At 33.4% G+C, this 144,179-nt stretch overlaps 1 protein-coding gene, 1 long non-coding RNA gene, 1 other non-coding gene and 4 pseudogenes across 6 annotated transcripts; 5 read left to right on the plus strand and 2 right to left on the minus strand.

The window, feature by feature from the left end:
* Positions 1-3,414: 3,414 nt before the first annotated feature.
* Positions 3,415-5,583, minus strand: LOC148240149 (uncharacterized). Of its 2 annotated transcripts, XR_015816269.1 has the most exons (3): positions 4,949-5,583; positions 4,606-4,704; positions 3,415-3,639 (listed from the first exon to the last, which is right to left on the minus strand). It is a non-coding gene; the product is annotated as an uncharacterized LOC148240149 (long non-coding RNA). The 2 variants fall into 2 exon arrangements; XR_015816268.1 differs by lacking the exon at positions 4,949-5,583 and having other exon boundaries at positions 4,606-4,942.
* Positions 5,584-7,090: 1,507 nt separating this feature from the next.
* On the minus strand, positions 7,091-12,522 carry LOC148240150 (uncharacterized). Of its 2 annotated transcripts, XM_088211819.1 has the most exons (5): positions 12,245-12,522; positions 11,964-12,034; positions 11,621-11,719; positions 9,053-10,654; positions 7,091-8,618 (listed from the first exon to the last, which is right to left on the minus strand). In XM_088211819.1, exons 4-5 carry the CDS (start codon positions 10,299-10,301, stop codon positions 7,579-7,581), a joined length of 2,289 nt encoding a protein of 762 aa, XP_088067945.1. In that variant the 5' UTR covers positions 10,302-10,654; positions 11,621-11,719; positions 11,964-12,034; positions 12,245-12,522; the 3' UTR covers positions 7,091-7,578. The 2 variants fall into 2 exon arrangements, with proteins under 2 accessions (XP_088067945.1, XP_088067946.1); XM_088211820.1 differs by lacking the exons at positions 11,964-12,034; positions 12,245-12,522 and having other exon boundaries at positions 11,621-11,947.
* Positions 12,523-40,479: 27,957 nt separating this feature from the next.
* On the plus strand, positions 40,480-100,481 carry LOC110809688 (alkaline/neutral invertase E, chloroplastic-like; annotated as a pseudogene). Its single transcript, XR_015816600.1, has 7 exons — positions 40,480-40,596; positions 42,886-43,024; positions 43,155-43,346; positions 44,151-44,409; positions 88,770-89,004; positions 89,091-89,139; positions 100,173-100,481. The product of XR_015816600.1 is annotated as an alkaline/neutral invertase E, chloroplastic-like (transcript).
* Positions 51,731-51,837, plus strand: LOC148240151 (small nucleolar RNA R71). The gene has a single exon (XR_015816633.1). It is a non-coding gene; the product is annotated as a small nucleolar RNA R71 (small nucleolar RNA).
* LOC110810523 (serine/threonine-protein kinase D6PK pseudogene) lies at positions 94,338-95,942 on the plus strand (annotated as a pseudogene).
* Positions 100,482-126,033: 25,552 nt separating the features above from the next.
* Positions 126,034-131,767, plus strand: LOC148240152 (serine/threonine-protein kinase D6PK pseudogene; annotated as a pseudogene).
* A 4,991-nt stretch (positions 131,768-136,758) lies between these two features.
* LOC148240153 (neutral/alkaline invertase 3, chloroplastic-like) lies at positions 136,759-138,491 on the plus strand (annotated as a pseudogene).
* The last annotated feature ends 5,688 nt before the right edge of the window (positions 138,492-144,179 follow it).

Consider the following 144,179-nt stretch of genomic DNA (forward strand, 5'->3'; position numbering starts at 1 on the left):
CTGTTTGATGCAAATTTTATACCACTGTGATCACCGTTCTTTTCTCTACAGGTTGATCGGAGCCAAACATCAAAACGTGACTCACGCCGGAGGAGCCGCTGCACCCGAGAGCACCGCCGCCGGTAAGTTTTAGTTTTTTGTGATTTTTTGGCCCACCGAGGGCCCTAGGGTTGTTTTATCGCAGGGACCGATGCAAGCGTGGCCGAATACATGTTTTGAATACGTTTTGGTTATCGTGTAAGGGATGTTAATCGAAAATTTTATTACACTTCCGCATTTGACATTTTTAATACATATATTTCATTCAAATTTCTGGAGCCGTTACAGTACTAGAAAGAAATACGACTAATTTTGTATGTCAATTGAATAACAAGGTAGAACTTAACTTGAATGAATTATTTAATCTAATACAAATGAATAATAAATTCATGTACATTTACTATTTAAAATAGAGTATTTGACGATTGATAAGGAGAATTGATGTTTTAATAAATAATGAGAAGTGATTGATGGCGACTGCAATAAAATGCAACTAATACAAAGATAGAAGCTTTGATGTCTTATAATAGAGGAGATAAAATTTTCTTTAGGTTTGAGTACATAAAGATGAACAAATTTATTTCCAGCTTCTTATATATTTCTTTTTACTGATATAAAAGTTAAATAATTTTCTTTTCAAAGTAAGGAAATGGATAGGTTGTGCATGAAATGGACAAGTTGCTTCTTTTATTTGTTGTATATTTAGTTAGCGACATTTTGACTTTTAGTAACAACGTCTATCAGCTGCTAAATTTGTGTCATTTATTGTCTAATTTTTAGTTGGATTTAAAAGTAACTTTCATTCTATATTTTTTTTCTCTTCTTCTTAATTGGATGTAAATGTGTAATCAGATAGTATATAACATAGCCAAATATGTAGTAAGGACTTCTGAAAGATATGTAATTTGTTCATGACTTTTTAGCTTTTGGTTCACTTGCTTAAGCAAAATGGTTTTTATCCAATATTTTTTTAAAAAGGAAAAAGTAAATATTGTATTAGATCTTATTGTACTAACTTACATTGTTTGCTAACTTATGCAGTACTAGAAAGAAATACGACTAAATTTGTAGTTCAGTCAAATAATAAAATATGATTTAACTTAAATAAATAATTTAATCTCATATAAATGAGTGAATCAAATAACGTAAATTTACTATTTAAAATAAAATATTTAATGACTGATAAGGAAAACTAATAATTTAATGAATAAGGAGGGTGATGGGTGATGACTGCAATAAGATGTAATTAACAGAGGAAGAGAAGTTTTGGTGTCTTGCAACAGAGGAGATTGAATTTTCTTTAAATTTTAGAACATAAAGATAAACTATTTTATTTTCAGTTTCTTTTGTACTTCTTTTTGTCAATATAAAAGTTTAATTTTTTTTTTTCAAATAAAGAAATGGACAGGTTATGCATGAAATGGATAAGTGGCTTGCTTTATTTGTTGCAAATTTATGTTGCAGCATTTTAACTTTTTATGACAATATAAATTCACTAGTAAAATTTTATTGTCTATTGTCTAATTATTAGCAGCAATTAACTGTTCTCAAAGGTGCCAATATAATGCCTTTTATTAGTTGAAGTAATTTATTTTGAGAAAAACCATCTTTGTTGTTTATACAATATTAAAATGAATTAAATTAAACTCTTGTTTTTTAAAAAAATAATAATTTTCTCAAATAATTTTTCTCATAAAACTGTTGGCAAGATTAATAAAAACTCCATTAATTATTGAACCAAATCACATATCTAATATTTATTTAAGGCATTATATTCATTAATAATATCTCATTTTATATAATTTATCTTTCCAAAGTCGTAATTAATTTCCTCAACCCATATTCTAGATCTCAAGCCCATCATAATCATTGTTGTTTTTTGAATAGTTACTATTCACTGCCTGAAATGTCATTGACCCTGCTTGTTGGGCTGTAAACTAGGAGCCATATCATATTTCATTCAAATTTACTTTATTTACTTATAGGCCAGAACCCCAATGAAACAACCCATTTGTTAGTTTCTCAATATTACTAATTCTTTCCTATCTTTGTTTGTTTTGAATTAATGTAACCCCTCAAACTAAATTTTATCCTTCTGTCTTAACCCATTCCTAAAGGCTGGGCTCACTTAAATTTTAATTACTCTTATCCCCTTCCTATAGGCTAGGCCCACAAGATTTAATTTCCTTTTTGTTTTTTTGCTTAGTTTCTTCAGGTTTGGCCCAATTCATCACTGGAATTCCTTTATTCTTCCTACAAGCTCAACCCATTCGAGTTGGGCTTTCCTTTCCCTCTTTATTTATTTATTTCTTTATTTTTCCTTTCATTAGATTCAATCCACTAAAATTTTAGACCCCTCACCAAGCCCACTTTACTTATGGACTTTATGCATCAGAGAAGGTGGATAAAACTTCTTAAGGACTATGATTGTGACATCTTGCACCATCCGAGTAAGGGCAACGTGGTAGTCGATGCACTCAGCAGAAAAAGTGCAGGTATCTTAGTCCATTTGATAGTTTCATAATGCAGGCAAATTGGGGCCACACAACAGGTTCCACTTCAGGACTTGAAGAGAGTCACATATTTGGGTCATCTGACCGTCCAGCTTGAGTTAATCAAGAGAATAAGGGAAACTCAGTCAGCTGATCCCACCCTAGTAGCCCTCAAGAACGATGCAGAACAGGGAGTTAGCTCAGAATTCCAAGTTTTCGCTGATGGGTTACTCCGATTCCAGGACAGGGTGTGTGTTCCAGGTGACAATAAGTTAAAGAGAGACATCATGACAGAGGCCCATAGCTCAAAGTTTGCGATGTATCCTGGAAGCACTAAAATGTACCAAAGCATGCGACCCCGGTTTTGGTGGAATGGGATGAAAAGAGACATAGCTGACTTTGTGTCTAAATACTTGGTATGTCAACAAGTCAAGGAAGAGCATCAGCGCCCAGGCGGGTTACTTTAGCCTTTACCGATCCTAGAGTGGAAGTTGGAACATATCACCATGGACTTTGTGACAGGGTTACCTAAGACACGCTCAGGACATGATGCCATCTGGGTAGTTGTTGACCGGCTTATCAAGTCTTCCCACTTCTTAACCATCAGGATGACCGATCCCTTGGACAAATTGGTAAGAATGTATATCCAAAAAATAGTCAGATTGCATGGAGTCCCAGTGACAGTGGTGTCCGACAAGGACCCCAGGTTCACTTCTCAGTTTTGGAGTAGCTTTCAGCAAGTCATGGGAACGAAGCTGTCCCTCAGTACTGCCTTCCACCCTCAGGTTGATGGACAGTAAGAAAGAACAATCCGTACACTTGAGGATATGCTCCGAGCTAGTGTTCTTGACTCTGGGGGCCATTGGGACTGTAACAGCCCCGGTAATTCAACATGGAAATTATATTATAAATATTAAATGCGGAAGCGATATCAAAATTTCGGTTAACATCCCTTACACAGAAACCCAAAAACGTACTTAAAATATAAAAGATTAAACTAACTAAGAGAGAAACTCGAAAATAAAACTATGAGTGTGACTACAGAGTCTCTAGACATCCCCTTCGTCGTCCTCCTGCGGAACGGGCTCGGGAACCATGTCTTCCTGATCTGAAATGGTTAAATAAGGAGTGAGCTACACTAGCCCAGTAAAAACATCACGATATCTCACCGTCACGGAGGTAAAGGTGGGTAGAAAAACACAAAAGACCAATGGAGCATGATTTGCAACAAATCCTTTTATTTATGATAAAACCTTTACCATCCACTTACCTCGGTGGAATTCATGAAACAATATAAGAAAACAATAACATTATCACAATCATGGAATAATATAAGCTGTAAAACATAGCACTTATCACGCCTTTTGTAATTCAATCATTATACAACATATCCTTTTCTCATTTACCAGCCTACTAGTATCCATGGGGGTCCCTAGGGGTCCCGCTACCCGTTAACCTTTAACATTCATAATCAGTTTCCAGGGCCGTCCCCATACCCCGTCCGGTATGGGCGCCAAAACCATAAACCTCAATACCCCGTCCGGTATGAGGGTGAAACGGGCCGTCCCCATACCCCGTCCGGTATGGGCGCCAAAACCATAAGATCTCCATACCCCGTCCGGCATGTGAGACCACAATCCCGGTAGGGTTCCCTACGGACCTGGTCCGTCCACCATCTCCCAGGATATCTAGTCAGGCTGACTCCATCATACAATTATCAGTCTACACAATGTTTCATTTTCCTTTTCCTCAATAAGCATCATCAATTCACATTTAAACAAGCAAATCGTAATTCATGCCGAACAGACAACATACAGTATCAGTTCTTCAGTCATTCAACCCATAATTAATAAAACAGTAATATATGCACTCGAAACTATAAAATGAACACATCAAACCCCATAATGCATTTAAAGCTGTAAAACAGGCCAAATAACAGTAAATCATCAATCACACTAGACTCGGGCTCCATTAGCAACCTTAAGCAATTTTACACATTCGTTAATTCAAGAAATACCGTTTTATCATTTTGAACTTTAATACCGTGATAGGAAATAGGGTGAGGGGTCTTTACTCGTTTTCGGGGTCCGAACACGGCTTTACAGTGCGCTTGCAGGCTATCCCTAATTTTCCCCTGAATTTTCCTCGGGGAACTGAAACGCACTACTGGTACCTGCACGTGTTCCAAAAAAAATCCCAAATTAGGCCCAGGGCCCCTTTCGGCCCAAATCGCAACTCCGGCACGGCGGCTCCGCCGTGCTCCGGCGACGGCGCCGCCGCTGGCGGCGGCGAGTCGCCTCAGGTTGGCTGTTTTCAGCCGTTTTCGGCCGAATTTGGCCACACTCGCATCGGTCCCTGTGAGAAAACAACCCTAGGGCCCTCGGGGGGCCAAAAAATCACAGAAAAATGGAGCTTACCGGCGGCGGCGCTCTCGGGTGCGGCGGCTCTCCGGTGAGGTTCGTGTTTTAGTGATTCGACTCCGGTCAACCTGTAGAGAAAAGAATGGTGATCACGGTGATATAAAAATTGCATCAAACGGAGGCCGGGAAGGGCCTCGTCGGAGGCAAAAACCGAGAGGGGGCGCGGCGGCGCCGCTGGTCTTCGGCCGCGTATTCTGGCCGTTTGGCCGGGATTTTGGCTTCGATTTGGCCATAGGAGGAATCAGCGTGGAAAAACGAGTCGGGGGTATGAAATTTACCTCGATCTGCGGTCAAAAATTTTCCCAGTGCGGCGGCGGGTGGCGGCGGTCGGCCTCTGGTTCGTCTTCTCCGGCGAGCGGCAGGTGGCTAGGGTTTGTGGTCTGGTGTGGGGGTTCTATTTATAACCCCTTGCCCTTTGATCTCAGCCGTCCATTTTGTTTTAATCTGGGCCGTCCGTTTTTGATTAAATCTGGGCCGTCCGTGCGATTGTATCTGGGCCGTCCGATCGCGCGATTGATCTGGGCCGTCCGATCGCGCCCACGCTGATCGCCAACGTGGCCCGTTCAGGAGCGACGTGGTCTTGCCACGTGGCAGGCCCCGGTTGGCCGGGACTGCTGACCGGGCTTGCTGACGTGGCTGTCGACGTGGCTTTTTTTTTTTTTTTTTTTTTTCCCCTTGGTCCGAGCGCTACAACTCTCCCCCCCCATAAAGAAATTTGGTCCCCAAATTTGCCTCATTACTCTTGATCAAACATATGGGGATATTGGGCCCTAAATTCTGATTCCAGTTCCCAAGTCGCCTCCCTGGGCGTGTGGTTCTGCCACATGACTTTCACAAATGATATATCCCGGTTGCGGAGTATTCTACTTTCTCGGTCCGTGATACTGACCGGTACTTCTTCATAAGACAAGTCCTCTCGGAGTGGAAGCGGTTCGTGAGCGAAGACATGAGAAGGGTCCGAATTGTACTTACGTAGCATAGATACATGAAACACATTATGAACCCGGGAGAGCTCAGGAGGCAGTGCAAGTCTGTAGGCAGTGGTACCAATATTGTCTAAGATTTCAAAGGGTCCAATATATCTGGGGTTTAATTTTCCCCTCCTGCCGAACCTGCTAATTCCCTTGAAGGGGGTGACTTTAAGGAACACCCGGTCGCCTTTCTCAAAGGCCAGGTCCCTTCTCCGGGTATCGGCATAACTCTTCTGCCTACTCTGAGCTGTCTGGATGTTCTTCTTGATCTTAACTATCTTGGACGTGGTTTCTTCTACCAAATCCGGGCCAAACAATCTTCTATCGCCCACTTCCTCCCAACAGATCGGCGACCTGCACGGACGCCCGTATAGCGCCTCGTATGGGGCCATGCCGATGCTTGCTTGGTAGCTGTTGTTGTAAGCAAACTCTATCAGGGGTAGGTGGTCGTCCCAATGGCCCCCGGAGTCAAGGACACAGGCTCAGAGCATATCCTCCAGCGTACGAATTGTCCTCTCTGATTGTCCATCGGTTTGGGGGTGGAAGGCAGTACTAAGAGACAGCTTTGTTCCCATAGCTTGCTGGAAACTATTCCAAAACCGAGAAGTGAATCTGGGATCCCTGTCGAATACCACTGTTACTGGAACTCCATGTAGTCTGACTACCTCCCGGATGTACATCCTTGCCAACTTGTCCAAGGGATCAGTCATTTTGATGGCCAGGAAGTGGGAAGACTTAGTGAGTCGGTCAACAATTACCCATATAGCATCATGTCCCGATCGTGCCTTGGGTAGTCCCGATACGAAGTCCATGGTGATATGTTCCCACTTCCACTCCGGAATCGGTAAAGGCTGAAGTAACCCGCCCGAGCGTTGATGTTCTGCTTTGACCTGCTGACATACCAAACATTTAGATACAAAGTCGGCTATATCTCTCTTCATCCCATTCCACCAGAACCGAGGTCGCATAGTTTGGTATATTTTCGTACTTCCTGGATGCATGGCGAACCTTGAACTATGGGATTCTGTCATGATGTCTCTTCTTAACTCACTGTCGTCTGGGACACACACTCTATCCCTGAAACGAATCAATCCGTCGGCAGAGATCTGAAATTCTGAGTTCACTCCCTGTTTTGCATCCTTCTTGTGGGTTACTAGGGCGGGGTCGATTGACTGGGCTCCCTTTATTCTTTGGATTAACTCGGGTTGGACTGCTAGATGGCTCAAACATGTGGCCCTCTTCAGATCTCGCAGTCGAACCTGCTGCGTGGCCCCAATGGACCTGCATTCTGAAACCATCAGATGGGCCAGGGTGCCTGCACTTTTCCTGCTGAGGGCATCGGCTACTACGTTGCCCTTACCTGGATGGTATAAGATGTCACAATCATAGTCCTTGAGGAGTTCCATCCACCTTCTCTGACGCATGTTGAGATCCTTCTGAGTGAAGATGTGCTTCAAACTCTTATGATCGGTGTAGATCTGAAAGGTCTCTCCATACAAATAATGGCGCCAGATTTTCAGGGCGTGTATGATTGCGGCAAGCTCCAAGTCATGGGTAGGATAGTTCTTCTCATGATTCTTTAGCTGTCTAGACCCATATGCTATAACCTTTCCATGCTGCATCAGGACACAACCCAGACCCAAATAGGAGGCATCGCTATAAACTGTATACCCTCATGATCCACTCGGTAGAGCCAGCACGGGTGCAGTAGTCAGTCGCTTCTTCAATTCTGAAAAAACTCCTCTCGCAGTTCTCATTCCATTCAAACCTTGCATTCTTCTTTGTGAGTCGGGTTAGAGGAGCTGCTAGACTAGAGAACCCTTCAACAAATCGGCGGTAATAACCTGCCATCCCTAGGAAACTGCGAATTTCCTTAACTGTTGTCAGCCTTTCCCAACCAAGTACCGCTTCAACCTTTTCGGGGTTCACCGATACCCCTTCCTTCGATATAACATGTCCTAGGAAGGCGGTTTGCTCGAGCCAAAATCCACACTTGCTCAACTTTGCATACAACTTCTTTTCCCTAAGTACCTGTAGGACTTGGGCAAGATGACGAGCATGTTCTTCTCTACTTTTTGAGTAGACTAAGATATCATCGATGAACACGATGACAAATTGATCCAAGAACTCTCTGAAGATTCTGTTCATTAGATCCATAAAGATGGCCGGGGCGTTGGCTAGCCCAAACGGCATAACCAGGAACTCGTAGTGTCCGTACCTGGTTTGGAATGCCGTCTTGGGGATATCCTCCGCTCTTACCTTTACCTGATGGTAACCTGATCGTAGATCTATTTTAGAAAAGATCTGTGCACCCTGCAACTGATCGAAAAGGTCATCAATCCGAGGAAGAGGATATTTGTTCTTGATTGTTACCTTGTTTATCCTTCTGTAATCAATGCACAGTCTCAACGTTCCATCTCCCTTCCTTGCAAAAGTAACCCCGGCACCCCATGGGGAAACACTGTGCCTAATGAAGCCACTGTCTTGTAGCTCAGTGATCTGTTTCCTTAGTTCTTCCATCTCGATGCGACTCATTCGGTAAGGAGCTACTGAGATGGGCTGGGTACCTGGCTGTAAGTCTATGGTGAACTCGACCTCCCTGTCCCTTGGTAGACCGGGCAGTTCATCCGGAAATACGTCTGGAAAGTCTCGGACTACTGGAATCTCTTGGATACAAACTTCTTTCTTGGGTTTACCTAGTTAGAGAAAATACAAGATTAAGGCACTGGAAATCAAGAAAAACTTGCCATTCGGGAAATCAGTACTGGATAATTTTATTAACTTGTAAAAGGCTCCTCGTTGGGAGGATTAAATACAATCTTTTTATTAAAGCAGTCTATGGTGGCGTGATACGCCGCTAGCCAATCCATTCCTAGGATTACATCAAAATCCCCTGTGTCTAACCCTATAAGGTCTACCCTCAATTTCCTATTTGCTATCTCCACGGCACATGCCCTGTAGACAACCTCTCCTAGCAATGTCTCCCCCCCAGCGGTAGATACAAGCAATAATGAATCAAGTCTATCAGGTGATACACAAATTTTGGAAGAAAGAACATGTGAAATAAAAGAATGTGATGCACCAGTATCAAACAAAATATGAGCAATGTGGCCAGAGATAGTATACATACCATGTACCACGTCCGGGTCTGCGTCGGCATCCTTCTGGGTAAGATTGTAAACTCTGCCCTGGATTGGAGGCCTCCCTTGATTCTGGTTTCTAGGGCACTCCCTCGCATAGTGCTGGGCACTGCCGCATATGCGACAGGTGTTGTTGAGGCGGTAAAAGGGTCGGTCCCCATGATCCCTGCCGCAGTATTGGCAGATCTTCCCACGTGCTGCCCCCGTAGCCTGAGGAGGGGCCTGGACGGCAGGTCTGGGCCTCTTACTGGGTTGGACAGGCATGATAGGTGCTGGCCTGCGGAGCGGGGCTGAGAGTCGGGAACTTCTCGCTAGCTGAGGGCGGGTGTCAAAGCTCCTTTCTTTGATCTGCGCCTTCGCCAAGACTGCCGAATACGTCTCGAGCTCCATCACGAGTAAGTGCTGTCTGATCTCCGGGCGGAGACCCCACTGGAATTTCCTGGCCTTTCGGCCCTCATCCCTCAATGTCTCCGGGGCATGTCGGCCCAGCTCCAGGAACTTACGGGCATAGTCCGACACTGTCATATTTCCCTGGACCAATTGAGCAAACTCCATTTCCTTTAGATGTTGGATGTGTTTAGGGAGATACTCTGTATGGAAGGCCGCCAGGAATTGCTCCCAAGTAACTGGTGTAGGCAGGGTGGCCCGCTTGAGCTCCCACCAGCGTACTGCTTCCCCTACCAGCATGTAGGAGGTGATGGCAGCCCTCTGCTCAGGAACTACTCCCAAGGTCTCGAAGGCTCTCTCAGTCTCTGCCAGCCAATATTGGGCCTCTTCAAAAGAGGATCCCCCTGCAAAAGTAGAGGGGTTCAGTCTTCTGTACCTCTCTATGAAGCCGGGATCGATCAGGGAAGGAGCGGGGTCCCGAGGTAGAGGGACTGGGACCGGCTGAGGGTGAACTGGGGGACCCTGTGGTGGAATCTGCTGATGTGGTGGGGGTACTGGAAAGTGCTGTGGCGGTGCCTGCTGGTACTGTGGCTGTGGTACCGGGTCGTACCGCGGCTGTGGTGCCGGTTGGTAATGTGGAGGAACAGGCTCCTGCCGGGGTTGTATGGGATTAGCCTGCTGTAGTGGGGGCTCAACCTGCGCTAGCGGAGGAGGTCCGGGTAACTCCCTTCTCTCCTCTTGCCTTCGCTGGGCAGCTACGAGAGCCTCCACCATCTCATACAGTCTGTCAAGATCCTCCCGAAGCGAATTATCCTGAGCCGCTCGGTTTAGTGGGGGCCTTCCTCTCCTCATTCCCGTGTACCTGTTTTCGCAAGGAATGATTGAGTAACGATATATCGGTGAGTATTTATCTAAGGCACTATTGTGTAAGGGATGGGTCCGAGGAAATGCGGCTCTGATACCAACTGTAACAGCCCCGGTAATTCAACATGGAAATTATATTATAAATATTAAATGCGGAAGCGAGATCAAAATTTCGGTTAACATCCCTTACACAGAAACCCAAAAACGTACTTAAAATATAAAAGATTAAACTAACTAAGAGAGAAACTCGAAAATAAAACTATGAGTGTGACTACAGAGTCTCTAGACATCCCCTTCGTCGTCCTCCTGCGGAACGGGCTCGGGAACCATGTCTTCCTGATCTGAAATGGTTAAATAAGGAGTGAGCTACACTAGCCCAGTAAAAACATCACGATATCTCACCGTCACGGAGGTAAAGGTGGGTAGAAAAACACAAAAGACCAATGGAGCATGATTTGCAACAAATCCTTTTATTTATGATAAAACCTTTACCATCCACTTACCTCGGTGGAATTCATGAAACAATATAAGAAAACAATAACATTATCACAATCATGGAATAATATAAGCTGTAAAACATAGCACTTATCACGCCTTTTGTAATTCAATCATTATACAACATATCCTTTTCTCATTTACCAGCCTACTAGTATCCATGGGGGTCCCTAGGGGTCCCGCTACCCGTTAACCTTTAACATTCATAATCAGTTTCCAGGGCCGTCCCCATACCCCGTCCGGTATGGGCGCCAAAACCATAAACCTCAATACCCCGTCCGGTATGAGGGTGAAACGGGCCGTCCCCATACCCCGTCCGGTATGGGCGCCAAAACCATAAGATCTCCATACCCCGTCCGGCATGTGAGACCACAATCCCGGTAGGGTTCCCTACGGACCCGGTCCGTCCACCATCTCCCAGGATATCTAGTCAGGCTGACTCCATCATACAATTATCAGTCTACACAATGTTTCATTTTCCTTTTCCTCAATAAGCATCATCAATTCACATTTAAACAAGCAAATCGTAATTCATGCCGAACAGACAACATACAGTATCAGTTCTTCAGTCATTCAACCCATAATTAATAAAACAGTAATATATGCACTCGAAACTATAAAATGAACACATCAAACCCCATAATGCATTTAAAGCTGTAAAACAGGCCAAATAACAGTAAATCATCAATCACACTAGACTCGGGCTCCATTAGCAACCTTAAGCAATTTTACACATTCGTTAATTCAAGAAATACCGTTTTATCATTTTGAACTTTAATACCGTGATAGGAAATAGGGTGAGGGGTCTTTACTCGTTTTCGGGGTCCGAACACGGCTTTACAGTGCGCTTGCAGGCTATCCCTAATTTTCCCCTGAATTTTCCTCGGGGAACTGAAACGCACTACTGGTACCTGCACGTGTTCCAAAAAAAATCCCAAATTAGGCCCAGGGCCCCTTTCGGCCCAAATCGCAACTCCGGCACGGCGGCTCCGCCGTGCTTCGGCGACGAGGCCGCCACTGGCGGCGGCGAGTCGCCTCGGGTTGGCTGTTTTCAGCCGTTTTCGGCCGAATTCGGCCACACTCGCATCGGTCCCTGTGAGAAAACAACCCTAGGGCCATCTGGGGGCCAAAAAATCACAAAAAAACGGAGCTTACCGGCGGCGGCGCTCTCGGGTGCGGCGGCTCTCCGGTGAGGTTCGTGTTTTGGTGATTCGGCTCTGGTCAACCTGTAGAGAAAAGAATGGTGATCACGGTGATATAAAAATTGCATCAAACGGAGGCCGGGAAGGGCCTCGTCGGAGGCAAAAACCGAGAGGGGGCGCGGCGGCGCCGCTGGTCTTCGGCCGCGTATTCCGGCCGTTTGGCCGAGATTTTGGCTTCGATTTGGCCATAGGAGGAATCAGCGTGGAAAAACGAGTCGGGGGTATGAAATTTACCTCGATCGGCGGTCGGAAATTTCCCCGGTGCGGCGGCGGGTGGCGGCGGTAGGCCTCTGGTTCGTCTTCTCCGGCGAGCGGCAGGCGGCTAGGGTTTGTGGTCTGGTGTGGGGGTTCTATTTATAACCCCTTGCCCTTTGATCTCAGCCGTCCATTTTGTTTTAATCTGGGCCGTCCGTTTTTGATTAAATCTGGGCCGTCCGTGCGATTGTATCTGGGCCGTCCGATCGCGCGATTGATCTGGGCCGTCCGATCGCGCCCACTCGGATCGCCAACGTGGCCCGTTCAGGAGCGACATGGTCTTGCCACGTGGCAGGCCCCGGTTGGCCGGGACTGCTGACCGGGCCTGCTGACGTGGCTGCCGATGTGGCTTTTTTTTTTTTTTTTTTTTTTTCCCCCTCGGTCCGGGCGCTACAGGGACGACCATCTACCCTTGATAGAGTTCGCCTACAACAATAGCTAGCAAGCGAGTATTGGCATGGCTTCGTATGAGGCGTTATATAGGTGCCTTTGCAGGTTGCCGATTTATTGGAAAGAAGTGGGCGATAGAAAATTATTCGGTCGGGAGCTGGTAGAGGAGACTACATCCAAAATAGTTAAGATCAGGAAAAACATTCAGACGACTTAGAGTAGGCAGAAGAGTTATGCGGACACCCAGAGGAGAGATTTAGCGTTTGAGAAAGGTGATTGGGTGTTCCTTAAGGTCACTACTTTCAAGGGAATTAGTAGGTTTGGCAGGAGGGAGAAACTGAACCCCCCGATTTATTGGACAATTTGAAGTCTTAGACAGGATTGGTACCGCCGCCTACAACTAGCACTGCCTCCAGAACTTTCCAAGGTTCACAATGTGTTTTATATGTCCATGCTATGCAAGTATAACCCGGACCCCTCTCATGTCTTGGCCCACGAACCTCTCCCACTCCAAGAGGACTTATCCTACGAGGAAGTACCAGTCGACATTACGGATCGAAAGAGTAGATTACTCTGCAATCGGAAAATATTCTTTGTAAAGGTCGTATGGCAGAACCACACACTAAGGGAGGCTACATGGGAGCTAGAATCAGACTTTAGAGCCCAGTACCCCCAGTTGTTTGATCGAGAGTAAGAGGCAAATTTGAGAGACTAAATTTCTTTTTAAGCGGAGGAGAGTTATAACACCCAATTTTTTTTTAATTATTTTTATGTTATTTTATTATTTCTATATAAATATAAATATGTGTTAATTAAATTTAATTGAATTTAATTTATTTTAATTTGATTAAATGAAAATAATAGTAATAATAATAATAAAAAGGGTAAAAAAGTAATTAAGGATTTAATTGAAAATAATTTTGGGAAAAAGGGGTGAAAATTTAGGTTCTGGGGGTATTTTTAAAAGAAATATCAGAAAACAGGGGTCAAAACGCAAATTAGAAAAGTTATACCACGTCAGCTGTCCGGTCTGCAGCCCTGACCAACCAGGACGCGCCAGGTGGCAGAGACGCTGACGCGGGAGGCCACGCGGGAGGGAGCCAAGTGGGCGATCCGCGTGCACACGATCGAACAGCTGAGATTTGTTCCCACGCAGACGGACGGCCCAGATCAAAAATGCGCACGGACGACCCAAATTGCATCGCGCACGGATGGCCAAGATTGCATTGCACACGAACGGCCCAGATTGAATCGCGCACGGACGGCCCAGATTGAATCGCGATGAACGGTCCAGATTCACTCCCTATTTAATTGCAATCGGATGGTCCAGATTAAATGCGATGGATAGCCCAGATCAAAAGCATATGGGTATAAATAAACCAATCCGCACCCAAACCGTAACCCTAGTCGCCAGAGCCCCTCATCGGAGAAGACAGCTCAGCCGTCGGGGAGCCAACCGCCGCCACCCGCCGTCGCACCGGAGCAATTTCTGGCTGCCAAACGAGGTAAAAATTCTACCCTTTACTTATAATTTGATTCCAAACCCACCCATGGCCAAATCAGAGTGAAAGAACTGGCCAATTGGCCGAAAAATGCCGCTGAAGCTCCACGGCGTGGCTGCGGGGTGTTTCAATTTTTGCCTCTGATGAGGCCCTTCCCAATTCCCGTTAGATGTGATTTTTCTACCGTTGTGATCACCGTTTCCTCTTCTACAGGTTGACCAGAGCAAAACACCCAACCGCAACGTGAGCCGGAGGAGTCGCCGCACAGGAGAGCCCCATCGCCGGAGAGTTTTGATTTTCTACTTTTTTTTACCCACCGAGGGCCCTAAGTGTGTTTTCTCACAAGAATCGATGCAAGTCTTGCTGAATTTGTCCAAAAACGGTCAAAAACAGCCAACCCGAGGCGGATTTCTGACACAAGCAATGGTGCCGTCGCCCGAGCACGGCGGAGCGGCCGTGCCAGAATTTTGAAATTGGCCGAGTAGGTCCTGGATCTGATTTTTGGGTTTTTTAGGACATGTGTAGGTACCGTAAGCACGTTTCAATTCCCGAGGAAAAATTCAAGGAACTCAGGGACTGTACGTAGGCGCAGTAACAATCTAGTTTTCGGCGTTGAATCAAGTAAGGACCCCTCACCCTATTTCCTATCATGGAATTGAAGTTTGAATAAATGATAATACTATTTTTTGTGCAAATTAATACATATGCATAATTAATTAAGGTTGCTTATGGAGCCCGGATCAGACATTATTCTCTGTCGATTCCTGTTTGATTTATTTTACAGTTTAAATGCATTATGGTATCTGGTCTATTTATTCTATGGTTTTAAATGCATGTATTACTGTCTTACTTGACCACTATGTGATTTTAGAATTTACAATATGATTGTATTATTGGGTGCATGTTTATTGTTTATGTGATTATGTTCAACTTGGTAACGGAGACTACGGGAAAACAGATAAGGTGACAGCCTCATTAGATATCCAGGGAGATGGTTGACCAATCAGGTTCATAGGAAACCCTACCGTGAACGTTGTCTCATACCGGAACGGGTATGGAGACTTGGTAATTTGGCGCTCATATCGGACGGGGTGTGGGGACGACCCGCTTCACCCTCATACCAGATGGGGTATGGAGATGGCCCTGAAATTAAGATTGTTAAGGAGAATGGTTCACGTGTAGTTGGGACACCACTATGGATCCCCAAGGATATTAGTAGGCTGCTAAAAATGAGAAACGGTGATAATCAGTTATTGTTAATGAATACGGATTTATGATATGTTTTATGTTACTGATTATGCATGAAATTGTGATCTGTATGATGTTATTATCTTTATAGGTTGTTTTCATAGGTTCTCCAAGGGTAAGAAAAAGGGTAAATGGTTTTATTTTAAATAAATGTATTGGTTTAAAATTTGTGCTCCATTGGTTGTTTTTGGTTTTCTATCAACCTTTGCTTCTGTGATAGTGATATAGTGTGATGTCCTTACTGGGCTAGTGTAGCTCATTCCTTATTTAACCATTTTAGATAAGGAGGACCTGGTTCCCAAGTCCGATCCACAAGAAGACTGCGAGTAGATGCTAGATGCTTTATAGTTTCCTTTATTTTTCTCATTTCTCGTATTTCTTTTGGAGAACTTATTCTATGATGTTGTTTAGTACTTTTAAGTTATTGTGTAAGGGATGTTAACCTTAATTTTTTATTTCTCTTCCGCACTCAGATTATTATTACATGTATTTCCTTTTGAATTTCTAGGGCCGTTACACATGAGTTCCTCTATTTGTCACATATTACCTAGCAACATTTCAACTTTTGTGACAGTCTGAATCAACCACTAAAATTATATCGTCTATTGTCTAATTTCTACCTGTAATAGGACCCTTATTAAAGGTACCATATATAAATTTTATACTTGACGAATATTTTTCTAAAGTTTGGATTGTTATTTGAGGATGTTTAAGCTTCCATTTCGTATTTTGTTTCTTTTCTTCTTAGTTAGATATAAAAGTTTAGTAGAATAGTACATAACTTACCTAGAAATGTAGTAAGGACTATTGAAAGATATATATTTATTCATAAGCCTAAGTTTTTTGTTGACTTGCTTAAGCAAAATGGTTTTTATTGTTTATGGATGAAGACATTTTCTTTAAAAAAAAGTAAATGTTATAATGTTGTTATTGTATTGACTTACATTGTATAAACTTATACCATACTAGAAAGAAATACGACTAATTTTATAGGTCAATAAAATGACAAAATAGAACTTATCTTGAATGAATTATTTAATCTCATACAAATGAATGAATCAAATGACGTACATTTATTGTTTAAAATATAGTGTTTTGACAATTGATCAAGAGAACTGATGCTTTAATAAATAATGAGAGGTGATTGATGGCGATTACAATGAGATGCAACTATTACAAAGATAGAAGTTTTGATGTCTTACAATAGAAGAGATCAAATTTTCTTTAGGTTTGAGTACATAAACATGAACTATTTTATTTCTAGCTTCTTATGTATTTACTTTATCGATATAAAAGTTAAATAATTTTTTTCAAAGAAATGGATAGATTGTGCATGAAATGGACAAGTGGCTTCCTTTATTTGGTGTATATTTATTTACTTAACGACATTTTGACTTTTAGTGACAACCTCTATCACCTGCTAAAATTGTGTCATTTATTGTCTAATTTTTAGTTGGATTTAAAAGTAACTTTTCATTCCACATTTTGTTTCTCTTCTTCTTAATTGGATGTAAAGTGTAATTAGATAATATGTAACAAAGCTAGAGATGTAGTAAAGAATTTTGAAAGATATATAGTTGTTCATGAGTCTCAATTTTTTGTTTACTTGCTTAAGCAGAATGGTTTTATCCATGATTTTTTTTTAAAAAGGAAAAAGTAAATCATGTATTGGATGTTAGTGTATTAATTTACATTGTTTACTGGCTTATACAGTATTAGGAAGAAATATGGCTAAATTTGTAGTTCAGTCAAATAATAAGGTATGATTTAACTCGAATAAATAATTTAATCTATAGAAATGAGTGAATTAAGTAACGTAAATTTACTGTTTAAAATACAGCATTTAATGACTAATAAGAAAAATTGATACTTCAATAAATAATGAGAGGTGATGGGTGATGACTGGAATGAGATGCAACTAATAGAGAGAGAGAGAGAGAGAGACGTTTTAGTATCTTGCAACAGAGGAGATTGAATTTTCTTTAGGTTTTAGAACATAAAGATAAACTATTTTATTTATGGTTTCTTTTGTACTTCTTTTTGTCAATATAAAAGTTAAGTAATTTTTTTTCAAATAAAGAAATGGACAGGTTGTGCATGAAATGGATACATGGCTTCCTCTAAATTTGCGGCATTTGAACTTTTAGTGAAAATGTAAATTTATTGGTAAAATTTTATCATCTATTGTCTAATTTTTAACAGCAATTAACCATTCTCAAAGGTGCCAATATAATGTCTTTATCAGCTGAAGTAATTTATTTGGAGAAAAACCATCTTTGTCATTTATACAATATTATAAATGGATTAAATTAAACTCTTGTTTTATTAAAAGAAAATATTTTTTCTCATAAAACGGTTGGCAAAATTAATCTAAACTCGGAACACAAAACACAAAAAGATACAAGTTCATTAACGCATAGAATATTGATAACCTAAATATTAATCACTAGAAATGACTGAGATTATTAGCAATTTGTTATAAATACTAAACTCATTATAACTCTCAGCCACTTCGGTGAGCATTGTAGATTTGAAAAAAAAAATAGTCTCCTTTCTCTCGGTAAAACCATTTTCTCTTCTCTAATTGTTTCAAATAGGATGGATCGAAGCACGCAGCTCCTCGAAATGATCCCCTCGATGGAACAAGAGGTTTAGTGCTTAACATCTTATCTATTTTTTTTCTTATTTATTTACTGATCATGTATATATATCGATATTATTGATTGATTTGCATTCAATTTTTTTTAAAGGTACGATAGATAGCTTTTTTGGAATAGCATATGAAATGAAAGGAGTATTTTGTAACACCCAAAATAATTTTTTCTATTTTATTTTTTTTGATGTAATTTAATTAAATTAATTTTTGTGAATATAAAAATATTAATAATGATAAAATTGGGTAAAAATATTATTTGGATTTAATTGAAATTGATTTTGGAAAAAAGGGGTCAAAATTTGGATTCTAGGGGTATTTTTGAAAAGAAATTCGGAAACTGGGGGTCAAAACGCAATTTAAAAAAATTGTGCCCCGTCAGTGCCACGTCAGTAGCCACGTCAGCGGCCCAGTCAGCAGCCCTGGCCAACCAAGACTTGCCGCGTGGCAAGGCCACGCCGACCCAGGAACGGGCCACGTGGGCGATCCGCGTGCGCGCGATCGGACGGCCCAGATGCGTCCCCGCGCGCACGGATGACCCAAATCAAGCGTGCGCACGGACGGCCCAGATGCACGCGCACGGACGGCCCAGATTCAATCAAGTACGGACGGTCCAGATTTAATCGTGATGGATGGTCCAGATTTAATCCAAATTAAATCGCGATCGAACGGCCCAGATTAAATCAAGATGGACGGCTGTGATTAAAAGGCAAAGGGTATAAATAAACCCCCCACACCTGACCACAAAAACCCTAGCCGCCAGCCCTCGCCGGAGAAGACGAACCAGACGTTGGAGGAGCTGGCCGCCGCCACCCGCCGCCGCACCGGGGAGTTTTCCAACCGTCAATCGAGGTAAATTTCATATCCCTGGCTCGTTTTTCAATGCTGAGTTCCCCTGTGGCCAAATCGGAGCCAAACTCCCAGCCAAACAGCCGAAAAACACGACTAAAACCCAGCGGCGCCGCCACGCCCCTCCTCGGTTTTTGCCTCCGATGAGGCCCTTCCCGGCCTCCGTTTAATACAATTTTTATATCACCGTGATCACTATTCTTTTCTCTACAGGTTGATCGGAGCCAAATCACCAAAACACGAACCACGCCGGAGAGCCGCCGCACCCGAGAGCACGCTGCCGGTAAGCTTCAATTTTTCGTAATTTTTTGGCCCCCCGAGGGCCCTAGGGTTGTTTTATCACAGGGACCGATGTAAGTGTGGCCGAATTCGGCCGAAAATGGCCAACCCGAGGCGAATCTCAACGTGCCTATTATGTTTTTAGGCGAAAAAAATAGTTCATGATTATTAGGTTCCCTTAGTTGAGGGAACTATAGTAAATCAAAATCTCGACCTAATTTTTAATTTTTTGATTTGAAACTTAAATTTATTTTGCAGAGATAGTTACAAACTAAAGGGTTTTGTTTCAAAAAATTATAAACTTTGTTACTGTTGGTTGAGATGAATCATTGATATTTAATAGTTTCATGTAAAAGTATCTTGGTGATAAAAGATAAAAGAATTTACCTTAGACATTTACTTTCTATATAAATAGGACTTGAAGTTTGAGGATACATTATAAGGATTAAGGTGTGCACTAGGTCAATCGGATAAGGTGAGTATAGAAAAGAGCTTTTTGACATGTTAATTGCTTGATACAATTAGCTTAGCTATAGATCATAGATTTTATTAATTTACACAACTAGAAAAGTAAAAGTTAGAAATCTTTCAAGAAAATTTTAGGAAAAGTGAAATTGAAAAAAAAAAAGAGATAAAAGGGAGAGCAATAGAGAAATGTAGCAATAAGATACTATTTATAAGGTAAACATAGGATGATCTAAGTTAAAAAGAGAAAATAGCCACTAACATCCATTAACATGGGAACATGCATTTCATGCACCAAAAATGCCCCCATTAAAGTTTGTTACTATTGTTCATTTATCACAATTAAGCACACAGTACAATGAAGTTTTTAAGAATTTTCATAAATTATCATAAATATGGTGGTTTAATAGTTAAGATTCTTAAGTTTTAAGAATTTTCATAAATTATCATAAATATGATGGTTTAATAGTTAAGATTCTTACATTTTTCTTGAAGACAACAAGTTTGAATCTTATTAAAATGTAAAATATATCACTTTTGAGATGTAATTATATGGATTAATGATGATTTGTTTATAATATTTGATTCAATAGAATCAAAATATTTAACTTATGACTGTGTTGACAGAGATATAGTAATCAAATTGAATTTTGTCCTAAAGAGTCATGATATATCCAAACGAAAATAATATTCTGTAACGACTAGATTCTTTTAATTAGAACAATTATAATAAGCGAAAAATTCTGAATTAGCATTTTTCTTAAATTATTTATTAACATAAATATTAAAGAAGAAGAAATAGACTTGGATTTTATACTAAAATATTTATTATTAATTATTTCAATAGTAATCGTTCATGAATGATAAATCTTTTTTCACATAAGAACTCTTAACAAAAGAGGAAAGAGGAAAGGATTAATTTTCTTTTTAAATTCTATTTTGATTCTTGGTAGCTAACTCATCATTATATTAATAAGTAATATTATTCATTATTTTCTTATAGTAATTATTTTTCAATTATAAATTAAAACCAAACAAAATATTATAATTTTCATTTCCTTTATTTTTTAACTTTTAGTTATCAGAACCGAAAAACATATTTTTTTTCTCATTTATATATATTTAGATATTCTCATGTATAATATGGCAATCATCATCATCATATCCACTTCCTATTATAAATTTCATTGAAAACTTTATAGTGATTTACCATTGCATCAAGTTACAATAGCTCTTTAAATTTATAAAATGCACAAACAAACACACACACACACACACACACACACACACACATATCTGTGTGTTTGTGTGTCTATTTCTCAAAAAGATCTGATGATAAGAAAACTTAAATAACTGTAGTTACTTTTATTAGGCATGTATCAATTATCAAATCAAAACAAAATGTAAGTAAATTTGTATTTCATTCAATTACAAGATGAAACAAATTAAAAAATTATAAAAAATGATAGAAGCTAAAATTTTTTATTTTAATTTTACATAAAATTAATTTTCATTTATTAAAAATTATTTTAACATTTTACAATATAATTAAATATAATTTACCAACTTTTTAATATTTTATAGATAAATCATTTGTACTTTTACCATTATCTATAAAAGTTGTATTTATAGTTCGGACTATAAACTATACATTTTATATATTATTATTGATAAGTTGTGTTATTATTAGTGGATAAGTAATATATAATTAATAAAATATTCAAATTTATATTTTTTAATAAAAATTTGAAGAATCTCCCTTCTTTCCTACTTCAGTTGAGATACTTGTCAGGATATTCGCCCATGATTCCATCAATTTTTCCCCCTGTTCATCTTGTAATCATTTACTCGTCGGAACTGGATTCTGTCAGGGATTTGCGCAGAGGGACTAATCCCATTCCTACTACAGCGGCACCGCACTGGAATAGATGTGGAGTTTGCAAAAAAATTCTAAATGCCCCAACTAACCGCACAGGAAGTAGAATAAAGGCAGGCATTCATACTTGAAGATTGCAAATGCGGATTCTCCATTTCTCAGGTTGAGCCTCTTTCTTATGAATAGAGGCTTTCAGACATCAATTGCCACCTGAACCCACAGACAACCCCCCATCTCAGCCATAGAAGATGAACTTGTGTCATAGTCGACAAAGCCCCCCAATAGGTTCCCAAACTGCCTAGCCATTATTTTTTATACACAACCCAACGGGAGTGAGTGAATCTATACCTAGAAGAGGCTTGTGTCAATGGCTACTTTCATTGGATGTTTTCCCTCCCTAAGGTGGTGCACAACCAACAAGTGGTTGTTAAAAGTCCATGGCCCTCTGTTGAGCACTCTTTGGAAATCCAATTCGCAGAAAAACCTGTACAAGTAATGGCCAGATCTGAGATCAACAATATTTACCCCCCTTTCAATCTCCTCAGGTCTGCTAGTGTATTCATCATTGATTTAAACTTCACAACCGCTTCCATCAAGAATCTTCCCACCAAATAGAGGTCATACGACTCTTGCTATTCAGGGACAAGTTCAGTTAAGTCCGAGCCCCCATCCTCCTCCTCTACGATCGACAATGACGCTACGCTATCCACAGTATCCATGGATCACCCCTTACGTGCCAGTCGACTAACTATTGAGAGAAAAAATAATAACTTGTCTATGGTGTAAAAAGGTCTCACTACTGGAAACAATACCTCTTGTAACAAAAAAAAGCAAATGGAGAAGAGGGTCATCCAACATTGACTTGGTACTAGACCAAGTCAATTCTTATTTATATTCTATTTACATTTGTAAGTTTCAAAACCTAACCCTCTCAGTAAATAAGGGAGGTAATTAATTCTACTTTGTGGAATGAAGGAATCATCAGGGTATATTCATTTTTTTGTTGTAACAGTTGTTTGAATAGCCATATGTACTCATCAACTGTTTATTTCAAGCAAGGGAAAAATTACCTTTATTGTTCATTTTAAATGGTAATGGACATTTGGTATTCAGTTTTTGATTTTTTGGAGCTTGCAACCTTTGTAGCAAAAGAGTGGTTATATAGAATAATTCTGCACATGGTGTAATAGGGGCTTGTTCCAGCAACTATGCTGGAAGTGAAATTATAAAACTAAATAAATTTGGGAAACAATAGTGGAAGTTTAAAAATAAAGCTAGTATTAAGTACTTGACAAGCTTTATTTAAATTGATATCATATCTTCGTGTTTCTCAAGTGAGTTTCTGGCATGTGTAATAAGTATATGATTCTAGTCTGGTCGATTCAAAAAATGTTCAACTATTAGAATTATTACTCAATGTATTTTTTTGTTGCTTCCGAATGGTGTAATTCCACAAAATGATGGAGATTGTATAGTTTATAGCATATATTTTTTGGAGATAGTTCATAGCTTACATGTCTGACACAATAGAGTTTTGGTTTGTGCCTTAAGTATGTTTCTAACATGGTGGTGGAAATAACATATTATGATCTGACTCACTAGCCTACATGAATCGGCTATTATTTAAATTTATAAGTTGGTAACTAATATATCTTATTTATTTACCTTCTTTTCTATGGCATCCCCAATTAATCCTTATTTTTTATTTCTTATAGGCACTATTTTATTTTGCCTTACTCTGTGCCCATAAAATGCTTACTCCAAAATGGATCAGTGAATCTTATCTGGGCATTGAATAATCGCCTACTTGCTCTTTTATTCCACATCAGGGAGTATTATTGGATTGATTTGTGAAAACTGAATGAGATTTATCGTTACAAGATTGAGGAGTACTCATATGATGCAGTTAATAAGTTCAAAATTTACCCAGATCAAATTTCTCCGTGGTTGGTAGAATAAATGCCTAATAAAGGAAGTTATCTAATTGGAAACTTACAGGCAGCATATATGGATTTCCAATTTTTTTTTCTAGGAAACATGTGGTCTGTTGTAGTAGTTTGGCAACAACTAATCAGTCACATGCCATACTAGATCTTATTGAAGTGAAATGGGTAGATTTGGTAGCAGACATGCCATTCATGATATGTAATCCCACTTTTGAAGGTCAGGAGTGGCAAATAATCACTGGTAGTGATCCTAAGAACACATAAGATATTTGCTCTCATATTATTTATTTATGATCTATCTCTTCATTATCTTCAGTATTTCTCACTACATTTCTTTCTGATGCAGGCCTTGGTCTTACCACAATGGTTGTTTTTGGCCGACTCTGCTATGGCAGGTTAGTTTGTTATGCTCAAATATTCTCTCTGTTGCTAATGTTTTATTCATTGCTCCAAAAAACCCTTTGTAGAAGTTATATTTAGGTATACGTTTCCTGAGTTGTCATGCTTGAATCCAATAGGATATGGTACCTCGTTGATGTTTTATAAAATAAAGCAATAATGAAGGAATGTTGACAGTGCGGCTTAATATTTTAAAAATGGACTTTCTGTAGCTTATTGTGGCAACCATAAAGATGAAAATACCAGAAATCACTACAAGAGCTATTGAAGTTGCTTAAAGACGCATATCAAGAGACCAGTGGCTTGAATACTATGACTAAAAAGAGGAAGGTTCATCAGGAATTAAGCACGGTTATTCCAGACATGGTCAATTGCTGGATACCTTATGGCTAAGCTTATACTTGCAGACCCAACTGTAGCCAAAATTCTGATAACTGAAGAGGATTCTGAGCTTATCAATGCCTTCTCTTGCATGATAAGTGCTAACTCTAAGAGAAAGTGTGGTCAGAAGAACTCCCAAAAGACTTACATAATATAAGATTCTGAAGCTGCTTTTATATAAGGATAAGTAACTTCAATTTATGGCTCAACTTACTTATCTGAACAACTTAAATGTATAATGGTGATGATAACAATGGTTTATTTTTAATTTTATTTTGGGGTTAAAGCTTTTGAGCAGTGATTCGAGTATCATAGGATCTTAATGTAAAGATGATTTGTTGATTTACGATTAGTATTAGCTTGAAACATCTTCCTAGATTGGAGATTAAACAAATTATTTCCTTTTTATAGACTTTATATGTAACACCCCACAAACCTTTGCGTTTAATTTGTAATTAGAAAATCCCTATTTATTCAAGCCCTAAGGTGACTTGAACTCTTTTAATTATTACATAATTTTTATATTGCATTTCATAAATTTAATTCACATTTTTAATTTTATTATGAAATTTTGATTTTTATTATTTTTGTCAATATTATTTTATTCTATTTTAAAAATAAATTTTCAGGAGAAAAGACAGAAAAAGGGGTAAAATCCCATGGGAATATACCTACGGGAAAAGACCAACGCGGGCATTGCACGTCTCGTGCGCATGCATGCGTGTGGCCAACACCGGAGGTGCACAATGTGTGCACATCCCATCACCGCAGGGCACGAGGTCAGTTTGCGCGCGCAGACAGGCACGACAAAATGTGCCCTATGCACACGCCGTCCACGCTGTACGCCCTGCACACAGTAGGATAAGCCAACGCACCTGCAGGCTAGGCATGCAACGCGCAGCCAACTGGGGAGGAACACTATTGCCACGGGCAGTGTGCTGCCACCACCTTGGGTGTCAAGCACTGCCTCGGCTCGCACACGCCACTAGTTGGGTGGTATGCCATTGTTGTCTTAAGAGTGTGCCACCGTCAGTTGGGAGGCTTTCTTCATTTTTGCACCACAGTCGAGTTATGTCACATCACTTCTTTCCCATTTAACTTTCCCTTTCCTCACTAGATTTCGTCATTTGTTTCAAATTTAATGGTCCCCATTTTCTATAAATAGGGACCCCTCTCTTCAATTTTCTTATCACTTCCATTTCATTCTTCCATTCTCCAAGAGCTTAGGAGTGATTTATGTTTTTTTCCTCCCTCATCTGGTCTAGAAAGACGTGAGAGGACGCTCCCTGTGGATGATGGTGTACCCTCTGACGAGAGTGGTGCTGTGAATTATCTAGTAGGGGTCACATTTGGTTAAATACTATCGTGGTTATAAGCTATCTAATAAAACTACTATGGTTGGCACGGTCGTTGTCATAGATCATGTCATGGTTTGGCAAGCCGAAAATGTGTTATTGGCAAATTACTGTTATATATCTTATCTGATCATTCCACATGAGCAGTCAAAAATTCGTATTTGCCCTCAGTAGATGGAAGTTGGAATGACTTCCCAAAGCATGACATAAAAATCTAAGTATATCATGATTTATTTAATTTTCTCTATTATGAACATGATTGATTTGATTGTTATGACTATGATATGATAGATTTGATGTTTTTTTAATAAATAAATTATTTCCATAAATAAGAAAGGACCCTGATGTGACCCTGATGGTAAGTATTGATGACATAATTATTCACTTTTAAAATCTTATGATGTTATTTAAATATTATTTTCCTTACTGAGTGTATGGAACTCATCCCTTTTCATGCTCCCCCCTAAGACGAGGAAGATAGTGAGGAACAGATCGCTGACCTACCCTTTGAAGTCTACTAGGATTTCGTGGATCCACAAACCTTGAGGGCATGACTTGTCCCAAAATTTTCTAATGAGTCCATTCACATAGTAAAAGAAGTGGCCCTTTTTGTATTTTGATATTTTGTATTTTGTTACAACTTCTGGCCTTAGTTATATATGTATAATTGGAACTCATATATTTTGGTAAGGAATTTATAATAATTTGCTCCGCTACATACAATTATCTATCATGCACTTGTAACCTGTTTCTGCATTTGGCACCCTTATAACTTAATTAGCACTTGAGATGTCACATTATATCATATACATAGTACTATAGGAGTGAAAGGCATTCTTTTGAAGAGTTCACTGTAAATCGAGAATATTCTTACATTATTTTAACTTTATTATTCGATTATGACATTTTATGTATCTTGCATATAATTTTTGAGTGGTTATGGTATTTTTCTGTCTCGTAAATGGTCACCATGCTATCTAAATTAATGTTTGACAATAGAACTTTTTTAATATATTCCCTCGGTTGATTTCAGATTAGTCGAAAAAATTCAACTAGTATGTAAAATATTACTTGAGAGAGTGATTAGAGAGTGATGATAAGATATTTCTTGCAAACTAATATTTGTATTCATTGCATATTTTTGCATTACTACAGACTTGTAAGTTTTTAGTTCTGAGCATCAGCTCATAAAGGAAACTAAACATATAGAATTCAACAACTTCTACTTCATCTAGTTCTAGCATTAGCCACAGTCCTTCTCTCAAACTGTACCATAAAAAAATCAAAAACAAAAAAATAAATATATTTCTAGCGACAATAGAAATTAACCTCATATATATGTATATATTTTCAATTTATAAATGAATAAATTACATAGAAATTTTTTGGTTGTAGGTCAAATTATACTACTCATTGAGAAACTATATTGTAAAAATAGATATAGTATAGTATAGTAGTAGAAGTTAAAATATTTGTATAGGTATCTAATTGTTCCATTTGCTTTAATTTCTAAAAAGCTTCATCATTTTCTTAAGAAATTTAATTGCTACATTTCTCCCATATTTTATAATTTAACAATATATCACAATTTTAATATTTAACATCTCTCATTTATGTTTTTTGAGAATTGAAATCTAATTGATCTTCCTATATATGAAGGATTACGAAATAAAATTTTATTCAATGAATTTAAGCTAAAAATATAGGTGGTTCAAAAATAAAATTAATGAATATATACCTCATTCAACATGTAAAGGATTACTAGTAATTACACAAAAAGTAAAAATTGAATCAAATGAACAAGATAGATTTAATACCGCTTAATGTAAGTACAGATATATACTTTTGGACATATTTAATTTACAATATAATTTTATGTTTTTCTGTTATTTAAGGTAAAGAGGTAATTTCATAGAAAGTCAAATATGTGCTTTGTGTTATTTAGCGGTTTGAAACTTAAGAATCGTTGGAAGAATATGATTCCTTATAACAAATCTACTTTATAATTACTACCTAATTGTGCGTTATGCATTAGGAAAAAAAAAGAACTTAACTTTATAATACTACCAATCTAACTCTTGTTTTCCTATCTCATATCCTTATGTTTTTCCTCTTTCTCACAATTATTTTCTGACTCTTCTTATATTTCTAAATCACCTAAAATTGATCACATCGTAAAACAATAATAAATGTGAGGATAAGATTATGAAGCAATTATATTGTGGTGAAGAAATTAATAGAGTTAAACAATATAAGATTAGACTTAAACAATATCTAAATTAAGAAAATTGAATGCTTGTTAGAAGTCAAAGTCTAGAGATTTAATTTCTTCATTAGTCATTAAAATTTAAAATTTTGATTACTACTTCAATAATTAAAGAGATAAAAATCTTCTTTCCAAAAAGTAAATATATAAATATATTTAAGAAGATGTTATTAGTTTCTACCATAATTATTAAAAGTAAAAATATTAATTATGCCTCAATTATCAAAAAATATTTTGTAATATCTATTTAATTTAGGGATTTCGTTGCCATCCTCAACAGTTCTGGAGGTTCCTCCTTAATTTTAAAAGAGGACGTTGGGCTACAGGGGAAGAGAAGAAAATTCAGAGCTAGGGTAAACCGAGAGGAAGTTTTTATGCGATTTCTTCAATAAGATTAATAAGCTAGTAGTGGAATCGGGAGCAGAACAAGGGAGGAATCTGTCAATCAAATTAACACCGTCACTAAGAAAAAAGGTAAGTGAAATTTGACTCTCACCGCTTGAGTAAAATTTATCTTCTAAATTTTTTGAGATATTTTTTGGAAGAAATGAGTTTATCTTGGAATAGGGACATTTTCTTGAAATCCGATTAGAACCAGGAGTAAAAATAAAAAAAATTGAGACTGAGATATGATGATAAACAAAAATTGGAAAAATGATGGAATTATCGTGTGGACAACTATGAGGAGAGGACATAGGAGATATGCTAGAAACATAGGAGGAAAATTGAAAGGATGAGAACGGGTGAGGGATAGGAAAAAGAAAAAGAGGAAAATAGTGGTCTGAATCTGATGTCTGTTTGGGAATTATTATTTTGTTATCTTTTATATTTAATTCTCTTTATGTCTGTTTGGGAAATGGTGGTATTGGTGAGTCGAGACAAGAAAACAAACTGGATAGGGATTAAAAACAAAATAAATATAAAATTCTAGGAGGCAAATCCAGGTGAGCGAGATAGTGTTCTCTGTGAGGGTAAAAGTGATGCTGTTTGGAAGTAGGAATGGGATTAACAATGGAACAAACAAACTCTAGGAGCTGATTTGGGTGAGCAGAGACAATGTTCTCTGTGATCCACGTGTAACAAAGGATAATTTACACAAACTTTAATTATATATTTTTTTAATTTTAGATAAATCTAATGGTTAACCCTCACTAGCAAGTGATGTGAACATTGCTCTTAGACACACTTATTTTTATTTAGAGATACAACTTTATTGTATTTTTCGTGCTGGGAATATAAGTTTTTATGGTACCCTAACTCCCTATAGAGGTATGGGTTGTTATAGCTCTTATCCAATCATTTCGAATAGGAGGATCAAAGCACACAGCTCCTCCACATGATCCACTCGATGGAATAAGAGGTTTAATGCTTAACATCTGATATATTTTTCTTTTATTTATTTACCGATCATGTATATATATCGATGTCATTGATTGATTTGCATTCGATTTTTGTTAAAGGATATGGTAGATCACTTTCTTGTAGTAGCATATGAATTGAAAGGAGATTTTAGTTGTGATCCAAATTATTTCTATGATATGGTTTGCACCTTCGTGGTTGAATATGAAATCATCTTATTAGATATGGGTAAAGCTTTGTATGTGTACATAATATATATCTCAATATAGATATGAGTAGTTATTAACAATATATGATTAATTGATGGGTTTTAGTTATCTGGTCTTCTTCTCTTAATTTGCAGGGACAAAGTATCTAATGCAGATTTTTCTAAGATTTGTGCACTTTACATCAAGATTAAAGGAGTCTCCTCAAGGTATATAAGTAATACTAATTATCACAAATCAAAACTCTTTAATTTGGAGTATTTATGTGTGTTATTATTGATCTTATAATATATATTTAATGATAAAATTTATCAAGCACAATTTTTGCTAGTAAAAATTCATAGATTTTAATAGTTAAATGATACGTCATGGGATGTATAGTCTGATTTGAACTCATACTCTTATAGATAAGGATAAATATACTTAGATATCTATCCAAAAAATCTATAATTATTAATTTAATTAACTATATACGTGTATACTTAATTAATTAAATAATTAGTTTAATAGTTTATGTGTTTCTTCTTTTATAGGAGATTATAAGTTCGAATCAGATTATATTTTTATAGGTATCATCGTTTGAAAGTTATTTGTATTGTAGTAATTAGTGTATATCACTTAACTAATCTTGGGTCAAACTGTATTTTATGTGTATTCTTACTTGGAGATCATTTGTATTGTGTTATTCTTGTGCATATCACTTAATTAATAGATGTACCTAATTTTTACTTTTTACAAAATAATTAGCTAATATTAATTGTAGCCTTCGCGCTTGTCAAATGGCATTGAAATGTAAGGAATTCGTCAAGGCATTTGATAAAAAGAATAAGGAAAAGTAAGATTTTATATACAATTGAGGTCATAAATCAATTAACAGTCTTTATATATTCATGTGGTAAACGAATTTTATACTTAATTTTTATTACAGATATTACTAATATATCTCTTTAAAGAGTTTTCTTTTTTTTTTTCAAATTTCTTTATTGGAATAAAAAAGTGCATGGATGCATTAGATGCAATCAAACGTGAATTCTCATTAGTGAAGGAAAAAATGAAAATCCTTCTTAAGGTAATATTTTATTTTACATATTCTATAACATTTTATTTTCATGTATATCTTTTTTTTTTGGACATTGTAAAAATTTTAACTGAATTTAAATTTGCTTACTTATACAGCATGAGTTTTACTTCATTGAAAATCTATTTTATAGGCTGCATAATTATAGCTATTAATAATTAAAACAATATGATAGTAGTTAAAACTCTTACGTTCTATTTAAAATTTATGAATTTAACTTTTATTAAAAATGTAGAATATTTTATACTATATAAGTCTGTAAATTTCAATTCAATTAAAATTTTTACGAAATCTATAAAAGAAAAAGATATATATGAAAATAAATTTTATAAAATATATAAAATAGAATATTACCTCAAGAAGGATTTTTATTTTTTCCTTCATTATTGAGAATTCATGTTTGGTTGCATCCACTGCCTATGTACCTTTTTAAAAAGATTTAATTTTTTAAAAAAAAAACTTAGTGAAGAAATATATTATTAATATGTACAATAAAAAATAAGTACTAAATTTATTTACTATATTCACTAATTGATTTGATTTATAACGTTGTCAATTATGTATGAAAGTTTACCCTTCCTTACTCTTTTTATCAAATGCCTTGACACGTGTGTATATATATATAAACACAATTCATAAATATGATGGTGTATGAACAATCATATGTGGCCCCAATAAGTTTGAAATTCATTTGTGATCGGTGGTCGTGTTTACTCACTAAGTCTTATCTTGGTGGCGATCTTCATCTCCTCTGTCAAAGGCAGTTGGATAAACACTTCAACGAAGCTGCTACCTAGTATATACTTACAACAACATTAATTATCTGTATCTATAAATATATATTATATGATTATACAAATTGTTAAATTATTATTACGATATTCAGTGCAATTAGTATCGTGATATACGTACATACATTATCTATATACACTCGCACACACGTATATATGTATTGATAAATTGAGAACGTTATATATATGTATATAGACACACACACATTATATATTTATATAATTCCCAACTATAAGTATCTTCTTTGAAGTTTTTAACCTTTCCCCTTTGCACCTTCTTGATTCTATCATATTTTTGCATAAATATATATATATATATGTATTTATAGATACCATCTTCATTTTCATCTTTATTAATTAATAAAATCTTCTTTTCATATTTTAATATGATCCTAAAATGTTAAAGTATAAGAGCCAAATTCAAATGTGAAGGAATTTGGTTTACAACTTCATGAACTTATTTATATATTCATAAATTAAATATATTATATATTTTTATAATATGGGTAATATTACAAGAGATAATTATATTTCTTAAATATTTTCTTAAATATATTAAATAGAATAAAGTATTAAAATTTTCAACAAGCTATTCGCATAACTTATCAAACTCAATTTTATATATTTCTAACTTATTTAAATTTATTCATTTATTTTTTTAAAAAAAAGATTTATGGCCTTCTCCTTTTTGCACAGATTTTATGCATATGAAGTCATAGTGGTCATAGAATACTTAAACATGATGGGGATAGTTTAGTGCGATTTGAAGCCCAAAAACGTGTTAGTAAGATTCGACGACCATATTTCATTGACTGACTTCAATCTCTCACGAAAAGATGATAATTCCATATCAACTATTCACATAATTTTTGATTAAAATGCATCATCAATCACAAAAACAAATTGTTATCCTGTTGATCAACCCAACTTTTCTAATTCATCAAGCATTCTACCCAATTGTATCACACCTGCAGTAGCCTCCTACTTACACCCTAGTCAACTTAAATAGAAAAAGAGTCAACACATCACACAGCTGTGGAAATCATCATAGAGCTAATGAATGTCTATCAATGTCTTTTATTAGGACCCACAAGTACTTAGCACCAGAAATTGTGTCTGGTGAAGGGCATGGAAACATGGCTAATTGGTGGACACTGGGGATATTCATATTTGAAATGTTATATGGGACGATATCGTGTTAGGGAGCTGACCAGGAGTTGCCCCTAGCAAATATTATGAGTTGAGCACTTGAGTTTCCTAAAAAAACCATGGTTTCAGAGCCAGCAAAGGATTTAATCACAAGGCTATTAACTAAGGACCCCACAAGGCAAATGGGGTCCATAATGGGTGCAACAACAATCAAACAGCCCTAATTTTTTGATGGTCTTAATTGGGCACTTTTGAGATGTATAAAATCACCATTTGATCCTTCTCCCATATCTTGTAATGAGTTTGTTACATTTGATAGTACTATAGAGAGTTCAATAGAGTATTACTAGGAAGCAAGAAATTTATTCTTTAATTTACATGATATATGTTTTTTTTATGTATATCAAATTTTAATAACTAGACAGAAGTGAGATTGAAGTAATTTGTACATTGGAGCAAAAAATTTTAATGAAATTCATGTTGAAAGGTTCAATATTTATAAAAATATATAATTAATGATTTACTGGATCATTTTGTCTAACAAATGATATAGCATTTTCAATTATTCTCAATTAATGTCTTTACTTAACCGTCTAGAAGTAATATTAATTTCTCTAATATGTGGTATAAGAGGTAGTAATACTCTTTTTAAGGTATTACTTGGATAAAACTGAAATGTATTACATCAAGGTCCTGATAATATCAAATAGCAAAACTCATGGGTCCTTGTGCAATGCTTCATTACTGCTTACCTAATTTGGGGTAAACAATGTTAAGGTTCAAGGGTAGTTGAGGATAAGGAAACTTTTGGCTTCAAGAGCTATTTTGAGATACCTATGATGTTACAAGATAGCTTTGTCAAAAGGTTGTGAAAGGTTTTAAAATTGTTCTCACGTTCTAGACCTATCTTAATAAAGACAAAGATGAATTATTATATTTTTAATTTTTTTTGTACTCCTTTTTGTTGATAAAAAAGTTAAACAACTCTTTTTTTTAAGTAAAGAAATAGATAGTGTGGGCACGAAATGGACACATGAGTTCCTCTATTTGTCGCGTATTACCTAGCAACATTTCAACTTTTGTGATAGTTTGAATCAACCGCTAAAATTATATCATCATCTATTGTCTAATTTCTAGCTATAATAGGACCATTTTTAAAGGTACCATGTCCAAATTTTATACTTGATGAATATTTTTCTAAAGTTTGGCTTGTTACTTGAGGATGTTTAAGCTTTCATTTCGTATTTTGTTTTTTTTCTTCTTAGTTAGATTTAAAAGTTTAATTGAATAGTACATAACTTAGCTAGGAATGTACTAAGGACTATTAAAAGATATATATTTATTCATGAACCTAAGTTTTTTGTTGACTTGCTTGAGCAAAATGGTTTTTACTATTAATAGATGATGATTTTTTCTTAAAAAAAGTAAATGTTCAAATGGATGTTATTGTATTGACTTACATTATATAAACTAATATCGTACTAGAAAAAAATAAACTAATTTTGTAGGTCAATCAAATAACAAAGTAGAACTTGACTTGAATGAATTATTTAATCTCATGCATATGAATAAATAAAATTACATGCATTTACTATTTAAAATGCAGTATTTGATGGTTGATCAGGAGAGCTTATGCTTTAATAAATAATATGAGGTGATTGATGGCGACTGCAATGAGACGCAACTAATACAAAGATAGAAGCTTTGATGTCTTATAGTAGAGGAGATAAAATTTTCTTTAGGTTTAAGTACATAAAGATGAACAATTTTATTTTCAGCTTTTTATGTATTTCTTTTTGTCGATATAAAAGTTAAATAAATTTTTTTTCCCAAGTAAAGAAATGGATAGGTTGTGCATGAAATGAACAAGTTGCTTCCTTTATTTGTTGTATATTTAGTTAACGACCTTTTGACTTTTAGTGACAACATCTATTAGCTGCTAAAATTTTGTCATTTATTGTCTAATTTTTAGTCGGATTTAAAAGTAACTTTCATTCCACATTTTGTTTCTCTTCTTTTTAATTGGATGTAAATATGTAATTAGATAGTATATAACATAGCCAGGGATGTAGTAAGGACTTCTAAAAGATATATAATTGTTCATGAGTCTTAGTTTTTTGTTCACTTGCTTAAGTAGAATGGTTTTTATCCATGATTTTTTAAAAAAGTAGAAAGTAAATGCCGTATTGGATGTTATTGTACTAACTTACATTGTTTGCTGTCTTATATAGTACTAGAATGAAATACGACTAAATTTATGGTTCAGTCAAATAATAAAGTATGATTTAACTTAAATAAATAATTTAATTTCATACAAATGAGGGAATCAAGTAACGTATATTTACTATTTAAAATACAATATTTAATGACTGATAAGAAAAACTGGTACTTCAATGAATAACGAGAGGTGATGGGTGATGACTATAATGAGATACAACTAATAGAGAGAGAGAAGTTTTAGTGTCTTGCAAAAAAGCATATTGAATTTTCTTTAGATTATAGAACACAGAAAACCTATTTTATTTCCCGTTTCTTTTATACTTCTTTTTGTCAATATAAATGTTAAATAATTTTCTTTTTCAAATAAAGAAATGGACAGGTTGTGCATGAAATGGATAAGCAGCTTCCTTTATTTGCCACAAATTTACGTTGCGACATTTTTATGTTTTATGACAATATAAATTCACTGGTAAAATTTCATCGTTTATTTTCTAATTTTCAACACCTTTTATCAGTTGAAGTAGTTTATTTGGAAAAAAACCATTTTTGTTTTTTATATAATATTAAAATGGATTAAATTAAACTCTTGTTTTTTATAAAAAACAAGTTTATTAATGCATACAATATTGGTAACACAAAATTCAAAAATATCCAAGTTTATTAATGCATACAATATTGGTAACCTAAAAATTAATCACTAGAAATGACCTAGATTATTAGCAATCTATTATAAATACTAAACTCATTACAACTCTCCACTGCTTTTGTGAGTACTGCAGATTCGAAAAAAAAAAACAATATCCCTCCTCTCAACAAAACCATATTTCTCTTCTCCAATAGTTTCGAATAGGATGGATCGAAGCACACAGCTCCTCGACATGATCCATTTGATAGAACAAGAGATTTAATGCTTAACATCTTATCTATTTTTCTCTTATTTGTTTATCGATCATGTATATATATCCATATTGTTGATTGATTTGCATTCGATTTTCTTTAAAGGGCATAGTCGATCTCTTTTTTGGAATAGTATATGAAATGAAAGGAGTACCTGGTTGCAGTCCTAATTATTTCTCTGATCTGCTCTCCACCTTCGTAGCTGAATCGAAAATCACGTTATCAGAAATGGCTAAAGCTTTGTATGTGTACATAATATATATCATGATATAGATCTAAGTAGTCATTAGCCACGTTTGATTAGTTAATGGTTTTTAATTATTTAGTCTTCTTCTCTTAATTTGCAGGGACAAAGTATCTAATGTAGATTTTTCTAAGATTTGTAAACTTTGCTTCAAGATCAAAGAAGACTCCTCCGGGTATATAATTAATACTAATCATCAAAGCTCAAAACTCTTTAATTTAGAGTATTTATGTGTGTTATTATTAATCTTATAATATGTATTTAATAATAAAAATTCTCAAGTAAAATTTTTGTTTGTAAAAATTCATACATTTTAATAGTTAAATGATATATCATGAGATATATAATCTGATTTGAACTCATACTCTTATAGATAAGGATAAAAGTACGCAGACATCCACCTAGTAGATAAATAGTTAATAATTTAATTAACCAAATATCTATTTATATTTGATTGGTATATGTGTATACTTAATTAATAAATTAATTAGTTTAATAGTTGAGACATTTCGTTTTTTACAAGAGGTCATAAGTTCGAGTCAAATTATACTTTTGTTTGTTCTATCATTTGAAAGTTACTTGTATTGAATTGCAATTAGTGTATATTGCCTAATTAATCTCGAGTGAAAGTATACTTTTGTGTGTATTCTTACTTGAAGATTATTTGAATTGCGTTATGATTGATGTATATAACTTAATCAATAGATTTACACAATTTTTATTTTAAAAAATATTAGCTGATTTTAATTGCAGTCTTAGTGCTTGTTGAATGGCATTAAAATGTGAGGAATTCATCAAAGCATCTGATGAAAAGAGCAAGGAAAGTTAAGCTTTCATCCATAATTGACATCATAAATCAATTAACATATCTCTCTTTTGTGTTTTTTTCTAAATTTTTTTAATTTTTTTTTTTAAAAGGTGTGTAGTAGCATTGGATGCAATCAAAATGAATTCACATTGGTGAAGGAAAAAATAAAATCCTTCTTGAGGTAATATTTTATTTTATATATTTTGCAAAATTTTATTTTCATATATATATATTTTCTCTTATGAATTTTGTAAAAATTTTAACTCAATTTAAATTTATAGACTTATACAGTATTTGTTTTACTTAATTGAAAATCTATTTTGCCAGCTACATAATTATAGCTATTAATAATTATAATGAATTATAAAAATATGGCAGTAGTTAAAACTTTTGTGTTTTATATAAGATTTACGAGTTTAAGTTTCACGAAGATGTAAAGTTTACATTTTAATAAAAATTAAAACTATTTTTTAAAATATTAAACATTGTACATTTTGATTTTAAAATCTTTATTGTTATTATTATTATTTTTCACTGAATGGGGTATGTGCGCTGATGCAGTTGGAAACAAGCACTACCCCTCGTAAGTGCAAGCGCACTCGTTTAAATTAAGATAAAGTTGGGAAACTCACGGGTCCTTGTGTGGTGCTTTAGGATTGCTTAGCTAATTTAGGATAAACAATGCTAAGGTTCAAGGGTAGTTGAGGATAAGGAAACTTTTGGCTTCTAGAGTTATTTTAAGATACCTATGAGGTTACAAGATAGCTTTGCCAAAAGATTGTGTAGGGTTTTAAAATTGTTCTAGTGTTCTAGACATATCTTAAAATAATTATGAGATGTCGAGCATGTATTAGGTCTTACTAAAGCTCTACAACTGCGATGTTACATCTAAATCTAAAGGTTTTAGTCTTTTCTTTTTTTTAATGTTATGTCGCACTAAGATATAAATTTTATGTCCTAAAATTTAATTTAGTATAGATTTTGTTTTACTTAGTTATATGGCAAATTTTGTACCTAGTACAAATTTTATACTTGATGAATATTTCTTTGAGTTTAGGTTATTACTTGAGGATGTTTAAGCTTACATTCTGCATTTTGTTTCCTTTCTTTTAAGTTGGATTTAAAAGTATTATATGAATAATGCATAGCTTAGCTAGAGATGAGTAAGGACTTCTGAAAGATAGATAATTGTTCATGAACCTCAGTTTTTGCTTCACTTACTTGAGCATGATGGTTTTGGTCTCTTACTTGAGCATGATGTTTTTTATTGTTAATGAATAATGATTTTTCCTTAAAAAAAAAATCGTAGTTGATTCAGTGCCAAAAACAAATACTATTAAATTTATATTTCAATCAAATAATAAAGTAGAACCTAATTTGAATGAATTATTTAATTTTATGATAAATAAGTGAATTGAATGGTGCATATTTATTGTTTAAAATATAGTAGTTGATGACCAATTATGAGAACTAACTCTTCAATGAATAATTAGAGGCGATTGATAGTGACTACAATGAAATGTAACCAACAGAAAGATTTGCAACAGACAAAGATGAACTATTTTATTTTTAATTTTTTTTTATACTCCTTTTTATTGATACAAAAGTTAAACAACTTTTTTTTGGTACTCCTTTATAGTGTGCTTGTCCTCACTATAAGATATCTCCTTCGTTTGCACATCCACTTTACTTATCATTAGCCATGTGATTCAGAGAAAAGAAAAAGCAGAGAGAAAAAGAAAAGATAGTAGAAAAATGAGAGAAAATTTAGATATAGAATTAAAAAATAATCAAATGAAATGAATAAATAAAACAAAGGGACAAGATGAGAAAAAAAAGCAAGTGGAATTTTCATATAATTTCTTATTTATTTATAATGATCCACAATTATCCAAAACAAAACTAAATACGATATATACAATTACATTATTATTGGTTGTGTGGAGATATTGAAACCACACAACATTGTCTTCTCTGTTTCCAGATTTTTCTACTCTCAAACATTGCTTCGATACAAACCCACTTTTTATTTCATGTGAGGTATGCACTTTTTTCCTTTTATTTTCTCGATTTAGTTTTAGAGTATATTCATTTTTAATATCACTTCATCTGGGTTTGGATTTAAGCTACGATATTTTTTTTCTCCTTTTGGAATCCTTGATTTATGAATGGTCCAATTAGTAGGACTTTTGTTAAGTTCTATCATGAATTGACTGGTTATTTGGATGCTTTTTGTTGTTTTTTACAAAAAAATTTACATCGCTGTCTCGTAATCATCAGCTTTTGCCTTTTGATGAGTTTTTCTCACCGTTTGAGTACTCTTATTATCTAACTTTTGGGTATTAGAAGATAATTCTTCTCTGGTTCCTAAAAAAAAAGGGGAAGAATAGATATATTACATATATTTGTAGCATCATTTCTGTGACATGCCAAATGCTTCTTAAGGCAATGGGTATCAGATACAGAAACAGGATTACGAGTGCATGATAAAATTTTATGCAGCGGAATAAATTAATACAAATCCCTTACAATATATATGAGTTCCATTTACATATATATAACTGAGGTTAGAAATGGCTACAAAATATAAAGTCAAAATACAAATGAGGGCCACTTCTTTTACTATGCTATTGGACTCATCAGAGTGCGAGAATGATCATGCACTCAAGTTTTATGGATCCACAGGATCCTCATAAACCTCAATAGGTAGGTCAACAAGCAGTTCCTCAATTTCTTCCTCATCGGGGGGGAGGGGGAGGGGCATAGAAAGAGTGAGTTTCATATACTTAGTAAAGAAAGAATTATTTAAATAATATCGTAAGGTTTTAAAAGTAAATTATTCTAACATAAATGCTTATCATTTGGCTACTTTGTAGACCTATCTTACATTATGAAAATAATTTATTTATTAGAGAAAACTGCACGTTGATAGAAGCAAAACAAACACACATCAGACCAAATAATAGAGAAAATCAAATAAATCATTAAATGCTCAGATTTTTGTGTCATGGTTTTCGATTTTGTTACAATTTTCATTTCTGAAGGCAGATATAGATTTTTAACTACCCATGTGGAATGACCAGATCATATATAGATAACAACAATTTGCTCAGGCACATTTCCAGCTTGTCAAACCATGATACGATCTACGACTACAGCCGTACCGACCATAGTGATCCTATCAGATATTCTATAGTCATGACAGTACTTAGCCAAAGATGACCCCTAACAGATATTTGTGTCACCACTCTTGTCGAAGGGTACGCCATCATCCATAGGGAGCAGTCCTTTTATATCTTTCCAGACCAGATGAGGGAGGGAAAAACAGATATCCCAAATGGGGTTAGGGAAACAGATATCCCTCAGAGATAAAAAACTTAATGAGACACTTGATGCATTATACATGTCAATACAGATACATACTTCAAATAATTCATTCTTCATTCCACACTTTTTTTCTTTTTTTTTCTTTTTTTTATTTTCTAGGTAACAACACTGACTTCATATTATTATATGCAAATCATCAAGTGTTTATAAATCAAATAACATGCTTGAAATTAAGAATAGTTCAACTTATTAGACCTATGAACATAAAAACATGCAAAACAGGCAAAATCAAAATTATTATATTTAATAATTTTTTTTTTATATAAAATTATCTCTTAAGACGTTTAAAGAAATACTAAATTCTTTACCGAAACCTTGATAATTTCTTCTACACCGTTCTTCTTTATTTCTCTCCTTCTCTCTCTAGATTATTCTCTCTCTAATTCTTGAAAAATAGAAGAATGGAAGTTTGTGGAAGAATGAGAAGGTAAGACCCTATTTATAGAAATTAGGAACCATCAGATTCATGCAAGTGGTGAAATTCGGTGAAGAGAGAGAGGAAAAAGATGCTCAAGATGAAAAACGAGGGAGGAGAGTCTCCTTTGTCGGCGGCGCACTGCCTGAGGTGGCAATGGCCCGCTTAGTGCGCTGTTAGCTAACCTACTGGCGCATGACCCTCTTGCCGCGTATGCAAAAGCTAGCCTCCTCATGCAGACCTACTGCCTGTAGGCCCCAGGCGCACAGTTGCCTATTTGCGCAAGCCTGTTACGCGGCGGCATGCGAGGTGACGCACGGAGGGCTTGCCTGCGCGCGATAAGATGCGTGCAGGGTTTGACCCCGCGACGCGCATGTGGATGGGACATATGCGCTATGCACACGTCCTGCCCCCATTGTGCACGTGCGCGCGCACAGTTCGCAGGCGCCCGCACAAGTAGCTCCCTTCCCCGCAGGATTTTTCCATGGGATTTTTCCCGTTTAGTCGCTTTTCCAAAATTTCATTTTTTTCTTTTTTTTTGTACTAAATAAAATAAAATAAAATTAAATGTAATTAAATAAAAATAGAATTAATTAAGATAAAATTAAATAAAATAAAATTAAAATCTACAAAATTCACGAATTATGATAGTAATTTGCGGAGTAAATTAAATGCGTTCAATGCGTCCTAAAGGTCAGGATAAATAGGGTTTTTTAAATTAATTAAGCACAATTATGGACGGGGTGTTACAATTTCATTAGTCTTCCTTGAGTGTCAAAGTTTATTTTCCTTTTTATTGTTGAATTTTTGGCTTTTGGGCTGAATGTCTAATTTAGTTGAAAGTTTTCACTAAAATACTTGCAGTGAATCTAATGCCTTGATTTGTTCATTTTGCTTGTTTTTTGATTTAAAGTTAATCATTCTTGAAATCAAAGTGGAGGAAGATGTTTTTTCGATCGGGTCAGGAATCTCTTGGGTGCAGTTTGATCAAATAAGGGTTTGAGGTTTGAGAGGTTATAATTATTTGATTAGCATTATGTCTATGGGAGCTTCTGGGGCAGTTTTGCCCGTTTTATCTGGAACTATTCCCAGTCCTTTTAATTCTGATCCATGTTTTAGCAAATTTGATTCAAGATTTCATCCTAAATGAGTTGTAAATTTTTTGAAAAAAAGGGCACAGAGGTATAAACAATTTTTCATGTGTCCTACTATGCCACTAGGTTTCATGGGATCCCAACTAATTAAGGGGTTAGGAAGTGGATTGCATAGGAATAGAACAACAAACAGGTTCCAGCTTCTAAGCTGCAAATTACAACATGATGAAAAGTTTGGGGGAACAAGTACCGAAAGAAATGGAGCATGGTTTGTGGATAGTGCTAATGAACTAAATTAAATAATAGGGGATACAAACTGAGTGTTCTGGAATTTGGGGATGTTAAATAATTGAAACAGTAAAAGGAGAGTTTAACATCTAATTGTACAGCTGGACCAGTTACGACAAACTTTCAGAAGGCCATTATAGATTCTATTGAGGATGAAGCATAGGACCTATTGCGTGACTCTGTGGCTTATTACTGTGGGAGTCCTATTGGAAATATTGCCGCCAATGATCCCACCAGTTCCAATATGTTAAATTATGATCAGGTCTTTATCCGTGACTTTATACCTTCTGGCATTGCCTTTCTTTTGAAGGGAGAGTATGACATTATTCAGAATTTTATCTTTCATACCCTTTAGTTGCAGATAATGTGAAATTTTATTAGTAGGATCGCATTTGCTTTTTATTCTGGCAATTAATCATTTGCAAATAGCAGTTTGGACTAAAACACTTTTTTGCTTGTTTCTGTAAATTAAGAAGTGCAACAGATACACGTGATATGCATCTTTCTTTTTATTGTTCATATCTCAGGTGGGCTTTTCCAAGAAATCCCTCTACTGATTAGGTGCTTTTTGATTATGAAAAAAATATCATATAAGAGAAATGTATTTTTTCAAATAAGCATCCATCTAATTTGTTCACAAGTAGTCCACATAGTTAAACCTCTATCAATGAGTTCACTTTCAAATCTGGCTATCAAGATAATTCCATAAATTCTTAGTAACTGGTTTTTATGTGTGGTTGAATGTACACAGGACAGCATGTGCCTTTTCTATAATATTTTTACAAGATTATGATTATGTTAATGAATCTTCTTGATATGTAACCATATTGTGAATAAAATTGACTACTTGTTTCATAGTTGCGAGAATGTGACTATTGGCACCTAATCAACCCATGCAGTGATGTAATTTAGAAAATACTTTGAGTACTAGGTAAATCTGTGCATGAGCGATCCCCGGTGGGGCCATGACCATTCGATAAATTATATCCTAGTCTCTTGCTCACCTCAGACATAATTGATATGTATTTTGTTTTTGACTTGCTTTACAGAGCTGCGAAAAATGATGGACTATTAGAGCCCTTATCAGGGGTTGATGCCGACTAGTTTCATGGTGAAAACTGTTCCCTTGGATTGTGATGATTCTGCTATAGAAGAAGCATTGGATCCTTACTTTGGAGAGGTAGCAATTAGCGTTGTTGCACCAGTCTATTCTGGTATGCGGCAAACTTTATATCATGCCAGAAGTTGTTCAGAAGATGACATATGCATTGTGTTTGTTTATCATGACGAGTTTTTACTTTTTTTCCTTTTTCATAATTCCTCTTATCTCTACTTCTTTTGTAGGTTTATGGTGGATTGCGTGCATATGGAAAGTGCTCTGTTGATCTAACTGTTCAGGAGAGAGTTGACGTGGAAACTGGAATTAAAATGATATTGAAGCTTTGTCTTGCTTATGGTTTTAACATGTTTGCTACATTATTGGTGACTGATGGTTCTTGCACGATTGGAATTCATGGTCATCCTCTCGAAATCGAGGTGATTAGTTCTCCTGATATTGAAATAGTATTTTTTTAATTTAGAATATAGAATTAGTATGTGGAATGAGGAATCATCAAGGCATATTCATTTTTTTGTTCTAACAGTTGTTTGAATAGCCATATGTGCCTGTCAATTGTTTATTTCAAGCAAGGAAAAAATTGCCTTTATGGTTCATTTGAAATACTAATGGACATTTGGTATTCAGTTTTTGATTTTTTGGAGATTGTGACTTTTGTAACAAAAGAGTGGGGGTACAAAATAATTTAGCACATGGTGTAATAAGAGCTTGTTACAGCAACTGTGCTGGAAGTGAAATTATAAAACTAAATCATTTTGGGAAATAACAGTGGAAGTTTAAAAATAAAGCTAGGATTAAGTACTTGACAAGCTTGAGTTAAACTGATATCATATCTTGGTGCTTCTCAAGTGAGTTTCTGGCAGGTGTAATAAGTATATGATTCCAGTCTGGTCGATTCAGAAAATGTTCAGCTATTGGAATTGTTACTCATTGTATTTTTGGTTGTTTTCGAATGGTGCAACTCCCAAAATGATGGAGATTGTATAGTTTATAGCATATATTTTTGAGATAGTTCATAGCTTACATGTTTGACACCATGGAGATCTGGTTTCTTCATTAAGTGTGTTTGTAACATATTGGTAGAAACAGCAGATTATGATCTGACTCACTAGCCTATATGAATCGGCCATTATTTAAATTTATAAGTTGGTAACAGAGAGATCTTATTTGTTTACCTTCTTTTCTTATGGTATCTCCAGTTAATCCTTTTTTTTTTCTTGTAGGCACTATTTTATTCTGACTTACTTTGTGCACATGAAATACTTACTCTAGAAGATGGATCAACTGATCCTATCTTGGCACTGAATAATCGCCTACTTGCTCTTTCATTCCACATCAAGAAGTATTACTGGATTGATTTGCGAAAACTGAATGAGATTTATCATTACAAGACTGAGGAGTACTCATATGATGCAGTTAATAAGTTCAACATTTACCCATATCAAATTTCTCCTTGGTTGGTGGAATGGATGCCCAATAAAGGTGGTTATCTAATTGGAAACTTACAGCTAGCACATATGGATTTCTGATTTTTTTCTCTAGGAAACATGAGGTTTGTTGTAAGCAGTCTGGCAACAACTAACCAGTCACATGCCATGCTGGATCTTATTGAAGTGAAATGGGCAGATTTGGTAGCAGACATGCATTCAAGATATGTTATCCCACTCTTGAAGGTCAAGAGTGGCAAATAATCACTGGTAGTGATCCTAAGAACATGTAAGATATCTGCTCTTGTATTATTTATTTATGATCTATTTCTTCATTATCGTCAGCCTTGCTCATTACATTTCCTTCTGATGCAGGCTTGGTCTTACCACAATGGTGGTTCTTGGCGAACTTTGCTATGGCTAGTTAGTTTGTTATGCTTAAATATTATCTCTGCATCTAATGTTTTGTTCATTGTCCCAAAGAACCCTTTGTAGCAGTTATATTTAGGGATAAGTTTCCTGTGTTGTCATGCTTGAATCCATATTGGATATGGCACCTTGTTGATGTTTTATAAAATAAAGCAATAATGAAGGAATGTTGGCAGTTTTGGAGAAAAGAGCTTTGTTGAACTCAGACTTGCTGCAAATTTACTACAACGGCAAAGAAAAATATAACATACAAGAAATGAATGCAGTAGAAAAATAAAAATATTAATCAAAACATTTAATGGGTATGAACAACAGCTGGAATTTTAAGTGCAGTGGGATGATATATTCAGCAACTAGAAATGCCTTTTAAATAGGCTTTACAACTCAACTAAAAACAAAAAAAATAGTAGAATAATTTGCCACTCAAATTCTATCACTACTGACAAAACATCAGAAATTTTAGGAGATAAATCAAAAATTGAGTCAAATATCCAGCTGTCAATATTGAATTAGTCTTTAATACTCCCCCTTGATTCAAAGTTGCAAAAACCAAGCAGATTTCTCAAGTAGACATGCTTGTCGTAGGAGAGATTTTGAAGAAATATCAGCTACCTGCTCATTGGTATTGCAATACTGTAATTTAATTGACCCATCTGCCACAAGATCACGGATGAAGTGAACTTGAATATCAACATGCTTTATTCTCCCATGATAAACTGGATTCTTGGACATAACAATTGTTGTTTTGTTGTCATAATAAATAGTAGTTTCTTCATTTTTCTCTTGACTGAGATCTGCCAAAATTCTTCTGAACCATACTGCTTGATAAGCTGATGTCACTGCAGCTGCATATTCTGCTTCAGATGAAGACAGAACTGTTGTAGCTTGTTTCTTTGAACTCCAGGCAATAGCAGCTGATCCGAGATTGAATATGTAACCTGAAGTGCTCTTTCTATCCTCCAAGCAACCAGCCCAATCACTGTCACTGAACCCAGCCAGTCTGAAATATGATATTTTCTCATACCACAACCCATAATCAAGTGTTCCAGCCATATAACGCAATACTCGTTTGGTTGCCCCTAGATGATGCATTGAAGGGTTGTGCATAAACCTGGAAATTAGTCCAATTGAAAAAGCTCTATCTGGCCTTGAATGGGTCAAGTAAATTAAGCCATCAAGCAAGCTTTCAAAGTGGCTTGTGTTAGCTTATTAAGTTCCATCAATAAGCTACAACTTCTCATTAAAATTCATTGGTGCTGCTGCAAATTTACAACTAAACATGCTGAATTTTATAAGTCAGTTGCATATTTTCCTTATGACATAAAAATGCCATCTTCAACTTGCGTCACCTCTAACCCAAGAAAATAATTCAGCAAACCCAAATTTGACATCTCAAATTTCCTTTTCATGCACAACTTGAACTCATTAATAAGAGAAGAAGATGAACCCATATATATAATGTCATCAATATAAAGGCAAACAATGAGGGAATCATTTTTACCTTGTGTTTTAAAGTAAAGAGTGGATTCATTCTTACTTTTCTCAAAGCCATTCTCCAAAAAATATGACTCAATTTTGCTATACCATGCCCACGGAGCCTGCTTTAAGCCCTAAAGAGCCTTCTTTAACTTGTACACTTGTTCCTCTTGCCCACGAACTACAAAACCTTCAGGTTGAGAGACATACACTTCCTCATCCAGCACTCCATTTAAGAACGCTGACTTGACATCAAATTGGTAAATAGGCCAATTTAATTGAGTAGTTAAAGCTATTAGAATTCTCACTGTCTCAAATCGTGTAATCGGATAAAATGTTTTATCATAATCCACACCTTATTGTCGCGCATAGCCTTTCACCACAAGCCGTGCCTTGTGTTTTTGTATGCTGTCATCTGCTTGAAATTTTGTTCTAAACACCCATTTCACTACAATAGCTTTCTTGTCTTTCGGTAGATCCACCAAATCCCATGTTTCATTTCTACAAATTGCTTCAAGTTCTTCCATCATTGCATGATGCTATTCTTCCTTCTCAGCTGTTTCTTCTAGTGGATTAGTTACAAATAAGGCTTGTGTAACCTCGTAAATTTCAGCTAATGGCTTGAATTTTCTTGGAGGAGTATCATCATCGGATGAACTTTTACTGCTAGAACTTGAAGAAGTGGAGGCTGATGGAGTTGAAGAAGGTGAGCTGGAAGTATTTAAAGGAGTTGGTTGTTGTCCATTAGTTAGTGGAGCTTCATTTTCAAGTGGAACTTCAAACTAAATGCTATCTGATTTTTTTTTTCCAAACTCCAGCTTGCATCTTCATCAAATACAACATTCCTACTAATAATTATTATTGTGATGTGAACTCACTAGCAAGTGCACAGTTCGAACACATACCATAGCGGTAAATTCGTATATTTTCCCTTGAGAACTAATATAACAATTACTAGAATCACAACTAATTGATAGTATTTGGCCAACAACTAAGAGAATAAATATAAATTAAAACTTAATAACAAAAAGAAACAATGAATTCGGATTAATTAACAATCAAGATATAATAATAGTCAAGATCTTAGAATCCATCGTAAGTTCAACTATGAATTTTTTTAATTCAATCTACAACCAGAACTTTCCCCCAATTTCATTCAATCATGTAGTAATCTATTTCTAAAGATCAATTACCTTACCTACTTCATTGTAACACACATATCTCTATGTATTAGTATGAATAAGTGCATTAACATTCAATCATCAAATATATAAATCATGCCTAATATCTCTACTAACATTTAATCTATTGTGCTAACTTGCTATTCTAATGAACAATCAATCTCTCAATTCAATCATTCATCATAAGTAAATAAATAAGTGATTAATCTATTTATGCATTAAGTCACAAGATAAAACATAGGGATTAGGGAAAAAGCCTTTCATAGATTTAATAAGAAAATCACAAAGTATCTATTAAGATTTCATCAAAGATCCAAAGAAAAGCATTTAGTTACACATCATAAAGAAAATTACGAGAATAAAATCTAAAGGAAACGTGAAAAGAATAGTCGAGTATAAGAAGTTCTTGATGTCTGCAGTTGTCTTCTCTTTTTTCGTCCTCCAGTCTCCCCTTTTTTTTAAGATCCTCTTCTTTTAATATCGTTCAAAACCTTATTTTCTGATCTGGCACGCCCCGGCCGTGTCGAATTGACACAAGACCATGTCTTTCTCGAAATTATGTCAATTTTCAGCTTTTAGACATAACATAGCTGTGTCTCCCAGACACACAATCGTGTCTCTTTCATCGAGAAAAAAAGAAATGCTACCTTCTTAACACATGGCCGTGTGTTAACCTAGTATAGGGCACACGACCGTGTCTTTCAAGAACATGGCCATGTCTCACTCCTCAAAAAAAGAAACGTTGGCTCCGTAACACATCTTCATGTTTCAACCATTTTTTGCCCAAATCTTGTTCCAGCCCACTCTAATTTGCTTCTAAGTCCCAAAATCATTCGTAAAAAGTGCCAAAGACAATCTAACAACAAATTTGAAAAAAATCAATCAAAATCAACTCAAATAAAATAGAAAAATATTTATAAAATTCAATTATATCAACTCCCCCACACTTGAGTTTTTATTTATCTTCAAGCAATCTTAAATCCATTCCACAGCAAAAACATTAATGAAATCCTCCTCATCAAGACTATATTACCTCAAGATAACACAAAATAATATGTAAAAAGGCACAATCATCTATATAAGATAATTCAATAACTTTAGAAGATAGACCCCATCCAAACTGATCTTATTCTTACAAATTAAGTATTCAAAACATTCTATGAGTTGTTCAATCATTCGTAGTATCCAAACTTTATAATCCAAAACATAATCAAGCTCAGTTGACAAAAGAGTAGGCATACATACAACTTTATTTATTAATTTTTTTTAAAGCACCTTATTAATTGTTCATAATGTCAATCGACTTTTTTACGCGAAAGCAAACATTGGTGATGTCAGCCCGGTTACTCAGTTGATCACACTTCTGAATGGCCACTAGCTCTACTCATAAGACACATTTTATTTTTGGAACTACATCGGTCCACTAAGGAGTAAAACCTTCCTACCAAATGCAGCTGCATTCACAGGGCTCAAAATGAGACCTCTAGTTAGGCAGTATAGTGTCGAACTGCTAAGCTATGCCCTATGGTGGTGTAAAATTGAGTGATTAGCAGAGTATTTTTTTTTTTTACTAGCTTTACTCATCATCAACATTTTATTCTTTGAGCCAAATCGGTCCACTAAGGAGTAAGCTCTCCCTACCAAAGGCAGCTGCGTTCCCAAGGCTCAAATTGGAGACCTCTGGTTAAGCTAGCATAGCGTCAAACCGCTAAGCTACGCCCCTTAGTGGTGTAAAATTGAGTGATCAGCAGAGTATTTTATTATTATTATTATTATTATTATTATTGCATACATATATATCTAATTCTATACCTAAATATGCTTTCTTTTGTAAGGAATTATTCAATTTAGATAAAAGAACAAATTTCACGACTCAAAGGATGTAGAAGATCTTAAACTCTCAAAACTTGAATAAACTAAATAAGGTCAAATACTTCCATTGCTAAACTATTTCCACAAATAATCTTATCTCAATGCATATAGATTTAATGCCATAGTTATTATAATAGGTAGTCATGAAGCAACAGGACACATCAAGATCAAACCATAAAACTTCATTAAGATTTAATTAAGATTTAGAGGATAATAACAAATATAGAATTAGAATACCACTCCCCCACACTTAATTGCGAATATGTCCCCATAGTTCACAAAGCCAAAAAATAAAAGGCAATGACAACAAAAGAAATGAAACTTCCTTGAAATTTTGATGGAGTAGCGTCCATTGCAGCCTCGATGAAGTTCGCAAAAAAAAAACCTAAAAACATACTGACAACACCAAAGTCAAATTAAGCAAGCAAGTTAGTAATAAAGGAGAGAAGGAAACTAAAAGATATAAAAGGTAAAGATAGACTGAAAAACAAATATAAAGAAAATGAAAAATAAAATAAAATAAAAACAAAAGTGAGACTAACTGTCTGACGGTGGGTAGGGTGGGGGTTGGAATCCTATATGCTGAAAGAACACCATCATATAATGCTCAATTTACCTTTAGCGTTCTTCAATTCTTTCTTGTGCCCTACTTAGCTGATCTAGTCTTTCCTCTAAGATGGAACTTGAATTAGGACATACTTCTACATTGGCCTGGAGAGAGCTAGGCCCACCCCTATCCATGGGTCCCGACCACCTTGATTTCAACTTGTCTAGTGGTTTTTTAGTTGATGGTTTGTCTTTATCTTTACTAGAGTTACGAATCTCCTCAAATATGAAGTTCTTTTGTGCATTAAACTAAGGTATCGCTTCTAGCAAATCTACTTGCTCCTTGACTTCTTCATTCTTCATGTTACTCCTTTCTCCATTCATGAAACCTTGTTTTATTGCATCTTTAAAGTAATTTTTCTGAAAAACACCTTGCACGATCGAATCAAGTGTATCAATCATGAAACAAGTGTCATATGAAATATGTGCATATTTTATGGATTTAGACATATAAAAAGAAATTTCCTCATCAAATACCATAAGAGTCAATTTACCATCATGAACATCAATTAAAGCTCTAACAATTGCTAGAAATGGTCTTCCTAGGATAATTGGTATCTCAAAGTCCTTTTCCATATCTAAGATCACAAAGTCTACTAAAAATATAAACTTATCAACCTTAACTAGCACATTTTTTATTATTCCAACTGGAATTTTAATAGATGTATATGCTAACTGCAAAATAATCTTAGTAAGCTTAGGTTCTCTCAATCCTAGCTTCTTGTAAGTATCATATAGCATCAAATTGATATTAACTTCTAAATTACATAATGCTTTTTCAATTGAAAGGTCACCTAAGTTACATGGAATAGTAAACTTACCTGGATCCTTTAAGTTTTGTGGTATCTTGTTTTGTAAATTAGTTGAGCATTCTTCATTAAGCATTACCATGGCCATGTCATTTAACTTCCTCTTTTTTGAGAGAATCTCCTTTAGGAGCTTTGCATAGCTAGGCATCTGTTTTAAAGCTTCAACCAAAGGAATATTGATATGTAATTGTTCAAAAATATACAAAAATTTACCAAATTACTTTTTGGTTGCTTTAATCTCCTTGAATATGGAATGTTGGAGTGTTCTCCTCCTCGATTAGGTAACTCCTTCTCTTGATCTCTTTTTTTTTCTTCTTCTTCCTTGTTTGGGTTGCTCTCATCTGCTTGTGTTATCTTCCTTGGTTCCAACTCACTAACTATTTGTCACTCCTCAATGCTATAGCATTCACATGCTTTCTTGGGTTGGTCTCTGTGTTGCTTGGCAAAGTTCCTTAAGAATGCTCAGAAATCAAATTTTCCAATTACCCAATTTGGTTCTATAGACTCTTGATGGAGGCTTCATTACTTTGCAGCCTAGTGTCCATTGCTGTTATGAATTTGGCTAGCATATCTTCTATGTTTGGCCTTCATTCAATGGGGGGCAGAGCTAGTGGGGAAGCTTGTCTCTGATTATTTTGGTTGCCCCATGAAAAATTAAGGTGATTCCTCCATCCAGGATTATAGGTATTAGAATAAGGATTCCTTTATTGAACTTCATAATTCTGAACTTGCACTGTTTATACTGTCACCATATTTATGTTGTCTAACTTCTTAAGTAAGGCCTCAATTTATGCAAATAGAATAGTTGTCAACACTATGCAAGCCAACATTCTTTCTCGATGAAGATCTCTCTTTCTCCCATTGGTAACTGTTGTTTGTCATCTCCTCAATCAACTTGTAGGCAGCCTCAGGTGTCTTGTGGTTAGTGTTCCTCCAGCTATTGCATCAATCATGGTCTTAATGTTGGTGGTGAGACCAAATCTGTACTTGAAGCCACATAAGTAGACCATGGTGAGGAACTCTCCTTAGCAAATCCTTATAGCGATCCCAAGACTCATACAATGATTCTCCATCTATTTGTGCGAAAGTGGTGATTTCATTTCTCAACCTAATTGTCTTTGAAGATGGAAAGTACTTGGCTAAAAAATACTGAGCCATATCCTCCCAAGTAATGATGGAACCAGCTGAAAAAATTCCAAATCAGTTGAAAAATTCAATTGATATATAAAGCATTGTCTGAGAGAGTGATTATAGAGTGATGATAAGATATTTCTTGCAAACTCATATTTTTATTCATTACATATTTTCGTTTTACTACAGAATTGTAAGTTTTTAGTTCTTAGCATCAACTCATGAAGGAAACTAAATCTTTGTTACAAACTTCTAAGTTTATGGGATCAGTTCATAAAAGAAACTAAAGCTAAGCTCATAAAGGAAACTAAACATATAGCATTCAACAACTTTTACTTCATCTGGGTCTAGTATTAGCCACAATCCTTCTCTCAAACTATATCACAAAAAATATCAAAAATAAAAAAATAAATATATTTCCAACAACAATAAAAATTAACCTCATATATATGTATATATTTTCAAATTTTAAATGAAGAAATTACATAGAAATTTTTGGGTTGTGGGTCAAATTACATTAGTAATTGAGAAACTATATTGTAAAAATAAGTATACAATATAATAGCTTAAAAAGATTATTAATGAAAATGTGACATGATTACCTGTTGTAAAATACCAACAATAATTATTAATTACCTCATGAAGAATGCTTAATTTTTGTTGCAAGATTGAGAATTCATGTTTGAGTGCTTCCAATTGCAGATACACCTATAGAAAAAACACAAGTGTCTCAAGATGAATTTTTTACCCAAAGTTAAGTTGATCATCAATATTTGAGTAAATGGAATTTCAATATATATATATATATATATATATGTATTGGTGCGTATATTTGCATAAGAATATTATACAGATGAAAAAAAAAAAGACAGAAAAATAAATGTTTGCTTACTTTTGCTTAGATTTTTCCTCAATAGGCTTAAGGAATTCACGACAGATCTATGCCATGTGACAAGCACCAATGCTGGAGTACCATAGTAACCATGATTATATATATACACACACAATAATATTTATTATGATCTATACGTTAATATCTTTTATATAGTTTATCCGGGGTTGTATAATTAATTACCATGAAGAAGCCCCTTTAATTTTGAAAATAAGTTCGTCAATCTCGTGAAATCCACCTTTTGTTTTTCACTCAAGTTAAATCAAAAGCAAAATTATCTATGCTTATATATACACACCCAGTTATATATATATATATACCCACGTAATATATGAATGATTAAACAAATATAAATGAATTGAACGACTGTTTATATTTTTATTCGCATTAGAATATTAAGTTCCACTTTTAGCATTACGCAAAATTAATATATATTGCATTTTACCAAAAATACTAAAGACATGCAATATTATATCTATATATTGATATATATATATGTAGACACATATAATTTTATCATCATATTCATTAAAATAACTCGAGAATCGTTCATGAAAGTAGGAAACAGGTAGAAAAAATAGAAAGGTCCACATTCTTGAATCTCTTTCATTCCATAAGCCATTGCAAGCTGCTCGTCCACCATTCCCTGCACCTCACCATTACAAGAATTAACTAAACATGCATGCATCAAAACTATTATATATATATATATGTATCATACAGTAGCATATGAGAGAAAAAGTGAGTGAGAGAGAGAGTACCTCCTGTTCCATTTCTCGTATAACATTTAAGATCTGGGCTTTGAGAGCAGCCGTATCAGCCATTAATGAGAAGAAGAGCTAATCAACTGGTAATTGAGCTTGATGGAGAAGACGGTGTGTATAGGTGTATGTATATATATAGAGAGTGAAATGGCGGTTACATAGAGTGGAGTAACTGATAGTGAGTTGTTCACCATTTTCCTTCACAAGGAAACAAAATGCAATCTCCTATGCATATAACTCTCTGTTATCTGATCTGTAAACCACTCATCATCATTCATAAAAATTTTCTATGTCATGTGCTGAGCGTTTCTTCCTTTTCAATATTTTTTTTTTCTAGTCTTTTCTGTTAACCATTCATTCTTAGGAGCATTAATATACATATATATATATATCTACATATATATAACATACATGAACCATTTTATGACAGAATGACTAAACCATATTAGTATAGTATAGTATGGTATTAGAAGTTAAAATACTTGTATATGTATCTAATTGTCCCATTTGCTTTAATTTCTAAACAAGATTCATCCTTTTCTTAAGAAGTTTAATTACTACATTTCTCCCATATTTTATAATTTAACAATATATCACAATATTTAAACTCTCTGATTTATGTTTTTTGAGAACTGAATTCTAATTAATCTTCCTATATATGAAGGATTATGAAACAAAATTTCATTCAATGAACTCAAGGTAAAAATATAAGTGGTTCAAAAATAAAATTAATGAATATATATCTCATTCAACATATAAATAATTATTAGTAATTACACAAAAAGTAAAAATTGAATCAAATGAACAAAATAGATTTAATGCCGCTTAATGTAAGTACACATATATATTTTTTGGACGTATTTAATTTAAATTTTACTTTTATGTTTTTCTGTTATTTGGGGCAAAAAAGTAATTTTATAAAAAATCAAATATGTGATTTGAGTTAGTTCGCATTGTTAGCTAAAATTTAGGAACTATTTCAAAAATATGAATTTTTATAACGAATCTACTTTATAATTATTACCTAATTGTTGGTTATGCGTTAGAGGAAAAAAAGAGAACTTACCTTTATAATACTTCCAGTCTAACTCTTGTTTTCCTATCTCATTTCCTTACGTTCTTCCTCTTTCTTCTAATTATTTTCTAACTTTTCTTATATTTCTATATCACCTAAAATTGATCGCATCGTAACACAATAATAAATGTGAGAATAAGATTATGAAGAAATTATATTGTCGTGAAGAAATTAATAGAGCTAATTTTATAAAAAAAACTATTTTATCGTTTCCTATATGAACATTGCATCATAGATATAAATTATAGCATTAAAGAAAAATTGAAAGAAAAGCCAAAAACATCAAGAAAGAAAAAAAAACTATAAATATCGTAATTTATTTTTGAACCTATGTAATCAAATATTTTAGAGTTTTAACAATACTTTAATTATGTTGTCTATAAAAAAACTATTATAATATTAGACTTAAAGAATATCTAAATTTAGAGAATTGAATGCTTATTGGAAGTCAAAAAGTACTTAAGTAATTAAGGAGCAAAAAATCTTTTCTTCATTAGTCTTTAAAATTTAAAAATTTGATTACTACTTAAGTAATTAAGGAGCAAAAAATCTTCTTTTCAAAAAGTAAATATATAATTATATTTAAGATGTTATTAGTTTCTACCTTAATTATTAAAAGTAAAAATATTGATTATGCCTCAATTATCAAAAAATATTTTGTAATCTCTAGTTAATTTAGGGATTTTGTTGCCATCCTCAACGGTTCTGATGGTTCCTCCTTCACTTTAAAAGAGGACGTCAAGCTGTTGGGGAAGACGAAGAGGAAGAAAATTCCCTGATATGGTAAACTGAGATGAAGTTTTTGTGCGATTTCTTCAACCAAATTATTAGCTGGCGATGGAATTGGGAGTGGAACAAGGGAGGAATCTATCAATCAGATTAATGCCATCACTGAGAACAAAGGTAAGTGAAATTTGACTCTCACCGCTTGAGTAGAATTTATCTTCTAAATTCTTTGAGATATTTTTTGGAAGAAATGAGTTGATCTTGGAATAGGGACATTGTTTTGAAATCAGATTAGAACTGGGAGTAAAAACAAAAAAAAATGGAGAGTGAGATATGAGGATAAACAGAAGATCGGATGAAATGATGGAATGATCATGTGGATAGCTATGAGGAGAGGACAGAGGAAATATGCTAGAAACATAGGAGGAAAATTAAAAGGATGAGAATATGAGAGGGAAAGGAAATAAAAAAAAAGAGGAAAATAGTGGTCTAAATTTGATGTCTGTTTGGAAATTATTATTTTGTTATCTTTTGGATTTAATTCTCTTGATGTCTATTTGGGAAATGATGGTATTGTTGAGCAGAGACAGGGAAATAAATTGGAAAGGGATTAAAAACAAAATAAATATAAAATTATGGGAGGCAAATCTAGGTGAGCAGAGACAGTGTTCTTTGTAAGGGTGAAAGTGGTGTTGTTAAAAAGTAGGAATGCAATTAACAACGGAACAAAAAAACTCTGGGAGCCAATTTCGATGAGCAAAGATAATGTTCTCTGTGATGCACGTGTAGGAAAGGATGAGTTACACAAACTTTAATTAGATGTTTTTTTGATTTTAGATAGATGTAATGGTTAACCCTCACTGGCGAGGGACGTGAACACTGCGCTTGGAGATAGAAGTTTATTGTATTTTTCGCATTGTGAATATAAGCTCTTATAGTACCTCGATTCCCTGTGGAGTTATTGGTTCTTATAGCTCTTATCCAATCATTTCGAATAAGAGGATCAAAGCACACAGCTCCTCAACATGATCCACTTAATGGAATAGGAGGTTTAGTGCTTAACATTTAATCTATTTTTCTCTTATTTATTTACCGATCGTGTATATATATCGATGTCGTTGATTGATTTGCATTCGATTTTTGTTAAAGGATATGGTAGATCACTTTCTTATTTCTATGATCTCCTTTCCACCTTCGTGGCTGAATATGAAATCACCCTATCAGACATGGGTAAAGCTTTGTATGTGTACATAATATATATCTTGATATAGATTTGAGTAGTTATTAACCATATATGATTAACTGATGGGTTTTCGCTATTTGGTCTTCTTCACTTAATTTGTAAGGACAAAGTAGCTTATGCAGATTCTTTTAAGATTTGTGCACTTTGCATCAAGATTAAAGGAGCCTCCTCAAGATATATAAGTAATACTAATCATCACAGCCCAAAACTCTTTAATTTGGAGTATTTATGTGTGTTATTATTGATCTTATAATATATATTTAATAATAAAAATTTCCAAGTACAATTTTTGTTAGTAAAAATTCGTATATTTTAATAGTTAAATGATATGTCACGAGATGTATTGTAACACCCGACTCGTCCCTCATTTATCCAGGCCTTTAGACCGTATTAAACTTATTTAATTTACTCTGCATATTATTTATCGTAAAACGCAAATCTTACTGTTTTTAATTATTTTAATTTTATTTAATATTATTTTACTTTAATTATTAATTTAATTTTATTTACATTATTTATTTTATTTTAGTAAAAATTGAAAAATTCAAAAAAAAGGGCAAAATGGGAAAAGAAGATCCCACGAAAAAAATCTCCTGGGGAAGTTGCCCGCATGGGATGCCTGCGCACTGTACGAGCGTGCATGCGTGCACAGCAGACGTGAGACATGCGCATGGCACGCACATCCCATCTGTGTATGTGGCGTGGGGACTCTGCGCGCGTCCTGTCATGCGCAGGTGGGTTGTCTGTGCGTCACCTCGTGGGTGGACAGGTGCCACACACTTTACATGCATCGTCCGCGCAGCAATCTATGTGGATAGGTCCCTGTGTGCCTACGGCTTGTGTGCGCAGTGCCCAGCGTGCCTTGGCCTCGTGCGCGCAGTAGGTGGCTTGTGCACCTGTAGGCTAGCCTGCAGCACGCTAAGCGGGCCATTACCACCTCAGGCAATGCACCGTTGTTGCCTCATGCAACGTGCCACTACCATCGGCAGAAGAGGCCTTCCTCCCTCGTTTTTTATGCCAAACATCTTTTTCTCTCTCTCTTCACCGAATTTTGCCACTTAGAACAAATCTAACGATTTTAAATTTCTATAAATAGGTCTTCCCTTCCCACTCTTCCCCACACTTTCATTCTTTAATTTTTCATGACTTAGAGAGAGAAAAAAAGAAAGAGAGAGTAATTTAGAGAGAGAATGAGGGAAAGAAAAGAAGAACGATGAAGAAAAAAATATCAAGGTTTCAGTAGGGAATTTAGTATTTCTTTTGAGATCTTAAAGACTATTTTTAGATAAAGAAAAATTACTAAATTATGATAATTATGACTTTGCCTTTTTTGCATGCTTGTGTGTTTATAGGTCTTATAAGTTAAATTGTTATTGTTTTCAAGCAAGCTATGTGATTTATAAACACTTGATGTTTTGCATGTAATAAAATTAATATGAACTCAGTATTGTTACTGGAAAAAATAAAAGAAATGAAAAAAAAGAAAGTGGAATGAATTGTCTGAAGTATGAATCAGTTTTAACATGCATAATGCATTAAGTGTCTCGTTAGGTCTTTTATCTTTGAGTAGTATCTATTCCTCTATCTCCATCTAGGGTATCTATGTCCCCCTCCCCCATCTGGTCTTAAAAGATGTAAGAAGACCGCTCCATGTGGATGACAGCGTGCCATCTAGCGAGAGTGGTATCGCAATATTTGTAGGGGTCACCCATGGTTAAGTAATGTCATGATTATAGACTATCTGTTATGACCACTATGGTTAGTACAATCGTGGTTATAGATCGTACCATGGTTTGGCTAGCTAAAATTATGCCTAAGCAAATTGCTGTTATTTATAGCTGAACTGATCATTCCACAAGAGGAGTTTGAAATCTATATCTGCCTTCAAATATGGAAGTAGTAATGACTTCGCGAAGCATGACATGAAAATATGAGTATTTCATGATTTATTTGATTTTTTCTATTATCTGGAATGATGTATATTTGTTTGATTATATTAACGCACTGTTTCTTAATAAATAAATTGTTTTCATAATATAAGATAGGTCTACGAAGTAGCCACATGGTAAGTATATTTGTTAAAATAATTCTCTTTTGAAACCTTACAATATTATTTAAATATTATTTTCCTTACTGAGTATATGGAACTCATTTTTTTCATGTCCCCCAGATGAGGAAGAAAATGTGGAATTGCAAGCTGACCTACCCTTGGAAGTTTATGAGGATCTCGTGGATCCATAAAACTTGAGTGCATGATTGTTTTCGCACTCTGATGAGTCCAATAATATCGTGAAAGAAGTGGCCTTTTTTGTGTTTTGATTTTGTAATTGTAGCCACTTCTAGCCTCAATTATATGTATGTAATTGGAACTCATAAATATTTGTAAGACATTTATATTAATTTGTTTTGCTGCTTACACTTTTATCATGCACTCGTTTTTCTGTTTCTGTGTCTTACACCCATTTGCCTTGATTAGCACTCGGGATGTCACATATATAGTCTAATTTTAACTCATACTCTTATAGGTAAGAATAAAAGTACTTAGATATCTATCCTATAGATAAATAATTATTAATTTAATTAACTATATATGTGTATACTTAATTAATTAAATAATTAATTTAATAGTTGATGTGTTTCTTCTTTTAAAAGAGATTATAAGTTCAAGCCAGATTGTATTTTTATGTGTGTCATCATGTAAAAGTTATTTATATTGTATTATAACTAGTGTATATCACTTGACTAATCTGGAATCAAACTATATTTCTGTATATATTCTTACTTGGAGGTTATTTGTATTATGTTATGATTGATGCATATCACTTAATTAATAGATATACCAAATTTTTATTTTTAAACAAATAATTAATTGATATTAATTGCAACCTTCGCTCTTGTCAAATGGCATTGAAATGTGAGGAATTCTCAAGGCATTTAATAAAAAGAGTAAGGAAAAGTAAGCTTTTATATACAATTGATGTTATAAATCAATTAACGTTCTTTATACATTCATGCGGTAAATGAATTTTATACTTATTTTTTTATTGCAAATATTACTAATATATCTCTTTACTGAGTTTTTTATTTTTTTTAAATTTCTTTTTTTGAATAAAAAAGTGCACGAAAGCATTATATGTAATCAAGTAGAATTCTCATTAGTGAAGGAAAAAATGAAAATCCTTCTTAAAGTAATATTTTATTTTATATATTTTGTAAAATTTTATGTTCATGTATATCTTTTTTTTTATGGATTTCGTGAAAATTTTAACTGAATTTAAATTTGCATACTTATACAACATGATTTTTTCTTCATCGAAAATCTATTTTGCTGACTGCATAATTATAGCTATTAATAATTATAATGAATTATAACAATATAATAGTAGTTAAAACTCTTATGTTCTATTTAAAATTTACGAGTATAACTTTTATTAAAAAGTAGAATGTTTTATACTATATAAGTCTGTAAATTTAAATTCAATTAAAATTTTTGCGAAATCTATAAGAGAAAAAGATATGTATGAAATATAAAATATATAAAATAGAATATTATCTCAAGAAGGATTTTTATTTTTTCCTTCATTAGTGAGAATTCATGTTTGGTTGCATTCACTGCCTATGCACCCTTTAAAAAAAAAAAATTAAAAACTTTTTTGAGAAAACTAAGTAAATAAATATATTAATAACATGTACAATAAAAAATAAGTATGAAATTCATTTACTATATTCACTAAGTAATTTGATTTATGACGTCGTTAATTATGTTTGAAAGTTTACCCTTTCTTACTCTTTTCATCAGATGCCTTCACACGTGTGTATATATATAAATATACATAAACATAAAATTCATATATACGATGGTGTATGAGCAATCATATGTGGCACCAATAAGTATGTAATTCATTTGTGATCAATGGTTGTGTTTACTCACTGAGTTCTATCTCGGCGGGGATCTTCACGTCTTTCGTTAAAGGCAGCCGGATAAACGCTTCAACAAAGCTGTTGCCCAGTACGTACGTACAACAACATTAATTATCTGTATCTATAAAAATATATTACATGACTAGATGAATCGTTAATTTATTATTATGATATTCAACACAATTAGTATTGTGATATACGTACATACATTATCTATACACCCACGCACACACATATATATTGATAAGTTGAGAAGGTTATATATATATATATATATATATATAGACACACATTATATATTTATATAATTCTCAATTATAAGTATCTTCTTTGAAGTTTATAACCTTTCCCCTTTGCATCTTCTTGATTCTATCATATTTCTGCATAAATATATATATATGTATATATAGATACAATCTTCATTTTTTTATTAATTAATAAAATCTTCTTTTCATATTTTAATATGGTCCCAAAATGTTAAAGTATAAGAGCCAAATTCGAATATGGAAGAATTTGGTTTACAAATTCTTGAACCTGTTTATATATTAATAAATTAAATATATTATATATTTTTACTAATTCGGGTAATATAAGAGAGAATTATATGTCAATAATATATTAAACATATTCTTAAATATATTAAATAGAATAAAGTATTAAAATTTTCAACAAGCTATTTGCATAACTTATCAAACTCAATTTTATATATTTCGAACTTATTTAAATTTATTCATTTATTTTTTAAAAAAAAAGATTTGTGTACTAGAAAACTATAAATGCAAAGGTATTTCATTTCCTATCTCATCTCTCATTATTCCCCCTAAATTCTTTCTCTGTCTCATCTCTCATTATCCCTCCAACTTCTGTTAGACTCATTTTTCCTCAAAATTCCTCTAAATCAATTTTATCCCACCGTTTTCCCCTCATCCATTGTGTCCGACCGTGATTCCCGATTCACTTCTCACTTTTGGAACAGCTTCCAAGAAGCTCTGAGATTTGGGTTGTACTTCAGCACTACTTATCATCCCCAGACGGATGGTTAGTAAAAACGTATGGTCCAGACATTGGAAGACATGTTAGGTGCTTGCATTCTCAAATTTAGTGATAATTGGTATGAGTATCTTCCTCTTTGTGAATTTGCTTATAATAACAGTTATCATTCCAGTATCAGTTGGCCCTGTATGAAGCTTTGTATGAAAGGCCATGTCATTTTCCTACTTGCTGGAGTGAAGTCGGGAGCCAGTGCCACTTAGGACTAAACTTCATTCAAGAGACCATTGAGAAGGTTGAAATCATCTACAAGAATTTGGCAACTACCCAGAGGTACCAAAAGAGTTACGCTAATAATCGTAGGCAACCCTTAGAGTTTGCTGTAGGGGATCAAGTTTTCCTAAAAGTCTACCCTTAAAAAGGCAAGATGCAATTTAGAAAGAGAGGGAAGTTGAGCCCTCATTATGTGGGACCTTTTTCAGTGATCGAGTACATTAGACCTGTGGCATACTACTTCACTCTATCCTGAGAGTTCGTAGGTTTGCATGATGTCTTTCATGTCTCGATGCTCAAGAGGAACAACCCAGATCCTTCTCACATTATTCCTCGCGATGAGGTGCAGGTACAGGCTGACAAGACTTATGAAGAGATTCCTATGGAGATTCTTGGGTGGACCGGTAAGGTCTTGCGTAACAAGAAAATCTCCATGGTGAAGGTACGATGGCAACATCATACCCCGAAAGAAGCGACGTGGGAGTTAGAGGATGAAATGAGGAAAAAGTATGCAAACTTATTTGAGAAAAATTTGGGGACCAAATCTTTTTAAGGTGGGGGCGATGTAACACCTCGCCCATCACTATGCTTAAATGATTTGGAAACCCTATTTATTCTGTCATTTGGCCGCGTTAAACTTAATTAATTTACACTACTTAATATTTATTGTAATTCATAATTTTGGTTGATTTTTATTTATTTAATTTTTATGTAATTTAATCCTCACAACAAGCGTGCACGGATAGGCCTTGTGCGCCTTGGGCCTATGCCCAGTAAGCCTGTGCTCGCACACATGCTAGCCCTTGTGCGAGCAGCAGGAGGCCTGTGCGCTTGCAGTCTAGCCTGCAGCGCGCCGACTAAAAAATTACCACCTCAGGCAATGCGTCGTTGTGTCCTCAGGCAGCGCGCTGTCGCCGCTAGTAGAGGAGGCCCTCCTCCCTTATTTTTTGTGCTGAGCATCTTTTTTCCCTCTTTCTTCATCGAATTTTACCACTTAGCATGAATTCAATGGTTCCAAAACTCTATAAATTACCCTTCCCCTTCCTTTTCTCTCCACACTTCCATTCTTCCATTTTTCAAAGATTTAGAGTGAGAGAGATAGTAGTCTAGTGAGAGAATAAGAGAAGGAAAGGAGAACAGTGAAGGAGAAAACATCGAGGTTTTGAAAAGGAATCTAGTATTTCTTTCGATATCTTAAGGTGTATTTTTAGATAAGCTAAATTAATATGATTGTTATTTTGCTTGTTTGGTATGCCTCTATGTTTAGATAAGTTGAATTGTTCTTGTTTTCAAGCATGCTATATGAATTGCAGACACTTGATGAATTTACATGTAATAACTATAATATGTAATTAGTAACAATAAAAAATATAAAAGAAAAGAAAAAGAAAAAAGTGGAATGAAGCCTGTATGGTTCGAAGTATATCTGTATTGACATGCATATTGCATCAAGTATCATGTTAGGCTTTTTATCTCTGAGGGGTATCTGTTCCCTTTACCCTTTGGAGTATCTATTTCCCCCTCCCCTATCTGGTCTAGAATCATGTAAGAGGACCTCTCCAAGTGAATGATGGTGTACCCTCTGATAAGAGTGGTATCGCATTATTTGTAGGAGTCGCTTGTTGCTAAGTAATGTCATGACTGTAGATTTTTGTTAGGGCCACTGTGGCTTGTACAGCCGTGTAATAGATCATACAATGGTTTGGCCAGAGCAGATTGTTGTATCTGTATCTTATCTAGTCATTCCATTTGAGTAGTTAAAAATCTGTATCTGCTCTCAAAGATGGATGTTGTAATGATTCGCGAAACATGATAAAAAAATCTGAGCATTTCATGATTTATTTGATTTTCTCTACTATTTGGCATGATATATGTTTAGTTGTCTGTATTAACATATCATTTTCTTAATAAACAAATGGTTTTCCATAATGTGAGATAGGTAAACGAGGAGGTTAAATGGTAAGTTAAAATAATTAACTTTTGAAATCTTACAATGTTAATTTAACATTATTTTCCTTACTGAGCATTTGGAACTCACTCTTTCCATGCCCCCCAAATGAGGAAAAAAGTGAGGAACCTGAGGTTGACTACCCTTGGAAGTCTATGAGGATCCTATAGATCCACAAGTCTGAGTGCATGACTGTTCCACAAGTCTGAGTGATGGTAGTAGCATTTGCCTAGGCATGGAGATTGAGGATGATAAAGCTCTCTAACTAGTCATTATTTGTTCATGTTCTATGGTGGCCATGCATTAGATGCTCTTATCAAAAGTACTTGTTGCTTTATGATAGGTGATGATTAGACTTGAAATGTAACACCCTAGCTTAGGAAAAATAGAATCCAACCCATCTACTTAGAAGCAGAAAAAGCCAAAACAACGTCATTTTGAGGAAACCCCAAAAATGACACTTTTTTTATATAAAGAAAAAAAAAAAGGAAGGGGTCAAAACGACATCTTTTTTACAGCACCAAAATAATGCCGTTTTGATGTTAGGAAAAATAAGGGGGAGTTGTAAAGGCAAACACGCCTCTGCAAGAAGAAGAAGAGCAGGAGCCATATACGCATCTAAAGCTTACCGAAGGAGGCAAGGCGTGGAGGAGTTTTCTTCTTCCCGCTTATAAAAGGGAAGAAAAAGGAAAAAAAAAGAAAGAGAAATTAGTTTAGGGAGAGAAAGAGAGAGAGAGTCATGAAGAGAGAAGAGGATGTGGCAGATTTGGTGCGTGCGACAAGCAGCATGTAGTGACCGAATCTGCATATTGGACGACCATGTAAATCTAGAGAACAAAAAGTCACTGTGCATGGTTAAAAATGATTGGAATTTATAGCAAATTTTCTTAGAGAAGTAGAACTCGCGGAAGTGGCAGCTAAGTGCGATTTTATGATTTACGGAGCGTCCTTTACATGATTTCATTAAATCTGTGCCAGGATTAGGTGTGCGGCTCTTCTGTGATGATTTTACATTAGCACGAGGTGGTCCGGTGGTGGTCCAACGGTAGTGTTCCGAAAGCAGCACGTGGTGAACTAGAGACACATATGTGGTGGCTTATGGCAATTTTGGTGATCGAGATCGCGTGTCTATGGTAAAATCTAGATCCACTTTTGTATTCTAATTATTTCCACAAGTTTTTGTCATTAGCCTGTGTATTTTCTGTTTGTAAATGAGGGAATTATCTAAACAATGCGGGATTTGAAGGAGAGTGTAAACCCAAGCCAATAAGAATATCGACACTTTTTCCAATTCGACTATAGGTATGGGATTGGGTTAGTCTCATTCAGAGACACCCCATGTTTTTGACCGAATTCGGCCAAACTTGAATTGGTCCCTGCGATAAAACAACCCTAGGGCCCTCGGTGGGCCAAAAAATCACGAAAAACTGAGATTTACCAGTAACGGTGCTCTTGGGTGCGGCGACTCCACCGGCGTGAGTCCCATTTTGATGTTTGGCTTCGATCAACCTGTAGAGAAAAGAACGGTGATCATAATGGTATAAAATTTGCATCGAACGGAGGCTGAGAAGGGCCTCATTGGAGGCAAAAACAAAGGGGAGTCGTGGCGACGCTGCCAAACTTCGGCGGGATTTTTCGGCCGATTGGCCAGTCGTTTGACTCCAATTTGGCCATAGGCAGATTCAACATCGAAAAATGAGCCAGGGGGAAAAAATTTACCTCGATTGGTGGTCGAAAACTTCTCCGGTGTGGCGGCGGGTGGCGGTGGCCGGCTCCTCCGGCATCTGGTTCTTCTTCTCCAACGAGGCAATGGCGGCTAGGGTTTTGTGGTCAGGTGTGGGTGGGGTTATTTATACCCTTTGCCTTTTAATCTCAACCGTCCATCAAGATTAAATCTGGACCGTCCGATCGCATTTTAATTGGGATTAAATCTGGGTCGTCCATCGCAATGCGATCTGGGCCGTCCGTGCCTGATTGAATCTGGGCCGTCTGTACGCGTGAAATCTGGGCCGTCCGTGCGCGCGGAACAGATCTAGGCCGTCCGATCGCGCGCACGCGGATCGCCCACGTGGCTCGTCCCATGTCAGCGTTTTCTTGCCACGTGGCGTGTCCTGGTTGGCCAGGGTTGCTGACCGGGCTACTGACGTGGCTGCTAACGTAGCGCAACTTTTCTAAATTACGTTTTGACCCCCTAGTTTTCGATTTTCTTTTCAAAAACACCCCCATAATCCAAATTTTCACCTCTTTTTCCCAAAATCAATTTCAATTTAATCCAAATAATATTGTTACCCAATTTTATCATTATTATTATTTTTATTTTCATTAAATTAAATTAAATTAAATTAAAATCTTATAAATTAAATATATAAAAAATTAAACTAAAAATTCAAATACAAAAATAAAAAATAAAAAGAATAAAAAAAAATATTTGGGTGCTACAATTGATAAAAATCTTCTTTTCAAAAAGTAAATATATAAATATATAGTTATATTTAAGAAGATGTTATTAGTTTTTCCTTAATTGTTAAAAGTAAAAATATTGATTATGCCTCAATTATCAATAACTATTTTGTATCTCTATTTAATTTAGGGATTTTGTTGCCATCTTCAATGGTTCTAATGGTTGTTTCTTCACTTTAAAAGAGGACGTTGAGTTGCAGGAGAAGAGAGAGAGGAAGAAAATTCATAGCCAGGGTAAACTGAGAGGAAGTTTTTGTGTGATTTCTTCAATCAAATTAATTAGCTAGTGGTGGAGTCAGGAGCAGAACAAGGGAGGAATCCGTCAATCATATTAACGTCGTCATTGAGAAGAAAGGTAAGTGAAATTTGACTCTCACCACTTAAGTAGGATTTATCTTTAAAATTATTTGAGATATTTTTGGGAAGAAATGAGTTGATATGGGAATAGGGAAATTTTCTTGAAATCAGATTAGAATCAGAAGTTAAAAAAAAATGGAGAATGAGATCTAAAGATAAACATAAGATCAAACGAAATGATGGAATTATTGTGTGGACAGCTATGAGGAGAGGACAAAGGAAACACAGGAGGAAAATTGAAAGGATGAGAACGGGAGAGGGATAGGAAATAAAAAAAGAGGGAAATAGTGCTCAACAAATCCTCTACATGATCCCCTCGATGGAGCAAGAGATTTAGTGCTTAACAACTGATCTATTTTTCTCTTATTTGTTTACCGATTATGTATATATATCAATGTCGTCGATTGATTTGCATTTAATTTTTTAAAAGGATATGGTAGATCACTTTCTTGCAGCAATGTAAGAAATGAAAGGAGATTCTAGTTGCGGTCCTAATTATTTCTATGATTTACTTTCCACCTTTATGGCTAAATCTGAAATCATCTTATCAGACATGGATAAAGCTTTGTATGTGTACATAATATATATTTCGACATATATTTGAGTAGTTATTAACCATATTTGATTAATTGATCGGTTTTAGTTATTTGGTCTTCTTCTCTTAATTCGTAGGGACAAATTATCTGATGCGAATTTTCCTAAGATTTATGCACTTTGCATCAAGATTAAAGGAGCCTCCTCAAGGTATATAAGTAATACTAATCATCATAGCTTAAAAGTTTTAAATTTAGAGGATTTTTTGTGTGTTATTATTGATCTTATAATATATATTTAATAATAAAAATTCTCAAGTACAATTTTTGCAAGTAAAAATTCGTATATTTTAATAGTTAAATGATATATAATGAGATGTATAGTCTGATTTGAACTCATACTCTTACAGATAAGAATAAAAGTACTTAGATATCTACCTAAAAGATAAATAATAATTAATTTAATTAACTATATATGTGTATACTTAATTAATTAAATAATTAGTTTAATAGTTGATGTGTTTCTTCTTTTATAAGAGATTATAAGTTCGAGTGAGAATGTATTTTTATGTGTGTCATCATTTGAAAGTTATTTGTATTGTATTGTAATTAGTGTATATCACTTGACTAATCTCGAGTCAAACTGTAGTTTTTTGTGTATTCTTACTTGAAGATTATTTGTATTGTGTTATGATTGATGCATATCACTTAATTAATAGATGTACCCAGTTTTTGTTTTTTAAAAAATAATTAGCTAATATTAATTGCAGCCTTCGCACTTGTCAAATGGCATTGAAATGTGAGGAATTCGTCAAGGCATTTGATAAAAAGAGTAAGGAAGAGTAAGCTTTTATATACAATTGACATCATAACTGAATTAACAGTCTCTATATATTTATGTAGTAAATGAATTTTATACTTATTTTTTATTACAAATATTACTAATATATCTCTTTGCTAAGTTTTTTTTTTCTAAATTTCTTTTTTTTGAATAAAAAAGTGCATGGAAGAATTATATGCAATCAAACACAAATTCTCATTAGTGAAGGAAAAAATGAAAATCCTTCTTAAGGTAATATTTTTTTATATATACTGTAAAATTTTATTTTCATGGATATCTTTTTTCTTTTGGACTTTTTGAAAATTTTAATTGAATTTAAATTTGCATACTTTTATAGCAAGATTTTTACTTCATTGAAAATTTGTTTTGCCTGTTGCATAATTATAGGCATTGATAATTATAATTAACTATAATAATATGATAGTAGTTAAAACTCTTATGTTCTATTTAAAATTTATAAATTTAACATTAGCTAAAAATGTAGAATATTTTATACTGTAATAGTTTGTAAATTTAAATCTAATTAAAATTCTTATGAATTCTATAAGAAAAAAAGATATATGTGAAAATAAATTTTATAAAATATATAAAATAGAATACTACCTTAAGAAATATTTTTATTTTTTCCTTTATTACTGAGAATTCATGTTTGGCTGCATTCATTGCCTACCTTTTTTTAAAAAAAATTTAAAAACTTTTAAAAGAACTCAGTAAAGAAATATATAAATAATATGTACAATAAAAAATAAGTATGAAATTAATTTACTAGATTCACTAATTGATTTGGTTTATGGCATCGTCAATTATGTTTGATAGTTTACCCTTCCTTACTCTTTTCATCATATGCCTTGACACATGTATATATATATATATATAAACATATAATTCATAAATGTGATAGCATATGAGCAATCATATGTGGCACAAATCATATGTGGCACCAATAAGTTTGAAATTCATTTGTGATTGATGGTCGTGTTTACTCACTGAGTTCTATCCTAACGGTGATCTTCACGTCCTTCGTCAAAGGCAGCCAGATAAATGCTTCAACGAAGCTGCTGCCCAATACGTACATACAACAACATTAATTATCTGTATCTATAAAAATATATTATATGATTATACAATCATTAATTTATTATAATGATATTTAGCGCAATTAGTATCGTGATATACGTACAAACATTATCTATATACACATGCACACACATATATATATTGATAAATTGAGAAGGTTATATATATATATATATATATATGTAGACACACACATTATATATTTATATAATTCCCAATCATAAGTATCTTCTTTGAAGTTTCTAACATTTCCCCTTTGCACCTTCTAGATTCTATCATATTTATTCATAAATATATATATGTATATATAGATACCATCTTCATTTTTATCTTTATTAATTAATAAAATTTTCTCTTCATATTTTAATATGGTCCCAAAATGTTAAAGTATAAAAGCCAAATTCAAATATGAAGGAATTAAATTTACAAGTTCATGAACCTGTTTATATATTAATAAATATTATATATTTTTACTAATCTAGGTAATATTACAAGAGATAATTATATCTCAATAGTATATTAAACATATTCTTAAATATATTAAATAGAATAAAGTATTAAAATTTTCAACAAACTATTCACATAACTTATCAAACTCAATTTCATATGTTTTGAACTTATTTAAATTTACTCATTTTATCTTTTGTTTATTTTCTTAGTTGGATTCAAAAGTATAATAAGAATAAGACATGGCTTAGCTAGAGATGAGTAAGGACTTCTGAAAGATAGATAATTGTTTATGAACCTCCTCAGTTTTTGCTTCACTTACTTGAGCATGATGGTTTTTGTCATTTACTTGAGCATGATGGTTTTTATTATTAATTAAGAATGATTTTATCTTAAAAGAAATAATGTTATATTGGATGCTATTGTATTGACTTCCATTGTATAAATTGATTTAGTATTAAAAACAGATACTACTAAATTTATAATTCAATCAAATAATAAAATAGAACCTAATTTGAATGAGTTATTTAATATTATAATAAATAAGTGAATCGAATGATGTATATTTATTATTTAAAATATAGTATTTGATGACCAATTATGAGAACTGACACTTCAGTGAATAATGAGAGGCGATTGATAGTGACAACAATGAAATGTAACCAACACAAAAATAAAAGTTTTTGTATCTTGTAAAAAAGTAGATCACATTTTCTTTAGGTTTTAACGCAAACATGAACTATTTTCTATTTTTTTTTTGGGTACTCCTTTTTGTTGATACAAAAGTTAAAACAATTTTTTTTTTTCAAGTAAAGAAATAGATAGGATGGGCACAAAATTGAGACATGAGTTCCTATATTTGTCGCATATTACCTAGCAACAATTCCACTTTTGTGATAGTCTGAATCAAGCACTAAAATTATATCGTCTATTGTCTAATTTTTAGCTGTAATAGGACCATTTTTAAAGGTACTAAGTACAAATTTTATACTTGATGAATATTTTTCTAAAGTTTGGGTTGTTACTTGAGGATGTTTAAGCCTTCATTCTGTATTTTGTTTCTTTTCTTCTTAGTTAGATTTAAAAGTTTAATCAAATAATAAATAACTTAGCTAGAAATATAGTACAGACTATTAAAAGGTATAATTTATTCATGAGCCTAAGTTTTTTATTAACTTGCTTGAGTAAAATGGTTTTTATTGTTAATGGATGATGATTTTTTCATAAAAAATTAAATGTTGTAATGAATGTTATTGTATTGACTTACATTGTATAAACTAATACCGTACTAGTAAAAAATATGACTAATTTTGTAGGTCAATCAAATAATAAAGTAGAACTTAACTTGAATGAATTATTTAATCTCATACAAATAAATAAATAAAATGACGTACATTTACTATTTAAGATACAATATTTGACGATTGATGAGCAGAACTTATGTTTTAATAAATAATGAGAGGTGATTGATGGAGACTGCAGTGACGTCATAAATCAATTAGCAAATCTCTTTTTTGTTTTTTTTTTCTAATTTTTTTAATTTCTTTTTTTGTTAAACAAAGGACCGTAGCGGCATTGGATGCAATCAAAAATGAATTCACATTGATGAAGGAAAAAATAAAAATCCTTCTTAAGGTAATATTTTATTTTATATATTTTGCAAAATTTTAACTGAATTTAAATTATAGAATTATACAGTATGAGTTTTACTTAATTAAAAATCTATTTTGCCAACTATATAATTATAACTATTAGCAATTATAATGAATTATAACAATATAGTAGTAGTTAAAACTTTTGTATTTTATTTAATATTTACGAGTTTAAGTTTCACTGAAGATGTAAAGTTTACATTTTAATAAAAAGTAAAACTATTTTTTTTTAAATATTAAACATTGTAGATTTTTATTTTAAAATCTTCATTATTATTATTATTATTTTTCACTGACTGTGGTATGTATGTTGATGCAGTTGGAAACAAGCACCACCCCTCGCAAGTGCAAGCGCACTCCTTTAAATTAACACAAAGTTGGGAAACTCATGGGTCTTTGTGTAGTGCTTCAGCACTGCTTACCTAATTTGGGATAAAAAAGGCTAAAGTTCAAGGATAGTTGAGGATAAGGAAACTCTTTGCTTCTTGAGTTATTTTGAGTACCTATGAGGTTACATGATAGCTTGGCCAAAAGGTTGTGTAGGGTTTTAAAATTGTTCTCGTGTTCTAAACCTATCTTAAGACAACTATGAGGTTTTGAGCATGTATTAGGTCTTAATAATGCTCTAAAACTACAGTATTACATTTAAATCTTAAGGTTTTAGTCTTTTTTTTAAGGTTACATAGAACTAAGAGACAAATTTTTTGTCCTAAAATTTAATCTAGTATAGATTTTGTTTTACTTAGTTATATTGAAAATTTTATAACAAGTACAAATTTTATACTTAATGAATATTTCTCTGAGTTTAGGTTATTACTTGAGGATGTTTAAGCTTTCATTCTGCATTTTGTTTCCTTTCTTCTTAGTTGGATTCAAAAGTATTATAAGAATAATACATAGCTTAGCTAGAGATGAGTAAGGACTTCTGAAAGATAGATAATTGTTCATATACCTCCTTAGTTTTGGCTTCAGTTACTTGACCATGATGGTTTTGGTCACTTACTTGAGCATGATGTTTTTAATTGTTAATGAATAATGATTTTTCCTTAAGAAAATCATAGTTGATTCAGTACTAAAAACAAATACTACTAAATTTACACTTCAATCAAATAATAAAATAGAACCTAATTTGAATGAATTATTTAATTTTGTAAAAAATAAGTGAATTTAGTTATGTATATTTTTTGTTTAAAATATAGTATCTGATGACCACTTATGAGAATTGATGCTTCAATGAATAATTAGAGGTGATTGATGGTGACTATAATGAAATGCAACCAACACAAAGATAAAAGCTTTGGTATTTTACAACAAAATAGATCACATTTTCTTTAGGTTTTAAGATAAAGATGAACTATTTTATTTTTTTTTTAGTACTCCTTTTTGTTGATACAATAGTTAAACAACTTTTTTTTTTCAAGTAAAGAAATAGATAGGGTGGGCACGAAATGGACACGTGAGTTCCTCTATTTCTTGCATATTACTTAGCAATATTTCAACTTTTGTGACAGTCTAAATCAACCACTAAAATTATATCATCTATTGTCTAATTTCTACCTGTAATAGGACCCTTATTAAAGGTACCAGATACAAATTTTATACTTGATGAATATTTTTCTAAAATTTGGGTTGTTACTTGAGGATGTTTAAGTTTTCATTCCGTATTTTGTTTCTTTTCTTCTTAGTTAGATTTAAAAGTTTAACTGAATAGTACATAAATTAGATAGAAATGTAGTTAGGACTACTGAAAGATATATATTTATTCATGAGCCTAAGTTTTTTGTTGACTTGCTTGAGCAAAATTGTTATTACTGTTTATGGATGATGACATTTTCATTAAAAAAAGTAAATGTTGTAATCGTTGTTATTGTATTGACTTACATTGTATAAACTAATACCCCACTAGAGAGAAATATGACTAATTTTGTAGATCAATCAAATATCAAAGTAAAACTTAATTTGAATGAATTATTTAATCTCATACAAATGAATGAATCAAATGGCGCACGTTTGCTGCTAAAAATATAGTGATTTGACAATTGATCAGGAGAACTGATGCTTTAATAAATAATGAGATACGATTGATGGCGACTATAATTAGCTGCAACTAATACAAAGATAGAAGTTTGATGTCTTATAATAGAAGAGATCAAATTTTCTTTAGGTTTGAGTACATAAAGATGAACTATTTTATTTCCAGCTTCTTATATATTTAGTTCTCCGATATAAAAGTTAAATAATTTTTTTCCAAAGAAATGGATAGATTGTGCATGAAATGGACAAGTGGCTTCCTTTATTTGCAATATATTTATTTACTTGTCGCATTTGTGGCAGTGCCCAGCATTATGCCAGAGAATGCCCGAGGAACCAGAATCAAGGGAGGCCTCCTATCTAGGGTAAAGCTTACAACCTTACCCAGCAGGATGCCGACGCTGACCCGGATGTAGTATAGGGTATGTATACTATCTGTGACCATATTGCTCATGTTTTATTTGACACTGGTGCATCGCACTCCTATGTTTCACATGCTTTTGCTTCCAAAATTAATGTATCACCTGATAAACTTGAATCATTGTTGTTTGTGTCTACTGCCGGGGGTGAAACACTACTAGGGGAAGCTATCTATAAGGCTTATGCCGTGGAGATAGCAAATAGGAAACTGAGGGTAGACCTGATAGGGTTAGACACAGAGAATTTTGATGTAATCTTAGGAATGGATTTGCTAGCAGCATATCACGCCACCATAGATTGCTTTAACAAGAAAGTTGTATTTAATCCTCCAAACGAGGAGCCATTTACAAATTAATAAAATTATTCAGTACGTATTCCTTGATGGCAAGTTTTCTTAACTTCTAGTGCCTTAATCTTGTTGTTTTCTCTGACTAGGCAAGTCCAAGAAGGAAATTTGTGTTCAAGAGATTCCAGTAGTCCGAGACTTCCCAGATGTATTTCCGGACGAACTGTCCGGTCTGCCAGTGGACAGAGAAGTCGAGTTCACTATAGACCTACAGCCAGGTACCCAGCCCATTTCGATTGCTCCTTACTGTATGAGCCGCATTGAGGTGGAAGAGCTGAGGAAACAGATCACTGAATTGCAAGATAGTGGTTTTATTAGACACAGTGTGTCCCCTTGGGGTGCTGGAGTCACTTTTGCAAGGAAGGGAGATGGAACGTTGAGACTGTGCATTGATTACAGAGGATTGAAGAAGATCACGATCAAAAACAAGTATCCCCTTCCCCGGATTGATGACCTCTTTAATCAGCTGCAGGGTGCACAGGTCTTCTCTAAAATAGACCTACGATCAGGTTACCATCAAGTGAAGATAAGAACAAAAGACATCCCCAAGACGGCCTTCCGAACCAGGTACGGACACTATGAGTTCCTGGTCATGCCATTCGGGCTAACAAATGCCCCGACAATCTTTATGGATCTGATGAATAGGGTCTTCAGAGAGTTCTTGGATCAATTTGTCATCGTGTTCATCGATGATATCTTAGTCTACTAAAAAAGCAGAGAAGAACATGCTCACCATCTGGCCCAAGTTTTGCAGGTCCTTAGAAACAAGAGGTTATATGCGAAGTTGAATAAGTGTGGATTCTGGCTTGAGTAGACCGCCTTCCTAGGACACATCATATCGAAGGAAGGGGTATCAGTGAATTCTGAAAAGGTTGAAGTGGTACTTGGCTGGGAGAAGTTGACATTAGTTAAGGAAACCCGTAGCTTCCTAGGAATGGCAGGTTATTACCGCAGGTTCGTTGAAGGATTCTCTAGTCTAGCAGCTCCTCTAACCCGACTCACAAAGAAGAATGCCAAGTTTGAGTGGAATGAAGACTGCGAAAGAAGTTTTTTAGAATTAAAGAAACAGCTGACCACTGCACCCGTGCTGGCTTTACTGAGTGGATCGGGAGGATATACAGTTTATAGTGATGCCTCCTATCTGGGCCTGGGTTGTGTCCTGATGCAACATGGAAAGGTTATAGCATACGGGTCCAGACAGTTAAAGAATCATGAGAATAACTATCCCACCCATGATTTGGAGCTTGCCGAAATCATTCATGCCTTGAAAACTTGGCGCCATTATTTGTACGGAGAGACCTTTCAGATCTATACCGATCACAAGAGTTTGAAACACATATTCACTCAGAAGGATCTCAACATGTGTCAGAGAAGGTGGATGAAACTCCTTAAGGACTATGATTGTGACATCTTATACCATCCGGGTAAGGGCAACGTGGTAGCAGATGCGCTCAGCAGGAAAAGTGTAGGTATTTGAGCCCATTTGATGGTTTCAGAATGCAGACCAATTGGGGCCACGCAACAGGTTCGACTTCATGATCTGAGGAAAGTCACATGTTTGCGCCGCCTGACAGTCCAGCCTGAGTTAATCCAGAGAATAAGGGAAGCCCAGACAGTTGACCCCGCCCTGGTAGCCCGCAGGAAGGATGCAGAACAGGGGGGGAGCTCAGAATTCTGAATCTCTGTCGATGGATTACTTCGTTTCTGAGACAGGGTGTGTGTCCTAGATGATAGTGAGTTAAAAAGGGACATCATGATGGAGTCCCACAGCTCGAAGTTTGCCATGCATCCAGGAAGCACCAAAATGTACCAAAGCATGCGACACCGGTTTTGGTGGCATGGGATGAAGAGAGACATAGCTGACTTTGTATCTAAATACTTGGTATGTCAGCAGGTCAAGGCAGAGCATCAGCGCCTAGGTGGGTTACTTCAGCCTTTACCGATCCCAGAGTGGAAGTGGGAATATATCACCATGGACTTCGTATCGGGGCTACCCAAGGCACGTTCAGGACTTATGCCATATGGGTAATCTTTGACCGACTTACCAAGTCTTCCCACTTCCTAGCCATCAGAATGACCGATTCATTAGACAAGTTGGCAAGGATGTATATCCGGGAGATAGTCAGATTGCATGGGGTTCTAGTGACAGTAGTATCCAACAGGGATCCCAGGTTCACTTCTCGATTTTGGAGTAGCTTCCAGCAAGCTATGGGAACAAAGCTGTCTCTTAGTACTGCCTTCCATCCCCAGACTGATGGACAATCAGAGAGGACAATTCGTACGCTTGAGGATATGCTCCGAGCTTGTGTCCTTGACTCCAGGGGCCATTGGGACGACCATCTACCCCTGATAGAGTTTTCCTACAACAACAGCTACCAAGCAATCATCGGTATGGCTCCATATGAGGCGTTATATGGGCGCCCGTGCAGATCACCGATTTGTTGGGAGGAAGTGGGCGATAGAAGATTGTTCGGCCTGGAGTTGGTAGAGGGGACCATGTCCAAGATAGTTAAAATCAAGAAGAACATTCTGACAGCTTAGAGTAGGCATAAGAGTTATGCACATACCCGGAGGAGAGACCTAGCGTTTGAGAAAGGCGACCGGGTGTTTCTTAATGTCATTCCTTTCAAGGGAATTAGTAGGTTCGGCAGGAGAGGAAAATTAAACCCCCGATATATTGGACCCTTTGAAATCTTAGACAGGATTGGTACTGCTGCCTACAGACTAGCACTGCCTCCAGAGCACTCTAGAGTCCACAACGTGTTCCACGTATCGATGCTACGTAAGTACAACCCGGACTCTTCTCATGTCTTGGCTCATGAACCGCTTCCACTCCAAGAGGACTTGTCTTATGAAGAAGTACCAGTCGGTATCACGAACCGAAAGAGCATAATACTTCGCAACCAGGAAATATCATTTGTAAAGGTCGTGCGGCAGAACCACACGCCCAGGGAGGCTACTTGGGAGCTAGAATCAGAATTTAGAGCCCAGTATCTTCATTTGTTCGATCAAGAGTAAGAAACAAATTTGGGGGACCAAATTTCTTTAAGCGGGGGAGAGTTGTAACACCCAAATAAAAATAAAAATTTTTATTTTATTTATTTTTATTTTTATTTATTTGTTTGATTTTTTATTTAATTTAATTTAATGAAAATAAAAATAATAATAGTGATAAAATTGGGTAAAAATATTATTTGGATTTAATTGAAATTGATTTTGGGAAAAAGGGGTGAAAATTTAGATTCTGGGGGTGTTTTTGAAAATAAAATCGAAAACCAGAGGTCAAAATGCAATTTAAAAAAGTTGTGCCACATCAGCACCACGTCAATAGCCATGTCAGCGGCCCGGTCAGCAGCCCCGGCCAACCAGAACGCGCCGTGTGGCAGGAAAACGCTGACCAGGGGACGGGCCACGTGGGCGATCCGCGTGTACGTGATCGAACGGCCTAGATCCGTTCCCGCGCACACGGACGGCCCAAATCAAACGTGCGAACGGACGGCCAAGATTCGCGCGCACGGACGGTCCAGATTCAATTAGGCACGGACGGCCCAGATTGCATCGCGATGGACGGTCCATATTTAATCCTAATTAAATCGCGATCGAACGGTCCAGATTTAATCTTGATGAATGGCTGAGATTAAAAGGAAAAGGGTATAAATAACCCCACCCACACCTGACCAGAAAACCCTAGCCGCTAGTGCCTCGCCGGAGAAGAAGAACCAGACGCCGGAGGAGTTGGCCGCCGCCACCAGCCGTCGCACTGGGGAAGTTTTCGACCGCCGATTGAGGTAAATTTTCTCCTCCCTGCTCGTTTTTTGATGCTGAGTCCACCTATGGCCAAACTGGAGCCAAACCACCGGCTAAACGGCCGAAAAATCCAACCGAAACCCAGCGGCGCTGTCGCGTCCCTCCTCGATTTTTGCCTCCGATGAGGCCCTTCCCGGCCTCCATTTGATGCAAATTTTATACCACTGTGATCACCGTTCTTTTCTCTACAGGTTGATCAGAGCCAAACATCAAAACGCGACTCACGCCAGAGGAGCCGCCGCACCCGAGAGCACCGCCGCCGGTAAGTTTCAATTTTTCGTGATTTTTCAGCCCACTGAGGGCCCTAGGGTTGTTTTATTACAGGGAACGATGCAAGTGTAGCCGAATTCGACCGAGAACGACCAACCCGAGGCAAATCGCCGCCGCTTGCGGCGGCGCCGTCGTCGGAGCACGGCGGAGCCGCCGTGCTGAAATTGCGATATTGGCCGAAAAGGGCCCTAGGTCTAATTTAGAATTTTTTGGGACATGTGCAGGTACCAGTAGTGCGTTTCAGTTTCCCAGGAAAAATTCAGAAAAAATTAGGGACAGCCTGTAGGCACACTGTAGAGTCGAATTCAGACCCCGAAACAGGTAAGGACACCTCACCCTTTTTTCTATCACGATATTGAAGCTAAATAAATAATTAAACTGTACTGTGTGACTTTATAGATGTATAATTGATTAAGGTTGCCAATGGAGCCCGAGTCTGATACTGTGTTGGTCTGTTATTGTTTGATTTAATTTCCAGTATTAAATGCAACATGATGTTTGATGTAATTATATTATGGTCTCGTATGCATGAATCATGGTTTCTTTTATTATGGTTGGTATTATGCTTAACCCGATACTGTGTTGTCTTGTTTGGTGTCCATTACTGGTTTACATGTTGTGTGTGTTTGGATGATTGAAACCAAGAAAAAGGGCAAAAAGGTCATATGAATTGATAAGTAGATAATGTGGACAGCCTGACTAGATATCCTGGGAGATGGTGGATGGACCGGGTCCGTAGGAAACCCTACCAGGAACGTGGTCTCTCATACCGGACGGGGTATGGAGACCTTATGTGTTTTGGCGCCCATACCGGACGAGGTATGGGGACGGCCCTGGAATCAAGTTGTAAATGTTAATGGTTCACGTGTAGAGGAGACCCCTTATGGATCCCCAGGGATACTAGTAGGCTGGTAAAAGAGGAAATCTATTTCCTGATGATTGAAATGTAAAGGTGTGATATATGTTATGTTATAAAGTGTGTATGATTTCATGATATTATAAGGTTATTGTTTTCATATGTTGTTTTCATGGATCTCGCTGAGGAAAGTGGACAGTAAAGGATTTATTTACTGATAAATGAATTTGTTATAAATTATGCTCCATTGGTCATTTTTGTTTTCTACCCACCTTTACTTCCATGGCGGTGAGATAGTGTGATGTCTTTACTGGGCTGGTGTAGCTCATTCCTTATTTAACCATTTCAGATCAGGGAGACGTTGTTCCCGAGCCCATTCCACAGGAAGACAGCGAAGGGGACGCCTAAAGACTTTATAGTTATATTTATAGTTTTTATTTCGAGTATCTCTCTTAGTTAGTTTGTAATTTCATGTTTTGAGTACGTTTTGGCTATTGTGTAAGGGATGTTAATCAAAATTTTTATTACGCTTCCGCATTTGACATTTTTAATACATATATTTCATTCAAATTTCCGGGGTCGTTATATGACTTCTAGTGACAACCTCCATCACCCACTAAAATTGTGTCATTTATTGTTTCATTTTTAGTTGTATCTAAAAGTAACTTTCATTCAACATTTTTTTTCTATTCTTCTTAATTAGATGTAAAAGTGTAATCAGATAGTATATAACATAGCCAGAGATGTAGCAAAGACTTCTGAAAGATATATAATTGTTCATGAGTCTTAGTTTTTTGTTCACTTGCTTAAGCAAAATGGTTTTTACCAATGATTTTATTTAAAAGGAAAAAGTGTATGTTATATTGGATGCTATTGTACTAACTTACATTGTTTATTGACTTATACAGTACTAGGAAGAAATAAGGCTAAATTTGTAGTTCACAGTCAAATAATAAGGTATGATACTTGAATAAATAATTCAATCTCGTACAAGTGAGTGAATTAAGTAATGTAAATTTACTGTCTAAGATACAATATTTAATGATTGATAAGGAAAACTGATACTTCAATGAATAATAAGAGGTGATGGCGATGACTGGAATGAGATGCAAGTAATAGAGAGGGGAAAGTTTTATTGTCTTGCAACAGAGGAGATTGAATTTTCTTTAGATTTTAGAACATAGAGATAAACTATTTTATTTTCAGTTTTTATTCTACTTCTTTTTGTCAATATAGAAGTTAAATAATTTTTTTTAAATAAAGAAATTGACAGGTTGTGCTTGAAATGGATATGTGGCTTCCTCCATTTGCCAAAAATTTACTTTGTGGCCTTTTGATTTTTAGTGATAATATAAATCTGCTGGTAAACTTTTTTCGTTTATTGTCAAATTTTTAGAAACAACTAATGGTTGTTAAAAGTGCCAATATACTGCCTTTTATCAGTTGAAGTAATTTATTTGCAGAAAAACCATTTTTGTTGTTTATACAATATTATAAATGGATTAAATTTTTTAAACGAAATATTTCTTCTCATAAAATTTTTGGCAAGATTAATCCAAACTCAGAACACGAAATACAAAAATATGAAAGTTCATTCATGCATAGAATATTGATAACCTAAATATCAATCATTAGAATGACATAGATTATCAGCAATTTATTACAAATAATAAACTCATTATAACTCTCTGCCGCTTCGGTTTAGTGCTTAACATCTTATCTATTTTTTTCTTATCTATTTACTGATCATGTATATATATCAATATCATTGATTGATTTGCATTTGATTTTTTTTAAAGGGTACGAAAGATCACTTTTTTGGAATAGCATATGAAATGAAAGGAGTACTTGGTTGCGGTCCTAATTATTACTCTGATTTGCTCTCCACCTTCGTAATTGAATATGAAATCACCTTATCAGACACGACTAAAGCTTTGTATGTGCCTATAATATATATCTCGATATAGATCTAAGTAGTTATTTACCATGTTTGACTAGTTAATGGGTTTTAATTATTTGGTCTTCTTCTCTTAATTTGCAGAGACAAAGTATCTGATGTAGATTTTCATAGAATTTGTGCACTTTGCTTCAAGATTAAAGGAGCCTCCTTAAGGTATATAATTAATACTAATCGTCACACCTCAAAATTCTGTAATTTGAAGTATTTATGTTTGTTATTATTGATCTTATAATATATATTTAATAATAAAAATTATCAAGTACAAGTTTTGTTAGTAAAAATTCATACAGTTTAATCAGTAAATGATATATCATGAGATGTATATTCTAATTTGAATTCATACTCTTGTAGATAAGGATAAAAGTACATAGATATCCACCCAAAAGATAAATAATTAATAATTTAATTAACCAAATATCTATTAGCAGGATATATATATATTTTTTTGGTATATGTGTATACTTAATTAATTATTTAATTAGTTGAATAGTATATGCATTTCTTCTTTTATAAGAAATCATAAGTTCGAGTCAGATTGTACTTTCGTGTGTCATCATTTGAAAGTTACTTGTATTGTATTGCAATTAGTGTATATCTGTAACATTCCACATTTTCTACAAGACTCAATGTCACTAAAGTATTTATTCATTCTTTCTATGTTGACGATTTACACCTTAACACAATTGAGAGTTCACTTGCAACAAGACTCATTACAAGTATATAGAATATGACATGTCTATTCTTTCAAACATCTATCATCTCATCAGTGTACATCCTTTTGTCCCCTCTATTTCGTAAACATATTAGGCTATATTTTCAACTATCATACAAAAAAAAGGGCTTCCATAGTCGTGTCTAATATCACCTAACAAGCAGTAAATATAACGAACTAACATAAATGGTAATACTAATTATTAATCCACCAAAGTTTAATGTTAGTTCTACATGCATTCTAGTTCATGGCTACGCTCTGAATGTTCTTGAGTTTCTTCCTACTTAACTGTTTTTATAATATAATAAAGGAATGAGCTACACAGCCCAGTAAAATCAATTTAAACTGAAACCAATAAAATTGAAATAGATGTAGATAAATTCTCCATTTTTCCTCAAGGACTTCCCTCAACCAAATCATTCTCAAGTCCATCTCATACTCATCCCAGCACCTATCATTTCTCCAACATGGTACCCTTATATAATGAAGATTTATAAAAGCAATTCCCTGCTTCGACTCCAACCTGTAACTTGTCAATTTTGATTTTTTTTCTCTCTTGCAGATTCCCTCTCTTTTTCTCTTTTTTCCAATCACTTTCAAGTAATTTCAATCTCCATAACAGATTATGCAAATTAAACAAAATGACCCACATTTAACATACTTGCATTTTAATCCATTTTGCAGAACTATTCTGCTTACCTGCATTCTCCTTTCTCATCCAATATGGAGTTTATATATATAGATACATAAACAGTATATACAAATCAAAAAGATCACTCAACATAGCGACTTAATTCACCTAATTATTCCTTCGCTTTTCTTTTTCATAATTACACCCTTTCTCTCTATTATCCTTTAACTTTACTTCCACTAGATTTCACTCTCAGCTCCACCAATCTATCTCTCTATCTGTATTCGTCACACTAGATTATAACACACACAGCTTGCACTTAGCATACCCGACACGACCCTTCCGGGTCTTCATTTCACGGCCACACTTCTTGTCTCATATACAGCACACATCTAGGACATTTACTCCCCTTCGGACCCTCTATTATCTGGTTTACTCTGCTGACTAATCACTAGTTAGTTGATACACATCACCACAACCAATACAGGCCACACTCACACCACACGAAAAGAAACAGCATACAGAAAGATGTGGATTAGTCTCAGTTTAATCTTATTTAATATTTACTCTCTAGTTTTTCATCATTTGTTGTTTTCAGTATACCACACTACTACCCAGTCCATTCACGACTCTGTATTCAACTCTTTTCATACCCATTCATCATTATTACTATTCTATTATCACCCTCATTTACTGATTTGGTCACTTAATGATATGGGTCACCTGAAAATTCTTCAGTTCATCTATGAGCAATAAGTATGCAAAATCATTGTTAAACTCATACCAGAATCAGTTCCACGACCTCATAAATGGCCACACACACACCACTAGTGAACAGGTTATAATTTATTGATTTTGATAGTACATTGATTTCAGTTATGCCATTTTATCATTTCCCTTTCTACATTCTTCTTCTAGTTTATTTCAAACTTCATCTATTGGGACCCTTCCCCTTCCCTTCTATTTCCCTAGCACCACGGTATGTTATTTATCTTTTAACCCTATTATTCTGCATATTTCCCTTATTTCTACCCCTTTGTAGGCCCTTAATCACATCAACTACTTATTGATATATGTGTATCCGATCTCATCGTGTTCCCTTATGAGGTCTATTAGTTGATTTTCTCCGATCTGCATAACACAAGTAAGATATATCCTTAAACCCCCAAGCTTAACTCATATTGGAACTAATACTTGCTATACATGAAGTAATTATTATCAACACGGTCCTTACCGTAAGACTTCTTTTCTCCCTTACCCGATTGATGATCCCCATTCTCATCCACCATTTACCTTAAACTTCCCTACTAAGTTACCACACAGGAATATTCTTCACCATCACATCAAAATCATACAAAATGCACATATAGAACTCGCAAGAAATTCGTCATCCACGATATAGGAAATTTATAATATTTATTTCTAATTCAGGTTTCAAGAGTGAATTAATCTTACCTTCCGTTGGATGATTCAACCATCTTTTAGCTTAGCCTTCATAGAAATCACCCTCCTATTTCTTCTTCTGTCAACCTTGTGGTTCTGTTCCCTCTCTCCTTCTCTTACCCTCTGCCACTATCTCTTCTTCTATCAAATTGTAATTATGATAAATAAACATCCTTCTTGAGGTAATATTTTATTTTACATATTTTGTAAAATTTTATTTTCATATATATTTAAAATCTGTTTTGCCGGCTCATAATTATTGCTATTAACAATTATAATAAATTATAACAATATGGTAGTAGTAAAAATTTTTGTATTTTATTTAATATTTACGAGTTTAAGTTTCACTGAAGATGTAAAGTTTATATTTTAATAAAAAGTAAAACTATTTTTTTTAAATATTAAACATTGTAGATTTTGATTTTAAAATCTTTATTATTATTATTATTATTCACTGAATGGGGTATGTATGGTGATGCAGTTGGAAGTTAGCACCACCCCTTGTAAGCGCAAACACACTCCTTTAAATTAAGGTACTCTTGCTTCTTACAACTTATTTGATTTGATTCTTATTTATTTTTTTTAATTTCTTAATCTTTTAATTCGAATAGTTCTAATAAATGGAGAATATTACTCTCGAATATTTTGCTATTGTAACAAATACAGTTTTTTTTTAACAAATTCAGTTCAATTTTAAATTAATTAAGAATAAAATAAGATTTATACTTTTCTTTAATTACTGTAACTTAACTAAGGTAATTATTATCCTTTATTTAATTTAAAAAATTTAACTTCAATATTTAATTTTTCACTATTAATATTTTATCTATTTTCATCACTTTCACTAACAATATTATAAAGTAATTATATTTTCTTTTGTTGGGTAGATGGGGTGGATGAAAGCTTCTAAAAATCAATACCAATAAATTCGCTGTAGGTTGTAATAAGTATTCCTTTTTCATGGAAAACAAATTTAAACTTCTAACTTTTTTTTATGTTGGTGGTGATGTCGTGATTAAATTGAGTTAAATCTAAACGTGCCTATTTTGTTTTTAGGCGAAAGAAACATTTCATGATTATTATGTTTCCTTAGTTGAGGGAACTACAGTAGGTCAAAATCTAGACCTAATTTTTAATTTTTTGATTTGAAACTCAAACTTATTTTACAGAGATAGTTACAAACTAAAGGGTATTGTTTCAAAAAATTGTAAATTTTGTTGCTGTTGGTTGGGATGAATCATTAATATTTAACAGTTTCAAGTAAAAATATCTTGGTGAGAAAAGATAGAAGAATTTACCTCAAACATTTACTTTCTATACAAATAGGAATTGATGTTTGAGGATACATTATAAGGATTGAGGTATGCACTAGGTCAATAAGATAATGTGAGTATAGAAAAGAGCTTTTTAACTTGTTAATTGCATGATACAATAAGCTTAGCTGTAGATCATAGATTTTTTTTAATTTGCACCACTAGAAAAGTAAAAGTTAGAAATCCTTCAAGAAAATTTGAGAAAAAGTGAAAGTGAAAGAAAAGAGATAAAAGGGAGAGCAATAGAGAAATGTAGCAATAAGATAGGATAGAGTAGAAGAGCTAACTATTTATAAGGTAAACATAGGATGATATCATTGAAAAAGAGAAAATAGCCACTAACATCCATTAACATGGGAACATGCATTTCAAGCACCAAAAATGCCCCCATTAAAGTTTGTGACAAATGTTCATTTATCACAATTAAGCACACAATACAATGAAGTTTTTAAGAATTTTCATAAATTATCATAAACATGGTGTTTGAATAGTTAAAATTCTTACATTTTTCTTGAAGACAACAAGTCTGAATCTTATTAAAATGTAAAATTTATCAATTTTTAGATGTAATTATATGGATTAATGATGATTTGTTTATAATATTTGATTTAATAGAATCAAAAAATTTAGCTTATGACTGCGTTGGTAGAGATATAGTAATGAAATTGTATTTTGTCCTAAAGAGTCATGACATATCCAAACGAAAATAATATTCTGTAACGACTAGATTCTTTTAATTAGAATAATTATAATAAGCGAAAAAATCTGAATTAGCATTTTTCTTATATTATTTATTAACATAAATATTAAAGAACAAGAAATAGACTTGGATTTTATACTAAAATATTTTCTATTAATTATTTTAATATTAATTATGCTATCGTTCATGAATGATAAATCTTTTTTCACATAAGAACTCTTCACAAAAGAGGAAAAAGGAAAGGATTAATTTTCTTTTAAAATTCTATTTTGATTCTCAATAGCTAACTCATCATTATATTAATAACTGATATTATTAGTTATTTTCTTATTGTAATTATTTTTCATTTATAATTTTAAACCAAACAAAATATTATAATTTTCATTTCTTTTATTTTTCAACTTTTAGTTATTAGAACCAAAAAACGTATTGTTTTTCTCCGATATATATATATTTACTAATTCTCATGTATGATATGACAATTATCATCATCATATGCACTTCCTATTATAAATTATACTGAAAACTTTATAGTGATTTAGCATTACATCAAGTTACAATAACCCTTTAAATTTATTAAACGCACGCACACACATATATATATCTGCGTGTTTGTGTGTGTAGTTCTCAAAAAGATCTAACGATAAGAAAAGTTAAATAACTATAGTTACTTTTATTGGGTATGTATCAATTATTAAATCATAAGAAAATATAAGTGAATTCCAATTTATTGATTAAAGTGATAAGCAAATTCTTATTTCATTCAATTACGAGATGAACGAATTAGAAAATAATAAAAATTGATAGAATTTAAAATTTTTATTTTAATTTTACATAAAATTAATTTTATTTCTTAAAAATTATTTTAAAATTTTACAATTTAATTAAATATAAATTTATCAAGGTTTAATATTTTTTTGATAAATCATTTGTACTTTCATCATTATCTATAAAAGTTGTATTTATAGTTCAGACTATAAACTACACATTCTATATATTATTATTGATAAGTTGTGTTATTATTAGTGGATAAGTAATATATAATTAATAAAATGTATAAATTTATATTTTTTAATAAAAATTTGAAGAATCTCCCTTCTTTCCCGCTTCGGCTGAGATAGTCATCTCGTCCTTCCTTCCCCCTATCCCTGAGATACTTATCAAGATATTCGCCCATGATTCTGTCAACCCCACCCCCCCTCCCCCGGCGTTAATCTCGTAACCGTCTGCTCGTCGGAGCATGATTCCGTCATGGATTTGTGCGGAGGGACTCATCCCACCCCTGCTGTAGCGATGCCACACTAGAATGGATGTGGAGTTTGCATAAAGATTTTGAATGCCCTAACTAACCGCACAGGAAGTAAAATAAAAGCTAGTGTTCATACTTGAAGATTGCAAATGTTGATTCTCCATTGGTCAGGTTGAATCTCTTTCTTCTGAACAGAGGCTTTCAAACATCAATGGCCACCAAACCCGCAGACAACCCCTGTCCAAGCCATAGAAGATGAATGTGTGTCATAGTCCACAAACCCCCCAACTGGTTCCCAAACTACCTAGCCATTGTCTCCGATACCCAACCTAACGGGAGTGAGTGAATCTGTACCCAAAAGAGGCTTGTGTCAATGGCTACTTTCATTGGATGTTCTCTCTCCCAAAAGTGGTGAACAATCAACAAGCGGTTGTAAAAAGTCCATGACCTTGTGTTCAGCACTCTCTGGATATCCACTTCGTATAAAAATCTGTACAAGTAATGGCTGAAACTAAGACTTACAATATTTACTCCCCCTATCGGCCTCCACAGGTCTGCTAGTGTATTCCTTATTGGTTCAAACTTCACAACCCCTTTCGTCAAGAATCTTCCTGCAAAACATAGATCATACGACTCTTGTTGTTCAAGGACAAGTTCAATTAAGTCCCAGCTCCCATTCTCCTCCTCTATGATCGACAACGACGCTACACCACCCACCATATCCATCAGTCACCCTTTATGTGCCAATTGATAGACTATTGAGAGAAACAACAATAACTTGTCTATGGTGAAAAAAGGTCTCACTATTGGAAATAATAACTCTTACAACCAAACAAAGCAAATGGATAAGAGGGTCATCCAACACTGCTTCTACTAGACCAAGTTAATTCCTTTTTACATTCAATTTAAGTTTGTAAGTTTCAAAACCTAACCCTCTCAGTAAAAAGGGGAGGTAATTAACTCTACTATGTGGAATGAAGGAATCATCAAGGTAGATTAATTTTTTGTTCTAATAGTTGTTTGAATTGCCATATTTGCTCATCAATTATTTATTTCAAGCAAGGAAAAAATTGTTTTTATTGTTCATTTAAAATGGTAATGAACATTTGGTATTCAATTTTTGATTTTTTGGTGCTTGCAACTTTTGTAGCAAAAAAGTGGTTATACAAAATAATTCTGCACATGGTGTAATAGGGACTTTTTACACCAACTATGCTGGAAGTGAAATTATAAAACTAAATTAATTTGGGAAACAATAGTGGAAGTTTGAAAATAAAGCTAGGATTAAGTACTTGACAAGCTTGAGTTAAATTGATATCATATCTTGGTGCCTCTCAAGTGAGTTTCTAGCAGGTGTAATAAGTATATGATTCTAGTCTGGTCGATTCAGAAAATGTTCAACAATTGGAATTGTTAGTCATTGTATTTTTGGTTGCTTTCGAATGGTGCAACTCCCCAGAATGATAGAGATTGTATAGTTTATAGCTTATATTTTTTGAGATAGTTCATAGCTTACATGTTTGACACCATGGAGATCTAGTTTGTGCATTAAGTATGTTTACAACATGTTGGTGGAAATAGTAGATTGTGATATGACACACTAGCCTACAAGAATCAACTATTATTTAAATTTATAAGTTAGTAACTAAGAGATCTTATTTGTTTAACTTCTTTTCTTGTGGTATCTCCAGTTAATCCTTATTTTTTTCTTGCATACACTATTCTATTCTGACCTTACTTTGTGCACGTGAATGCTTGCTCTAGAAGATGGATTAGCTTATCTTATTGGGGCACTGAATAACCACCTACTTGCTTGTTCATTCCACATCAGGGAGTATTATTGGATTAATTTGCGAGAACTGAATGAGATTTATCATTGCAAGACTAAGGGGTACTCATATGATGCAGTTAACATGTTCAACATTTACCCAGTTCAAATTTTTACTTGGTTGGTTGAATGGATTCCTAATAAAGGAGGTTATCTCTTTGGAAACATACAGGCAGCACATATGGATTTCCAATTTTTTTCTCTAGGAAACATGTGGTCTGTTGTAAGCAATCTGGCAAAAGCTGATCAGTCACATGCCATACTTGATCTTATTAAAGCAAAATGGGTAGATTTGGTTGTAGACATGCCATTCAAGATATGTTATCCCGCTCCTGAAGGTCAGGAGTGGCAAATAATCATTGGTAGTGATCCTAAAAACACGTATGATATCTACTCTCGCATTATTTATTTATGATCTATTTCATCATTGTCTTCAACATTTCTCACTATATTTCCTTTTAATATAGGCCTTAATCTTACCACAATGGTGATTCTTGGCCAACTCTACTATGGCAAGTTAATTTGTTATGCTTAATATTCTCCCTGCTACTAATGTTTTGTTCATTGCTCCAGACACTTTGTAGAAGTTATATTTAGGAATAACTTTCCTGAGTTGTCATGCTTAGATCTAATAGGATATGGCACCTTGATGTTTTATAAAATAAAGTAATAATGATGGAATGTTGGCAGTGCAGCTTAAGAATTTAAAATTAGACTTTTTGTAACTTACTATTGAAGCCATAAAAGATGAAAAGGCCAGAAATTGCTGCAAGAGCTGTTGAAGTTGCTAAATGACGCATATCAAGAGATAAGTGGCCTTAAGACTATGACACGAAAAGAGGAAGGTTCATTGGGAAGCAAGCATAGTTATTCCAAACATGGTCAATTGCTGGATACCTGGTGACTAAGCTTCTACTTGCAGACCCAAGTACAGCCAAAATTTTGATAATTGAATAGGATTTTGAGCATGTCAATGCCTTCTCTTGCATGATAAATGCTAACCTCAAAAGAAAACGTGGTCAGAAGAACTCCTAAAAGACTTACGTAATATAAGATTCTGAAGTTACTTTCACACAAGGATAGGTAACTTCAATTTGTGGCTCAACTTACCTATCTGAACAATTTAAATGTATAAAGGTGATGATAATAGTGGTTTATGTTTCATTCTATTTAGGGGTTAAAGCTTTTGAGTACTGATTCGGGTATGATAGGATCTTAAGGTAAGGATGATATGTTGATTTAGGATTAGCATTATCTTGAAACATCTTCCTACATTGGAGATTATACAAATTATTTCCTGTTAAAGATCATATACATAGTAGTATTCTTTTAAAGAGTTCACTGTAAATCAAGAATACCCTTATATTATTTTAACTCCATTTTTCAATTATGACATTTTTTGTATCTTGTAAATCATTTTGGATTTGTTATGGTATTTTTCTGTCTCATAAATCATCACCATGTCATCTAAATTAATGCTTGACAATAGAACATTTTAATACATTTCCTCTGTTGATTCCAGATTAATTGAAAAAATTCAACTGGTATGTAAAGCATTGTCTAAGAAAGTTATTAGAGAGTGATGATAAGATATTTCTTGCAAAATCATATTTTTATTCACTACATATTTTTGCATTACAACAAACTTATAAGTTTTTAATTCTTAGCATGAGCTCATAAAGAAAACTAAACATATAGCATTCAACAACTTTTGCTTCATTTGGTTCTAACATTAGCCACAATCCTTCTCTCAAACTGTACCATAAAAAATAAATATATTTCCAACGACAATAGAAATTAACCTCATATATATATATATTTATTTAATTTATAAATGAAGAAATTACATTGAAATTTTTAGGTTGTGGGTCAAATTACAACACTCATTGAGAAATTACTTTGCAAAAATGTATACAGTATAGTATAGTATTAAAAGTTAAAATATTTGTATATGGATCTAATTGTCCCATTTGCTTTAATTTCTAAACAAGCTCCATCATTTTCTTAAGAAATTAATTGCCACATTTCTTCCATATTTTAAATTTAACAATATATTACAGTTTTAATAATTAAATTCTCTTATTTATGTTTTTTGAGAACTGAATTCTAATTGATCTTCATATATATGAAGGATTATGAAATAAAATTTCATTCAATGAATTCAAGTAAAACATATAAGTGGTATAAAAATAAAATTAATGAATATATACCTAATTCAACATATAAAGGATTACTAGTAATTACACAAATGGTAAAAATTGAATCAAATGAACAAGATAGATTAAATACCGCTAAATGTAAGTACACATATATACTTTTGGACATATTTAATTTAGATGGTACTTTTATGTTTTTATGTTATTTAGGGTAAAGAGATAATTTCATTGAAAGTAAAATATACGATTTGAGTTAGTTCGCAGTCTGAAACTTAGGAATCACCGGAAGAATATGACTCCTTATAACAAATCTATTTTATAATTACTACCTAATTGTGCGTTATGCATTAGGTAAAAAAAAAGAAAACTTACCTCTATAATGCCTCTAGTCTAACTCTTGTTTTCCTATTTCATTTCCTTATGTTTTCCTCCTCTTTCTCCCAATTATTTTCTAACTCTTCTTATATTTCTAGATCACCTAAAATTGATCACATTGTAACACAATAACAAATGTGAGGATAAGATTACCAAGAAATTATATTGTGGTGAAGAAATTAATAGAACTAATTTTATATAAAAAACTATCTTATTGTTTTCTATCTAAATATTGCATCATAATTATAAATCATAGCATTAAAGATTGAAAGAAAATCCAAAAGCATCAAGAAAGGAAAAAAAAATAGATTAAACATATGTAATCAAATATTTTAGAGTTTTAATATTATTTTTCATTCTAAAGTATGTAATCTTCAAAAGAATTATTAGAAGATTATACTTAAAAAATATCTAAATATAGAGAATTCAATGCTTACTAGGAGTTAAAATTTATAGATTTCTTTCTACATTAGTCTTTAAAATTTAAAAATTAAAGAGATAGAGATCTTATTTTCATTATTTTGAACTTATGTAATCAAATATTGTAGAGTTTTAATATTATTTTCATTTTATATATAAAAAAACTATTATAAGATTAGACTTAAAGAATATCTAAATTTAGAGAATTGAATGCTTATTAGAAGTTAAAGTTTAGAGATTTCTTTTCTTCATTAGTCTTTAAAATTTAAAAATTTGATTACTACTTAAGTAATTAAAGAGATAAAAGTCTTCTTTTCAAAAAGTAAATATATAATTATATAATTATATAATTATATTTAAGAAGATGTTATTAGTTTCTACCTTAATTATTAAAAGTAAAAATATTGATTATGCCTTAATTATCAATAACTATTTTGCAATCTCTATTTAATTTAGGGATTTCGTTGCCATCTTTAACGGTTCTGATGGTTCCTCCTTCACTTTAAAAGAGGATGTCAGGATGCAGGAGAAGAGGGAGAGAAAGAAAATTCGCAGCTATCTAAAATCACCTTATCAGACATGGATAAAGACGGATGTTTTCTTTATTTTAGATAGATGTAATGGGTAACCCTCACTGGCAAGGAATGTGAACACTACACTTGGACGTACTTATTTTTATTTGTGTTAAAAATATAAGTTCTTACAGTACCCCGACTCCTTATGCAGGCATGGGTTGTTACAGTTCTTATCTAATCATTTCGAATAGGAGGATCGAAGCACTCAGCTCCTCTACATGATCTACTCAATGGAACAAGAGGTTTAATACTTAATATCTGATATATTTTTCTCTTATTAGTTTACCGGTCATGTATATATATCGATGTCGTTGATTGATTTGCATTCGATTTTTGTTAAAGGGATATGGTAGATCATTTTCTTACAGCAGCGTATGAAATGAAAGGAGATTTTGGTTGTGGTCCTAATTATTTCTATGATCTGCTTTCCACCTTCATGGTTGAATCTGAAATCACCTTATCAGGCATGGATAAACCTTTGTATTTGTACATAATATATATCTAGATATAGATTTGAGTAGTTATTAACTATATTTGATTAATTGATGAGTTTTAGTTATTTGGTCTTCTTATCTTAATTTGCAAGGAAAAAGTATCTGATGCGGATTTTCCTATGATTTGTGCACTTTGCATCTAGATTAAAAGAGCCTCCTCAAGGTATATAAGTAATACTAATCATCACAGCTCAAAACTCTTTAATTTGGAATATTTATGTGTGTTATTATTGATCTTATAATATATATTTAATAATAAAAATTCTCAAATATAATTTTTGCTAGTAGAAATTCGTACATTTTAATAGTTAAATGATATATCATGATATGTATAGTTTGATTTGAACTCATACTCTTATAGATAAGGATAAAAGTACTTAGATATCTACCAAAAATGTAAATAATTATTAATTTAATTAACTATATATGTGTATACTTAATTAATTAAATAATTAGTTTAATAGTCAATGTGTTTATTCTTTTACAAGAGATTATAAGCTTGAGTCAGATTCTATTTTTATGTGTGTCATCATTTGAAAGTTATTTGTATTGTATTGTAATTACTGTATATAACTTGACTAATCTCGAGTCAAACTATATTTTTATGTGTATTCTTACTTGGATATTATTTGTATTGTGTTATGATTGATGATAGATGTACCCAGTTTTTGTTTTTTAAAAAATAATTAGCTTGTATTAATTGCAACCTTTACGCTTGTCATGGCATTGAAATATAAGGAATTCGCGAAGACATTTCATAAAAAGAGTAAGGAAGGGTAAGCTTTTATATGTAATTGATGTCATAAATCAATTAGCAATCTTTATATATTCATGTAATAAATGAACATTATACTTATTTTTTATTTCAGATATTACTAATATATCTCTTTACTGAGTTTTCTTTTTTTTTAATTTCCTTTTTTGAGAAAAAAAAGTGCATGGAAGCATTAGATGCAATCAAACATGAATTCTCATTAGTGAAGGAAAAAATGAAAATCCTTCTTAAGGTAATATTTTATTTTATTTTCATATATATCTTTTTTCTTTTGGACTTTGTGAAAATTTTAATTGAATTTAAATTTGCATACTTATAAAACATGAGTTTTACTTCATTGAAAATCTATTTTGCCCGTTGCATAATTATAGCTATTGATAATTATAATGAATTATAATAATATGATAATAGTTAAAACTCTAATGTTCTATTTAAAATTTATGAGTTTAACTTCTATTAAAACTGTAGAATATTTTATACTGTATAAGTCTGTAAATTTAAATTCAATTAAAATTTTTACGAAATCTATAAGAGAAAAACGTATATATGAAAATAAATTTTATAAAATATATAAAATAGAATATTACCCCATGAAGGATTTTTATTTTTTCCTTCATTACTGAGAATTCATGTTTGGTTGCATTCACTGCCTATGCAATTTTATAAAAAAAATTAAAAAAAATTTTAAGAAAAATTCAGTAAAGAAATATATAAATAATATGTACAATAAAAAATAAGTATGAAATTTATTTACTATATTCACTAATTGATCTGATTTATGACGTCATCAATTATGTATGAAAGTTTATCCTTCCTTACTCTTTTCATCATATGCCTTGACAAGTGTATATATATATATATAAACATATAATTCATACATATGATGGTGTATGAGCAATCATATGTGGCACCAATAGGCATGAAATTCATTTGTGATAGATGGTTGTGTTTACTCACTGAGTTCTGTCCTGGTGTCAATCTTCACGTCCTCTGTCAAAGGCAGCTGGATAAACGCTTCAATGAAGTTGCTGCCTGGTATGTATGTACAACAACATCAATTATCTGTATCTATAAAAATATATTATATGATTATATGAATCGTTAATTTATTATTATGATATTAATGGCAATTAGTATCGCGATATATGTACATACATTATCTATATACACACGAACACATAAATACGTATATATAGATAAATTGATAAGGTTATATATATATATAGACACACACATTATATATTTATATAATTCCCAATTATAAATATCTTCTTTGAAGTTTCTAACCTTTCCCCTTTGCACCTTCTTGATTCTATCATATTTCTGCATAAATATATATATCTATATATAGATATCATCTTCATTTTCATCTTTATTAATTAATAAAATCTTCTTTTCATATTTTAATATAGTCCCAAATTGTTAAAGTATAAGAGCCAAATTCAAATATTAAGGAATTTGGTTTATAAGTTCACGAACCTGTCTAAATATTAATAAATTAAATATATTATATATCTTTAGTAATTCGGGTAATATTACAAGAGAAAAATATATTTTAATAGTATATTAACCATATTATTAAATATATTAAAGAGAATAAAGTATTAAAATTTTCAACAAGCTATTCGCATAACTTAGCAAACTCAATTTGATATATTTCGAACTTATTTAAATTTATTTAAAAAAAAAAAAAGATTTGTGACCTTCCCTTTTTTCCACAAGTTTTATACATCTGAAGTCACAGTGACCATAGAATACTTACACAAGATGGGGATAGTTTAGCGTGATTTGAAGTTAAAAACATGTTTAAGATTCGACGGTCACATTTCGTTGACTGACTTCGATCTCTCACGAAAAGACGATAATTCCACATTAACAATCCACATAATTTCTGATCAAAATACATCATCAATCACAGAAACAAGTTGTTATCCTGATGATCAACCCAACTTTTCTAATTCCTCATGCATTCAACCCAATTCTATCACACCTGCAGTAGCCTCCTGTTTACACCCTAGGCAACACAAATAGAAAAAAAAGTCAACACATCACATGGCTGTCGAAATCATCACAAAGCCAATCAATGTCCAATCAATGTCTTTTATTAGGACCCATGAGTACTTAGCACCAAAAAAATGTGTCTGGTGAAGGGCATGGAAACACAATTGATTGGTGGACACTAAGGATATTCATATTCGAAATGTTATATGGAACAACACCGTGTAAGGGAGTTTACTAGGAGTTGCCCCTGGCGAATATTGTGGCTTGAGCACTTAAGTTTCCCAAAGAAGCCATGGTTTTGGAGTCAGCAAAGGATTTGATCACATAGTTATTAATCAAGGACCCTAATAGGCAAATGGGGTCCACAATGCGTGCAATGGCAATCAAACGACACCAATTTTTTGATGAGCTTAATTGGGCACTTTTGAGATGTATAAAATCACCAGTTGTTCCTTATCTTATATCTTGTAAGGAGTTTGTTGCATTTAATAGTACTATAGAGAGTTCAATAGAGTATTGCTAGAAAGCAAGAAATTTATTCTTTAATTTACATGATATAAGTTTTTTTAATGTATATCTAATTTTCATAACTAAACAAAAGTGTGATTCAAGTGATTTATACATTGGGCAAGAAATTATAATGACATTCATGTTAAAAAGGTTCAATATTTATAAAAATATATAATTAAGGATTTTCTGGATCATTTTGTCTAATAAATGATATAACATTTTCAATTATTCTCAATTAATGTCTTTACTTAACCATCTAAAAGTAATATTAATTTCTCTAATATGTGGTATAAGAGGTAGTAATACTCTTTTTAAGGTGTTACTTGGATAAAACCAAAATGTATTGCATCAAGGTCCTGATAATATCAAGTAAGAAACTCATGGGTCCTTGTGTAGTGCTTCATTACTGGCTTACCTAATTTGGGATAAACAATGTTAAGGTTCAAGGGTAGTTGAGGATAAGGAAATTTTTGGCTTCTAGAGCTATTTTGAGATACCTATGAGGTTATAAGATAGCTTTGCCAAAAGGTTATATAGGGTTTTAAAATTGCTCTCGCATTCTAGACCTATCGTAAAACAACTATGAGGTTTCGAGCATGTATTAGGTCTTAATAATGCTCTAAAACTATGGTATTATATCTAAATCTTAAGGTTTTAGTCTTTTCTTTTTTTTCTTAATATTATGTTACACTAAGGTACAAATTCTTGTTCCTAAAATTTAATTTAGAATAGATTTTGTTTTACTTAGTTATATGGTAAATTTTGTACCAAGTATAAATTTTATACTTCATGAATATTTCTCTAAGTTTACATTTATACTTGAGGATGTTTAAGCTTTCATTTTGCATTTTGTTCCCTTTCTTAGTTGGATTAAAAGTATAATAAGAATAATACATAACTTATCTAGAGATGAGTACGGACTTCTGAAAGATAGAATTATTCATGAACATCCTCAATTTTTTCTTCACTTACTTGAGCATGATAGTTTTTATTGTTAATGAATAATGATTTTATCTTAAAAGAAATAATGTTATATTGGATGCCATTGCATTGACTTTCATTATATAAGTTGATTGAGTATTAAAAATATATACTACTAAATTTATAGTTCAATTAAATAATAAAATAGAACCTAATTTGAATGAGTTATTTAATATTATAATAAATAATTGAATTGAATTATGTATATTTATTGTTAAAATATAGTATTTAATGACCAATTATGATAACTGACACTTAGGGAATAATGAGAGGCAATTGATGGTGACTACAATGAAATGTAACCAATACAAAAATAAAAGCTTTGGTATTTTACAACAAAGTAGATCACATTTTCTTTAGGTTTTAAGGCAAAAATGACCAATTTTTTTTTTAATTTCTTTTTCGGTATACCTTTTTGTTGATACAAATTAAACACTTTTTTTTTTTCAAGTAAAGAAATTGATAGGGTGGGCACAAAATGGACACATGAGTTCCTATTTTTGTTGCATATTACCTAGCAACATTTCAACCACTAAAATTATATCATATATTGTCTAATTTCTAGCTATAATAGGACCATTTTTAAAGGTACCAAGTAAAAATTTTATACTTGATGAATATTTTTCTAAAGTTTGGGTTGTTACTGGAGGATGTTTAAGCTTTCATTCCATATTTTATTTCTTTTCTTCTTAGTTAGATTTAAAAGTTTAATCGAATAGTATATAACTTAGCTAGAAATGTAGTAAGGACTATTGAAAGATATATATTTACTCCAAAGTCTAAGTTTTGGGTTGACTTGGTTGAGCAAAATGGTTTTTACTATTAATGGATGATGATTGTTTCTTTAAAAAAAAAGTAAATGTTGAAATGGATGTTATTATATTGACTTACATTATATAAACTAATACCATACTATAAAGAAATATAACTAATTTTGTAGGTCCTCAAATAACAAAGTAAAACTTAATCTGAAAGAATTATTTAATCTCATACAAATGAATAAATTAAATGACGTACATTTACTGTTTAAAATACAGTATTTGACGATTGATCAGGAGAATTGATGCTTTAATAAATAATGAGAGGTGATTGATGGCGACTACAATGAGATGCAACTAATACAAAGATAGAAACTTTGATGTCTTATAGTAGAGGAGATCAAATTTTCTTTACGTTTGAGTACATAAAGATGAACTATTTTATTTTCAGCTTCTTATGTATTTCTTTTTGCTAATATAAAAGTTAAATAATTTTTTTTGAGTAAAGAAATGGACAAATTGTGCATGAAAGGGACAAGTTGCTTCCTTTATTTGATGTATATTTAGTTAGAAACATTTTGAATTTTAGAGACAACCTCTATCAACCGCTAAAATTGTGTCATTTAGTCGAATTTTTAGTTGGATTTAAAAGTAACTTTCATTCAACATTTTCTTTCTCTTCTTCTTAATTGGATGTAAATGTGTAATCATATAGTATATAACATAGCCAGAGATGTAGTAAGGACTTTTGAAAGATATATAGTTGTTCATGAGTCATAGTTTTTTGTTCACTTGTTTAAGAAGAATCATTTTTATCTATGATTTTTTTAAAAAAGGAAAAAGTAAATGTTGTATTGGATATTATAGTTCTGACTTACGTTGTTTGCTGAGATACAATGCTTGAAAGAAATACAACTAAATTTATTATTTAAATTAAAAAAAAAATTAATTTCATAAAAATGAGCGAATCAAGTAACGTAAATTTACTATTTAAAATACAGTATTTAACGACATATAAGGAAAATTGATACTTCAACGAATAATGAGAGGTGATCGATGATGACTGCAATGAGATGCAACTAACAAAGAGAGAGAAGTTTTAGTGTCTTGCAACAAAGGAGATTGAATTTTTTTTAGATTTTAGAACATAAAGATAAACTATTTTATTTCCGATTTCTTTTGTACTTCTTTTTGTCACTATAAAAGTTAAATAATTTTTTTTCAAACAAAGAAATGGATAGGTTGTGCATAAAATGGATAAGTGGCTTCCTCTATTTGCCACAAATTTACATTGCGACATTTTTACTTTTTATGACAATATAAATTCGTTGGTAAAATTTTATCGTCTATTGTGTAATTTTTAGCAGTAATTAATTGTTTTCAATGGTGCCAATATAATGCCTTTTATCAGTTGAAGTAATTTATTCGGAGAAATTTGTTATTTATACAATATTAAAATAGATTAAATTAAACTCTTTTTTAAAAAAAAAATAGTTTTTCTCATAAAACTGTTGGTAAGATTAATTAAAACTCGGAACACAAAATTCAAAAATATGCAGGTTCATTAATGCATACAATATTGATAGCCTAAGTATTAATCACTAGATTATTGGCAATCTATTATAAATACTAAACTCATTATAACTCTCAGCCGCTTCGGTGAACACTGCAGATTAAAAAAAAAAAAAAACAATCTCCTCCTCTCAGCAAAACCATTTTTCTCTTCTCCAATCATTTCGAATAGGATGGATTAAAGCACACAGCTCCTTAACATGATCCACTTGATAGAACAAGTATTTAATGCTTAATATCTTATCTATTTTTCACTTATCTGTTTAACGATAATGTATATCTATCAATATTGTTGATTGATTCGCGTTTGATTTTTGTTAAAGAGTATGGTTGATCACTTTTTTGGAATAGCATCTAAAATGAAAGGAGTACCTGATTACTGTCCTAATTATTTCTCTGATATGCTTTCCACCTTCCTAGCTGAATCTGAACTTACCTTATCAGACATGGCTAAAGCTTTGTATGTGTACATAATATATATCTCAATATAGATTTAAGTAGTTATTAACCACGTTTGATTAGTTAATGGGTTTTAATTATTTAGACTTCTTCTCTTAATTTGCAGGGACAAAGTATCTTATGTAGATTTTTCTAACATTTATGAACTTTGTTTCAAGATCAAAGGAGCCTCCTCAAGGTAGATAATTAATATTAATCATCACAACTCAAAACTCTTTAAGTTGGAGTATTTATGTATGTTATTATTGATCTTATAATACGTATTTAATAATAAAAATTCTCAAGTATAATTTTTGTTTGTAAAAATTCATACATTTTAATAGTTAAATAATATATCATGAGATGTATAATTTCTGAGTTGTCATGCTTGAATCCAATAGGATATGGCACCTTGTTTATGTTTTATAAAATAAAGAAATAATGAAGGAATGTTGGCAGTGCGGCTTAAGATTTTAAAAATGGACTTTTTACAGCTTACTATTGCAGCCATAAAGATGAAAAGACCAGAAATCACTGCAAGAGCTGTTGAAGTTGCTGAAAGACGCATATCAAGAGATAAGTGGCCTTAATACTATGACACAAATAGAGGAAGGTTCATCAGGAAGCAAGCATGGTTATTCCAGACATGGTCAATTGTTGGATACCTTATGGCTAAGCTTCTATTTGCAGACCCAAGTGCACCCAAAATTCTGATAACTGAAGAGGATTATGAGCTTGTCAATGTCTTCTCTTGCATGATAAGTGCTAACCCCAAGAGAAAGCATACTCGAAAGAACTCCTAAAAGCTATGCATAATGTAAGATTCTGAAGCTGCTTTCACACAAGGATAGGTCACTTCAATTTGTGGCTCAACTTACCTATCTAAACAACTTAAATGTATAATGGTGATGATAACAATGGTTTATTTTTCATTTTATTTGGGGGTTAAAGCTTTTGAGCAGTGATTCAGGTATCATAAGATCTTAATGTAAAGATGATATGTTGATTTAGGATTAGCATTAGCATTAGCTTGAAATATTTTCTTGGACTGGAGATTAAACAAATTATTTTCTGTTTACAGACTTTATATCATATACATAATACTATAAGAGTGAAATGCATTCTTTTAAAGAGTTTACTGTAAATCGAGAATACCTTTACATTATTTTAACTCTATTGTTCAATTATAATATTTTTTGTATCTTGTAAATCATTTGGGATTAGTTATGGTATTTTTCTATCTCGTAAATCATCACCATGCCATCTAAATTAATGCTTGGCGATAGAACTTTTTAACATATTTCCTGGGTTAATTCCAGATCAGCCGAAAAAATTCAACTGGTTTGTAAAATATTGTCTGAGAGAGTGATGATAAGATATTTCTTGTAAAATCATATTTTTATTCATTACATATTTTTGCATTACTACAGACTTGCAAGTTTTTAGTTCTTAGCATCAGCTCATAAAGGAAACTGAACATATAGCATTTAATAACTTTTGCGTCATCTAGTTCTAACATTAGCCACCGTCCTTCTCTCAAACTGTACCACAAAAAATATCAAAAATAAAAAAATAAATATATTTCCAACAACAATAGAAATTAACCTCATATATATGTAAACATTACATAAAAAGTTTTAGGTTGTGGGTCAAATTACAACACTCATTGAGAAATTATATTATAAAAATATATATAGTATAGTATAGTATTAAAAGTTAAAATATTTGTATATGTATCTAATTGTCCCATTTGCTTTAATTTTTAAACAAGCTTCATCATTTTCTTAAGAAATTAATTGCTACATTTCTTCCATATTTTATAATTTAACAATATATTACAATTTTAATAATTAAATTCTCTTATTTATGTTTTTTGAGAATTGAATTCTAATTGATGTTCCTATAAATGAAGGATTACGAAATAAAATTTCATTCAATGAATTGAAGCTAAAAATATAAGTGATTCGAAAATAAAATTAATGAATATATTCAACATGTAAAGGATTACTAGTAATTATGCAAAAAGTGAAAATTGAATCGAATGAACAAGATAGATTTAATACCGCTTAATGTAAGTACACGTATATACTTTTGGACATATTTAATTTAGATTGTACTTTTATGTTTTTATGTTATTTAGGGTAAAGAAATAATTTCATAGAAAGTCAAATATGTATTTTGAGTTAATTCGCGATTTGAAACTTAGGAATCGTTGGAAGAATATGACTCCTTATAACGAATCTACTTTGTAGCGCCCGGACCGAGAAGAGAGAAAAAAAGAAAAAAAAAAAAAAAAAAGCCACGTCGGCAGCCATGTCAGCAGGCCCGGTCAGCAGTCCCGGCCAACCGGGACCTGCCACGTGGCAAAATCACGTCGTTCCAAAAAGGACCACGTTGGCGATCCGCGTGGGCGCGATCGGACGGCCCAGATCAAGCGTGCGATCGGACGGCGCAGATTTAAACGCACGGACGGCCCAGATTTAATCAAAAACGGACGGCCCAGATTAAAACAAAATGGACGGCTGAGATCAAAAGGCAAGGGGTTATAAATAGAACCCCCACACCAGACCACAAACCCTAGCCGCCTGCCGCTCGCCGGAGAAGACAAACCAGAAGCCGGCCGCCGCCACCCGCCGCCGCACCGGAGGAACTTCCGACCGCCGATCGAGGTAAATTTCGTACTCCCGACTCATTTTTCCACGCTGATTCCTCCTGTGGCCAAATCGGAGCCAAAATCCTGGCCAAACGGCCGAAATACATGGCCGAAGCCCAGCGGCGCCGCCGCGCCCTTCTCGGTTTTTGCCTCCGATGAGGCCCTTCCCGGCATCCGTTTGATGCAATTTTTATATCACCGTGATCACCATTCTTTTCTCTACAGATTGACCGGAGCTGAATCACCAAAACACGAACCTCGCCGGAGAGCCGCCGCACCCGAGAGCGCCGCCGCCGGTAAGCTCCGTTTTTTCGTGATTTTTTGGCCCCCTGAGGGCCCTAGGGTTGTTTTCTCGCAGGGACCGATGTGAGTGTGGCCGGAGTTGCGATTTGGGCCGAAAGGGGCCCTGGGCCTAATTTGGGATTTTTTTGGAACACGTGCAGGTACCAGTAGTGCGTTTCAGTTCCCCGAGGAAAATTCAGGGAAAATTAAGGACAGCCTGCAAGCGCACTGTGAAGCCGTGTTCGGACCCCGAAACGAGTAAGGACCCCTCACCCTATTTCCTATCACGGTTTTAAAGTTCAATAAATGATAAAACGGTATTTCACGAATCAACGGATGTGTGAAATTGCTTAAGGTCGCTAATGGAGCCCGAGTCTAGTGTGTTTGTCGATTAACTGTTATTTGGCCTGTTTTACAGTTTTAAATGCAGCATGAGGTTCGATGTTTTCATTTTATAGTTTCGTGTGCATATTTTACTGTTTTATTGATTATGGATTGAATGACCGGGATATTGATACTATATGTTGTCTGTTTGGCATAAATTATCATTTTGCTTGTTGTATGTGATTGATAATGCTGACTGAGGGAAAAGGCGGATGAAAGATTATGTGAATGGAAATTGTATAATGTGTTCAGCCTGACTAGATATCCTGGGAGATGGTGGACGGACCGGGTCCGTAGGGAACCCTACTGGGATTGTGGTCTCCCATACCGGACGGGGTATGGAGATCTTATGTGTTTTGGCGCCCATACCGGACGGGGTATGGGGACGGCCCATTTCACCCTCATACCGGACGGGGTAATGAGGTCTATGGTTTGGCGCCCATACTGGACGGGGTATGGGGACGGCCCTGGAATGGATCTCAAGTGTTAAGGATTAACGGGTAGCGGGACCCCTATGGATCCCCATGGATACTAGTGGGCTGGTGAATTAGGAAAATATGTTGTGTAACGATTGAATTACGAAGAGTGTGATAGGTATTATGTTATACAGTTCATATATATGTTTTCATGATGATGATGATGTTATTGCTTTCGTATATTGTTTTATGAATTTCACCGAGGTAAGTAAATGGTAAAGGTTTTATTATCGATAAAATGATTTGTTGTAAATTATGCTCCATTGGTCTTTTTGTGTTTTCTACCCACCTTTACCTCCGTGACGGTGAGATATCGTGATGTCTTTACTGGGCTAGTGTAGCTCATTCCTTATTTAATCATTTCAGATCAAGAGGACATCGTTCCCGAGTCGGTTCCGCAGGAGGACGACGAAGGGGACGCCTAAAGACTCCATAGTCACATTCGTAGTTTTTACGTTCAAGTTTCTCCTTTAGGTAGTTTAATCTTTTATATTTTGTGAGCACGTTTTGGTTTTAGTGTAAGGGATGTTATTCAAATTTTGACTTCGCTTCCGCATTTGATATTCATAATATAAATTCCATTTTAAATTTCCGGGGCCGCTACATAAAGGATTACTAGTAATTACGCAAAAAGTGAAAATTGAATCGAATGAACAAGATAGATTTAATACCGCTTAATGTAAGTACACATATATACTTTTGGACATATTTAATTTAGATTGTACTTTTATGTTTTTATGTTATTTAGGGTAAAGAAATAATTTCATAGAAAGTCAAATATGTATTTTGAGTTAATTCGCGATTTGAAACTTAGGAATCGTTGGAAGAATATGACTCCTTATAACGAATCTACTTTATAATTACTACCTAATTGTGCGTTATGCATTAGAAAAAAAAAAGAGAACTTATCTCTATAATGCTTCTAGTCTAACTCTTGTTTTTTTATTTCATTTCCTTATGTTTTTCCTCCTCTTTCTACCAATTATTTTTTAACTCTTCTTATATTTCCTGATCACCTAAAATTGATCATATTATAACACAATAACAAATGTGAGGATAAGATTATGAAGAAATTATATTGTGGTGAAGAAGTTAATAAAACTATTTTTTTTTTTAAAAAAACTATCTTATTATTTTCTATCTAAAGATTGCATTATAAATATAAATCGAAGCATTAAACAAAGATTGAAAGATATGCCGAAAGCATCAAGAAAGAAAAAAAATAGAGTTTCATAATCTATTTTTAAATTTATGAAATCAAATATTTTAGAGTTTTAATATTATTTTTCATTCTAAAGTATCTAATCTTTAAAAGAATGATTACAAGTTGTACTTAAAAAGTATCTAAATATAGAGAATTTAATGCTTACTAGGAGTCAAAATTTATAGATTTATTTCTACATTAGTCTTTAAAATTTAAAAATTAAAGAGATAGAAATCTTATTTTTATTAATTTGAACTTATGTAATCAAATATTTTATATTTTTAACCTTGTTTTCATTATGTTATCTATGAAATAACTATCATAAGAATAAACTTAAAGAATATCTAAATGCTTATTAGAAGTCAAATTTTAGAGATTTATTTTCTTCATTAGTCTTTAAAATTTAAATATTTGATTCGACTTAAACAATTAAAGAAATAAAAATCTTCTTTTCAAAAAGTAAATGTATAAATATGTAATTATATTTAAGCAGATGTTATTAGTTTCTACTTTAATTATTAAAAGTAAAAATATTGATTATGCCTCAATTATCCAAAACTTTATTGAAATCTCTATTTAATTTAGGAATTTTGCTGCCAGCCTCGACGGTTTTTATGGTTCTTCCTTCACTTTAAAAGAGGATGTCGGGTTGCAGGGGAAGAGGGAAATGAAGAAACTTCATAGCCAGGGTAAACCGAGAGGAAGTTTTTATGTGATTTCTTCAATCAGATTAATCAGCTAGCGCTGGAATCGGGAGCAGAACAAGGGAGGAATCCGTAAATCAAATTAACGTCGTCACTGAGAACAAAGGTTAGTGAAATTTGACTCTCACTGCTTGAGTAGAATTTATCTTCTAAATTCTTTGAGATATTTTTTGGAAGAAATGTATTGATATGGGAATAGGGACATTTTTTTGAAATTAGATTAGAATCAGGAGTAAAAACAAAAAAAAATAGAGAGTGAGATCTAAGGATAAACACAAAATCGGACGAAATGATGGAATTATCTTATGGACATCTATGAGGAAAGGACATAGCATATGTGCTAAAAACATAGGAGGAAAATTGAAAGGATGAGAACGAGAGAGGGATAGGAAATAAAAAAAGAGAGAAAAATAGTGGTCTGAATCTGATATCTGTTTAGGAATTATTATTCTATTATCTTTTGTATTTAATTCTCTTGATGTCTGTTTGAAAAATAGTGGTATTGGTGAGTAGAGACAGGGAAATAAACTTAAAAGGGATCAAAAATAAAATAAATATAAAATTCTTGGAGGCAAATCTAGGTGAGCAAAGACAATATTCTATGTGACGCTGAAAGTAATGCTGTTTGGAAGTAGGAATGGGATTAACAATAGAACAAACAAACTCTGGGAGCCGATATGGGTGAGTAGAGACAGTGTTCTCTGTGATGCACGTGTAAGAAAAGATGAATTACACAAACTTTAATTAGATGTTTTCTTGAATTTAAATAGATGGGTTAACCCTCAATGGAGAGTAAATATGTTAGTAAAATGTATAATAAAAAATAAGTATGCTACATTAATATGTATGAAGCTTACCCTTCCTTACTCCTTGACATATATATATATATATAAACATATAATTCATACATATGATGGTGTATGAGCAACCATAAGTGGCTTTTTGTCGATTTTACTATTTGCTAGCTAAGGTGAATGCATGTCGGACCCGCTGGTTAAGTTGTCTGGTGGGAAATTTAACAATTGGAAAATCATATAATTGAGGAAATCAATGAAAGCCATCTTAATTAACGTTGTCCCAGTCTTTTATGAAAAGAAAAAAAAATATATTTTGAGAAAATATGTAAATATGACCCAATTTTAAACCCTAAATAAAAATATTATATTTCACTTACTAATAATTTATAGTATTTTTATAAGCAAAATAAACATATAAAAGATTATGTTACATTAAGATTAGTATAAAATTTAAAAATTAGGACCAAATTATGAATTTGAGAGTTACAACTAAAATCAATAAAGTGGAATGAATGCTAAATAGTATGATTAATGTGTTTGATATTAATAATTATCTTATAAAAGACACCATAATTGGAAATAAAATATTTTGTTGAATAAATATAATTAATTTAATACAATGTATATATTGATAATTTTTAAAAGTGAAGGAATTTGATTTTCTATATCTCCTTTGCTAACTTTCCATTAAATAAATAGGTGAATATACATCAGTCAAAAAACCCATTTTTTAGGCTGGTATATCTCTATTTACCGTTGTAGAATTTATCTATGAAAAAAGAGATCAGTACACTAATGCTGATATCTATCTATTTACAGCTGGATAAGCTATATATGGACAATGGGATAACTACAAATATATGAGCTATATATAAAGTAATATGAGCTATATATAAAGTAATAGTTTGCTTGGATATGGTAACATATATACATATATATATATATAGTAGAGGTAAGTGGAGGATTAAGGCAGTAGATCCAAACATCTCATATGAAAAGGATCGAAGGTGACCCCCAAACATGTGAAGACAGCTCCGGCTTTTATATAATTCCCAATTATAAGTATCTTCTTTGAAGTTCCTAGCATTTTTCCTTTGCACCTTCTTGATTCTATCATATTTCTGCATAAATATACATATGTATATATAGATACCATCTTCATTTTTATCTTTATTAATTAATAAAATCTTCTTTTCATATTTTAATATGGTCCCAAAATGTTAAAGTATAAGAGCCAAATTCAAATGCCAAGGAATTTGGTTTACAAGTTCATAAACCTATTTATATATTAATAAATTAAATATATTATATATTTTTACTAATTTGGGTAATAAAACAAGAGATAATTATATTTCAATAGTATATTAAATATATTCTTATATATATTAAATAGAATAAAATATTAAAATTTTCAATAAGCTATTCCCATAATTTATCAAACTCAATTTATATATTTTGCACTTATTTAAATTTACTCATTTATTTTCTTTTTAAATATTTGTGACATTCTCTTTCTTGCACAAGTTTTATGCATCAGAAGTCATAGTAGCCTTAGAATACCTACACATGATAGGGATAGTTTACGATGATTTGAAGCCCGAAAACGTACTAGTAAGATTTGACAGCCATGTATTGACTGACCTTGATCTCTCACTAAAAAGCAATAACAACACATCAAAGATCCACATAATTTTCAATCAAAATAGATCATCAATCATAAAAACAAGTTGTTATCATAATAGTCAACCCAACTTTTCTAATTCATCATGCATTCTACCCAATTGTATCACACCTACAATAGCCTCCTGCTTACATCGTAGTCAACACAAACAAAAAAAAGGCATCACATTCTGTGGCTGTGGAAATCATCACATAGCCAAATGACGTCCGATCAATGTCTTATGTTGGGACCCACAAGTACTTAGCACCAAAAATTATGTCTTGTAAAAGACATGGAAATAGTTTGATGATCAAACGTTAGCTAAAAAATCGAAAATGTGACTGAAATGTTACTACTTACTAATCACATTCAGTTACAACACTCAATTTTTGAAAATTCATATAGTCTTCAATTCTAATAGTAATCATATACTTTTAGTATTATGAAACGCTTACAATGTAAATAAAATAGTTTGGCAACCAAAAATTTGCCAAAGAAATAAAAAATTGTGGCCAAAAAGTTAATTCATGCGAAGTACATTTTACAACAGTACTTTATTTTTAGAATTTGTATGTTATTTAATTCTAGTCCAAAATTATGCAATCTTTGTATTTATGATAAGTTTATAATATACATGGATAAACTAGTTTGGTAGCCACAATTTAGGAAGAAAATCACAAAATGGCGAAAAACTCTAGTTTTTAATATTTTCTGAAACCACAGGTTTTTGAAAATTCAAAACTTTTTCAATTCTAATTTGAATTGTGCAATTTCAGTGTATATGGAAGATTTATGATATGTAAAATAAATAAATATAAGCTTAGTTGGGTTTCACTTTTGGCTCCTTGGTGGCATTTTCATTGATTATCTTGCAATTATGTCCCTTGTGAGACCTTTCTTGATTATAGAGTTAATTATTTTTCCTTTTGAGATATGAACCAAGCAAGAAGTATGATGGATTTGCAAGCTATAAAATACAAATATGATACAACATTTATATTTACATTAACTAGGCTTAATAACCTTGCAATTTCTTTTGTTGAGGTGTCAATTTTAGAAACAATATAATTTTAATTTAAAAAGTATTTTTAATTGAAAATTGATAAAAATTCATCGAGTAATAATCATTTATAAAGTTTATAGTAAATGAAATTAATAGAACCAATTTCCCTCATATCAGTTTGTAATTAGAATTTTCTTATAAAATTTTAATTTATTTAGTTCGAATAGGATGATATTATATCAATATATTTATATAATTCCCAATTCTAAATCAATATATTTATATAATTCCCAATTCTAAGTATCTTCTTTGAAGTTTCTAACCTTTCCCCTTTGCACCTTCTTGATTATATCGTATTTCAGCATAAAAATATATATATATGTATATATAGATACCATCTTCATTTTCATCTTTATTAATTAATAAAATCTTCTTTTCATATTTTAATATGGTCCCAAAATGTTAAAGTATAAGTGCCAAATTCAAATATGAAGGAATTTAGTTTACAAGTTCATAAACCTGTTTATATATTAATAAATTAAATATATTATATATTTGTACTAATTTGGGTTGTAACACCCCAACCCTTTTCTTTTTTTTAATTTTAAATTTTTTTTATAATTATTAGATTAATTTATATAATAATATATTGAATTTAATTTAGTTTAATTTACTTTAATAGAAATAATAATAATAATAATAATAATAAAGGATAAAAATTATTTAGAGATTTAATTGAAAATAATTTTGGGAAAAAGGAGTGAAAATTTAGGTTCTGGAGGTATTTTTGAAAAAAAAATCAGAAACCGATGGCCAAAACGTAATTTAAAAAAATTGTGCCACGTCAGCTGCCCGGTCAGCAGCCCCAGCCAACCAGGACGCGTTAGGTGGCAGAGACACTGAGGCGGGAGGCCACGCGAAAGGGAGCCACGTGGGCGATCCGCGTGCGCGCGATCGAACGGCTGAGATCCGTTCCCGCGCGCACGGACGACCTAGATAAAAAACGCGCAAAAACGGCCTAGATTGTATCGCACACGGATGGCGCAGATTGAATCACGATTAGACGGTTCAGATTAAATGCGATGGATGGCTCAGATAAAAAACGGATGGTTATAAATAATCTCATCCGCACCCAAACCCTAACCCTAGCCGCCAGAGCCCCTCATCGGAGAAGACAGCCCAGCTGCCGTGGAGCCAACCGCCGCCATCGCCGTTGTATCGGAGCAATTTTCGGCCGCCAAACGAGGTAAAAATTCTACTCTTTGCTCAGAATTTGATTTCTAAACCCACCTATGACCAAATCAGAGCAAAAACACCAGCCGATTGGCCGAAAAACACCACCGAAGCCCAGCGGTGCCGCCACGGGTTGTCTCAATTTTTGCCTCCGATGAGGCCCTTCCCAATTCCCGTTCGATGTAATTTTTCCACCATTGTGACCACCGTTCCCTCCTCTACAGGTTGACCAGAACAAGACACCAAACCGCGACGCGAGCCGAAGGAGACGCTGCACCGGAGAGCCCCACCGCCGGTAAGTTTTGGTTTTCTATGTTTTTTCAGTCCAGCGAGGACCCTATGGGTGTTTTCTCACAGGAACCAATGCAAGTTTGGCTGAATCCGGCCGAAAACGGTTGGAAATAGCCAACCCAAGGCAAAATGCCGCTGGGAGCGGCGGCACCGTCGCTGGAGCACGGCGGAGCTGCCGTACTGGAATTTTGAAATTGGCCGAGTAGGCCCTGGGTATAATTTTTGGGTTATTTGGGACATGTGTAGGTACCATAAGCGTGTTTTAGTTCTCGGAAAAAAAATTCAGGGAACCCAGTGACCACCCGTAGGCATAGTAAAAATCTAGTTTTCGGCGTTAGATCAGATAAGGACCCCTCACCCTATTTTCTATCACGGGATTGAAGTCTGAATAAATGATAAAATTGTATTTTGTACAAATTGAGTAGATATGCATAATTAATTACGGTTGCTAATGGAGCCCGAATCAGACATATTTCTCTCTCAGTTCCTGTTTGATTTATTTTACAGTTTAAATGCATTATGGTATCTAGTTTATTTATTCTATGGTTTTGAATGCATGAATCACTGTTTACTTCATTACTGCTTGATTTTGTGAATCAAAGATATGTTTGCCTTGTTGGATGCACGTTGCTTATTTAAGTATTCATGTTTGAATGGGTAACGGAGAATAAGGAAAAAATCAGAAAGGGGTGTGAATTGATAATTGGATAAGATGACAGCCTCACTAGATATCCTAGGAGATGGTGGATGGATCGGGTCCATAGGGAACCCTACCAGGAACGTTCCCTTATACCGGACGGGGTATGGAGACTTTATTATTTGGTGCCCATACCGGACGGAGTACGGGGATGGCCCTGAAATTAAGTTTGTTAAGGGATTGGTTCACGTGTAGCGGGGACCCCTATGGATCCCGATGGATACTAGTAGGCTGATGAAAAGGGGGCAACTGTTGTTTAATGATTGAAATATAAAAGTATGACATGTGCTATGTTACAGATTATGTATGAATTCATGATATCTATGATGTTATTGTTTCCATTGGTCATTTTTTATAAATCTCACTGAGGTAAGTGGACGATAAATGTTTTGATTATTGATAAATGATTTTGTTTAAAATTTGTGCTCCATTAGTTATTTTTGGTTTTTTACCAACCTTTACTTCTGTGACAGTGATATAGTGTGACGTCCTTACTGGGCTAGTGTAGCTCATTCCTTACTTAACCATTTCAGATCAGGAGGACTTGGTTCCCGAGCTTGATCCACAAGAAGACGGCGAGTAGATGCCTAAATGTCTTATAGTTTTCTTTATAGTCTTTCATTTCTAGTATTTCCTTTAAAGGACTTATTCTTTGATATTGTTAGTACATTTAAGCTATTGTGTAAGGGATATTAATCAGAACCTTTTATTTCACTTCCGCACACATATTTTTTTTATATATTCCCTTTCGAATTTTTGGGGCCGTTACAGTTGGTATCAGAGCCAAGTTCCTCGCACTCGTCCCTTACACAATAATACTTAAAGAAACACTAAACCAATGAATCATTACTCAATCCTTCCTTGTGAAATATAGGTACGGAGAGATGAGAAAAGGAAGACCCCCACTAAACCGAGCAGCCCGGGATGGTTCACTTTGCGAAGACGTTGACAAGATATTTGAGATGCTGGAGAGGCTCATTGCTACCCGTAGGACCGAAAGGGGAGAAGGGAGCTACATGACCCTCCCTCGCTGCCACAGGTTGAGCCACCACTGCAGCGAGAGGATCCCGAGCCACCACAGTACGAGCTTGCTCCTCCACAGTACCACCCGGTGCCACCACCGCAGTATAATCCGGTGCCCTAGCCACAATACTGCCCGGCACCGCCACAGTATAATCCGGTGCCCCCACCATATTAGCAAGTACCACCACAGGGCCCCCAGTCTATCCTCAGCCTGGCCCAGTCCCTCCTCCGCGGGACCCAGCTTCTTCTATGATTGACCCAGGTTATGTAGAGAGGTACAGGAGACTGAACTCATCCACTTTTACAAGGGAATCCTCATTTGAAGATGCCCAGTATTAGTTAGCAGAGACGGAGAAGACCTTCAAGACCCTAGGAATGACTCCCGAGCAAAGGGTCACCCTTGCTACTTATATACTGGTGGGAGAAGCAGACCGCTAGTGGGAACTCAAGCAGACCACCCTGCCTGTTCCAGTCACTTGGAAATAGTTCTTAGCAGCCTTCCATGCAGAGTACCTCCCAGAGCACATCCGACATCTTAAGGAGATGGAGTTTGTCCAGATGGTCCAGGAGAACATGACGGTGTCAGAATATGCCCGTAAGTTCTGGAGTATGGCCGATACTCCCCTGAGACGTTGATGGATGAGGGCAGAAAGACTAGGAGGTTCCAGTGGGGCCTCCGCCCAGAGATCAAGCAACACCTATTTGTATTAGAGCTCAAGACATACTCAGGCATTCTGGACAAGGCACAGTTAGTGGAGAGTAGCCACCACACCCTCCCTCAGTCAGCAGGGAACCACAGACCCTCAGCTCCACTCCGCAGACCAGCACTTACTGCGCTTGTCCAACAGAACAAGAGGCCCAAACCGGTGATCTAGGCTCCCCCTCAGGCTCCAGTGGTAGGATGTGATAAGATCTGGCAGCATTGCAGTAGGGATCATAAGGACCAACCATGCTACTGCCTCAACAACACTTATTGCATATGTGGTAGTACCCAACACTATGTAAGAGTGCTCAAGGAACTAGAAATAAAGAAGACCTCCTATCCAGGGCAGGGCTTACAACCTCACCCAGCAAGATGCCGATGCCGACCCGGACATAGTACTGGGTATGTACACTATCTGTAACAATCTTGCTCATATTTTGTTTGACACTGATGCATCGCATTCATTTGTTTCACCTGTTTTGCATCCAAAATTAATGTATTACCTGATAAACTTGATTCAATATTATTTGTATCTACTGCTGGGAGTGTAACACTATTAGGAGAAGTTATCTACAGGGCGTGTGCCATAGAGATAGCAAATAGAAAACTGAGTGTAGACCTAATAGAATTAGGCACGGGAAATTTTGATGTAATTTTCGGGATGGATTGGCTAGCGGCATATTACGCCACCGTAGATTACTTTAGCAAGAAGGTTGTATTTAATCCTCCTAATGAGGAGCCATTTACAAATTAATAAAATTATTTAGTATTTATTCCTTGATGGCAAGTTTTCTTATTTGTTGAGTACCTTAACCTTGCTATTTTCTCTAGCTAGGCAAACCCAAGAAAGAGAATTGTATTCAAGAGATTTCGATAGTCCGAGACTTCTCAGATGTGTTTCCAGATGAACTACCCGGACTGCCAGTGGACAGGGAAGTCAAGTTCACCATAGATCTACAACCAGACACCCAGCCTATTTTAGTTGCTCCTTACAGCATGAGCTGCGTTGAGATGGAGGAGCTGAGGAAATAGATCACTGAATTGCAAGACAGTGGTTTTATCAAACATAGTGTGTCCCCTTGGGGTGCTGGAGTCACTTTTGCTAGGAAGGGAGACGGAACATTGAAACTATGTATTGATTACAGAGGATTGAACAGGATCACAATCAAGAACAAGTATCCCCTTCCCAGGATTGATGAGCTCTTCGATTAGTTGCAGGGTGCGCAGGTTTTCTCCAAAATAGACCTGCGATCAGGCTACCATCAGGTGAAAATAAGGATAGAAGACATCCCCAAAACGGCCTTTCGAACCAAGTACGGACACTATGAGTTCCTGGTCATGCCATTTGGGCTAACCAACGCCCCAGCCATCTTCATGGATCTGATGAATAGGGTCTTCAGATAATTCTTAGATCAATTTGTTATCGTGTTCATCGATGACATCCTGGTCTACTCAAAAAGCAGGGAGGAACATGCTCACCATCTAGCCCAGGTTTTGCAGGTTCTCAGAAGAAAGAAGCTGTATGCAAAGTTGAGTAAGTTTGGATTCTGGCTTAAGCAGACTGCCTTCTTAGGGAACATCATATCAAATGATGGAGTATCAATGAATCCTAAAAAGGTTAAAGCGGTGCTCGGTTGGGAGAAATTGACATCAGTTAAAGAAATTTGTAGCTTCCTAGGAATGGCTGGCTATTACCGCAAGTTTGTTGAAGGATTTTCTAGTCTAGCGGCTCCCCTAACCAAGGACTCACAAAGAAGAAGGCCAAGTTTAAGTGGAATGAGGACTGTGAAAGAAGTTTTTCAAAACTAAAGAAGTGGCTGACTACTGCACCTGTGCTAGCTTTACCGAGTTGATCGGGGGGATATACAGTTCACAGTGATGCCTCCTATCTAGGCTTGGGTTGTGTTCTAATGCAGCATGGGAAGGTCATAGCTTATGGGTCCAGACAGTTAAAGAGTCATGAAAAAATTATCCCATCCATGACTTGGAGTTTGCTATAATCATACACGCCTTGAAGACCTGGCACCATTACTTATATGGAGAGACCTTTCATATCTATACCGATCACAAGAGTTTGAAACACATATTCACTCAGAAGGATCTCAACATGCGTCAGAGAAGGTGGATAGAACTTCTTAAAGACTATGATTGTGATATCTTGTACCATCCGGGTAAGGGCAACGTGGTAGCCAATGCACTCAGCAGAAAAGGTGCAGGAATCTTAACGCATTTGATGGTCTCAGAATACAGGCAAATTAGGGCTACACAATAGGTTCGACTTCAGGACTTGAGGAAAGCCACATGTTTGGGTCATTTGACCGTCCAACCTGAGTTAATATAGAGAATAAGGGAAACTCAGTTAGCTGATCCCACCCTAGTAGCCCTCAAAAACAATGCAGAATAGGGAGTTAGTTTAGAATTCTGAGTCTCTGCCGATGGGTTACTCCAATTTTAGGACAGGGTGTGCGTTCTAAATGACAGTGAGTTGAAGAGAGACATCATGAAAGAGGCCCATAGCTCAAAGTTTGTCATGCATCCTGGAAGCACCAAAATGTACCAAAGCATGCAAACCCAGTTTTGGTGGAATGGGATGAAAAAGGACATAGCTGACTTTATGTCTAAATGCTTGATATGTCAGCAGGTCAAGGTAGAGCATCAGAGCCCAGGTGGGCTACTTCAGCCTTTACCGATTCCAGAATAGAAGTGGGAACATATCACCATGAACTTTATGATAGGGTTACCTAAGGCACGCTCAGACATGACGCCATCTGGGTAATTGTTGACCGGCTCACCAAGTCTTCCCACTTCTTAGCCATCAAGATGACCGATCGCTTGGATAAGTTGGCAAGAATTTATATCCAAGAAATAGTCAGACTGCATGGAGTCCCAGTAACAGTGGTGTCCGACAGAGACCCTAGGTTCACTTCTCGATTTTGGAGTAGCTTTCAGCAAGCCATGGGAATGAAGCTGTCCCTCAGTACTTCCTTCCACCCTTAGACTGATGGACAATCAGAAAGGACAATCCGTACACTTGAGGATATGCTTTGAGCTTGTGTCCTTAACTCTGGGGGCCATTGGGACGACCATCTGCCCCTGATAGAATTTGCCTATAATAATAGCTACCAAGCGAGCATTGGCATGGCTCCGTATGAGGCATTATATGGGCGTCCATGTAGATCACTGATTTGTTGGGAAGAAGTAGGTGATAGAAAATTGTTCGAACCGGAGCTGGTAGAGGAGACCACATCTAAGATAGTTAAGATCAGGAGGAACATTCAGACGGCTCAGAGCAGGCAGAAGAGTTACGCGGACACCTGGAGGAGAGATTCAGCGTTTGAGAAAGGCGACCGAGTGTTCCTTAAGGTCACTCCTTTCAAGAAAATTAGTAGGTTTGGTAGGAGGGGAAAACTGAACCCCCGATTTGTTGGACCATTTGAAGTCTTAGACAGGATTCGTACCACCGCCTATAGACTAGCACTACCTCCAGAGCTTTCCAAGGTCCACAATGTGTTCCATGTGTCCATGTTATGCAAGTACAACCTGGACCCCTATCATGTCTTGACCCACAAACCTTTCCCACTCTAGGAGGACTTATCCTACGAGGAAGTACCAGTCGGCATTACGGATCGAAAGAGTAGATTACTCCGCAACCGGAAAATATCCTTTGTAAAGGTCGTATGGCAAAACCACACACCAAAGGAGGCTACATAGGAGCTAGAATCAGACTTTAGAGCCCAGTACCCCCATTTGTTCGATCAAGAGTAAGAGGCAAATTTGAGAGACTAAATTTCTTTAAGGGGGGGAGAGTTGTAACACCCCAATCCTTTTCTTTTTTCTAATTTTAATTTTTTTTTGTAATTATTATATGCATATAATGATTAATTTATGTAATAATATATTGAATTTAATTTAGTTTAATTTATTTCAATGGAAATAATAATAATAAAAAGGGGTAAAAAAATTTTACGGATTTAATTGAAAAAATTTTTGGGAAAAAGGGGTGAAAATTTAGGTTATGGGGGTATTTTTGAAAGAAAAATAAGAAACCAGGGGTCAAAACATAATTTAAAAAAATTGTACCACATTAGTTGCCCAGTCAGCAGCCCTGGCCAACCAGGACGCGCTAGGTGGAAGAGACACTGATGCGGGAGGCCACGCGGAAGGGAGCCGTGTGAGTGATCCGTGTGCACACGATCGAACGGCTGAGATCCGTTTCCGCGCGCAGGGACGGCCCAGATTGAATCGCGATGAACGGTCCAGATTCATTTCTTATTTAATCGCGACTGGACGATTCAGATTAAATGCGATGGATGGCTCAGATCAAAAGTGGATGGTTATAAATAATCTCATCTACACCCAAACCCTAACCCTAGCCGCCAGAGCCCCACACCGGACAAGACAGCTCAATCGTCGGGGAGCCGACCGCCGCCACCGGCCGCCGTACTGTAGCAATTTTCGACCGCCAAATGAGGTAAAAATTCTATCTTTTACTCAGAATTCAATTTCTAAACCCACCTATGGCAAAATTGGAGCAAAAACACCAGCTAATTAGCTGAAAAATGCCGCCGAAGCCCAGCGGCGCCGTTGCAGGTTGTCTCAATTTTTGCCTCCGATGAGGCCCTTTTTTATTCCTGTTCGATGTAATTTTTCCACCATTGTGACCGCTGTTCCCTCCTCTATAGGTTGACTGGAGCAAAACACCAAACCGCGACGCGAGCTGGAGGAGCCGGTGCACCAGAGAGCCCCACTGCTGGTAAATTTCAGTTTTCTGTATTTTTTCAGTCCACTGAGGGCCCTATGGGTGTTTTCTCATAGGAACCAATGCAAGTTTGGCTGAATCCGGCAGAAAATGGCGGGAAACAGCCAACCCTAGGCGGATCACCGCCGTGCCAGAATTCTAAAATTGGCCGAGTAGACCCTGGGTCTGAGTTTTGGGTTATTTGGGACATGTGTAGGTACCATAAGCGCATTTCAGTTCTTGAAAAAAAATTTAGGGAACCTAGGAACCGCCCGTAGACGTAGTGAAAATCTAGTTTTCAGCGTCAAATCAGGTAAGGACCCCTCACCCTATTTCCTATCATGGGATTGAAGTCTGAATAAATGATAAAACTGCATTTTGCACAAATTGAGTATATATGCATAATAATGGAGCCCAAATCAGACATATTTCTCTATCAGTTCCTGTTTGATTTATTTTACAGTTTAAATGCATTATGGTGTCTAGTTTATTTATTCTATGATTTTGAATGCATGAATCACTGTTTACTTCACTACTGCTTGATTTTGTAAATCTAAGATATGCTTTCCTTGTTGGATGCATGTTGCTTGTTTAAGTATTCATGTTTAAGTTCAAGGGTAGTTGAGGATAAGGAAACTTTTGGCTTGTAGAGCTATTTTGAGATGCCTATGAGGTTACAAGATAGCTTTACCAAAATGTTGTATAGGGTTTTAAAATTGTTCTCATATTCTAGACCTATCTTAAGACAGTTATGAGATTTTGAGCATCTATTAGGTCTTAATAAAGCTCTAAAACTGCAGTATTACATCTAAATCTTAAGGTTTTAGTCTTTTTTTTTTCTTAATGTTGCACTAAGATACAATTTTTTTGTCCTAAAATTTAATTTAGTATAGATTTTGTTTTACTTGGTTATATGGTAAATTTTGTACCAAGTATAAATTTCATACTTCATGAATATTTTTCTGAGTTTAGGTTTATACTTAAGGATGTTTAAGCTTTCATTTTGCATTTTATTTCCTTTCTTAGTTTGATTCAAAAGTATAATAAGAATAATACATAGCTTAGCTAGAGATGAACAAGGACTTCTGAAAGATAGATATTGTTCATGAACCTCCTCAGTTTTTGCTTCACTTGAGCATGATGGTTTTGGTCATTTACGTGAGCATGATGATTTTTATTGTTAATGAATAATGATTTTATCTTAAAAGAAATAATGTTATATTGGATGTTATTGTATTGACTTCCATTGTACAAGTTGATTCAGTACTAAAAACAGATACTACTAAATTTATATTTTAATCAAATAATAAAATAAAACTTAATTTGAATGAATTATTTAATATTATAATAAATAAGTGAATTGAATAACATATATTTATTGTTTAAAATATAGTATTTGACGACCAATTATAAGAATTGACACTTTAGTGAATAATGAGAGGTGATTGATGGTGACTACAATGAAATGCAACCAACACAAAAATAAAAGCTTTGGTATCTTGCAACAAAGTATATCACATTTTCTTTAGGTTTTAAGACAAAAATGAACTATTTTATTTATTTATTTATTTTTGGTACTCTTTTTTGTTGATACAAAAGTTAAACATATTTTTTTTTTCAAGTAAAGAAATAGATAAGGTGGGCACAAAATGGACACATGAGTTCTTCTATTTGTCGTATATTACCTAGCAACATTTCAACTTTTGTGAGAATCTGAATCAATCACTAAAATTATATCGTCTATTGTCTAACTTCTAGTTGTAATAGGACTATTTTTAAAGGTACTAGGTACAAATTTTATACTTGATGAATATTTTCTAAAGTTTAGGTAATTACTTGAGGATTTTTAAGCTTTCATTCCGTATTTTGTTTCTTTTCTTCTTAGTTAAATTTAAAAGTTTAATCTAATAATATATAACTTAGCTAGAAATGTACCGAGAACAAAGGTAAGATATATATGTATTCATGAGCCTAAGTTTTTTGTTGACTTTCTTGAGCAAAATGGTTTTTACTATTAATGGATGTTATTGTATTGACTTACTTTGTATAAACTAATATCGTACTAGAAAGAAATACGGCTAATTTTGTAGGTCAATCAAATAACAAAGTAGGACTCATAGTAGAAGTTTGAAAATAAAGCAAGGATTAAGTACTTGACAAGCTTGAGTTAAATAGATATCATATCTTGGTGCCTCTCAAGTGAGTTTCTGGCAGGTGTAATAAGTACATGATTCCAGTCTGGTCAATTCAGAAAATGTTCAACTATTAGAATTTTACTCATTGTATTTTTGGTTGCTTCCGAATAGTGCAACTCCCCATAATGATGGAGATTGTATTGTTTATAGCTTATATTTTTTGAGATAATTCATAGCTTAAATGTTTGACACTATAGAGATCTAGTTTGTGCATTAAGTATGTTTGTAACATGTTGTGGAAACAACAGATTATAATTTGACTCACTAGCCTACATGAATCGGCTATTATTTAAATTTATAAGTTGGTAACTAAGAGATCTTATTTGTTTACTTTCTTTTTTTGTGGTATCTCTAGTTAATCCTTTTTTTTCCTTGCAAGCATTATTTTATTCTTCCTTACTCTGTGCACGTGAAATGCTTGCTCCAGAAGATGGATCAATTGATCTTATCCAGGCACTGAATAATTGCCTACTTGCTCTTTCATTCCACATCAGGGAGTATTATTGGATTGATTTGTGAAAACTGAATGATATTTATCGTTACAAGACTTAGGAGTACTCAAATGATGCAGTTAATAAGTTCAACATTTACCCAGATCAAATTTCTCCTTGGTTGGTGGAATGGATGCCTAATAAAGAATATTATCTAATTGGAGACTTACAGACAACATATATGGATTTCCAATTTTCTTCTCTAGGAAACATGTGGTATATTGTAAGCAGTCTGGCAACAGTTGATCAGTCACATGCCATACTTGATGCTATTGAAGTGAAATGGGCAGATTTGGTAGCAGACATGCCATTCAAAATATGTTATCCTGCTCTTGAAGTTCAAAGTGCCAAATAATCACTGGTAGTGATCCTAAGAACACGTAAGATACTCTCGTATTATTTATTTATGATTTATTTCTTCATTATCTTCAACATTTCTCACTACATTTCCTTTTGATGCTAGCCCTGGTCTTACCACAATGGTGGTTCTTGGCAAACTCTATTATGGCAGGTTAGTTTGTTATGCTTAAATATTCTCTCTACTGCTATTAATTTGTTCATTACTCCAAAGAACCCTTTGTAGAAGTTATATTTAGGTAGACGTTTCCTGAGTGTTCATGCTTGAATCCAATAGGATATGGCACCTTGTTTATGTTTTATAAAATAAAGCAATAATGAAGGAATGTTGGCAGTGCGGCTTAAGATTTTAAAAATGGACTTTTTACAGCTTACTATTGCAGCCATAAAGATGAAAAGACTAAAAATCACTGCAAGAGCTGTTGAAGTTTTTGAAAGGCAAATATCAAGAGACAAGTGGCCTTAATACTATGAGACGAAAAGAGGAAGGTTCATCAGGAAGCAAGCACGGTTATTCCAGACATGGTCAATTGTTGGATACCTTGTCACTAAGCTTCTACTTGTAGACCCAAGTGCAGCTAAAATTCTAATAGCTGAAGAGGATTTTGAGCTTATCTTGCCTTTTCTTGCATGATAAATGCTAACTCCAAGAGAAAGTGTGGTCAGAAGAACTCCTAAAAAACTTATGTAATATAAGATTCTAAAGCTGCTTTCACATAAATGAAGAAATATCAAAAATAAAAAAATAAATATATTTCCAACAACAATAGAAATTAACCTCATAAATATGTATGTATTTTCAATTTGTAAATGAAGAAATTACATAGAAATTTTTAGGTTGTGGGTCAAATTACACTACTCATTGAGAAACTATATTGTAAAAATATATATAGTATAGTATTATAGTATTAGAAGTTAAAATATTTGTATATGTATCTAATTGTCCCATTTGCTTTAATTTATAAACAAGCTTCATCATTTTCTTAAGAAATTTAATTGCTACATTTCTCCCATATTTTATAATTTAAAAATATATCACAATTTTAATATTTAAACTCTCTTATTTATGTTTTTTGAGAGCTGAATTCTAATTGATCTTCTTATATATGAAGGATTATAAAATAAAATTTCATTCAATGAATTCAAGCAAAAAATCTAAGTGGTTCAAAAATAAAATATAGAATATATTCAACATGCAAAGGATTATTAATAAATACATAAAAAGTAAAAATTGAATCGAATGAACAAGATAGATTTAATATCACTTAATGTAAGTACACATATATACTTTTGGACATATTTAATTTAGATTGTACTTTTATGTTTTTCTGTTATTTAGAGTAAAGAGGTAATTTCATAGAAAGTCAAATATGTAATTGGAGTTAGTTCGCGGTCTGAAACTTAGGAATCGTAGGAAGAATATAACTGTTTATAATGAATCTACTTTATAATTACTACCTAATTGTACGTTACGCATTAGGAAAAAAAAAAGAGAACTTACCTCTATAATGCTTCCAGTCGAACTCTTGTTTTCCTATATCATTTCCTTATCTTTTTCCTCCTCTTTCTACCATTTATTTTCTAACTCTTCTTTTATTTCCTGATCACCTAAAATTGATCACTTTGTAACACAATAACAAATATAAGGATAAGATTATGAAGAAATTATATTATGGTGAAGAAATTAATAGAGCTAATTTTATAAAAAAACAAACTATCTTATTATTTTCTATCTAAATATTGCATCATAAATATAAATCATAGCATTAAAGAAAGATTGAAAAAATGCCAAAAGCATCAAAAAAGAAGAAAAAAATATAATTGTCATAATCTATTTTTAAATTTATGTAATCAAATATTTTAGAGTTGTTATAGTATTTTTCATTCTAAAGTATGTAATCTTTAAAAGAATTATTGCAAGATTCTACTTAAAAAGTATCTAAATATAGAGAATTCAATGCTTACTAAGAGTCAAAATTTAGAGATTTCTTTCTACATCAGTCTTTAAAATTTAAAAATTAAAGAGAAATAAATCTTATTTTTATTATTTTGAACTTATGTAATCAAATATTTTAGATTTTTAAAATTATTTTCATTATGTTATCTGTAAAACAACTATCATAAGAATAAACTTAAAGAATATCTAAATTTAGAGAATTGAATGCTTATTAGAAGTCAAATTTTAGAGATTTCTTTTCTTCAGTAGTCTTTAAAATTTAAATATTTAATTACGACTTAAGCAATTAAAGAGATAAAAATCTTGTTTTTAAAAAGTAAATATATAAATATAAAATTATATTTAAGCAGATATTATTAGTTTCTACCTTAATTATTAAAAGTAAAAATATTGATTATGCCTCAATTATCCAAAACTATAGTGAAATCTCTATTTAATTTAGGGATTTCGCTGCCATCCTCAACGGTTCTGATGGTTCCTCCTTCATTTTAAAAGAGGATGTTGGGTTGCACGGGAAGAGGGAGAATAAGAAAATTCATAGTCAGGGTAAACCAAGATGAAGTTTTTGTGTGATTTCTTTAATCAGATTAATCAGCTAGCGGTGGAATCGAAAGCGGAACAAGGGAGAAATCTATCAATCAAATTAATGTCGTCACCGAGAACAAAGGTAAGTGAAATTTGACTCTCACTGCTTGAGTAGAATTTATCGTCTAAATTCTTTGAAATATTTTTGGGTAGAAATGTATTGATCTAGGAATAAGGACATTTTCTTGAAATTATATTAAAACCAGGAGTAAAAACAAAAAAAAAATGAAGAGTGAGATTTGGATATAAACAGAAGATCAAACGAAATGACAGAATTATCTTGTGGACAGCTATGAGAAGAGGACAGAGGAGATATGCTAAAACCATAGGAGAAAAATTTAAAGGATGAGAACGAGAGAGAGATAGGAAATAAAAAAAATAGGAAAATAGTGGTCTGAATCTAATGTCTGTTTGGAAATTATTATTCTGTTATCTTTTGTATTTAATTCTCTTGATGTCTATTTGGGAAATGGTGGTATTGGTGAGAGAAGATAGGAAAACAAAATAAATATAAAATTTTGGGAGGCAAATCTAGGTGAGTAGAGATAGTGTTTTTTGTGAGGGTGAAAGTGATGTTGTTTGGAAGTAGGAATGGGATTAACAACAGAACAAACAAACTCTGGGATGTGAACAGAGACAATGTTCTGTGTGATGCACGTATAAGAAAGGATGAATTACACAAACTCTAATTAGATGTTTTCTTGATTTTAAATAGATGTAATGGTTAACCCTCACTGGAGAGGGATGTGAATACTACGCTTGGACGTACTTATTTTTATTTGGAGATAGAAGTTTATTGTATTTTTTGTGCTGGGAATATAAATTCTTAGGTACCCCGACTTCTTATTATCGTATGGGTTGTTATAACTCTTATCCAATGAATACGAGGATCGAAGCACACAGTTCCTCCACATGCTCCACTCGATGGAACAAGACGTTTAGTGCTTAACATCTTATCTATTTTTCTCTTATTTGTTTACTGATCGTTTATATATATCGATGTTGTTGATTGATTTGCATTCGATTTTTGCTAAAGGATATGGTATATCACTTTTTTATAGAAGCACATGAAATGAAAGGAGATTATGGTTGCAGTCCTAATTATTTCTATGACCTGTTTTCCACTTTCGTGGTTGAATATGAAATCACCTTATTAGAGATGGATAAAGCTTTGTATGTGTACATAATATATATCTCAATATAGATTTGAGTAGTTATTAACCATAGTTGATTAATTGATGGGTTTTAGTTATTTGGTTTCTTCTCTTAATTTGCAAGGACAAAGTATGTGATGCAGATTTTCTCAAGATTTGTGCATTTTGCATCAAGACTAAAGGAACCTCCTTAAGGTATAGAAGTAATACTAATCATCACAGCTCAAAATTCTTTAATTTGGAGTATTTATGGATGTTATTATTGATCTTATAATATATATTTGATAATAAAACTTCTCAACTACAATTTTTGCAAGTAAAAATTCATACATTTTAATAGTAAATGATATGTCATCAGATATATAGTCTAATTTGAACTCATACTCTTATAGATAAGGATAAAAGTACTTAGATTTCTACCCAAAAGATAAATAATTATTAATTTAATTAACTATATGTGTGTATACTTAATTAATTAAATAATTAGTTTAATACTTGATGTGTTTTTTCTTTTACAAAAGATTATAAGTTTGAGTCAGATTTTATTTTTATGTTTATCATCATTTAAAAGTTATTTTATTGTATTGTAATTAATTTATATCACTTGATTAATCTCGAGTCAAACTGTATTTTAATGTGTATTCTTACTTGGAGATTATTTGTATTGTGTTATGATTGATGCATATCACTTAATTAATAGATGTACTAAAATTTTATTTTCTAAAAAATAATTAGCTAATATTAATTGCAGCCTTTGCGCTTGTCAAATAGCATTGAAAAATGAGGAATTCATCAAGGCATTTGATGAAAAGAGTAAGAAAGGATAAGCTTTTATATACAATTGTGTCATAAATCAATTAATAGTCTTTATATATTCATATAGTAAATGAATTTTATACTTATTTTTTATTGCAGATGTTACTAATATATCTCTTTACTGAGTATTCTTTTTTTAAAATTTCTTTTTTTAAATAAAAAAGTGCATGGAAGCATTAGATGCAATCAAACATGAATTCTCATTAGTGAAGGAAAACATGAAAATCCTTCTTAAGGTAATATTTTATTTTATATATTCTATGAAATTTAATTTTTATTCATATCTTTTTTCTTTTGGACTTTGTAAAAACTTTAACTGAATTTAAATTTGCATACTTATAGAGCATGAGTTTTACTTCATTAAAAATCTGTTTTGCCTAGTGCATAATTATAACTATTGATAATTATAATGAATTATAATAATATGATCGTAGATAAAACTCTTATGTTCTATTTAAAATTTATGAGTTCAACTTTTATTAAAATATAGAATATTTTATATTGTATAAGTCTGTAAATTTAAAATTAATTAAAAATTTTACAAAATTTATAAGAGAAAAAAATATATATAAAAATAAATTTTATAAAATATATAACATAGAATATTACATCAAGCAAGGTTTTTATTTTTTCCTTTATTACTGGGAATTCATGTGTGGTTGCATTCACTGTCTATGCACCTTTTTAAAAAAAATTTAAAAAGTTTTAAAAAAATTCAGTAAAAAAATATGTAAATAATATGTATAATAAAAAATAAATACGAACTATATTCACTAATTAATATTATTTATGACGTTATTAATTATGTATGAAAGTTTACCCTTCCTTACTCTTTTCATCAGATGCCTTGACATATGTGTGTATATATATATATATATAAACATATAATTCATATATATGATGGTGTATGGGCAATCATATTTGGCATAAATCATATGTGTCACCAATAAGTATGAAATTCATTTGTGATCGGTGGTCATGTTTACTCACTGAGTTCTGTCCCACCAGCGATCTTCACGTCCTTCGTCAAAGGCAGTCGGATAAACGCTTCAACGAAGCTGCTGCTTGGTACGTACATACAACAGCATTAATTATTTGTATTTATAAAAAATATTATATGATTATATAAATTGTTAATTTATTATTATAATATTCAGCGCAATTAGTATGATAAATATACGTACATATATTATCTATATACACAGGCACACACATATATATATTCAAAAATTGAGAAGGTTATATATATATATATATGTACACACACATATTATATATTGATATATTTCTCGATTATAAGTATCTTCTTTGAAGTTTCTAATCTTTTCCCTTTGCACCTTCTTGATTCTATCATATTTCTGCATAAATATATATATATATATGTATATATAGATAGCATCTTCATTTTCATCTTTGTTAATTAATAAAATCTTCTTTTCATATTTTAATATGGTCCACAAATGTTAAAGTAAACGAGCCAAATTCAAATATGAAGGAATTTGGATTAAAAGTTCATGGACTTGTTTATATATTAATAAATTATATATATTATATATTTTTACTAATCTAGATAATATTACAAGAGATAATTATATTTTAATAATATATTAAACATATTTTTAAATATATTAAATAGAATAAAGTATTAAAATTTTCAACAAGCTATTCGCATAACTTATCAAACTCAATTTTATATATTTTGAACATATTTAAATTTATTCATTTATGTATTTTTTTAAAAGATTTGTGACCTTCTCCTCCTTGCACAGTTTTTATGCATTTAATTTAGTATAGATTTTTGTTTTACTTAGTTATATGGTAAATTTTGTACCAAGTGTAAATTTTATACATCATGAATATTTTTCTGAGTTTAGGTTATTACTTGAGAATGTTTAAGTTTTCGTTTTGCATTTTATTTTTTTTTTCTTAGTTGGATTCAAAAGTATAATAAGAATAATACATGGCTTAGTTAGAGATGAGAAAGGACTTCTGAAAGATAAATAATTGTTCATGAACCTCCTCAATTTTTGCTTCACTTACCTGAGCATGATGGTTCTTATTGTTAATTAATAATGATTTTATCTTAAAAAAAATAATGTTTTATTGGATGCTATTATATTGACTTCCATTGTATAAGTTGATTCAGTATTAAAAACAAATACCACTAAATTTATAGTTCAATTAAATAATAAAATAGAACCTAATTTGAATGAATTATTTAATATTATAATAAATAAGTGAATCGAATGATGTATATTTATTGTTTAAAATATAGTATTTGATGACCAATTATGAGAACTGACACTTCAGTAAATAATGAGAGGCGATTGATGGTGACTACAATGAAATGCAACCAACACAAAAATAAAAGCTTTAGGATCTTGCAACTAAGTAGAATCCATTTTCTTTATGTTTTAAGACAAAGATGAACTATTTTATTTTTAAATTTTTTTTGCACTCCTTTTTGTTGATCCAAAAGTTAAACAAATTTTTTTTTTCAAATAAAGAAATAGATAGGGTGGGCACGAAATGGACATATGAATTCCTCTATTTTTCGCATATTACCTAGCAGCTTTTCATGTAACGATCCTGAAAATTTAAAAAGAAAATGCATATAATAATTTGAGTGCGGAAGCGAAATAAAAGTTAAGGTTAATATCCATTACACGATAACTCAAAAGTACTAACAAACATCACGAAATAAATTCTCTGAAAAAAATACGAAAAATAGAAAAAATAGAAGAAACTATAAAGTATCTAACATCTACTCGTAGCCTTCTTACGGATCGGGCTCGAGAATCAGGTCCTCTTAATCTGAAATGGTTAAATAAGGAGTGAGCTATACTAGCCCAGCAAGGACATCACACTATATCGTCGTCACAGAAGCAAAGGTTGGTAGAAAATCAAAACAACAAATGGAGCAGTTGATTTAAACCAATATATTTATTTAAAATAAAACCATTTACCCTTTTTCTTACCATTAGAGAATTTATGTAAACAATTTATAGAAGCAATAATATCATACAGATCACAATTTCATGCAAAATCAGTTACATAGAACATATCATAAATTCGTATTCATTAACAATAACTAATTATCACCGTTTCTCGTTTTACCAGCCTACTAGTATCCATGGGGATCTATAGGGGTGTCCCCACTAAACGTGAACTATTTTCCTTAACAATCTTGATTCCAGGGCCGTCCCCATACCCCGTCCGGTATGGGCACCAAGACATTAAACCTTAATACCCCGTCTGGTATGAGGGTGAAGCAGGCCGTTCTCATACCCTGTCCGGTATGAGCGCCAAATGACCAAGTCTCCATACCCTATCCGGTATGAGACAACGTTCACGGTAGGATTTTCTATGAACCCGGTCCGTCCACTATCTCCCAAGATATCTAGTGAGGCTGTCATCTTATCCATTTATCAGATCACATCTCATTCCTGTTTGTCCTTAGTCTCCGTCACCAAATCAAACATAAATACATAAATAAGTAACATGCATCCAATAATGCAATCATATCTTAGATTCCCAAAATCAAACAGTAGCCAAGTAAGACAGTAATACATGCATTTAAACCATACAATATATAAACCAGATATCATCATGCTTTTATATTGTACAATAAATCAACAGTAACTGACAGAAAATAATATCTGATTTGAGCTCTATTAGCAATCCGTAATTAATCAATCACATCCATTTAATTTGTACAAAGGACCGTATTATTATTTATTTGAACTTTAATTCCATGATATGAATAGGGTGAGGGGTCCTTACTTGATTCGACGCCGAAAACTAGACGGTTACTGCACCTACAGGCGGTCCCTGGGTTCCCTGAATTTTTCTTCGGGAACTGAAACTCGCTTACGGTACCTACGACCAGCAGCGCTCTGCCTCGTGTTGGCTGTAATGTTATAAGAAATAATTATATTTCAATAGTATATTAAATATATTCTTAAATATATTAAATAAAATAAAATATTAAAATTTTCAATAAGCTATTTGCATAATTTATCAAACTCAATTTTATATATTTCGCACTTATTTAAATTTAATCATTTATTTTCTTTTTTAAAGATTTGTGACATTCTCTTTCTTGCACAAGTTTTATGCATCTGAAGTCATAGTGGCCTTAGAATACCTACACATGATAGGGATAGTTTACCATGATTTGAAACCCAAAAACGTATTACTAAGATTCAACAGCCACAATAACTTGACTGACCTTCATCTCTCACTAAAAGGCAATAATACCACATCAAAGACACACATAGTTTCCAATCAAAATGTATCATCAATCATAAATACAAGTTGTTATCATAATGATCAATCCAACTTTTCTAATTCATCATGCATTTTACTCAATTGTATCACACCTACAATAGCCTCCTACTTACATCCTAGTCAACACAAACAAAAAAAGGCAACACATTTTGTGGCTATGGAAATCATCACATTGTTGGGACCCATAAGTACTTAGCACTAGAAATTATGTCTGGTAAAAGACATGGAAATAGTTTGATGATGAAACATTAGCTAAAAAAAAAAAATATGACTGAAATATTACTACTTGCTAATCACATTCAGTTACACCATTCAATTTTTGAAAATTCATGTAGTCTTCAATTCTAATGGTAATCATATAGTTTTAGTATTATGAAATGCTTACAATGTAAATAAAATAGTTTGGTAGCCAAAAATTTGCCAAAGAAATAAAAAAATGTGGCAAAAAAGTTAATGCATGTTAAGTACATTTTACAACAGTACCTTATTTTTAGAATTTGTAAGTTCTTTAATTCTACTCCAAAATTATGAAATCTTTGTATTTATGATAAGTTTATAATATACATGGATAAACTAGTTTTATAGACAAAATTTAGGCAAAAAATACAAAATGGCAAAAAACTCTAGTGTTGTAGTGTTCACAATTTTCTGAAACCATAGGTTTTTGAAAATTCAAAACTTTTTCAATTCTAATTTAAATTGTGCAATTTTAGTATATATGTAAGATTTAGGGTATGTAAAATAAATAAATATAAGCTTAGTGGGGTTTCACTTTTGGTTCCTTTGTGGCATTTTCATTAATTATCTTGCAATTATGTTCCTAGTGAGACCTTTCTTAATTATAGAGTAAATTATTTTTCCTTTTGAGATATGAACCAAGCATGAAATATGATGGATTTGCAAGCTATAAAATACAAATATGATACAACACTTATATTTACATTAACTAGGTTTGATAATCTTGCAATTTCTTTTGTTGAGGTGTTAATTTTAGAAACTATATAATTTTAATTTTAAAAGTATTTTTAATTGAAAATTGATAAATAATCATCAAGTAATAATCATTTATAAAATTTATAGTTAATGAAGTTAATAAAACAAATTTCTCCCATATCAGTTTGTAATTAGAATTTTTTTTTAAAATTTTAATTTATTTAGCTCGAACAGGATGATATTGTATCAATATATTTATATAATTCTACATTATAAGTATCTTCTTTGAAGTTTCTAACCTTTCCCCTTTGCACTTTCTTGATTCTCTTATATTTATGCATATATATAGATACCATCCTCATTTTTATCTTTATTAATTAATAAAATCTTCTTTTCATATGGTCCCAAAATGTTAAAGTATAAGAGCCAAATTCAAATATGAACAAATTTGGTTTACAAGTTCATGAACATGTTTATTTATTAATAAATTAAATGTATTATATATTTTTACTAATTTGGTTAATATTACAAGAGATAGTTATATTTCAATAATATATTAAACATATTCTTAAATCTATTAAATAGAATAAAGTATTAAAATTTTCAACAAGCTATTCGCATAACTTATCAAACTCAATTTTATATATTTCAAAGTCATTTAAATTTATTCATTTATTTATTCTTTTAAAAGATTTGTGATCTTCTCTTTTTTACACAAGTGTTATGCATCTGAAGTCACAGTGGCCATAGAATACTTACACATGATGAGGATAGTTTACTGTGATTTAAAGCCCAAAAATGTGTTATTAAGATTCGATGCCACATTTCATTGACTGACTTTAATCTCTCACAAAAAGACGATAATTCCACATCAACGATCCATATAATTTCTGATCAAAATGATCATCAATCACACAAAAAATGTTATCTTGATGAGCAACCCAACTTTTCAAATTCATCATGCGTTCTACCCAATTATATCGCACCTACAGTAGCCTCCTGCTTACACCCTAGCCAACACAAATAGAAAAAAAGTCAACACATCACACCATTGTGGAAGTCATCACAGAGTCAATCAATGTCCAATGAATGTCTTTTGTTGGGACCCATGAGTACTTTGCACCAGAAATTGTGTCTGGTGAAAGGCATAAAAACACGGTTGATTGGTGGACACTAGGGATATTCATATTCAAAATGTTATATGGGATGACACTGTGTAAGGGAGTTTACTAGAAGTTGCCCCTAGCGGATATTGTGGCTCGTGCACTTGAGTTTCCCAAAGAAACTATGGTTTTGGAGCCAGCAAAGGATTTGACCACACGACTTTAATCAAGGACCCTACCAGGAAAAAAAGGTCCACAATGGGTGCAACGGTAATAAAAAAACATCAATTTTTTAATGGGCTTAATTCCCAACTTTTGAAATGTATAAAATCACCATTTTCCATCTCTTCTATCTTGTAAGGAGTTTGTTGCATTTGATAGTACTATAGAGAGTTCAATAGAGTATTACTAGGAAGCAAAAATTTATTCTTTAATTTACATGATATGTGCTTTTTTTATGTATATCAAATTTTAATAACCAAACTTAAGTGAGATTTAAGTAATTTATATATTGGGGCAAGAAATTTTAATGAAATTCATGTTGAAAGGTTCAATATTTATAAAAATATATAATTAAGGATTTACAAGATCATTTTATCTAACAAATGATATAGTGTAACGGCCCCGAAATTTTAAAATTAAATATGTGTATTAAAAAGGTCAAATGCAGAAGTGTAATAGAAATTTTGATTAACATCCCTTACACTAAAACCAAAAACGTGCTCAAAGTATAAAAGAGCGAACTAACTAAAAGAGAAACTCGAAAATAAAAACTGTAAATATCACTACGGAGTCTTTAGGCACAGAGGAACTCAGCATTGAAAAACGAGCCGAGGGTATGAAATTTACCTCGATCGGCGGTCGAAAAACTCCGCGGTGCGGCGGCCGGTGGCGGCGGCCGGCTCCTCCGACGTCTGGTTCGTCTTCTCCGACGAGGGCTGGCGGCTAAGGTTTTTGTGATCAGGTGTGGGGGGTTTATTTATACCCTTTGCCTTTTAATCACAGCCGTCCATCTTGATTTAATCTGGGTCGTTCGATCGCGATTTAATTTGGATTAAATCTGGGTCGTCCATCGCGATTAAATCTGGGCCATCCTTACTTGATTAAATCTGGGCTGTCTGTGCGCGTGCATCTGAGCCGTCCGTGCACGTGCATCTGGGCCGTCCGTGCGCACGCTTGATCTGGGTCGTCCGTGTGCGCGGGGACGCATCTGGGCCGTCCGATCGCGTGCACGCGGATCGCCCACGTGGCCCGTTCTTGGGTCGACGTGGCCTTGCCACGCGGCAGGTCCTGGTTGGCCAGGGCTGCTGACTGGGCCACTGATGGGGCTGCTGACGTTGCGCTGACGGGGCACAATTTTTCTAAATTGCATTTTGACCCCCGGTTTCTGATTTTCTTTTTAAAAATACCCCCAGAATCTAAATTTTCACCCCTTTTTCCCAAAATCAATTTCAATTAAATCCAAATAATATTTTTACCCAATTTTATCATTATTATTATTTTTATTTTTATTAAATTAAATTAAATTAAATTAAATAAATCAATTAAAATTCAAAAATTATAAAATAAACTAAATAAAATAAATTAAAAATTAAAAATAATAATAATAAATATTATAAAATTAGTGGGTGTTACATATAGCATTTTTAATTGTTCTCAATTAATATCTTTACTTAACAGTCTAAAAGTAATATTAATTTCTCTAATATGTTGTATAAGAGGTAGTAATACTCTTTTTAAGGTATTTCTTAGATAAAACCAAAATGTATTGCATCATGGTCATGATAACATCAAGAAGGGAAACTCATGGGTCCTTGTGTAGTGCTTCATTACTACTCACCTAATTTGGGATAAACAATGTTAAGGTTCAAGTGTAGTTGAGGATAAGGAAACTTTTGGCTTGTAGAGATATTTTGAGATACCTATGAGGTTACAAGATAGCTTTGCCAAAAGGTTGTGTAGGGTTTTAAAACTGTTCTCACATTGTAGACCTTTCTTAAGACAACTATGAAGTTTTGAGCTTGTATTAAGTCTTCATAAAGCTCTAAAACTACGGTGTTACATCTAAATCTTAAGGTTTTAATCTTTTATTTTTTTTCTTAGTGTTGCACTATGATACAATTTTTTTGTCCTAAAATCTAATTTAGTATAGATTTTGTTTTACTTAATTATATGGTAAATTTTGTACCAAGTATAAATTTTATATTTCATGAATATTTTTATGAGTTTAGGTTTATACTTGAGGATGTTTAAGCTTTCATTTTGCATTTTGTTTCTTTCTAGTTGGATTCAAAAGTATAATAAGAATAGTGCATAGCTTAGCTAGAGATGAATAAGGACTTCTGAAAGATAGATAATTGTTCATGAACCTCCTCAGTTTTTGCTTCACTTAAGCATGATGGTTTTGGTCATTTACTTGAGCATGATGGTTTTTATTGTTAATGAATAATGATTTTATCTTAAAAGAAATAACGTTATATTGGATGCATCAAGGATGAGAGAAGATTTTTATCATTCAACCCTTTAGAATATTACAATAATTATCTGATTATATAAAAGGACTTTCCAAAACCCACTTACTTGGGGGGTTTTCTTCCACTTAGGAGAATTCTCTCCCACCAAAGGTTGTTTTCCCATTCGAGGGATTTTTTTCTCACTTTGGGGAATCTTCCTATTTTAAAACTCATTTCCCGACTTCAGGGAAATTTGTAGTCTTCCCCAAAAATTTATCTACTTGCTCCTACTAGGTAATCTCCTTTGGTAGTACTTAAGCTTTCTATAGTTTTATGTAATATGATAGATTATGGTTATTGCTTATTCACCATCTTCAGTTAGCTTTGGAGTGAAGCCCTACTTCTTGGATCTCTAGATTCATCATATTCTAACTCTTGTAACTTCTATCCTTTCAGGCTTTTGGGACTATAATCCTACTTCACATCCGCGGATTTTTGGAGGAAGTTCCAAAACATCTCATAAGGTGTGTATTATCTAATTTCTTTTGACTTTAAACCTTATAGGAATCCTAAACCTCATGATATAAGGGATGGTTCCGAGGAACGTGAACTCTGATACCAATTGTAACGACCCGTTTTCTCCATGGAGAAATGAGCATTAATCCACACATATAGCCTGATAAAATTTATGCAGTAATAAACAAAAACCTAAGATTCAATCATCCCTATACGGAATTACAAGACATAAGGTTTACAAGATTCTTTACATTACATCGATATCATATAATTAACTGACTTTATAAGATGAACTCTTACTATTACTAAAGATTCTTCAAAGTCTTCCTTCGACCTTGAACTTACTCTTGATCTTGACTAATCTGCATTGGGGGTGTGAATTGGGGTGAGCTTCACGGACTCACTAAGGAAAATGAGCAGTGCCCATAATAAAGACATGCACACACTCAATCACCAAATCTTCTAAATAAGTTCATTTAGTAAACATTCAGAATTTTTTATTTCAGTATCATAACTCAGGGCATAACAATTCCATAAATAACATAATTTGGTATTTAGTATCATAATTTAAGTAGTAAGCAGTTCAGTAGATATCAATTCAGTATTTTAGTATCGTAAACTTCACTCATGACTTCCTATCAGCTCATATTTTATTAAGAATAGTTTCACTACGCGATGTCATTTCTGTCGGCATCAACGAGGACAGTAAGGATTCCCTCTACCACGTGAATACATTACAGTTCAATTCACAGTATATAGTTTACAGTACACAGTATACAATTTCCAGTTCTTATCACTTCGCCTTGTCTGGCTGAAGCCGTATCCACGGGTAGGGTTCACCACAGTCACATGCCAAAAGGCTACACACACACACACACCCCTTGGTGATACCGGTTAAACAAATTTTTTCGTCTTTTAAAGATTCTTTTGTTATTCTTTTAGTGATTAGGTTTGCTATTAGATGACCTACTTAGACATGCACCTACTTATATATCATATATATTATGCATCAAAAAGCCTACATAATAAGCACAATACATACACTTTATATGCACAGTTATGGACTCAAATAAGTATATATATAAACACGCAATACATATAACATAAGTACACTTGTATGTTCACACAAGGCATATATATTCCATAAGCAGACACATACAAATTGTTCACTCATACATACACACGTGGCACAACTTATAATTATACATTTATATATATATATACGTCACACACATTTATAACTCGATAACTAGCATGAATAAAATCTGCATATACATACAAGTAACTATGAATACAAAATTATACATCATACACAACATCATGTAGGTTTCCAATCATATGCAATTATGCACATGCAAATATGATGAGTTCATAAAACTCGTAGTGGAAAACATGAAAAGTTCATAAAGTCTATAAACAAGTCATCTCAACAGAAAATAAGGTTTCATAAAAACATGGGTGCCTCTAAAATAAACTAACCCAATCCCTTACCTACAGTCGAGTCAGAAAAAGTGTCAGAATCCTTATTGACTTGAGTCTACGCTCTCCTCTAAATCTCCATTCTCACTTGATTAATTTCCTCATTCATAAATATATAACATGCGTAGTAAACGATGAGAAATTTTTAGAAACAAACCCAATAAAACTAGTTTTACCTTGGGCATGCAATCCCACTCTCTAAAGTCACCCTGTGTCACCATGCGTGTGCTACCAGTTCACCACGCACCGCTGCCGGAGTGCTACTCGCCTCATGTGCGGCTACTAGAACCGAAACGCACCACCAAAACCAGTAACAAACTATTACATTTCGGCTGGAGATCACCATAGAACTATTCATGCATCCAACTATTCGTGCATCCAACTATTCGTGCATCCAACCATGGCCCTCTATTAAGCATTCTTTGTAAATCCACTTTGCAAAACAATTTGTATAAGTAATGGCCACAGATAAGATTTATAATATTTACTCCCCCTATGGGCCTCCACAGGTCTGCCAGTGTATTCTTCATCGATTCAAACTTTATAGCCGCTTTCGTCAAGAGTCTTCCTACCAAACAGAGGTCATACCACTCTTGCTATTAAGGGACAAGTTTAGTTAAGTCCCATCCCCCATCCTCCTCCTCTGCAATCGACAACGATGTCATGCCATCCACCATATCCATTGGTCAACTTTACATGCCAATCGACAGATTATTGAGAGAAACAACAATAACTTATCTATGGTGAAAAAAGGTCTCACTGCTGGAAATAATACCTCTTGCAATTAAACAAAGTAAATGGAGAAGATGGTCATCCAACACTAACTTAGTACTAGACCAAGTCATTTCCTATTTACATTTTATTTACATTTGTAAGTTTCAAAACCTAACCCTCTGAGTAAAAATGCGAGGTAATTAACTCTATTATATGGAATGAAGGAATCATCAGGGCATATTCGTTTTTTGTTCTAACAGTTATTTGAATAACCATATGTGCTCGTCAATTGTTTATTTCAAGCAAAGAAAAAATTGCCTTTATGGTTCATTTGAAATGGTAATGGACATTTGGTATTCAATTTTTGATTTATTGGAGCTTGTGACTTTCGTACCAAAAAAGTGGTTGTACAAAATAATTCTGCACATGGTGTAATAGTGGCTTTTTGCAGCAACTATGCTGGAAGTGAAATTATAAAACTAAATCAATTTGGGAAACAATAGTGGAAATTTGAAAATAAAGCAAGGATTAAGTAGTTGACAAGCTTGAGTTAAATTGATATCATATCTTGGTGCATCTCAAGTGAGTTTCTGGCAGGTGCAATAAGCACATGATTCTAGTATGATCAATTCAAAAAATGTTCAACTATTAGTATTATTATTCATTGTATTTTTGGTTACTTTCGAATGGTGCAACTCCTTAAAATGATGGAGATTGTGTAGTTTATAGCTTATATTTTTTAAGATAGTTCATAGCTTACATGTTTGACACTATGGAGATCTGGATTGTGCATTAAGTATGTTTGTAACATGTTGGTGGAAACAACAGATTGTGATTTGACTCACTAACCTACATGAATCAGCTATTATTTAAATTTATGAGTTTATAACTAAGAGATCTTATTTGCTTACCTTCTTTTCTTGTGGTATCTCCAGTTAATCCTTTTTCTTTTCTTGCAGGCAATATTTTATTTTACCTTACTCTGTGCACAGGAAATGCTTGCTCCAAAAGATGGATCAGCTGATCTTATCTGGGCACTGAATAATCACCTACTTGCTCTTTCATTCCACATCAAGGAGTATTATTGGATTGATTTGTGAAAAATTAATGAGATTTACCATTACAAGACTTACGAGTACTCATATGATGTAGTTAATAAGTTCAACATTTACCTAGATGAAATTTCTCCTTGGTTGGTGGAATGGATGCCTAATAAAGGAGGTTATCTAATTGGAAACTTACAGGTAACACATATGGTTTATTGTAAGCAGTCTGGCAACAATTGATCAGTCACATGCCATACTTGATCTTATTAAAGTGAAATGGGCAGATTTGGTAGCAGACATGCCATTCAAGCTATGTTATCCCCCTCTTGGAAGTCAGGAGTGGCAAATAATCACTGGTAGTGATTCCAAGGACACGTAAGATATCTACTCTTGTATTATTTATTTATGATCTATTTCTTCATTATCTTTAATATTTCTCACTATGTTTCCTTCTAATACAGGCCTTGGTCTTACCACAATGGTGGTTTTTGGCCAACTCTACTATGGTAGGTTAGTTTGTTATTCTTAAATATTCTCTCTGCTACTAATGTTTTATTCATTGCTCCAAAGAACCCTTTGTAGAAGTTATATTTAGGTATAAGTTTCCTGAGTTGTCATGATTGAATCTAATAGGATATGGCACCTTGTGGATGCTTTATAAAATAAAGCAATAATGAAGGAATGTTGGCAATGCGACTTAGGATTTTAGAAATGGACTTTTTGTAGCTTACTATTGCATCCATAAAGATGAAAAGACCAGAAATCCCTGCAAGAGCTATTTAAGTTGTTGAAAGACGCAAATCAAGAGACAAATGGCCTTAATACTATGACACAAAAAGAGGAAGGTTCATCGGGAAGCAATCACAGTTATTCTAGACATGGTCAATTGTTGGATACCTTGTGGCTAAGCTTCTACTTGCAGACACAAGTGCAGCTAAAATTATGATAACTGAAGAGGATTTTAAGCTTGCCAAAGCCTTCTCTTGCATGATAAGGACTAATCCAAAAAGAAAGCGTGGTCAGAAGAACTCCTAAAAGACTTACGTAATATAAGATTCTGAAGTTGCTTTCACACATGGGTAGGTAACTTCAATTTGTAGCTCAACTTACCTATATGAACAACTTAAATGTATAAAGGTAATGACAACAGTGGATTATTTTTCATTTTATTTGGTGGTTAAAGCTTTTGAGCATTGATTCGGGTATCATAGGATCTTAATGTAAAGATGATATGTTGATTTAGGATTAACATTAGCTTGAAACATTTTCTTGGATGGAGATTAAACAAATTTTTTCTTGTTTACAGACTTTATATCATATACATAGTACTATAGGAGTGGAAGGCATTCTTTTAAAGAGTTCATTGTAAATCGAGAATACCTTTACATTATTTTAACTCAATTGTTTGATTATGACATTTTCTGTATCTTGTAAATTATTTTGTATTGGTTATGGTATTTTCTTGTCTCATAAATCATCACCATGCCATTTAAATTAATGCTTGACAATAGAACTTTTTAATACATTTCCTCAGTTGATTCCAGATCAGTTGAGATAATTCAACTTGTATGTAAGGCATTGTCTGAGAGAGTGATGATAAGATTTTTCTTGCAAACTCATATTTTTATTCAGTATATATTTTTGGATTACTACAGACTTGTAGGTTTTTAGTTCTTAGCATCAGCTCATAAAGGAAACTAAACATATAGCATTCAACAACTTTTTCTTTATCTGGTCCTAGCATTAGCCACAATCCTTCACTCAAACTGTACCAAAAAAATATCAAAAACAAAAAAATAAATATATTTCCAACAACAATGGATTAGCTTATCTTATCCGGGCACTGAATAACCACCTACTTGCTCGTTCATTCCACATTAGGGAGTATTATTGGATTGATTTACAAGAATTGAATGAGATTTATTGTTGCAAGACTAAGGGGTACTCATATGATGCAGTTAACAAGTTCAACATTTACCCAGTTCAAATTTTTCCTTGGTTGATTGAATGGATTCCTAATAAAGGAGGTTATCTCTTTGGAAACATACAAGCAGCACATATGGATTTCCAATTTTTTTCTCTAGGAAACATGTGGTCTGTTGTAAGCAATCTGGCAAAAGCTGATCAGTCACATGCCATACTTGATCTTATTGAAGCGAAATGGGTAGATTTGGTTGCAGACATGCCATTCAAGATATGTTATCCCGCTCTTAAAGGTTAGGAGTGGCAAATAATCACTGGTAATGATCATAAAAACATGTATGATATCTACTCTTGTATTATTTATTTATGATCTATTTCATCATTGTCTTCAACATTTCTCACTATATTTCCTTCTAATTTAGGCCTTGGTCTTACCACAATGGTGATTCTTGGCCAACTCTACTATGGAAAGTTAATTTGTTATGCTTAATATTCTCTCTGCTACTAATGTTTTGTTCATTGCTCCAGACACTTTGTAGAAGTTATATTTAGGAATAAGTTTCCTGAGTTGTCATGCTTAGATCCAATAGGATATGGCACCTTGTCGATGTTTTATAAAATAAAGTAATAATGATTGAATGTTGGCAGTGCAGCTTAAGAATTTAAAATTAGACTTTTTGTAGCTTATTATTGAAGCCATAAAGATGAAAAGGCTAGAAATTGCTGCAAGAGCTGTTGAAGTTGCTGAAAGACGCATATCAAGAGATAAGTGGCCTTAATAATATGACACGAAAAGAGGAAGGTTCATTGGGAAGCAAGCACGGTTATTCCAAACATGGTCAATTGCTGGATACCTGGTGGCTAAGCTTCTACTTGCAGACCCAAGTACAGCCAAAATTCTGATAACTGAATAGGATTTTGAGCATATCAATGCCTTCTCTTGCATGATAAGTGCTAACCTCAAAAGAAAACGTGGTCAGAAGAACTCCTAAAAGACTTACGTAATATAAGATTCTGAAGTTGCTTTCACACAAGGATAGGTAACTTCAATTTATGGCTCAACTTACCTATCTGAACAATTTAAATGTATAAAGGTGATGATAACAGTGGTTTATGTTTCATTCTATTTAGGAGTTAAAGCTTTTGAGTACTGATTCAGGTATGATAGGATCTTAATGTAAGGATGATATGTTGATTTAGGATTAGCATTAGCTTGAAACATCTTCCTACATTGGAGATTATACAAATTATTTCCTGTTAAAGATCATATACATAGTAGTATTCTTTTAAAGAGTTCACTGTAAATCAAGAATACCCTTATATTATTTTAACTCCATTTTTCAATTATGACATTTTTTGTATCTTGTAAATCATTTTGGATTTGTTATGGTATTTTTCTATCTCATAAATCATCACCATGTCATCTAAATTAATGCTTCACAATAGAACATTTTAATACATTTCCTCTGTTGATTCCAGATCAGTTGAAAAAATTCAACTGGTATGTAAAGCATTGTCTAAGAAAGTTATTAGAGAGTGATGATAAGATATTTCTTGCAAACTCATATTTTTATTCATTACATATTTTTGCATTACAACAAACTTATAAGTTTTTAATTCTTAGCATGAGCTCATAAAGGAAACTAAACATATAGCATTCAACAACTTTTGCTTCATTTGGTTCTAACATTAGGCACAATCCTTCTCTCAAACTGTACCATAAAAAATAAATATATTTCCAACAACAATAGAAATTAACCTCATATATATATATATATATATTTTTAATTTATAAATGAAGAAATTACATAGAAATTTTTAGGTTGTGGGTCAAATTACAACACTCATTGAGAAATTATATTGCAAAAATATATATAGTATAGTATAGTATTAAAAGTTAAAATATTTGTATATGTATCTAATTGTCCCATTTGCTTTAATTTCTAAACAAGCTTCATCATTTTCTTAAGAAATTAATTGCCACATTTCTTCCATATTTTAAATTTAACAATATATTACAATTTTAATAATTAAATTCTCGTATTTATGTTTTTTGAGAACTGAATTCTAATTATCTTCATATATATGAAGGATTATGAAATAAAATTTCATTCAATGAATTCAAGCAAAACATATAAGTGGTCTAAAAATAAAATTAATGAATATATACCTAATTCAGGATATAAAGGATTACTAGTAATTACACAAATGGTAAAAATTGAATCAAATGAACAAGATAGATTAAATATCGCTTAATGTAAGTACATGTATATACTTTTGGACATATTTAATTTAGATTGTACTTTTATGTTTTTATGTTATTTAGGATAAAGAGATAATTTCATTGAAAGTAAAATATGTGATTTGAGTTAGTTCGCAGTCTGAAACTTAGGAATCATCGGAAGAATATGACTCCTTATAACAAATCTATTTTATAATTACTACCTAATTGTGCGTTATGCATTAGGTAAAAAAAAGAAAACTTCCCTCTATAATGCCTCTAGTCTAACTCTTGTTTTCCTATTTTATTTCCATATGTTTTCCTCCTCTTTCTCCCAATTATTTTCTAACTCTTCTTATATTTCTAGATCACCTAAAATTGATCACATTGTAACACAATAACAAATGTGAGGATAAGATTACGAAGAAATTATATTGTGGTGAAGAAATTAATAGAGCTAATTTTATATAAAAAAAATTATCTTATTGTTTTCTATCTAAATATTGCATCATAAATATAAATCATAGCATTAAAGATTGAAAGAAAAGCCAAAAGCATCAAGAAAGAAAAAAAAAAGAAGTGTCATAATCTATTTTTAAACTTATGTAATCAAATATTTTAGAGTTTTAACATTATTTTTTACTCTAAAGTATGTAATCTTCAAAAGAATTATTAGAAGATTATACTTAAAAAATATCTAAATATAGAAAATTCAATGCTTACTAGGATTCAAAATTTATAGATTTCTTTCTACATTAGTCTTTAAAATTTAAAAATTAAAGAGATAGAGATCTTATTTTCATTATTTTGAACTTATGTAGTCAAATATTATAGAGTTTTAATATTATTTTCTTTATGTTATCTATAAAAAAACTATTATAAGATTAGACTTAAAGAATATCTAAATTTAGAGAATTGAATGCTTATTAGAAGTTAAAGTTTAGAGATTTCTTTTCTTCATTAGTCTTTAAAATTTAAAAATTTAATTACTACTTAAGTAATTAAAGAGATAAAAATCTTCTTTTCAAAAAGTAAATATATAATTATATAATTATATTTAAGAAGATGTTATTAGTTTCTACCTTAATTATTAAAAGTAAAAATATTGATTATGCGTTAATTATCAATAACTATTTTGCAATCTCTATTTAATTTAGGGATTTCGTTGCCATCTTTAACGGTTATGATGGTTCCTCTTTCACTTTAAAAGAGGATGTCGGGCTACAAGAGAAGAGGGAGAGAAAGAAAATTCACAACTATCTGAAATCACCTTATCAGACATGGATTAAGAAGGATGTTTTCTTGGTTTTAGATAGATGTAACGGGTAACTGTCACTGGCAAGGAATGTGAACACTACACTTGAACATACTTATTTTTATTTGTGTTAAGAATATAAATTCTTACAGTACCCCGACTCCTTATGCAGGCATGGATTGTTACAGTTCTTATCTAATCATTTCAAATAGGAGGATCGAAGCACTCAGCTCCTCTACATGATCCACTCAATGGAACAAGAGGTTTAATGCTTAATATCTGATATATTTTTGTTAGTACATAATATATATCGATGTATATATATCAATGTATGTATATCGATGTCGTTGATTGATTCGCATTCGATTTTTGTTAAAGGGATATGGTAGATCACTTTCTTGCAGCAGTGTATGAAATGAAAGGAGATTTTGGTTGCGGTCCTAATATTTCTATGATCTGCTTTCCACCTTCCTGGCTGAATCGGAAATCACCTTATCAGGCATGAATAAACCTTTGTATTTGTACAATATATATCTGGATATAGATTTGAGTAGTTATTAACCATATTTGATTAATTGATGAGTTTTAGTTATTTGGTCTTCTTATCTTAATTTGCAAGGAAAAAATATCTGATGTAGATTTTCCTATGATTTGTGCACTTTGCATCTAGATTAAAAGAGACTCCTCAAGGTATATAAGTAATACTAATCATCACAGCTCAAAACTCTTTAATTTGGAATATTTATGTGTGTTATTATTGATCTTATAATATATATTTAATAATAAAAATTCTCAAATATAATTTTTGCTTTTAGAAATTCGTACATTTTAATAGTTAAATGCTATATCATGATATGTATAGTTTGATTTGAACTCATACTCTTATAGATAAGGATAAAAGTACTTAGATATCTACCAAAAAGATAAATAATTATTAATTTAATTAACTATATATGTGTATACTTAATTAATTAAATAATTAGTTTAATAGTCAATGTGTTTATTCTTTTACAAGAGATTATAAGCTTGAGTCAGATTCTATTTTTATGTGTGTCATCATTTGAAAGTTATTTGTATTGTATTGTAATTACTGTATATAACTTGACTAATCTCGAGTCAAACTATATTTTTATGTGTATTCTTACTTGGAGATTATTTGTATTGT

This window comes from Carica papaya, chromosome 9, assembly GCF_054855325.1.
Source record: "Carica papaya isolate Zhongbai chromosome 9, ASM5485532v1, whole genome shotgun sequence".
Taxonomy (NCBI): domain Eukaryota; kingdom Viridiplantae; phylum Streptophyta; class Magnoliopsida; order Brassicales; family Caricaceae; genus Carica; species Carica papaya.

Excerpts from the sequence above, each read along its gene's own strand:
- LOC148240150 (XM_088211819.1), bottom strand. The coding sequence starts at position 10,301 with ATGAGGAGAGGAAGGCCCCCACTAAACCGAGCGGCTCAGGATAATTCG. Across the intron at positions 8,619-9,052 it reads AGACCCGGACGTGGTACATG|GTAAACCCAAGAAAGAAGTT; the intron begins GTATGTATACTA and ends TTCTCTAACTAG.